The following is a 144179-nucleotide window of genomic DNA, read 5'->3' on the forward strand; positions in this document are numbered from 1 at the left end:
TCCCGGCAGGACCAGCGCTTAAATAAAGCGTGTTTCTTTGCACGGCTGCGGGGTGGGATGGCCCCTGAAGCTCTCCCCAGCGCAGTCCCCTGGCCCCGCAAATGCCCCCGCTTGCAGCTCTCTATGGGGCACTTCTGGAGTAACCTGCGCTGCGTGAATCTCAGCGTAAGGAGCAATCCGTTTTATAGTCATCATCGTCCTGTGAGTCAAAATGTAACTGCACAGAAATGTAAATAATCCCCCATTCGGTGGTTATTCCCATGGAAGGGCAGTGTTTTGTTTTGGGTTCTCCTGCTTCTTTACACGTCATCATCTGGTTATTATTTTATATATACAGTTTACAGCTGCTTTAATGGTTAAAGAAGCTCACCATGCTTCAGAGAGCTGCAGTACATTAAGTGAAAATTCAATGACTCGAAAATTAATAGCCAGTCCTGAGGGTACTGGCAGAAGGTAAAGGCACATATTATCGTATGACCTGAGGTCTTGTTATTGGTGGATTAACACAGCAGGCAGCGTCCTAGCGCGATGGCAGAGGCATGAGCTCAGAAGAGAGAATATGCATTTATTACAGAGTAAGTGCAGAAGCAGGTCCCCTCCTGCAGCTGGTGGCACTGGCTCCAAGGAGCAGGATTGCTGTCCCCCTCAGCAGGAAAATAAGCACAGCCTGTCCCCAAGTCCCTTTTCTCTCTGGGAAGTCCTTTTGCCCTGAAAATAGCTGTGGCCCTTAGGTTTGTTATGGATTGATCTGTCAAATTGACTGCATTTTGCAAAGTATGTAATGAATTCTTCTTATGCCTTTGCATTCTGATGTTTATGGAGCCATTAAAACTCTTTACTGGTCTATAAAATTTTTTCCTGTCACTAAAAGATATTATGTAATTAATGTGACTACGGAGAAAGTTTGACGTAAGAAGTTTAAGGGTACTTACAGGATTACAAGGCATCTTCTTTCTACATGAGCGGTTTTGAGCATCTATTTAAAACCATTTAATTTCACCCCGTGTAGGTCCAGCAGCTTGTTAGCACTGGAAGAGGTGGAGGGTTATGGCTAAAATAACATGTAGCATGAATAGTGAGAAAATAAAATTTTTCATTTCATTTCTGGATTTAGAATGCTAAGGCACTTAAAAATGCCATTAAAATGATTTAAAATAAAATCAGCACCAATGAGATTTCTCAAATGACACAAGACTAAGGATGATATTAGGACAAGCTGGTTTCATATAGTCCCAAATCTGAATTTTCCTTGTACTTTAATGTAAACAATAGAAATCCATCCCAATCAAAACTAGAGAAGAAATTATTCCATTAGAAATTTCCATTAGATGAAAAATACATATAAAAATTTTGAAAAGCAAACAGGAAAGAAAAACAAAAAACCCTTAAGTATCAGAAGAAAACTTGAAGGAAAAGATATATTCTCAGATTGTCTGTATTCCTAAGGAACAAAAAAGAGAAATAGAGGAAAAATGCAAAATGGAAAAGAGGATATTGAAGAAAAGCTGGGGAAATTACCTAGATTAGTGTCAAAAGAAGGAGATGCTGATGCGGGACAATAAACTAAAGGACAGTACCAAGGCCACCTGGTACTGGAGCAGCTGACCTAACAACTGTATTTAAATTCTCGGCTAAAATCATCTTCTCCTGATAAGAGTAGGAGGATGTCTTTAAGAAAAAGCATGAAGGTAAAGGAAGAGGTTAACAGCGGCATTTTAGACCTGCTAGGCATCATTTCAGAAATTGAACAATGTTAAGGACAAGCAAAACTGCAGGATTCAAATCACTATTATTATTAAAGAGGCACAAACCAGAATGGCTTCTGCAGAGCAAAACCACTGTCTCTAACTTCTTCAGTCATATTTAATGAGTCCGTGAATAGAACAGAGCTCCATAATTCACTGTCTTTCAAAACCTTTTTCAATCTATCAGTTATTTGTTAAAGGAGCTGCATAGTTATAGGGTGAGTAGGACAGTAATGCCATCTTTCAGGAACTGCTTGAGACTACTGTCAGAGTGGTTAACTTTCCACATTAAAAAGATAAATCATGACTCCTTATGAATCTGCTCTTGAGAATATGTTCTTTAACTGATACCTCAGTGAAGTAATGGTTTTAAAGACAAGAAATAGAAAAATTTACAGGTGAAGGTTTCAGTTTGGTTAAGTCTATAGAGAAAAAATAGAGAATACTGATTAATTCATCAGAGTATAGAAAATGAGTTATAAAATGGGAAGTGGTGGTATGTTGGCAAACAGAAAAAAAGAAAAATAGTTTAAGGGTGGAATGTGGTAAAGATTTTAAGTAGCTAAATGTAAAATCACATCGCAGCTCTGCTGCTACCTAATAGTGGAAGATCCAGAAAAAGCATTTATATTTAACCGTGAAATTTCTCCAGGACCGTAGAGCAGCACCCATACAAACACCCAGAGAGCACTAGTTTGAGCAGCTCAGCACCTAAATTCTGCCCAAGCTCATCTGAAATCTTCCTCTACCCTCCAGGTTTGAGGAGTGCAAGAGAAGACATAATCAAATGCAATGTAAAAGTCTTCTAAAACACCGCCAGGGTAGATCACTCCTAACTTCTTTAAAGTGTAAGAGTTGTTTCGGATCCCATACAAATGCACCTAACCCTCAGGCACTGTAAAAGGAGCAAAGGCACTTAGAGCAAGCTTGTGATTTCCAGTCTGGAAGCCACCTGTTCAACTTCAAGGTACCTACAATCTGTAAAGCATCTAAAATGTCATGAGAAAGAATTTTCATGCTTAAAGCTGAAGTGCGATAGAAGGGGGAGGAAAAGAAAACAGCCCCAAAACTAGCTAATATCGCTGTGTTTTTCACCTGGAAGCCTTCATGCCTAGTATTGAAAAGCATTTTGATTCCTCAAAATTTAATTGTTCAAGACCACAGAGGAACCTACAAACGCTCATTATGTAATATTCCATAGTTGACATCACACCACCTGCTGTATTTCTCTTGGACATAACTACTTTCCTGACAGGAACATGTGAAACGTGATAGCAAGTTAGTGTGCCTGCATAGCGCTTTGAGTGCATAAAGAGCTTTGAAAATCCAGCCCTAATGGGTTGCCCATCTTCATTCACTGTGCTTGAGGGAAGTTGATGGTCCTCACTCACGTAGTTCTGTAAGGAGCACTTATTCTGCTGAGAGCAAAGTTATCCAGCGTGTTGCAAGGGAAGAGAAAATTGTTATGGTGTTTTGTCCTCCACCAAAAAAAAGCATATAAAATAGCAAGAGCTCAAGTACCGTTGCAGCCGTGTCTTCAAAAGGGTAGATTCAAATTCACATAATACATTTTTGGTGGAGTTATATATGTAGACACTAACTGTGGATGCACAAAGCAATTTCCTGTGTGTGCCTCGCCCCCTAGATTCCTAGAATCATGGAATAGTTTGGGTTGGAAAGGACCTTTAAAGGTCATCTAGTCCAACCCCCCTGCAATGATCAGGGACATCTTCAAAAAGTATGCACGTGTGATTTATGTGCTTGCATTTGAGTAAGCACCGATGTAAGTGCAGAGTCACATCCACAGTATTTTAAAGCTTCAGCCCAAAAGAAAACAGTTCCATTCGTAGGGCAGTTCCAAAAAAGTGGTTTTAAATATGCATAATCATGCTTAATCCCTGCCTGAATATTTATTCTTTAATTAAATTCAGGAAAGGTATCCTAAACAGCACAGTAGCTTACTGCTGCAATAGATGTAAAAAACATCCACGAACAAAGAAAATGAATGCAAACGTTTTGGAAGTGGTCTTTTAAAATGGACCTTTAAATATGAGGATGGTGGATATCCATGGAGGAAGAACAGAAAGGTGCAGAAACCTAACTTCAGCGCAGCTTTCATATTGTGATTAAAACCACAAAATAATTGTGTTCAGTGAAACAGTCAACATCTTAATAGAAAATAAATTATAAAACTCTCACTTCCCATAGCTAAATATCATTTTAATTAAGATTTCATCTCTGATACATTGATTTAACTGCTCACTCACTTATGTTATTCATTAAAATGATTACTAACAGTACAACTTTAGCAGCACTTAAAAATTAAATGAGAGAAGTAATCTCAAGTAGGGAACGATGGATGTAGGAAAGGAAAAGACTGCACCCATCTTTGCATCCAAGGGAAAGCAGAACGGTTAAAGCATATAAGATGATATTTCTTTACATTTGGCATGTTACCCTTCTTCTCCATTTAAGCTATGATGAGATACAAAACAAACTGAATGTAGGCAGATCTATGGTGACTAGGCTGAAGTGCTTAGGTACGGAAAGATAACTTCAAAGCACAGGTATTCCCTCGGTCTGTGACTATTGTTCCTGCCTTTCACTAGACCTCCAAGTATTCTCAACATGAGTCAGAAAACAGCAAGTAAATGCATTTTGTTCCTCCTTGTTTTACAGGGCATACATCCACAATCCCTCCCTCCTCTTCTCCCTAAGAGCACAATTTTATCTTTGCCTCTCCCTCACCTTGCAGACAATTTCCCCAAAAATGAAGGCCAGGACCCTGGATTTCCCAGGAGCCTGGATTTCCCATCTGCCAAGACACATCTTTGAAGACAGCAGACTTTGCTAGGGAACATAGTGACTGATGAGAAGAGGGATACTTGCAAGTGCAAGGTGCATGTATGCTGCAGACAAGGCAAGGAGCCGTAGAGGGGACTGGGGAACCAAGATGCACTCTGGTTCATTTAGGAAGTTAAGTTCAACTTGGACTAATTCAGTGTCATGTGCAGGAGGTGAGCTCTGGTTGAAACTCTTCTCCAGTCTATGCTCTATTTTCCCTGGCATGGAAGAGGCATAGTTCAACCCAGTGAACATCAGCGCTGCAAATGCACATGGAGTACATTATATACATTGGCACTTCAGTCTGAATGAGGAGCGCACTTTCAAAGTGAGCCTCCCAAACATGTCCACCTACTGAGCTTTAGGTGGCATAACAGAGAGGTCCTGGAGTACGTGAAGATGCTTGCAGCATCTTCCTGGAGGTGTTTTCCAGGAGAGCTGGGACTAGATTAGTGCTAGTCTAAAGTAAACCCCCCTCCCCCCCAACACATTTACCGTGGGTGTTGGGTTCTCAACACCAACTGATTCTCTCTGTAAAGACCTGCTTTTATTTCACCACAGTATTTGCCGAGGTAACCAAAGCCACAGTGAATTATTAGAGGACTAGGACCCTGCCATAAATCGTGGCAAATCAGCCTGCCTCCCATAATTTGAAATTATATAGCAAAGAACTCTTTTCTTTTTGCTGATTCCTCTTGTCTCCAGGTAGGATGGAAATTCCCTGCAAATGGTAAGAATAAGAATGGTTTCACAGCTTATAGGATGCTCTCAGGAGACTAATATTTGATTATCTGTCTGGTCTTATTTTGTTAGAGGATAACAGGGTAGCTGTTCTACCTGACTACTGTGAGCACTTACTGTTCCAGCCAGATCAGGAGGACAAAGACATGTGAAAATGAAAAATAATGGGGCAGGCAAAAGTCTGAGCTCTGTACTTTCTTCCAGTTTCAAAAAGATTCCGTTGACACTTGGCTCAGCCTTTGTTGAAAGTTGAAAGTGGCTTTTCAGTATACCCTAGCCTGACCAATCCTCCTTAGAGTATAAGAAGTTTTTTAATCTGCAAAGCACAAGACATAAAAAGGTCTCTTCATAAGACTGGTCTGTCTGATAATTGAAAACATTCTCTCCAGAATGCCAGTTTAAAACTCTTGGTAACAGAATCCCATAGCAAATCTAAATGAAGGGTAATATAATTGCTGTCCAGAACATTAACACACTCTGCAATATATTATGTTACTTGCTGAACTTCTATAATTTTTATTAATTGACCTCTAGACCTCTGAGATGGAACAAAAGCCTGAGATATTTAGAAATTGCTTCTTGGTGTATTAGATTATATTTTGCTGCCTTTTATAGAGGGTATACATTAGTTGCACTAATTTTCCCCTTTTCTTTGCAACTCCATCTTTCTTCTCAAGGTTCTTTTCCCATCTTCCCATTATTGGTCACTATAGGATACTTTAAAAAACAAATGTTTAATTTCCATTTTGAATATATCACAATCATCAGTATCTCCTGTGCTTACTAGGGAGAAAAGCAGACATCTGGCTGAGTTTCAAATTATTTTAATTATTATTGAGTATTCACCACATAATCAAACAGAACTGTCCTACAATATAGCTTGGTGTAAACTCAGCTGTCAGGTCAATAGATTTATTTGCAGTGGCAGGAATAGGTCATAATACATCATGTAAAACCAGCATTGATTCCAAGCTTAATTATTGAGAAAAAGAAAAAAAACCCCAACCTTCCTAAGTAGTGTGTCATGACAGGTCCTCACTAGATTTTGCATAGAAAATGCTGTTAATTACCAGTAATCTTTTGCTGATGATATCAAACATGTCAACATTAAGCAGCATTGAGATAGCATGGAGTTTAAACAATAAATTCATATTCCACTGTGTCAAAATGCAGAATTCTGTTAATATTTTAAAGATATATTTCATGGTGTGTTTTCAAAACTACTTCATTGCATCATCAATATAAAAATGCTTTTAATTTATTTTTTAGCATGTGCCAGAGAAGCGTATTTTTCTCTCTCTTAGACAGTACCAGAAAGTAGAACTAGGAGACCCTTACTCTTAGGTCTTTTGCTCCTAGACACACTCTTGCTTCTGCAGCTGTCTTTAATCACTGGCTTGCATATTCTAGCATCTGCATATGATGAAAATTCATCACTCTAGCATGACAAAAAATTGTTGCTGTGCAGAGATAATTCTAGTGAATGACATAGAAATCAGCTATTTTTAAAAGTAGAAGAATTATCTTATGGTTTATCAAATCATCCTGGTTTCAGCTGGGATAGAGTTAACTGTCTTCTTAGTACCGGGCATAGTGCTGTGTTTTGGATTTAGGGTGAGAATAATTCTGATAACACACCGATGTTTTAATTGTTGCTAAGCAGTGCTTATACTAAGCCAAGCACTTTTCAGCTTCTCATACTGCTCCACCAGCGAGCAGGCTGGAGGCGCACAAGAAGCTGGGAGGGGACACAGCTGGGACAGCTGACCCCAACTGACCCAAGGGATATTCCGTACCACAACACATATGCTATCAGGAAGGTCATTATCAGTTATGATTATCGATACAAATTCACCCGTTTGATTGGACACTAATGGAACAGCTGCTTCACTTTGTATCGTTGATGACTGTTATTCTTGAGTATGATCCTCCCCTGGGGTGATTCAACCATTCTCTTGAAAATACCTCCTAAAACAATTCTACTGACAAGATTGGTGATACTCATATTATCTTCTGCTTCAGCTGTGTTGCAAATTATATTCTGGATGTTAGAGTGTATTATTTCCCTAGTAGCTCTCAAAAGCATTGCATGTTTTTTGTGAAGCTTCACCTCAGTTACCATGCTGTATTAGCCATGTAAAATGGATTCTTTATTTAGTCTGAAAATGTCATTATAGTTTAATCTGATTTAATAAAATAAAATGTAATTTTAAATTAATTTTCTAATCTATTTTGTTTCATAGTTCCTTTGCTTTAAAATATTTCTTCTAAACTATTAATCCTTTTTCACCATTAAATACTCATTAGCTCCTGGCAGAATGTTGTCCACCCAGAGGCTAGCCTTCCTCTGTAGGAAGTATTGCCAAGGCTGCAATATGTTAATAGCTGCCAGTCTCAGTGTGTCACAGGCTTATGGCAGGTGTCAAGTAGAAGCTGCCATTTGTGCAGAATTTGACAGTGTGTACCATAGCTGAGGAATTTCCACCATCCATCTTCCACAGCTCTTTATCATAGCCCCCACTTCCTTCCAGATCAGTGCCAGGACCTGGGTGTCTATTTGCAAGAGAGTTTGCAGCTCCTCCTGGATCACACTGTTTCTGCTAAGAAAAGGTTATTTTAAATCGACCACACCCACACTTCCATTTTTCCGGCTTGTATCTTTGTTACCCCAGAATTTCTTCAAAGTGTCTACTATAATATTAGTGACTTTGTACAATTTCTTAAACTACCTCGTTAAATTTCAGTGGTTGTTGCGCACATTCCACTTAGTCAAAAGTGTAGGGTTTGAGTGGAAACCTTATGGAAAGACAAAAAAAGATAGGTCTAAAGGCAGACACTCTTTTCAGTGTTGTCTTTCTGCAGAGCCTCGTGTTCATTATGAAACTTGCTTGTCTTTGCTCATTCTACAAATTTCTTCCAGTAAATTTTTATGTCATCTTCCTACTTCCAGGTTTTGTCATTTACAGCCTGGATTGTGAGTGTTACCTGGAGTACAGCTGCACTCTCTAGGTGAATCATGGCAAGAATGAGAGACACTGTTTTTAGCCAGTCCCATACTTTGTTGTATCTCCATAGACTGGGTCCGTAACAGAATGAGATCTGCCCCCTGGAAGGTAGAGTGCTGGTGCAGCCCCCCGGGCCACTCTGGGATCCCAGCACAAGCCCTCTTGTGTTGGTATCTTAGTCATAACGACTTGGGCATCAGGCAGTCTATGTCCACACCTGGGCTATCTGCTGCCTGACTTGTGTACCAGAATTGTGGCCAGAATGTAAAATACTGACCAAAGCCAATCATCCTGATCCTATAAACAAGGATCCAAGAGGAAGACCCTTTGAGCTCTCCGGGACCGCAGTGGGCTGTGTGACCCTGTATCTCCCCCAGGGCTGGGGACACCTCTCAGGGTAGATTTCATGAGGACTGAAGGATATTCTGCTGATGATTTTGCGAGCACTCAAAGGGCTGATTTTGCGAGGTTTGCCATCTGTCACTGATGAATGCCAGCACATAAAGGTGCGTAATTTATGAAACTCACGAAAAGGGAAATTTTATTCACAGGTTTACCTTGGGGTGTGGGGGTGCATGTGTGCAATTTGACTATACATATATATAGATTATCCCTATTCACATAAATCGTTGACCAAGTCTGAGACTAAGATCGGACCTAGCTGCACCTAGACTTCTCTCTGAAAGAAGTTTAGAAAGCAAGGGGGTCTGTTCTGGACCTTGTGACTCAACGGGAGGGTCCTCCCTATCCCCTGCATCCACAATCCCTCTGAATCATTCTGACTCAAGTATACTTCAATTTTCCTTTGTGCACTTCTATGTGAGTGATAGAATGAACCTTGACATTCTCGAATCTTTAACTAAGTTGCTATGTTGATTGTAAAAAATTCCATCGAATTGCTGTTTTAAATTGGCTAATGCTGTTAAGAATTGTACAACCTAACACTGTCATCTATCTCAAAAGTATTAATAAAACTTAAATTGCTAATGAAAACTGTGTACCAAATCATATTCCTGACAATTTGGTGTAGTCGGCAGGATACACAAGGTTGTATTTGTGACAATTTGGTGCAGTCGACCATATCCACAAACCTGCATTTGTGACAGGTAGCACCAATGGAAAAGACACATTCATGCAGTCTGTTGGCGTTAAGTCACTGCCACATTGTGCCAAGCAGCAGTCCCTGTGTAAGCCCCAGATAAAGTGAATCATAGCTGCACAAATACCAGGGATTGTGGCAGCCTACTGCAATTGCAAAATGCTTTTGAATAGCAGTGGAGTAGTCCCCTGCCAAATAGGTATCGCAGAACATTTTTGTCATGATGAGTAAACACTAAAAACTGTCTTTAAAAAGTAAAGCCGCTTGCCTTCTTGGGATGATGGAGATTCTTGCTAGCAGCAAGTATTCTTGCTTGTGTGAGTGTCCTAGCCAGTAGCACCCATTTCTTATTTAGACTCAGAGTAAGCTGCCTATCCACAAGCATATATCTTTGAGACTTGTGACACCCTGGTGATCTTTCTTACACACTGCATCTGTTGAGGACAGATGAGTTCATTAATCCTATTCAAGCCCTTGGTGATTATGAATGTATTGAAAATAAATCCATAGACTAAATTGCACCATGGAGTTTGATAATGTAAAGTCGTGGGACATCTTAATAGATGTACCTAATGTAATCTTACCTAATATATGTTGTTATGATTGCTTTTTGTTCTTGTTTAGAGGCATTTCAAGATAGCAGGCGAAGCTTTTAGCCTGTAAGTCCCTGAAATATTATCAAATTTTGTTTGGAGAAGTAGTCTAGGTAAAAAAAAATCACTATGCTGAGACAATCTTACTTCTATGCTGAGACAATCTTACTTCTTTTAGCTATCCATTAAAAAAAAAAAAAGTTTTAAAAAGTCACCTGTATGATCTTTATGGTTTTCTAGTATGTGTTTGGAAAGCAAGGTGATTAAGTCCAAGTTATACCTTATCTTCAGGAAAGCACAACTTGACCTCTTTAATATCGGTGCCTACAAATGTCTCCTGAGAATAGGCAAAATTATGTCACTAGCCAAGTGCTGAGCTAAACTAAACTGATTTACTAGCCTAAATTATTTAAGCTACCACATTTCTTTATTAGCACATCTGCCTTAGGAGTACTGTACTGCAGTGGTCCTGTCCTCTCAGCTGTCAGTATGGCATTATGACTGCAATGCTGTAGTGCTTCTGGGATGAACAGCTCAGAAAAAGGAAACTATTATACAGACAAACACTACTCTCGCATTGTAAATTGTGATCGTGGCTTTTAATAGTAATTTTCCTCCCATATTAATAGAAAAGAATGCTGCTGAACCTCCTGCTATTTTATACCTGCTATTTTATACTGATTAACTCGTTAATCTAGTGGCTTTTTTGTTTACCTTTGTAGAGGTTTTAAGAAAGAAAGAAAAAGCAAGGAACAATGAGTATGCTGCTGTAGACATAGATCCAATGTATTTCGTTTTGGTGCAGACATACAGATCATGGTAGCACCTGAACTGACAGCCCTGTGCGCTCCTGTTTACCTGCAAAATAGGTGCAGCACATGTAATCCTGTTGCACAGTATCTTCCTACCTATGGGATGTGAGAGAGTGACAGCCCAGTTCATTCCTTTGGTCTAGACATTTATGCTGTCTCTGAATATGATAAATATATCAACTAACATTAACTATGAGTCATTCTTCATACTGAAGAACTACCATCTCACACCAGCAGAAATGATGTCTTGTTACTCTTATTCTGCCAGCAACTAAGTAGGTGACCATGGTTAAAAAGCTCCTTGTTGTATAACTACATCAAGCTCTCTGATTTGCAATTCTGCATTGGTCCACCTAATATAAAAATATTTCTCTTTTTTTTTCTCTATTTGTGTCCATGAAAGAAGATATATTTATATTATTATAGCTATTTCAACAGTTAAATGCTTGGGAAGTTGTACTGTTGTGACAGGACAAGGGGTAATGGTTTTAAACTAAAGGAGGGTAGATTTAGATGGGATATAAGGAAAAAAATTTACTATGAGGGTGGTGAAACACTAGAACAGATTGCCCAGAGAGGTAGTAGATGCCCCATCCCTGGAGTCATTAAAGGCTAGGTTGGACGGGGCTCTGAGCAACCTGTTCTAGCTGAAGATGTCCCTGCTCACTGCAGGGGGGTTAGACTAGATGACCTCTAAAGGTCCCTTCCAACCTAATCCATTCTATGATTCTATGATTCTATGAAGTGAGCAACTAAAATGCCAGTTTAGCAAGTGACTAGATAAATGTGACATACAATTGACTTTGATGTTGTTCTGAAGTTCTTAGGTTAAGAGATGTATTTCCCAGGATCCCTATGTAGTCCATGGGGAGGGAGATAATTATCTTTTAGATGATTCAGTTTCTCAGCTGCAGAGAACATACAGTTTAGCTGTGTGACTAGTCCCTCTCTCCCATTCCTTCAGATGTTTTTCACTGTAGATGCAACTGGCAATTACTGTTTCTGACAAATAAGCAGAGTGCATTCAATTCCTGGAAGCTCAATATGACCAGAGTTTCCCTTCTGCCTTATGCCCCACCACAGAGCCTCTTGCACTCTTCCCTCCACAGCGCAGCTATTTGAAGTTTTGAGGTTGTAAAAGCAAAAAAAGAAACCCCATTATTATCAGGGTCTTGCAGATCTAATGCTCCTAATGTTAGCTATGGTAATCATTAAGAATTTTTCATCTAGAGGCAACCAAAAGAAACCCCACACTTTTCTGATTCACTTCTCTGAAAATCTTCTAGTCTAACAACTAACTACCTATCACTTCTCTGAAGGTGGGTAGGCTTTTCCCACTTCCATCATACACATGCCTGTGGCTACTTTTCTTCTTCAGAGCAACACATAAAATCACCCTGCTAGCTACAAGAATAACCTTAGTAACAGACCGCACGGTACCTCTCAATGTTTATCATCATCTTAGACAGATAAATGAAACCTAAATATTAAACTAAGAAGCTTCTACCCTTTTGTGTGACATCCTTAGGTCTATGTGACTGGAAGATGTTTCCAGGCTGTGTCTACAGAAGGCTTTCTGTCTTCATTGTGAAGTGCCTATCTAGTTCTTTGCTTTCACTGGGCTGAATGCTTCTTCACCCATTGCAGGATGCCTTTCCTCTTTCTTGTCAGAAACAAGATCTATGATCTCGTAGATCACAGCCTCTCTGTTTCCTAGAGCAGAGATAGGTATGTATAAGCTAAGTAACACAGATATGTTGCCTTCTGCCATTTCCAGTTTTAGTCCTTCACCCTTGGCTATAGAAGTGTTTATAGCCCTCATCCTGCTAAATAATGGTGACTTTCCAGTACATTCTAACCTTGTTTTAGGTTTCAGATCTTATTCCTGCTTTTGTGTGGAAGTTCATAATATTGCTCTGGTTTGCAGGCGTGGAATCTGATGTTGCATGCAGATTGTCGAATCTTGTCCCCATGTTGCTTAACCACCCAGGATACGAGAAACACATCTGTTGCGATGATTTTTGTCTTTTCTGAGGGAAACAATTGTAAGATAGTGTAGTAGAGCAGCTGAAATAGCTGGAGAAAGCATACAAGTTTGCAAGTACATGATGTCTTAACCAGATCTGAAAAAAATTGTGAAAAATTCCAATAAAAGCAGAGATTAGGCACAGTTGCTTTGGATTTAACATAGTTGTATTCATCAAACAGACAAGTTGAAAGCAAAGAGCACTTAGAACCTGTTCAGCAAAGAACTACAGGGGGTAGGAGACAAGGTAGATAGATTGATTTAATGACCCATTTACAATGTGGCGCTGAATCAGAATTTTAGGTTTAAGTAGCTCTCTGAATTTTTGGTTGCTGGACTTAGAGAATTGATGTTTGGTGCCTGAAGGTCTGAAGAAGGGTTGACTTTTTTGACTAGAATTTTCAAAACACCAGGGGAATGTTCTGCCACCAGGTCTTCAGACACTATTTTTTCCATCAAATGCTGAAAGTTTCAGTATGTTTTAATGCCTTTAAGTCTTTCACTAAATCTTCTTCAACTCCTTGCTGAATTTATTCAAATATTCTTTTCAAAAATCAGCCCAAACTCTTGTCCCCTGAAGAGCTTCCATTAATACAGCTCTTAGGAGTTTGCTTCCAAGTTCTTCTTCTTTGCAACAAGTTTTACTTCTTCCCAGAATTTTTCCTGGTAGCTGGGATGTTTTATTTTTACAGTTCTTTCTCCTAATGGAGCCAGTCCATGGTTTTCGGTAAGGAATTGCAAATCACATTTGGAATATTTAACTGTCAAAATATCTGATCTTGAATGGGAGAGGACTTGGTAATAGGCATATTGGGCTGCCCCTGTTCTGTGTTACCAACCTGCTTAAGGTGGTGTCATTACATGTGCAAAACATAAATGGATTTTAAACAACAGTTAAGTTTGCGACCAGAATTAAGTCATATTTGTAATAACGATGAGCTGGAATCAATGAGTTAGGAATCACATCGCAGTGCTACCTACCAAAAAATTTTGCATACGCAGTGCAGTCAAACAGAATTATTCCACCATTAATCCTATACAGCTTTTGACAATTTACAAAATACACTAAGGATCTGAGTTCAACTGTTCAAATCTGCTCTGAGCTTTAGAAGCCACTAACTCACACTGACGAGTTATAAAGATACATTAGGATGGTCATCAAAAGTAACACACTATAAACTTTTTAAAATAGCTACTCCAATTCTAGTGACTGAAATCCCTCATGTTGTAAAGCAATTTTGATAACAGTGATGCTGCCATAACTATAAGTATTAATAACAAGTAGTTACCAAAACATATCCATATACAAATAGATGTGCCTGAGGAGCATTCTTTTTGTGGAGTGAACTCTTGAATAACTCTTGAACAAGGATGTATGCTTGACTAGGTTGTGCTAATATAACATTAATTGCATTATTGGGAAAGAACATCCAAAGCTTTTGAAGAAAAAACAGGGTAGTACTGGATTTAGGGATAGCAAGGACAGCAAAAGACGAGTATCCAAAAGATGAAAAACACAGTATATATTCTAAAACCCAATGATAACAAGGAATTTGCCAACCATTGAAGAAAGAGCAAATACGTTTGTCAGTAAGCATATAAAATAATCCGAAGTGAAACCAGAAATAAGGAGGAAGAAGTCCATGTTCCTGCCAGTCAAGTACCTGAGACGCTGGATCCTCAGTATAACTCTGCTCCTTTATTATATTCTTCTTAAGGAACAGTAACATCATCAATCTACTGATCCAGAACAAAAAGGTGAGCATAAAAGAGGCAAGGAAAGATACTAGGCAGTCTGTGTTCAACAGTTGTATTATAAATGGAAATAGCTGTGACTAGATAAATTTGACTGTATGTGTTAGTGTCATTGGATCTAGATTAGTAATAAGTCTTTTATTAGATTTCTAATACTTTAATTGGACTAACAATGAATTATTCACTTTGGATAATAGGTGTTTCTTTAGCCCACATACACGGCACAGAGCATTTGGTCTGGTACCCCACCCTAAGGTATGTTTGTAATTTGGATGCATTTCTCCTTAAAGATATGTAGCATGTTTCAGGCATCTTTTATTCTTTTGCTTCTTAACACATACAACCAATGTAACTGTAGACAGATTAATAGGATAGCTTTTCTTCTAGTCAAGTGCTGTGCATGTATGAGGGTCTATTGAGTAGGTGTGTTTCATCACTTTTTATGCCATGACAATCAAAATGTGAGTAGTGGCAATTTGGTGAAAAGACTGTCTTGGCTTAATCCTAGCCCCTGATGCTCTGGAAACAAGCAGGGATAGCAAGAGCTAAAACCAGAAGCCTTCACAGCATTAGGTAGCTGCAGTCACTGAGCAGTGCTTCCTAAATCACACAAATAAGGAGCCCCATGTCACACATGAACAAGTTAACTGTGCCCTCAGTTCATCCATACAGACACCATTTGACCTCCTGGCCATTTCTGAAACACCTACATGCTCTTGTTGCTGCAATTGCAGATGGCCAGGTAATCCCATCTTGATGCAGGCTGCTGGAGGGTTTGCTTGTCTAAGTCTTGTCCAGACACCGTTCCTCCTCTGAAGCGCCCACAGAGCACTTGAGGAGGTCGGACTCCTCCCTTTGTACAGAAAGCACTACTTCCTCCTGAGTGCAGAAGCCTTCTATCTAAAATTATAACATTTCTGAGACTTAAGTGAGAAAATCACACAAAGAATTTCCTTATATCTTTGATATTTATTTGGTGATAATTATAGTTTCTCACTGGTAGAGGCAGTTTGGGGAAAACAAATGTTTATAAAATAGTGGTAAATGCTTACGAAATGAGCTCTGGAATCCTTGATAAAAACCACAGCCAGTCAGACCAAAATACAGTTACTGAAGAACAACAAATCACTTTGTATACCACAGCACAGTCTTTATAATATATTTTTTAAAATAGCAGCCCCCTAAATACCTAAACACCCCAAAAGTCCTTTCCAGGGAACTGGTGTCTTTTTACCTCCCTGATATGTCTGATTCCTTCAGTTCACAGTAGTTCTTAAATAATCCATTGTCTTTACATAAGTCAATAATCTTTAAGGATAATATCTACAGGAAATTTCCCTTTAAGGGAGTAATACGGTAGCTTGTGATTAAATATAGCAAATTATTAATGTGTTTGCTTGTTCCTTTCCCTTTTCTGAATTGCCTAATCATAATTTTTCCCCCCCTGTATCTACTTTGTAGGCATTCTTTCCACTTCAGAATAGCTGTGTTAGTCATAAAGCATAAAAGAGCTATAAAAGCTGACTTTAAGTGGTGTCCTAAAGTCCCTTAGAGACCATCCAGCATTCAGCAGATTAAAGTAGTAGTTCTTCAAGACTGAAATGATATCTAAGCATGGAAACTCATTTTAGGAAAAAATAAAAAAAACCACTTTTGGATACTATAGTAGACAAGTTTTTAAAAATACAACTCTTACAGAGCACAGTCACTACCTGGGTATTAATATATGTCTCAAGTAATTTTTCATGCACTCTACACGGAAGTGCCTGGGATAAGAAAAAGCTGCTTGTGCTCCCTCATCATTTACACTACACAGCGTTGAACTTGGCTACTGCTTAGTCATCTCCCAGCTGTACCTGTTACTGTGTAAAGGCTGCTCTAATGGAAAATAAACCATTCCCACTTAAAATTCATTGCAAAGTTACCAGCTGAACTTTAAACTCAGCGTCTTGAAAATGCTGTGGCGACTGGGTATTGCGTAGTGGCTCTAACATCCTGACAAAACTCTGTATGTTCACAGACAATGAGTAATAGATGTTCTTATGCCAATAAACATGAAATGCTCGTGCCAATGAAAACACAGTTAAAATGCAAGCAAGTTGTGTAGCTAAATTTACTAGTAACAGAACTCAGAAATGACATTTTGTAACGCGTTACCCCAACAGCCATTTTTTCCGGGGCTGACGTGCAAGGGGCAGGGTGCTGCCGGTGGGCAGACTCCCAGGAGCTTTATAGTGTCAGAGGGAAGAGTCTCATGGATTAGCAAAAGCATCATAAACCTCAGAATCAAACTTAAGAAGAGATACCTGAAAGAACAAGGTTTTGAAGATAACCTTTTCTGTTATTATTTCTAGAGAAGGAAATGACGGAGCCGTTTCCCTCTTCCTGCCCAGGCAAAAAAAGAAAGTACAGGTGGGTGCTTTGTGTATGCAAAGTAGGTGAGAAGAATTATTGTGAATTATTGTGAGGCAAGTTAAAGGACAAGCAAAAATAAAATTATTTTTCATGCAATTCAGACTAACTGAATTGGGAGTGGAAATGTTGAAGGAAAGGGAACTGTAAAAGTCTGAGCTGTATTTTATCAAAAGCTACAGTGTGATCTGCTTTAAGAGAATTCCCTGGAGATCAGTCCGAGGCATTCAAATGCAAGAATTAATATACTCTTTCACTCTACATTTCAGAAATAATTTGAGACACCAGGCAAGTTGAGGGAGGTAGAAAATACTTTAAATAAACTGAAGTTAAATATCCTTTGTCAGAACATTGTGGGTTTTATGAGCCAAGAAGCTCCTTTAGGGCTATTTAATACTTGTTACAATTTCTAATTGTCTCCCACATTATTTCAATACTTAAGCAATCACAGTTGCTTCTAAATGGAAAAAATATAGCAAGGTATTTTGCCAGAATACATCAGGCAAAATGATTGCTAACATCTGATACACGTAGAGGGAATTTTATTCTCAAAGGCACTTCTAAGGCACCTACTATCTTGCTATCAGAACAAATGTACTCAATCATTTTTATTATAGAGTACTAGCATGGGATTTGCTGGGAATTAATAAGGGTTTGAATCATCTCTAGGCCCTTTCTGGGCAAATCTTGTAGAAAAAAACACCTAATGATATGGATCCTCTAATTGGCTTAAATGCATGTTCTCTTTTATGTCTTGGTAAGTTCTCCCACTCTCTCCAGGAAACTGTCTGCAATTCTCCACCACAGACTTTTGGAATAACTTTCATTACTGCTGTTTCATCTTATTCAAGCCTCCTCTTCTGATCTTAAAGGGTGGGACACACTAACCTGCACCCTGTCTTGCACAGTTTGAGGTCAGTTTGCAAAGGAGAAAAAGGGGACAGCAAACAGCCTGCTCAGGCATAGCAGAAGCAGTGGCGGTCCCCCGCCTGACCTTACTGCCCTGCAGGAGCAGGGGCCTCACCGCACATCTTGCACCCACCTGCAGCTCCAAAAGCCCCTGCTTTATCCCCTCCCTGAACCAGCAGCTGAGCCAGCACAGGGCAACCAGGCAGAATTTCTCAGATGAATCAGAAAAAGCTAAAGAAAGGATTATGGCTTTACATACATTATAAATGCTTATGCCTTCATACCTGCAAACTAACTGCAAAGGATGTGATGTACTTGAGGTGTGCATGCAGAAGTTTATGAAAATAGTGTTCCTTCCTCAGAGTTCTGTGCCTCAGAAGTAAGAGGTACATTGAATCTAATCTTGCTTGTGTTTGGGGGGAGATATGGGACTTGGAAATGCTCTTGTAAGCTCTCACACTTTTATAGAAAGAAATATGATGTTAAGCATTGAAGCCAAGGAAAAATTCATTTCACTAAGCTAAGAAGGAATTCACTAGAATGAAACATGTTAGGAAAGCAACCAAAACCCAAACAAAAAAAAAAAAACCCCAAACAAACAGAATTGTAAAAAATCACCTTTGGAAAAGCTTGAAGCTGTAAAAGATTGGAAAAGATCAGGAAAAGGCTGGTGCTAAGGAAGAATTCTTTTCACTAATCTAAGGAAAAATTCACTAGGATTAAATGTGCTAGGAAAAAAACAAATCCAAACAAAAAGCCATTAACCAAACCATGGAATTTAAACAAACTGATTTTTGGAAAAAGCTATTCCCCCTCAATTGCTCAGCAAGTTTTCTTTGAGAAAGTGCAAGTTCAATAGTTTTCTATTTGTCTGCCTTTCTGCTATGAAAAAAAGAGCACGAAACTGAAATTTTTCTTTTGATAAAAACCTCCTTGCCTTCTACCTGCATTACAAAGGGCTGAAACACAATAACAACTGCCTTTATCCTGCACAAGTCACCTTGAGAGGTACAATCTAACCCTGAATTTATTTATGGTGACTATCAAGTATGACTATGAAAGGGATATATAGTACTGAAGAATGAATATGAAATACATTTTAGTTGAAGTGGTACATTTTTACATAACCTCCCCTTTGTTATATAGCCTCTTGTAACCTGATAGAAGGCTGCAAGAACAGAAAGGGAGGCACTTTAAGTAAAGGAAGGTTTTCTAAAAGTCAACTGCAACAGGAGTTCACTGTTAAGTATAAAGTCCAATTCTGTACAGCCGTCTCTTCCAAAATCTCAGTGGCATGGCTTCTGAACAAAAAGCACATCTAAGTGTTAATCTTTTGGGGAAAAAGAAGGTATACAAGAAGAAACAGCAACCCACAAAAACTGTTTTTGCATGAATTCCAAAGAATCTGCATATCTCTTTCCTCCTGCATGCCTGTATCTGAGAGAAACATGCCCAGGTGAGAGTTAAACCTTTGTACTGTCATCTGCCTGGGGGAAGAAATTAAATCAAGGGTCCATTTATTCAGGCATTTCAACAGGATGTGAGTTGCCATAGAAGTTAGCAACACATTTTCCTAAACATTTAAATACTTATTTTAAATTATTCACAAGTAATACAGGTACTGGTATTCATATTCTGCTGCATTGGGTGTGCGGTAACTTTGAGTTCCTCCCTAATTATCTAACTAATGACAATTCCCTAGACTGAGTTTCTGATTCACAATGAGGGAAATATACCATGAAATGAAAATAAAACTCTCATCCCACATTAAATTTACTGAAATTCAGGTGCCTGTGAAATATTTTTATGCTTTAAAGAGTATTACACGGTTGCATGAGCAGGGAGCATGGAAAAGTTATACAGGTTTTTTTTTTTAGTTTTTCTAAACATCAATGATGATTACTTTCAAAATAATCCTTAAAGCATCAGTGATCTCTCTCATAGAACACTTTTCTGACTTATTTTGGTTATAGGTCCTTCCTATGAATGAGAAACTTTGCTTTCCTGCTTGTGTGTACAATGTGGTTTGTGCAATCTCCATTTTAACCCTAATTTAACACTTTACTGAAATGGGCCTATTTCTGGCTTGGCAAGAAAAATGTCTCTTGTGCCTTTTAATGAAATACTTTTTGAAACAAATGTATCAATAAATCATGTCCCTTTATGTAGTCAGATTTTCTGAAGTGCAAAAGAAAAACAATTCTTTAAAGATAGGTCGTGCTGGGAGGCAGTCCGGATTAGAAATAAGAACATTTTCTAAGATTTTATCTTTCAAATCCATTCCAAATATTTAAACATACAAATAATATACCAAATTTCTAAGCAATTTCTTTGTAACTTACAAGCCTAGAAGAGCTTATCTGCTAAACATTACATTATCCTGTGGACAAATATGTCAGAGGAGAGAACAATCTATACCCAGGTAAATCCTGATGTGTGAAGAGCATGCATTAGATGGATCTCTAGAACCTCATATGATGTATCATGTGGAATATAAATGAATGTACAATAATACATAGGGTTATAAAAATACTTAAATAAAATGAGGTTCGGGCTGGGGCAGGGGGTAAAGGGAGGGGAGGTCTGTTATGAGGTTCCTGTGGTTGAGGCTTACAACAGCGGCTTTTCAGGCTGCAGAGCTTGGAGGAAGGCCAAGCAGGAATTGCTATGACCTATTTTGTGCTTTTTGGGGGGCTGTACTTTATTTTGGGGGGGTTAGCATGAAATAGTGTGAGTCATGTTCTGAAGTATTCTTCTTGGATGATTATTCCCCCCCTTCCAATTATTTCCCAATTAAAGTAATTATTTTCTTAGCCACTTTGCATATTTTCCTTTTCTTTGATTCCCCATGGTACTGTACCATACAACAGATGTTATTTCCATAGATTTTTGCTCTTTCATTTAAATTATTTTCCTTTCTTTTTGTCGGAATTCACAGACATATTATTTGAGCTGGATGCTAAACAGACATCCAGGTTATTTTACAGCCTCAACATTGCATTATATTTTAAAGCTTTTATCCAAAATGGCAAAATATGAAGAATAATGGTCCCTGAAGGCTAGATAATGCCTTCAAGCTTAACTGTTAGTGTCATTCCTGGATTAGGTAGATTGAAGATGATTCTCAGTACAATTCCTATGAAAAAAGTCATTGTCTTTCCTGCGACAAGACCATGTTATGGACCACTGCAATGGGAGGACATATCAAAGGTCCCACCCTGTCTGCATGCCATCCTGCTTCCTTTGGGACTACAATTAAGCTTACAAATGAGCAGGTCAGATAGTAGAGAGACAACCATGGACCTTCCCTTCCTGCACCATGAGAGGGTGATTGGCGCTTGTCTTCCTCAGTCAGTTTTCAGTGGCTCACTTACTACATACCAAACCAAATAAACTGTCACAGATCACCAGGACCTCACAAGATGTAGGTCAGAGAGCCGTTAAGCTTTGGTGTCCTACTGTGGTCCTGCAAGGTGACTGTTGTTGTTGAAGGGAACTGGAGAACCTGGAGGTGAAAAGCAAAATCACATAGACCAGACATGACCTTGCAGCCCATGTAGGCAGGAAGGTGCTTTGTGAGGAGCTCCATTAATTTAAATGGGATTACTTGAGGAAAGTAACCACCATATGAGCAAGTGAGCAAGTCAGACCTGAAATGAGCACCAAAGGGTTTTGCCTCAACAGAACCCTGTTCTGCATTTTGGTCACTACGAGTGACCCACACCAGCCTTCTTCAGCTGCGACCTAGGAGGGCTTGCTCTGTAATTCAAGCAGAAGTCTGAGCTGGTAAAACACAAGATAAAGAACTGGTACTTAATAATGTTTTATTTGATCTTTTCCTTAAATGAAATTTAACATGTAGGCAATTACATATGAGAACATCACACAGATCATGAAGTGCTCACCAGGTAAAAACTGCTTATTTGTCTGTGCTTCCTTGGTTGTTTGCAGTATAATGATGTCCTTAATTCCAAAATCAAATGTTATGGTTTTCGTCAAGGTATACATATGAGGCAGACTTTATCATCTGAATGGCAATTTCTTCTAATACAGGTATGTAATTCTGATATGCAGTGACCCATTACCCCACTGAAGAAATCTTTAGGTGGACTAAGCCTTCTGTTTCAGATTTTATATGTGGTTTACATTTTAGAAATTGTAATCAATAAGTGAACTTGCAAATTAAGCCATTAATCAAATGTGAATAATATGTTTCATATATTAATTAGAGATTAAAAACTCATAAGATTCCTTCACCAAAATCAAAATAAATTCTGATGAAGGAGGCTTATAAATGTTCTGAACAGCAATATTCAATCTGTGATTGCAGCGCATACCACAATGAAAAAATATAAATTAATTGTTACTGGACAATGTAATTGGCTGGAAGGATATAATAGTCAATTGGTGCTTGAGCAGGTGTAAGGGATTCAGGTATAATCACTACCATGAGAAATCAAATGCCAACATCCATAAAAAAATTAATGTCAGAAGTAATACTCATACAGGGAAAGGGAATAGTTTATCCATATTTATAAAACAAAAGCCAGTTAATAAAACCAGGTAGAAACTCTGAACAGAAAAGATCATGATCTCCAATGGGAGTTAGTGGGGGGAGTAATAGCTGAGACCTACTTCTTGTCATAACCCAAATACACTGCTCAAATTAAGAAAATATTGTTCATAGCAAATTCTTATTTACTTGTGATTATTCCTTTAGCATTAATGATCACTATTTCAACAGTGACATTATTAAAACAATACAGATACATGCATCATACTTACTGGCTTTGAAGGTTAATGTGTTGCCATTACTATAACTTCACAACAAAGCAACTATACTTCAGGCGTAAATACTTAGGTTTTAGCAATAAATGTAATGTGTGAGTAGTGAGAAAGGCAATAATTTCAAGTAGTTCATTATGACATTTTGATAAGCTCAGAATAAATGGAAATAATCTGATTTTCATTAATGCTCTACAAGAGTGAATGGACAATTTAGAAATTTTCATTGTGAAAATGGAGAATGAATAGCAGGCGAAATATTGATTCAGTTGCAGGATCTTAACATAGAAGGATTAATTCATGAAACTGTAGACTAATAAACATATGATATAAAAGTGTAATAAGAGGTCTAGTCATGCAGTAAAGAAGAAACTGCTGACAAATTGAAACATGTGCAAAGCCTTCTCACACACTGGCTTTTCTGTGGTGAATAAAAGAATTCTCCCTACCACCACCAAAATAAGGTGTAGCTGCAATTCAAATGTATGTCCCACCAAGGGAAATGGTCCTTATTAGAGGGCAAGTGTTTGTATTGTTAGTAAGATCTATAGCTTTCTAATAACTTTTGTAGGTACTTATAAGTTCTTTCTTGGCTTACAACCTGCAATACTTAGTTTTGTTTAATTCATAATCACAGAATCACAGAATGGTAGGGGTTGGAAGGGACCTCTGGAGATCACCTTGTCCAGCCCCCCTGCTTGAGCAGGAACAAATGAAGCAGGGTGCACAGGAACGCATCCAGGTGGGTTTTGAATGTCTCCAAAGAAGGAGACTCCACACCCTCCCTGGGCAGCCTGTGCCACTGCTCTGGCACCCTCACAGGAAAGAAGCTTTTTCTCATATTGAGGTGGAACTTCTTGTGTTCCAACTTGTGCCCATTGCCCCTTGGCCTGTCGTTGGGCACCACTGAAAAGAGTCTGGCCCCATCCTCTTGACACCCACCCTTCAGATATTTTTAAGTATTGATGAGATCCCACCTCAATCTTCTCTTCTCCAGGCTGAACAAACCCAGGTGTCTCAGCCTTTCCTCATAAGGGAGATGCTCCAGTCCCCTGATCGTCTTGGTAGCTCTCTGCCGGACTTGCTCGAGCTGTTCCCTGTCCTTCTTGAACTGGGGACCCCAAAACTGAACACAGCACTCCAAATGTGTCCTCACTAGGGCAGAGTAGAGGGCGAGGATCACCTCCCTCGACCTGCTGGCCACACTCCTTTTAATGCAGCCCAGGACACTGTTGGCCTTCTTGGCCACAAGGGCACATCGCTGGCTCAGGGTCAGCTTGTTGTCCACCAGCACTCCCAGGTCCTTCTCAATAGAGCTGCCTTCCAGTGGGTCAACCCCCACCTGCACTGGTGCATGGGGTTGTTCCTCCCCAGGTGCAGGACCTTGCACTTGCTCTTGTTGAATTTCATCTAGTTCCCCTTGGCCCAGCTCTCCAGCCTGTCCAGGTCTCGCTGGGTGGCAGCACAGCCTTCTGGTGTGTCAGCCACTCCTCCCAGCTTGGTATCATCAGGAAACTTGCTGAGGTTACACTCTGTCCCTTCATCCAGGTCATTGATGAATATGTTGAACAGGACTGGACCCAGCACAGACCCCTGGGGAACACCACTAGTGACAGGCCTCCAAACAGACTCTGCCCTGTTGATCATGACCCTCTGAGCTCTGCTGTTCAGCCAGTTCTCTGTCCACCTCACTGTCCACTCATCCAACCCTCACTTCTTTAGCTTGTCCATGATGATGTTATGGGAGACAGATAATAGTGTAGCACTGCATAAATCTGTTTGCTCTTCTTTTATGATTTTCTCTTTCCCATTTCCAAAGCACTATAAGACAGTTAAAAATATGTAATTGTAGCCTGGCAGAGGAAACAAACCTATTTCTTGCTCAAATTACTTAAACTATCTTCACTGAAGTACCAATTAAATTATTAACCGACTGGTCCACCACACACTAAAATGACACTTCTCAGAAGTGATCTATTGAGTCAGATTGTCTGTAGATTCAGGGAGTGCTGTAACTTTTGATGTTGAGTGTACAACTCAGAGGCTTTCTTTGCAACTGCAGGGAACAGAAGCTCTTGTTCTAAGGAAAAATGAGACATCAGCATACAAGGTAAGAAACAGGGCAAGACAGGTGGGTTGCCTACTGTCTTGACTGTTGTGGGAATTCAAGACATCCAGCTGATTTTTCCAAAATTCCCTTAATGTAGGAAAAAAATATCTGCTGAATTAGCAAAAATCCTATCACACCTACAGGAACATTCTACTGCATGTAGCTAATGCTGGAGAAGATGCAGTCCTTAATGCCGCACTTTGATGTGTAATGTCACCCACACAAATTGTGTGAACCTGGAGACCAGCAGATCTGTTAGCATTAAGTGAGATTATTCCTCTCTCTAGCAGGATATGGGCCATGGAGTATAGACAGCCAACTCTGCTTTTCTGGCTGGCTAACCAAGCAGGTTATGGGAGCATGCCACTGAATATAAAAAGAGAAATCAGTTGATAAAGAAGCTTCTAATAGCAAGGGTGCCTCCTATGAAAAATATCATACAAGTTTGACATTTACCAAAAGGCTAAATTACAAGCAAAAGTATATGCTGGTACCAAGGTCAGGGACAAACCCTGGAGCCAAAAGGATCTTCACAACTTGTAAGAATCAAGCCAGGATTTCACCCAAGGATTCAAACCACAACGGAGCAAGAAAGGTGAAAGATGTGGGTTCATAGCTATTCTAAGCACTTCCCTCACCTCTGGATGCTCATTCCCATTCCTTCCTTTTGGCTAACACTTGCTTTCTCTTTAAGCTCAACTGGTTGAATTATGGAGCTAATCTGTCTGGCCAAAAATAAATAAGTAAAGAAAATCAGCATTTAACATCAATATCAGCAGTAGCGTTTCAACATTTTATACTGCTATATCTATCCAGATTAGGAAACATCCTCACTGATGCAACAGTTTGGTTCAAGAGGCGTTAGCTGTTCTGCTCTAGGTGTTTTAAAATGTGATCCAAGAAACAGTTTTTAGTCATTCACAAATTACAACACAAATATAATTGCCATAAAGCCGTGGCTTATGCCCATAGCTTATGCAGAACATCTTTCTAATAATGCATGGTTCATTAATATCAGGTATAACTCATATCCCCTGTTCAGCGTGCATCAGGTTTTTTGTTGGAATACATTTTACCATGATATTATACTCATGACTTGCATAAAAGCACAAACTTGCATAACAAAATCCAGGCTGTATCGTATTTATAAAGTATGACTGTTGCTTCTAGTGAAATGCACATGGATCTACACTGAATTACAGCTGTAGCAGAGAATATTAAATTCTGTTTTCTGAACCAATTGACATTGCATATGCTTCATTTGCAGTGTGATGTGTGATCAGAAAGCAAGTAATAACCAAAGGCTATTGAAGGCTAGCAATTTGGTCAGATTTGGCAAAACACCAAGGTGTGTGTATTAATTCAAGATGTGCTGAGTCCTTTGTCTTTGGTCACACTCAATGCTTCCCTCATATCACGCTTTTCATTTTCTAAAGGAGAAAGCAAATCACTGGCTGGACTATAATGATCTGTGTTTGTTCCATACAGAAATGGACTATTTTCCTTCTGTTGGCTACAACCGTTTCTTTCAGTGTTTTAGAATTTGAAGACTGAAATATATGCATGCACACTTTCATTTATATATACCCACAGAGCCTTCCTGCCTTCTGATTAGCTAGATCACTTGGAGGGAAACAGAAAGCAAGATCAGTCACATACTGCCTCTGACTCCGTTGTAGGGCTGGGTATATCTTTGGGAGTTCGGTACATTAAAAGTTCTCAATGTACCTATAGACTCCTTTCTAAAAAGGTAGGCGTTCATTTAGTTTTGTAACAGATTTATATACAAGTTAATCTATTTCTAAAGTTAAAGGGCTATCACAGTGACTTCTAACTTATTCACACTTTCTTTATATAGCCTGTGTTGGTAGTGGCATCTGAAGAAAACCTGGCTGCTATTCATACAGATGAAAGTGAAGAGCAGAAGAGCACATTAATTTGCAGCCATGTGTTACAGGGAATGCCATTGTTGGTATCAGGTTGCCCCACAGTTCACCCCAACAAAGAGTCTTTGCTAGAGCTGCATAATCCAAGAGGGCAAAATGATCTCCACCGACCACAAGCAGAGGTCTTCAGAGCTGGAAATGGCCCATCTTAGGGACCTGTACAATTTGGATTAAACACAGAACTTGGAGTTGATAAATTCCAAGGCAGAAAGCCAAGAACACATTCACAGAAGGGGAAATAAGATTTAAACTAGAGCTTGTTTAATTTTGTACTATGAGTGACAGTGATCTGCTTGGATCCTTAGAAAGAAATTTAATACCAGCAAGTTCATTCTTCCTTCCAACACCAGCTTTGTCAGTTTTTGCACAGAGTCACAGGGTCACTGAGGTTAGCAGGAACCTCTCGAGATCATCTAGTCTAAAATCCCTACTCCAAGCAGGTCACCTGCAGCAGGTTCCTCAGGATCATGTCCAGACAGCTTTTGAATATCTCCAACGATGAAGACTCCACAGCATCTCTGGGCAACCTGTCCAGTGTTCAGTCACCCTCACAGCAAGGCAGGGTTTTTGTGTGTTTAAATGGAATATTCTGTATATCAATTTGTGCCCTTTGCCTCTTGTCCTTTCAGTAAGTATCACTGAGAAAAGTCTCATGTGGTTTTCTTTACTCCCCTAGATATTGAAGTATGTGGATTAGTTGCCCCTGAGCTTTCTCTTTTTTGCAGACTGAACAGTCCTACCTCTCTCAGCCTTTCCTCATATTTCAAAATGTCCAGGCCCTTAGTCATCTTTGTGGCACTTCACAGGACTTGCCCTAGTATGTTCATGTCTCTCTTGTACCCAGCACTGGACACAGTACTCCAGACATGGTCTCACCAAAGCAGAGTAGCAGCTTGACCTGCTGGCAATGCTTTTCCTATTGCAATCCAGGCAGCAATTGGATGCCTTTGCCACAAGAGCACATTGCTGGTTCGTTTTCTTGTCTACCAGGATGCCAGGGTACTTCTGTGCAGAGCTGCTTTCCAGCCTGTACTGGTACATGGACTTATTCTTCCTATGATAGAGGATTTTGCATTTCCCTTTGTTGAATCTCATGAGGTTCTTCTCTACGCATTTCTCCAACCTGTCGAGATTCTTTTGAATGGCAACACAGTTCTGTTGTATATCAGCCACTCCTCCCCATTTTATATTGTCTGTGAACTTGCTGAGGGTGCACTCCGTCACATCACCCAGGTCATTATCCAAGATTTTAAATAGTATTGGCCCCAGTATCAACCCGTGGGTAAATAAACTAATGATTGGCTTCCAGGTGAACTTTGAGCTACAGATCACAATCTCCTGAGCCTGGCAGTACAGCCACTTTCCAGCCTACCTCACCTCTACTTCATCAGTTTGTCTAGTAGACTGAAGTCTGATAAACAATATCCAATGCTCTCCCCTTGTTCACAAAACTAGTCATCTGATAATACAAGAGTATCAGGTTGGTCAGGCATGATTTCCCCTTCATAAATCAATGCTCACCACTCCCAATCACCATCTTGTCCTTAGGATGTTTGAAAATGTTTTCCAGGATTATTTGCTCCATTACCTTCCCAAGAATCAAGGTAAAGATGACTGGCTGGTAGTTCACCAGACCCTCCTTCTTGCCCTTTTTAAAGGTAGGAGTAATATACGCTTTCTTCCAGTCCTCAGGAACTACTTCAAATCACTGTGATTTTTTCCAAAGGTAATTGAGAGTTGTCTCACAGTGACACCAGGCAGCTCCCTCAGCACTTCTGGGTGCACCTCATCAGAATCCATGGACTTGGGTATGTCCTGTTTATTTAAATGTTCCCTATCCTGATCTTCTTCCATCAAGGCTAAGTCTTCCTTGCTCAACTTTCCCACTGGACTTGGAAGCCTGGGATTCCTGAAGGTAGGTAGGTCTTACCAACAAAGACCAAGGCAAAGAAGGCATTGAGTTCCTCAGCCTTTTCCAAGTCACCAGGGTCCCAGCCCCATTAAACAGTGGACCCATGTTTTCCCTAGTTTTCCCTTTGCTGCTGAGATACCTATAGAAGTCCTTCATTTTGCCTTTCATGTCCGTCATTATATTTGGCTCCAGGTGGACTTTTGTTTTCTCATGACTGGGTCTGCGTACTCAGAGAGTGTCTCTATATTCCTTCCAGGTCGCCTGGCCCTGCTTCCTTCTTATAGTTGAGTTTAGCCTAGACCAACTTGTTCATCCATGCAGGCCTCCTGCTGCCTTGGCTTGATTTAGGTGAGTGGACAGTGAGGTGGATAGAGAACTGGCTGAACAACAGAGCTCAGAGGGTCATGCACCAGTACAGGTGGGGGGCTGATGTACTGGAAGGCAGCTTTGTGGAGAAGGACCTGGGAGTGCTGGTGGACAACAAGCTGACCCTGAGCCAGCAATGTGCCCTTATGGCCAAGAAGGCCAACGGTGTCCTGGGCTGCATTAAAAAGAGTGTGGCCAGCAGGTCGAGGGAGGTTATCCTCCCCCTCTACTCTGCCCTAGTGAGCCCACATTTGGAGTGCTGTGTTCAGTTTTGGGGTCCCCAGTTCAAGAAGGACAGGGAACAGCTTGAGCATATCCCACAGAAGCATGGGGCTGAGTACGGAGTTAGCACTGTGTGAAGATCAGAGTCAGAGGAAGTCTGGTCTCTTGAAGTACAGGGCTGAAATCCTGCTTCTTGAATTGTTTCCCCCCTCAGGATCCTGCACACCACCATCTCATGGTCAATGCACCCAAGGCTTGCACATTCCCAACCAGTCCATCCTTGTTTGTAAGTGTAAGCTACAGTGTACAGCAGTGTATCTCCCCTCATTGGCTCTTCCATTACCTGGGCTAGGAAGTTGTTGTCAATGAACTTCAGAAGCCTCCTGTACTGCTTTGGATGTCGTCTCTTTACACTGTCTCTTAGTGTGAGGTGTGAAGGTAGCCTCACCTTTGGTAAATGGCAGGGTGACCAGATGGATCTACTCTTTCTCAGTACCATCTGGACAATGGCTCATTACTGGACGCTTGTTCTAGTGTATTAATGCTGTCAGACTTATTTTTTTAAAAATAGAGACATTGACCACCATGCACAGCCCACACTAAAAGCAGTTGAACTCCACCTATAATGCAGCGTGAGGCATGGTTTGACTCCCATCACTGTTGTTTCTGCAAAAACTAACCTGTTTGGTGTTCGGTGGCTTTGATAGAAAGGAAGAACAGAAAGGAATTTCAAAGGAAAATGTGTTCCATCAGAAAGGTTTAATAGCAATATGCCAAGCTACAGCTTAGGGGAATTTTCATTGCCAGTTCTGACTATCTCAAAATTTTAAAAATTGACTTGGGCGTGAGGGGGGTGGAAGAGGAGGGGGGAGGAGGAGTGCAGCAGTTAAATAAGTTGCTCTGCACAAAACAATAATCTTCATAAAACTCCGTCACATTCTTTGCTCTTGCCACTCATGTCCAGTATTAGCAAAAAATGATGCCAGTCTTTGGAAAGTGGAAGAGACATTAAGTTCCTTCCTCTTTAATAATTTATACCAGGGTCTCAAAAGATCTGCAAAGAAACTGAAAGCAGAGTTGCTTTTCAAGATTTAAAATGTTATGAATATTAATCTTTCACTTTTACTGTGGCTTCCATCCACCACAAATGCAAAGGACAACTGTTCAAAATGTTTGATGTAGTCAATGCTGGTTCTAGTTAAATGCTTTTCTTCTCCCACATGATCTATCAGCTCTGTAAATATTAGTCAGGCCCTCTATTTACTTCATACCTCTACCTAAAGCATATTGTTGAAGAGAAATCCTCATTCATTACAATCTGATTTTTGGATTAAAAGTTTCCTGAAAAAATATACTATGTTATAGACCATTTTCTACATTGCTGGTAATCGCCCAGCATTCCATAAGGGCATAAAAATACTCTTTGATACTGATGAAATATTCAGAAAAAAATATTCTGACTAAAGCATAACACTTCCCAATGGAACAATAGCTATCTTCAGACAATTGCTAGTAAGAAAGCACTACAAGCATATTTTGCCCTCCTAGCATATTTTGTCTGCATACATTTTTGCATCCATGAAAAAGGAAACATAGAGAGAGACAAGCAGAATAGACTGCTTCTTCACCAATAACTTCATCCTTATTTTTATCCTGGCATTAGGATATTGCCTTGCTTTATATTACAACATTCCCTCTGAAGGGGAAGAAATGAAAAGGAAGTAAAATTCATCCAGTGGCTCCAGGAGGTGTTATTTACAGTGTCCTAATAAATCGGTAAATCTCTTAAGAAGCAAACACCCGGAATAGGTACATAAGAAAAGTACTGGGTCATATAACTGAGATTGGGTCCTATCGGTACACGCTCAAAAGCTACTCATTTACAGCTCTAGAGAAAAGCAGGGAGCAATGCCCAAATAACCCAAGTACATACCTATCGGTGCGTTTGAACAACCATGTCCAGCCTCTTGCCGGCGTCATCCCAGTGTGAATCCCATGTTTCATGGATTGGCCAAACTCTCACACCACTTCAAGGGAGGGCTGGTTTTTATGGACCAGTGGCAAAGAAATGGCAAATTACGAAGTGGCAATAAGAATCAGGCTTACACATTACCCAATATATTGCTCAATATGCAGTGTGTGTGCTGTTCGTAGGCTTTTCCTTGGGAACAGTGTTGGTGACAGTGTTGTAGTAGGACTGGAGTTCACTGAGAGTGTTGTACTTCAATATAAGTCTCTAACACAATAAAACAGGCTCTCTGGGACTTCAGGATGAAGACTAGATTAATTGTGTAAGGTGTGCTATCAAAAAAATACAAAAAACCATGACAGTTTTGAACTATCACAAAGCAATCCAGAAAAAAGCTACTCCGTTAACAGAAAGGCAACTCCCTCGCCCAGCCTGCGCCAATCTGCAGATGAAGTGTATATCCCAATGATCCCAATGCAGGACACAGTTAGGGACATGATGTAAATAGTAATTTGACCTGAAGAACGTAAGTCAACTTTCTCTGACCTTTTTTTTACTCCTCACATTTTGATTTTCCCTTCAAATCCAGGAGACAGCAACAACAGTTAGAAGGAGGCTCTATTCTCTGACAAATATTCCAACATCAAGTAATATATTTGTTGGTATTTGCTGGTACCTTTAACACTTACAAATCAGAGTTTACAAGCTTGAAATCCAAGATGAATCATCTAAAGTAATTTGAACTACAGCAACACAGTATCTTGAACTCTGCGAAGTATGCCACAGAGCTCATAAAGAGGCCCCAGCCAAGAACCACAATGAGCAATAGGTTTTAAGGATTTGTTTCTAAATGGAAGGCTGTGGCTGTGCATACACAGGGCACCTAACTGGTGTAGCAGTTGCCAGAATACAAAGCACATGCAGGAGCTGTGGTACGTCACCTTGGGACTACAACTGCAATTACCCAGCCCTGCATTTACAGGTTAGGGAGGGTTTTCCTCACCTGATATAATATGTAGTTTGTACCACCTCAGTAACTGAAAATTTACTGTGGGAAACCAAGTGCAAAATCACCCATATATATATGTGATAACAATATTCTTCTACTGCATCTTGTTAATTGACAGATGTCATCGTACACATGCAAAGGATATTGCCCTGATTCACAGAGGCAGGTAGAGTTTGTTATCCACCAGCCCAAATATCTCTTTTGGGGTACAAGTAAGTAAGATCTAAGCAGTCATCTTCCAAGGAAAACCTTGGGAAAGCCAGCCTTGTGGTGAAGCCTGAGCCCATGTTAGCTTTTTCAACATAAACTAGCAATAAAGCCAAACCACTTACGGCTATAGCTTGGACTATACACATTGGGACACTCGTCTCAGAAGTCCAAAGAAATAGAGCAAGTAGCAATAGGTACAATTTGCAACATGAGAAGTTACAATCAAATACAAAGAAATGTTTCTATGCCATGAGTGTGGTGACAGAGAAACAGGGACCCAGGGAGGCTGTGCGATCTCCATCCTTGGAGATGCTCAGTACTTGACTGGACAAGGCCTCACACAACTTCATGTAATGTACACTGAGCAGGGGATTTGACAGGATGACCTCCAGAGATCCTTACCAATGTAATTTATTACAACTCTACTATTTTTATCTATCTGCAACATAGGTTGCTCACACACTGTCCTGGCATCCCCAGGTATTCCAGGAGAGCATTACATAGCCCCAGCCCAGATACAAGGAGCCCCAGATCCCTTCCAATAAGCAAAATTACTTCCATCTTCCATGAAGAACATTTATGTGTTTGTCATGAGAAGCTGCAGCTATACAGGAAAATAAAGGGCCATCCCTGAAGTATTTATAGCCTTTCCACCAAAAGACTTGGAACTCAGAACACTTATTTTAAAATAAACAAAAAACCAAAAACAAACCCACACCCTACTAACAGTATATATATTTGGGGTTGTTTCCAAGTAAGCTTTGTTACCCAGTATACTCCCATTGATGAACCAAGCTGTCTAGTAGGAGGCTTCTTACGTTCCACATCAACTCGTGGTTACCTATACCCTGCAGCAATATGTTTTATAACCTTCTGAAAACATGAAACATTGCCATGCGTAATAAAAAACGTGAGGACATTCTCATTGTATAAATAGAAAACCCTATTAAACTCTCACCAAGCTAAGGAATATTTTCTTTCCAATATACTGTTTGTTTCCTTTGGGAAATTCTATCCTTAATAAAAAAAGCACCTTCACAGAGGCGGTAATGGGTTACTTAAAAACAAGCGAACAAAAACAAACAAACAAAGCCTCACACACAAATCCTGAGAGAAAAGCTATGAGGGGAATTAAACATTTGTGCTGTCAAAGCATTAAAAACAAAAATACAAAATGTGCTATATTTAAATTAACTTTAATAAGAAGTACAAAAAGATAATGTTAAGCAATATTTTGCATGTGGTTAATAAATATTCTTCAACAGCAAGCAGTGACACATTCAAACATAAATCCAGTTATTTCTTTTACATTTTAGAAAAGTAACAACTTTTTCCAGTTAAAACAAGGTCACAAATTACAGAATATTATCATCCTCTTTAATTATTTGTAACTATGAAACCTACTAAATAAGTGAACTGTCACCCAGAAGATTTTATATGATGTCGATGTTCAAGGTTAAGTATACTTACATTTATCATGCAGTTTCTTACTGTGCATATTTGATTGGTGTTTAATTTTCTTTAAAATTATTGGTTCCCTTCTTCCTGTTTCCTTATTTCTTGTTAATATACTGGAAGCGTCTATTTTCAAACTCTTACACATTTTCACGCCTAAGTGACTCACTAAAGTAGATTTGTCATATAACGCATAAATGCTCTCTGACTCCAGCTCAGCCGAGAAATTGGTAACAATGTCTGAATCAGACTCCATGTTATTTTTACTATTTTTTTAAAATCAAGTATAACAAGATTTAGTGTAATCACCTCCATTAAAGTGCCTTCAAATGTTTCCTAATAAAGTGACTATATGGAGGGCAGAGGGTGAAGGGGTGCTGTTTAGGAACTGATTTTTTAACAGTTTATAGATACGGTGCATATTGTACATATGTATTCTAATAGATGTAAAGTACTACATTGCATTCCGTGCTAATGCTAAGCTACAGTAGCCTATAAACTGATAAAGTCAGCCAAAATGAACATCTAATAAAGAATATCAAAAGCAGTTGATCAAAGCAATATCTTGTTCCATTCTCTATTTCCATCCATCCTCAACAGCATAGATAGATGGATGAAGTACTGGAAAACAAATGTAACACGTCAACCTGTTGAAGCTCACCTCTTCGAATATCAGACAAATGAAAGCACTCAGTGCAATCATTAAAAATGTTGAATGCATAAAGACACGCTCCAGGCCACCTGACTGAGTGAGGTATTCACAACATTATGTAAGGAATTAAAATTTGAAACCAAAATATAACTTTTAAATCATCCAACAATAAAAATATATTCATATATATTTATGTAGACACCAACACTAGAGGAAGAGTATACAACATCTTGCATATTTTAAAACATCCTCCAAATTCCTTTTTGGGAGTGTTATCACTTACTCCTAACTCATAGCACTTTCACAACATTCTTAAAAGGCATTAATATATAGCAGGAATGAAACAGACATCAAGTCCTGTATTTCAGTATGGTTGACTCCTCTTTAAGGGCTTATTTTCATGGGTTAAAGAACTAAGCACCTCCACCCATAGGAGAGCCCAAGTGTGCACTGAGGTGTACTCCCCTTCTGTAAAAAAATCCTTACTGACTTCAGTGATGCAGACAAATATCCTGAGGACGTTAATCAGTTTTATTTTAAATTCAGTGCAAGTTTTGCCCTGATCTCAGTCAGAGATGTCAAGCCCTCAAAGTTTAGCCTCTTCCAGTAAGATGTAATCACAGACTCCGAATTATGAGCTCAAGGATTCACCTGGAGAGATCTGAATCTAGAAAATTAAATGGTTTGAAGTAGAGGTAAACAAACTTTTTATGTGATTAACATCTGTCATTCATGGAAACAAACTTTTAAGCCTTTAGCTTCTACTACTAAAGGTCTAAAGCGATGAAGTCCCTCACCAATTCTCAGGTGGCTGGAATTAACAATTAGATTCAGAATAGAATTAAAATCCTGGTTGTTAGGGAGTTTGGGTTATCTACAGAAATGAGGTGGAGGTCTCCTTGACTAAAAAAACAAAATCAAGAGATGGTAATATTAAAGGGGTATAACTTAAAGTTATATTGCAAACTGACAGCATTCTAGCAGAAGGTACACTGTTGCTGGAAAGAGGTGGAAGGAATCCTAAAACTCTGCTTTCTGAAGAACCACTCCCTTTACTGGAGGCTGAAGTGTGAGCTGACTTTCACATAAATTCACTTAATTACTGTAATGATTCAAAGTCTTTAAGACAAAAACTTTATATGACATCAAATTATACCACACAGAGATTCTATTTAGATGTGTTCAGACATTTGTACATTTGTCATGCTCTGTGTTCTTTAAATGAAGCTACTTAACTTTCTGGGCTCATTTTAAAATGTTTTCTTCCTCTGCTTTAAAACCCATTGCATTGCAGTCTAAATTTTAGCATTATGTGTCTACACATAATCGGGCATAGACTGATGATAGCTTCATATCCATACTGAAATCATCTTTCATGCAAATTTTTAGGAATGGAGATGTTCAGGAGCGTAGCCTTGACCTATTTTGTGAAAGGCCAAGGCAAAAATTTGTGCACCACTAAGCTTTCAGAATAGCAATGAGAGGGATGGAGGATGGATGCTGACTATTTGTGCTTAAGTGAAAGTCACACCTCCTAAGAAAAAAAACAACCTTAGAATTAACAAAGTTCTAATTTTCCTGAAGCTTCTTTTACCCCTCTGCCCTAGATGCCCCATACAGCAGGAAGCACAGAACATTGCATGGTTTTCACAAAGCAGTAGGCAGAAGCCTCTCCGTTTCAAAGGCACAACTAATGTCCCTCAAGTTCAGCAGAATTATACAAGTATTTCAATTTCATATGCTCTGAAATTTACTCTCCCACAACTCACATTTGGTAATGAAACCTCAGAACTTAGGCTGAAACAAAAATACACATTACCTCCCTCAACGGCTTCTTCCTCAGTCATCTCACAATCCACCGACAGAGTAACAGACCCATTTGCTGCTTTTCTTTCCCCCTTTCCTCACCCATACATCCCTACCTCCTCCCAGTGCTTCTGCTTGCTTTCATGCAGACAGTTTATGGTCACCCCACATCTGAAAAGTCTCACCCCCCCATGTATTATCTGTAATCACCGGGAAGGGATGGTGATTCATTAAGGCTCCTGTCTGGTGTCTAGTGAAGCTCTTTCATGCTCTCTCCTGTGACTGTAGAGGCAGACTAGCGCCTTAGTTTAGCATAATGTTCAGTGGTATGAGTAGTGTCCCAAGCTAAAGATCATATCTCAGAACATCAACCGTAGTATTTGTTTCTAAAGATGCTCAACAATGCAGCAGTTACAAGTTGAATTAACCCAGATATGGAAGGTGAAGGTAATTTAATTGGCTACAATGTACTTGAGAAGTTTGGAAGCCACTCTTTTAAAAGCAATCCGTTAAGAAGTCTCCAGCAGACAATTCTGGCTGATAAACCCTGCTGATCTCTATATTCTTCATGCTGATTTATAAATTACTGTTAAATTACTGACCACATGCATCCAGAAGTGTGTGCCCCAGTACTACACAGGAAACCTATTTCGTAAACAATGGTTCATAATTATCCAAGTTTACCACAGTGTTATATCATTGTATTTATTGTATTCATTGTTTAAGCCAAATAAAACATCACACCCTGACCCAAGAAGAAAGGAAAAAATAAATTAGATTAGCATGTCAACCAAAAATTTCACTGGTAGATTCCACGTGCAAGTCTTTGACTTGTGTTTGTTCACTCATGCTCTCTCTCCCCACTTTAAGACCAGCAAGTTTTACTCAAAATAAATGAAACTTCTAGGTGTTTGGCACATAAATTTATGAGACCAGCTTTAAAATCCCAGATACAGATTCTATGCTGCTAAATGGAAAGAAAACCTAAGTCTTGTATTCCGGTGTTCCTTGCACAATGCTCACGTTCACTTAAATCTTTACATTCAAATTCACTTATCTAGTTGTTAGTCTTACAAATTTGCAACTTACGTGCAGGCAGTTTACTCACTATAAATGTTTCAGCAGAGAAACAATAAAGCAGACTCCTTCCTCCCACAGAAAGAGTTTGCTGTAACACAGACCAACTGAACTAAATGTAAAAGTGAAACTTCTCTGGGGTGTACGCACTCAAAAGCCTTGCTGACGCCCACAGTATTCCTGATTTCCTGATTGACAAAAGCTGAATTTGCCAGATTCATTCTGGTAAAATGTCACATGGCAGACATTCATTTGCCAGGAACCAGCTGAAAGCTGGATGCCAAAATAATCCACTGCATGTGGATATTTAAAATGTATTATTTTTCACGGAGTGAATTTATAGAGTATGCCTATTTTTCTATATTAGCATGTTATAAATGTATCTTTAGCATGTGATAAACTCCTGTTTTTTTGTCTGACTAAGCGTAACACAAGTGTAGAGAAAATGGTCAGTGAATGAAAAAATAATTGTACCCAATATAAGCAGTAGCAGCAGAGCTGACTAACACGAGACAGCATCAGGCTTCATGTGCAAACTGAAGACACCCTTTTTGTGTGCAGCTCTGAATTACACACATGTTATCTTCCAGAGAAGAAGTCTTGTTGGAGAAGACTCGTACTGTTAAAAACCTTTGAGGGGTCCCATTCTTGGGTAAGGATGCAAAAATCCTTCCTTATCAGTTAATCCAACATGCCTTTGAGCACACGCATGTTTGTAGTGGGGAGGGGTCTGACTACACAGTGTCATGCATGAAGCAATACCCAACATTGTTTAAACATTGTGAAGGGTCTGGAGTACCTGGGATATGGCCAAGGGTGAAGCACAAACCTCTGTTTCTCATAGCCCAGTCCAGTGAGGTTCGGAGAGTCCCTAGGTCTTGCTGATACGAACAGAAGGTAAGAACTCCCACTAGGTCACAGGAAGGAGACCTCCACTACAGAAAACATAATCAAGCTGCTCAAGTTCAAGAGCAGTTTAGCATGGGCCTCTATTAAACTATACAGTCAGAGCCCTTTGCCAAAAACAGAGTTAAAAGTGAAGGGATTTTTCTACAGTTCTAATATTTACAATTATTTGTACATATGCACATATTTATATATTTATTCATACCTGGACAATGTGACGTTAAAGGGATAATTTATAATTTACAAATGAAACATTTTAAAAATGTATAATTATACCATGAAAAAACCTTTTTGTTATTGCTTGCCTTCCAGCCTTATGCTCATAATCACACTATTGCACACATCTCCATGTTACATGGAAGATCTATAATTTATATATAAATATATATGAAAAATAAGGATATTTTTATTTTAATGTTCTAAGTAAAGTGCTCATTTTTTAACTACTGTTGATGAGAAAGGTTTAATCTGACGGCTTAATTAGAGGGACTTCAAGGGATACACACCTTGTCCATGCTTCTCCCTTTCATTTATAACTTACGAAACATCTTTATTTTACTGATGTCAACTCTGTCTTAACTATTAATTCTATTCATAATATGCATTTGTGACCTTGGCATCTATACTGTCACATAAAGTACAAAACAGAATCACATTAAAAGCAAAGAAAAAGCAAGAAAATAAAACAGCAAATGAAAGCAGTGTTTCTCTTTGTTGTTTTTAGCACATTTCCATGTCTTAAGATACTCTTTTATTTGATTTTAGAAATATTTGTACAACTTTGTTAAACTCTGAACATATCTATTTTATGCACTATACTCAAGTACTGTACAAAACTGCAATAAATGACACTATACGACTACATATGTCTCTACTCGAAGACATCATCATAAAGGTGTATCTTTTTTTAAAGGTCAACTAATAACTGCTAATGTATGTGTGAATCAAAATATTTTTGACTGGCCAAGTATACTAAAATCTAAATACAGTACACAATTATTACTTATGTCATGATTTACCAGGCCTTTAGGGGCATAAAGAATCTTTGCAAAGGCTCAGATGAAAAACAGTTTTCCTGATCAGTATTAAATGTTCATATAAAATTGCAAATGGCAGCTCCAATTTAGTTATATTTGTGTATATGAAATACAGTTGATACCTACTGATGATGCATGACCTTTTATTAAAAAAATAACATTCAAATCTTAGCAAAACCATTTCTAGTATACAAAGTTGTTGTAAAGTTATGTCAGCGAAATGTAAACTTGCAATTTACAAAAGCAGCAGTAATTTTTATTATATGGACAATTTCCTGAACTTAAATGGTTCTTGTTTCCCTTGAAAACCATGCTTTCTGGGACAAATACAGGTAAATATTTTAATGGCAGGTTTTAGGAAAACATTAAGAAAGGAAAAAGAGTGTATTACATTACTGATATACTTAACCCTGAAAAATTTCTGAGTGCTTTCATGAATCTAATCTAATAATCCAATTAAGACCAAAATAAAAAAGCAAAAAAATCCAGAGAATCTGGCTTAGCAACATCAAATAAATAAAACAGTGAAAAGAATTTCACTTCAGTAGTTCACTAGTGGAAGTTGGTTGATACTGGAAATTTGATTAACACTTGCTTTTCTCTGAAATCAATTAAAAGAGTTTATTAACAACTTCAAACAGGACAGAAGTAAGAAACTCAGGGGTTTTGCCATATAGTAGTCTTTACTACCTCTTCAGCCTACCTAGTATCCAGAATGTGAACAGTAGAACTGTACGACCTCCATACTCTGTTATGTACATGGGTACTGTATTTTATGAAACAATTACACCTTTTTAAAAAAATCACTTTTTTAAATGACAGTTTCTTTCATTAAAGTAGAATTAGTTACTTTATAGAAAAATATTTTAACTTTAAATTAAAAAAATACTGTTCCTAAATAATTATGTAGGATCATATCTTTATTTTATTGTATGGAGAGAATATAATTCTGTATATTTGAATCCTAGTTTAACAGAACTCCCCTGGGTATAACTTTTAAAGAGCTGGCTATGTTTGCCATGGGTGCTATCTGTTTACAGACCCATGAATTAACACTGTGTCCCTCCTTTGGAGATACACAGATAAGACATCTATATACACTCTGTACATAATGGTTCACAGATTAGCAGTTATTAGTCGTACTGTACATAGCGAACAACCTATCTGATTAGAATGATGCTTTAAGTCCTCAGTGCAATTCAGCTTTTAGGTTGATGGCGCAAAGCCAAGTAAGACAGGCTCCCTGTTTAAATATGTAGCCCAATACACTAAATTAAAAGTACCAAATAAGACGGGAAACACTATTCTAGACATTCTGTCAATCTTGCTAACACTGTTGAATGTCTTCTTTGCTTCCTGTGGCTTCGCTTCTGGTTTTGCCTTGTTGGGTTCTGCAGTTGTAGCGCTCTTGGAGATGGTTGGTAGCACTGAGTCCTTGGTAATATTTGGAGCATAGTTGGCAACAGCCACTGCATAGGCATTGTTTTTCTTAATGACAGATGCTTTTTCTTTTTTCTATTGGAAGACAGCATGAAGTTAAATATTTAATGTGTATTTTCCAGAATAGACTTAACAAAACATAATTTCAAATGTAAAAGAAACAAACAAGTATGTGTGAGTATGTTAAAATAAATACCAGGAATACATACTGATAAACTCAAATATCACAGAATCACAGGTTGGACACTTCTAGTCTATCCGAAAAGAAGGTACAGGTAACATAAGAATGCTCTAAAAACATGGACTCTCGCACCATCAAATGCCCTACTGAAGTTATACGAGGAAGGGTCTGTTACTGCAATTGTAAGGATAACTGGAAAAGATTTGGTCTTTAGCTGCTTTGTATCTGGCTCTTTACTAGTTGTCTGTTAAGACAACTAGGAGTGAATGGGTGGACTGGGAAAAAAGATAACCCGGCATTGTAATAAAATGAAAATCAGGTCATCTTTCGCACATAAATCTAGCATCACTATTATTTGAACATCTCATAACATACCACCGATAAATAAAGGAATTTCAGAAATGGTCTACATTTTTAAGAGATTCTGGAGAAATGTTTATTGTTTTGTTTACATATACATACACACAGAAGTCAGAAAGAGATGGCAATTAAGAGAAAGAAGGATTCCAGCCTGGTAGTTGCAGAAGTAAGCTGAGAACTAGCCCAAGGATTATTTCTGTTTTTCAGAAATTATTGCTTAAAGAATGCATAACAGTGATGAAAGTGGGAATTAGAACCTAAAAGAAATAGCAGAAGATAAGAAAAGTGGTATGGAATGACAAGAATTTAATGAAGTTCAGCAAAGGGAAATTCAAATCCTGCACCTGGGTAGGAATAACCCCATGCACCAGTACAGGTTGGGGCTAATGGGCTGGAAAGCAGCTTTGCAGAAAAAGCCCAGGGGATCCTGGTGCCCCAAGCTCAACACAAGCCAGCAATGTGCCCTCACAGCAACAAAGGCCAACAGCCTCCCGGTCTGCATGACAAAGAGCACGGCCAGCAGGCAGACAGAGAGGTGATCGTTCCCTTCGATTCAGCCCTAGCGAGACACATCCAGTTCTGGGCTCCCCAGTTCAAGAGAGACATGGATATAATAGAGCAAGCCCAGCAAAGGACCACCAAGATTATTTAAGGCCTGAAGCACCTGAGATATGAAAGGCTGAGAGAACTGGGGCTGTTAAGCCTGGAGAATAGAAGGCTCGGGAGGAAGTCTTATCAATGTACATAAATATCTGGTGGGAGACAGTAAAGACAACCAGACCAGACTCCTCTCAGTGATATCCAATGGAAAAACAAGAGGCAATGGGCACAAATTGAAATACAGAATATTCCACTTAAACATACAAAAAAACCTGTTCTACTGTGAGCGTGACTGAGCACTGCAACAGGTTGTCCAGAGTGGTTGTGGAGTCTCTGTCCTCGGAGATATTAAAAAACCGTCTGGACGTGACCCTGAGCAACCATCCCCAGCTGACGCTGCTTGGAGCAGGGGAGTTAAATTTGATCTAATGGAAGTGGCACAAGTGAGGGAATTCTGACATTTCTCATACAGGTGCATTCCAAGTTTTTGCTTCCACTGGGAGGCATCTATGCAATTTCCAATTCTGGTTTTAAATTAGGACCAATTTGATATTTACCATGGCCATCTACACATCTTGGTAAGATTTTCATGGTTAGATGTTGTGCCCCAAATACTTTGTCTCAGGAGATGGTGTCACATAAAAAGAAAAACTGGAATCAGGTAGGAATCAGCATTGTTCCTTATCGACTGGAGTGTGAAAAAGGGCTGATCAAATATGTAGCTTGTCCCTGCACCTTCTTTCCTATGAGACAAAGTCCACGTTGGCAGCACTTAGATGGGAATTTCCATATAATGTGAACGCAGATGACTGTCACTGAGGAAATGTATTTCTCATTATTTGGAGAAGAGTAAGCCTGGCTTTAGGTGCACAGACGCACTCAGCAAAAATAAGAGCAAATTACGAAATCAAATAATGAAAGGAACACTTTAATTGATCTATAATTCTTTCCTTTCAGACACACTTAGTGTGTTTTAAAAGGTATCCATAATACCATTAATGAGACCTGCAGCATAAAGATGAATGATATTTTTGTGTGAGAAACAACGAATATGTTAGAAGTTTAGCTTTTTCTTAAGTCAGTTTGAATTAAATAGAGGACTGGACATGTGAATGGTATATAAACCTTAAAATGGAATAGCTAATTTTGTCATTCCTAGGGAAGGAATACTACCCAGCTGTTAAATAGCTGCCACTCCTAAGATCATGAGACAACACGGTTATATTAATTTAAAAGAACAGCCAAAGGATGATCAGAGAGTTTATAAGTGCTCCCTCCATTATTACAATGCCAGGGCAACATGCCAGTCTGAAAAGCTTCACTCATGACATGTTGATAAACTTGTAGTAATTCGGTATCCACTTCTAGCATGAGGGAACAGATCCTGAAGCTATGGATAGTTCATGCCCTTCCAGAAGCCACAGGGAATTATAAACAATGTATTCAATTCCTCTAATTCTCCTTTACCATTAACTGACCTTTTGCTTCTTTATGCATTGTGCTTTATGCAATCAAAGTGCTGAGAAACCATCAGTTAATTGAACTTTGCTTCATGTCTACTATTATCATCTAGGAAGTAAATAATATTCTATCCTATTTTAAGGAGAACCACAGAAATCAGAGTATTATTTGTCAGGAGAAATCTTTTTCCATTGACAGAATCAGCGACTTGGGTAAGACAAAATCCTATAATATACTAAGTCAAAACAACAAGTCAGCTTTAACATTTATCCTGTGTTATTATAATTATAAACTGCAAAGCTTGACACAAATTTAGGCGTAGCACCAGTTCATTCTGTTCACAAAATAAATTCTATCAGGTTAAAATTTCTTCATGCTACCACACCTACACTACTCTCAGTAGCAGAAAACTAAGGCTTCACTGTGTTTCTGTGCTCTCAGAGCATCAGTACATCATAGGTGAAGAAGTACTCAGAATTTCGTGCAACTGCTATTTAAATTAGTTTAAAAATTAATGTCTATGTATCATTAGGGGTAAGTTCCAGAATACTGAAAATGTTCAAAACTTCTAGATTTTGTTATTAATATTTTTTACATATACGGGCATTCAGTGTTTTTCTGATCCTTAGTTACCAGGAAAATTAATATACACATATCTTTCTGAAATATTTTTCTTATTTCCAACTCAATTGGATTAAATAATAAAAAAGCGATCAACCAATAAAATCTGGATTAAATTTTCTGAGTAACTAGTTAAACAGTTGTATCTGAGGGTCAAGAAACAAATCAGACAGTTCCCAATGTTAAAAAAAAAATGTGCTTGATAATTAAATCTGCATTATTGAGACCAAGCAAAATTAGCTACATCAGGGCATATATATTTTTGTTCAGGACAAAAATACATCTACATTCTTTTGATTTAAAGCATCACCTTTTTATATATATAGCCAATTATATCAAAACAATCTATTACAGCTGTTTTAGTGGAATTGACTGGAAATAGCGTTATTTCCTTAGGACTTACCTTATCATTCACCACACTTTTTCCATCCCAGGCCCATCCTCGTTTTGTGAAATAATTTACAGTTGCAAATTCAATTAATGCAGAGAATACAAATGCGTAACAAACAGCAATAAACCAATCCATAGCTGTTGCATATGCTACTTTGGGGAGTGAATTTCGAGCACTGATGCTCAGTGTTGTCATTGTCAACACAGTTGTTACTCCTGCAAGGGGACAAAACAACAGAACATCAACAATTTTACTTGGATTTTGAATGTTAACAAAAACACAAACCAAAAATTATTATGGTGTGTTTGTGGCACACTATGGAAAATTTGCTTATTTCATTGTCTATAAACTTCCCTTTTTTTATTCAGCTGAAGATTTTACTTACAGGAGATAGATAATTTTGGGGTTTTGGTGGGTTTTTTAGCTATCAGGACTGGTGAGGGACAAAATTAAGTACTCCTTAATGGAATCATAATATTTTGCAGCATTAGAGTAATAATGATTAATAAGTTAATGTTGGTTGGCTTCACTGCAGTGGCTGCATATCTGGCACCGATCTTTATTGACAGTACCACACTGACCTTTGTTATTAGAAATAATGATTTTTTTTTCCAATAACTGTCTCACTAACCATCTAGTGACACAGTTGAACACAAACAGGTTAAGTTTTCATTCAGGTAACATGGATTTTGTCTAGAACAGCATATTGACTTGGAATGCCAGATTATTATAACTGTGTATTATGTGGCAGAAAACAAGACTTGATGATCCAGGAAGATTCTTCTTTCACTGTGGCAGTTGTTAAAAGCACTTTACAGTACTCTGTGCATAATGAAGACCCAGTAGGAAGCTAGGAATTATACTCCAAAAAAATCAGAAAAAAGATACATGGCAGGAAAGGAAGAGAAGAACATTTTTCTGAATCAGTTTTAGCAAGCAGAAACCTACAGCCGCAAACACAACCTCTATTCCTTCAGTAAATCAGTTCTCCCACCTCAGGCTGAATCACACTTAGACAAACTAAACTATACCCTTTGTGTCACACCATTAAATACGTCTCCAGAGTGAAAAGCAACACAAAGTGATATACTTAGCACAGATCTGCAAACCTATACCCCATTATGACAGGCAAAGACGATCCATGGCAGAAGTATTAGTAACAGCACATCACAGCTTCAACAACTACACACTCATAAAATTATTGTAAGAGGATTCCCAAGAGAAAGTAGTCATTCTCCCTAAGGCAGGTCCTCCACTGTCAGCAATCTGCCACCTGGGTTCTGCAGGATCGACCTAGCTCAAATTTTCCATCTGCTACAGGAGAAGCATTTTCAACCACCGTGTGAGAGGGAAGAAAGGCAGCATTTATATACCTACTCAGACACCTTTAGGCTTTGCAATTTCCATCCCTCCTGTAAAGAATCTCCCTCTCTGAAGGTGCTAAGTGGACTCAGCCTCAGCACTCCTCTCCCTTGCTATGCTTCCAAAGGTCTGTGCAGCAGGGAAAACAAGGCACAGAAACATCCTGCTGAGTCACACACTATGCAGACACCTTAGCAAACATAATTCTCTAATTGCTGTTTTTTAGCCTCCATAAATTAAAGAAGTGGATTTGGTCTGGAATTAGCTGTGACACTGTTGGGATCTACTAGTGTATACGATGAAAAAGAAGCAGCTATCATACTACATTGTGTGAAAATGTGTAGACAATATATTTTGTTAAGAACATATTCTCTCCTAACACCCATACAACATATGGCTTAATTATTTTCAGCACCTCAGGGAAAAGGCCGTCTATCTTACATTTAAAGTTATCATATGCAAATTTTAACACCAGTCCTGAGCCACAGATAAATCATTTTAATTATACAGAAGTATCAGTAAAGTGATTGTTTCTCAGATAAGGTGACCTTATCCACATGTAAATATATACAGTTGCTAAGGTACTGTTCTGTTCAAGTCCTACCTTTTAGAATAAACTAATCCTCTGGAAGCCCCATTGGCTTCTTCAGAAATCTAATTTAAGATTAACTGCTGACCTTTTCTAGTCTCAATTAAAACGCCATGAATTTACATCTTGTATCTTGCTACGAGTTGACAATTTCTCTAAAAAGTTCACCAAGCCACACCACTTTGTGACCCAAATGCTAATCAAAGAGCACATTGTCAGACAATTGCCAATGCACTTTCATTTATTCCTTCACTCTATAAATTCAGTGATGTTCAAGCTACTATAGTCATTTAACCTGAATTGAGTGGGAAAAAATTGGACAGAAAAATTTATTTTTTTTTTTTAATTTGCGATAGCTGTCAGTTTAGGAGCCTCTAATATTTTTATACTTGCTATTCTTCTTCAGTCAAAAGACAGATGATTTTGCACGTTATAGTTAATTTGAAAAATCAGTATTGTCAAGTCTTCTTTATGAAAAAGAACTGAATGGAAATAACCTGCCTCCCTGTTGCTGCTAAACCTGGGAGGACTGAAAAATTATTAAAGTGGAGGAATATGGTCAACTTGTAAAACAAAACACAATTTCTCAAAGATTTAAGCTAAAACCCCATAAAACCCATACACTGACCAGATCAAAAACATTCCTCATTATCTAATCTATAACACTAGTGAACTAAAACTGGTATTAGAAACAGTGAGTAGATTGTTGCCCTACAACGAGGTAGACAAAACATAGAGGAAAACAACCCTCTCCCCTAAATCATATACTACTCTGAACAGCGTAATTAATTTAACAGGCTATGTAAAGACTGCATAATATCTCAGTATGATGTAGAAGGACCACAGTTTATATACTGGTCAAGATCTCCTATAGCCAAGCACCCAGCAGATGTGACACTGAATGAGTACCAGAGGGACATGGACAGGTATCACCTTGTGAGAGACCATGAGCAGTCATCAGTTTGTCTTTAAAAAGGATCCAGAAAATAAACTGCTGACATTTCTTTTCTCTGAAGAGGACCAAGTATTTTATACTTGACAGTAAATATGCCCCAACATCATTACAACTTTTGTTCTCAGCAGTGCATGCCTATAAAAGCTAAATATCTTCTATCACTACAGGTTTATCCATTCAGGCCAAGACTGGAGCTATTTGATTGCCTGGGATTTCTTTTTATGGTGCTGCTTTTGAAATGGTATCTGCCCACTGGAGAGAGGATATCTATCTCCAGGGCTGTAAATTCAACACTTTTCATTGGCACTAAACTTATATATGAGGAAAATAACAGCTCTGTCATATTTTGGATTCCAGGACAGATGGATACTATCCAAGATGTGCTTAAAGTTAGACAGCCACCTTTGGGCAAACAATTTCTATCACTCGACGGTATTGGGCACTGCCACGCAAGAGCAGAAGAGGTAAACTGAAAAACTAGAAATGCCTAACTAAAAACATATGGTGGAAACTGGAGGAGCTAGCACATAAATATTAAAGTTAAAATCTGTCATGATGACTAGTTTATGCCCGCATTTGTGTGCAAAAGTCAGGCTACTCCTTGACAGGGACAAGTTCTTTTGGACACTTAATTTCACCTCTTGTCTATCAACTGATTTTTCTAATTTGAACAGGTTTTAATCAACTAAATCATGTTCTAGCCTTCTCATGTCAGAATGTGGACATCTCCTTTGAAAATGCAAGTAAAAGGCCTAAATAATGAGTTACCAAAGGACATTTCTGTAATAAAAGAGGTACTTCAGCTTTGCAAATAATTCGTACAAAATGCTTAAAAGGTGTTCTATTTCTTACAATGTCATGCTACTCCTCTCAGAATTTTATTTTTTCATCACAGCACTTTGGAAAGACCCACATAGCATTTAAAGAACATATTGCAAAAGGATTGATAATTTACTTTTATTTTTTAATTAGGAATTGGATTCCATTGCTCTTGTATTTCACTCTCTCTTTCTTAACAGTAATCGCAAATGTTGTTAGGTAATTAGACTACTCAACCTGGTCCAAAACCTGAATAGATTTATAAACACAAATAACATAGCAGAAAGAACAGAGTGTTGTCCCTTTTACAGAGATAAAGATTGCTACTTCATTTTATCACTCCAAGAGTAAATGGTTGGAGGTCTAAACAAAAGTTTAAAAAATTCTGGAGATAGTGAAATTTTAAAGTATTATACCATAACATTTGGCTACACACCATACTGTTTCTCTCTTACTTATGAAATGTATATGTATTACTTAACAATACCATAAGGAAGGAGTGTACATTGATTCTGCTTAGACACCAGGAAGTAAGTCTGAACCATTGAGAGAAAGATTTTAGAAAATAGCTCAAGTGTTCTGTCTACCCTTTTCACTAAAAGAACAACACAAAAAGCCAGAACCCTTTTTAAATGGCATGGTACGCCAAGGATCATAACATAATCTATTTCCAGAAAAGTTGCATTCGGTCAGCTGGTCAAGCTACATATACATATTGTGAAGTCGGTGCTCATGTTGCTTCACTGTACCAACACTGAGCAATGGAACAGAGCTCCCCATCAATCAACAGCTAAGCTAATGCCCAAAGCTGAAGGGCAAGTGCTATTTACCCCAGCTCCAGTAAAAGTCGCATGTCTTTATGCCACTGTTGGCCCATGAGCTGGTGGTTTGGCACACCACTGAGCTGAGAAGCCATATTAGTTCTTTTGCAGCCAGATCAGTCTCTAAGGACTACAGTTGTCCAGGTATGCTTTCCCACCGCCTACCACTAGAGTGTTATGTCTACAAGTAGCAGAAATTCCCAGTTAAGAAGTTATAAATTGAAAGTTCTGAGTGGTGGGACGTCTCTAAAGGCACAAAAGATAATCTGCGGCATGTGAAAGGAGAAGTAAATAGAGCCAGTTGAGATTTTTTTTTTAACAAAATGGGCAAAGGTACTTTGTAGATACAGAATTGTTCAAAAGGAAGGGTCTACATTATTCAATTCCCATGTAAATATAACCAGAGGACAAATCTGAACTTCTCTTAGGTTCCCCCTTCTGTAAGGAAAGACTTAAAAAGTCTATTTCAGGTCTAAATGGCTTTTTGCTTCAAAGGGTACATGAATTAATATAGGTTCAGAAAAGATAAACCAAGAACAAACAAAACACATGGATAGGAATGCAGCATAAGAATAAAATTATTAGAGAGACCAGAGTCCTGACAAAAGAGCATAACTATGTGAATTTAAAATTCTGCATCTTGGACAATGTATTAAAAAATAATACGACTATTAATTTTTGTTCTTGCCTGCTTTGGGTATCAAAGACTATATATCTAACTACATTCATTTTAACATTCTCATTGCTACACTGTGTGAGTTAAAACACATAGATAAGTGTATCACTAAGAAAACTAATTTCTGATTTTTCTGTCACCTGCATCTAATGCTGCTACTCAAATACGTGATGTTTCTAAATGCTATGACCCATTAAAAATGAAGCTAGAATTCAATAAGCTGCACAAGATTAGTTTTGCTAATATTGTTGACACTAAATGCGTAACAATAAACACATTACTAAATGAAACAGATTGTAATCTTGCACTAAATGAAGGCATTATGAACCAGGCTTATTCCCTTTCGTTAAAAATGCAATCAAATGCTTTTCAAATTTATTTGCAAGAGAAAACACATTCAAGACTTATTTAATTAATGATGATAAAATTTTCCTCTTCCAATAATTTAAAGCAAAGTTGAAACAATATAACATTAGGCTATAATTCATTTGGGATAGCTTAGGTCAACAATGTTAAATAGATGCCATAAAGGAAAGGGATTAAAGAGCTCAACTATAAAGGAAGCCTTATTATACCAAGTCCTTAATGTTAACCTAGAAGTTGAAACTGCATTGTGAGAGAATAGATACAGGAAAGAACAGTAACTTTCAAACATGAAGTAGTAAGTGCGAAGTACTGCTTTGAATAACTGGGAGTTATGTTTCTTTGAAAGGAACAGTATTCCAGTAGTTCGTCCTTTCTAGGATTTGGTAGCTCTCAAGAAGGTACTTGAAATAAATTTCTCATTGATTCTGAAAAACACTTTATCAAAACTAATACTTTCTACTTAATAATTTTAATATTGATACATTTATTATACCATGCAAAGCTGGGTATCTAGCAAGTGACTACTCCATATAAAAACTGAAAATTAAGTATGATCAATAAAAATGTAAAGGAAAATCTCCTGCAATTTGTATATTCCCTGCCGGAAGTAGCTAGGCTTCATGTGTCACTGGGTGGAGTCTACCTGAAAGTACCACCCAAATGAGACCTTGGGTGTACCTGCCCAGCTCTAACTGTCAAGATTAATTCAGTATGAGCAGAAAACAGCAAGAAGCTGAACTTTATTAAGAACCTGTGGCTAACTTCACATTTTTGTAACACATTTAGGCAGAGGGTATCAGAAATCCCAGTGACAACTGCTGCCAGGAGGTATAAAGACTGGGAGATTCACGTGGGGCTACGCGATTAGAGAGACTATCGGCAGCTTATGCTGACAATCTCATCTAGAGTGTAAAAGAATGTTAAGAAATAGCTCCTCAAGCTACAGCCAACCTAATGCAGAAGGCTAAGCCTGAGACACAAAGGCTGCATGCAGGGGCTAGGCTGCTCCATCAGACAGAGCCTGGACATGTCTTGTTCCTCTGGGTTCAGGGTGCCACTCTAAGCTGGCCTGGAGGGAACAGGGCCCTGACTGGTGCGTGAGATGCATGTCTGTGGGGTAGAAATAAAATACTAGCATAGAAATTGCTATCTCCTCGATATACCCATTGTGCTTAGTAAACAGATTTTAGATTTTGTCACTGGATGGTGTGGTTCTGTTCTTGCAGCCATCCTACCCAGTTCCCTCAAGGCATTTTGAAACAGGACACTGTTCATTATCCATATTATGCTAAACCCTCAGGAGAATAAAGCAGCAGGTTGCCATGCAGATATTACTTATTAAAAAAAAAACAAACAAACATAAATGAAACAAAACATAAATCAGAACAAGAAAGAGGTATGCAGGAAAGGACAACATTCCAGGAAAATTATCCTCGTGCCTGGTTACTGATGTAGTGCCTTGTTACCAATGACACAGTAACAGAAAGTGCATTTTAGGAAGAAAGGGTGTGAGACTTTTTTTTAGATAAACCAGTTACACTGTCCTAAATATATAAGAGGGGGTACAGAAAAGGGCAAAGACAGAGATATAGAAAGAGTTGACAGTGTATTTGCAAGGCTGGAAAACAGGAATGTGCATTTTGATAAGCAGGAATTAACAAATTCACAGAAGATTTTGAAGAAAGAACAAAAAAAATCTGCCTGATAACTGCCTGGGAAAACATGGTAGATTTCAGGTCCCACTAAAACCACTGACCCTTTTCATCTGATTTCAGTAAGGCTCATATTCAAACCTGCAATCTTTATGATGCTTTGTGTGGCATTTTTTCTACCAGGAGAGACAGTAAGTGCTTTGCTGTGCATCATACTTAATATGCATTTGAGTTTGGCCTATTTTTCTGAAGAGTGCATGGTGTTTACTGATGACTAATCATACAATTTTATGCAGCATTTCTGATGGCTGATTCCACACAGACAGTGCTTTCTTTTTGTTGTGCTAGTCTCTATTTCTTTAAAAGCAAACAAATTAAAAGAACTTTAAGTTATGCAAATAAGAAAGACATTTGTTACTTTGCCTTAATAAGAGAGCAAAACCTTATTGTAAGAGAAACACCATTATTTTGCACTGCTGAAGCTGTTCGCTGCCTAATAGTACACTCCAATTTGAATTAGTGAGAAAGTTTTGCCCAGGCCCCTAGAATAGGGTTTCTTTTAAAGAACTGCTGCTTGCAAAGTTTCACACATTCAAATAATTCAACAAACTCAAATTTAATTTGCTTGATTTACAAATATATTTAGAAATGTGCTTATCTACCAAGTACCAATATATTTGGATAATATTAAGGTAGGTAAGACATTTCAGAAAATAATCTAAATTTACTTTTTAAATAGAAACAATATAAACTTTTTCCATTCTGTGAAAACTTTTTCCTTTTAAAAGAGTCAAGGATATATGGACAGTTCTCCTGAACGTGCTAATTTCCAAAAACTTTGGGATTCTCAGGATATCTGTAACCTGCAGTTGAAAGCTGTTTGGACTAGAAATAGTATCACATTCTACAAACATACGAACTTGCATGAAAAAGGCCTTTACCAAGCAGACTTCAGAAATTCTTCCTAACAGCTTCAGCTGTTGCAAACAAAGCTAATGCTATACAACATACTCACCAAAGACTGTCCTGGCAGGCACAGATTCTCTGTTCAGCCAGAATGACACTTGAGAGAGAATGACAGTCATGATACAGGGAAGGTAAGTCTGGATGACAAAATAACCAATTTTTCTCTTCAAATGAAAATGAGCCGTCATTACTGTGTATTCACCTGGGTGCCACAAACAAACAAAATACAATGAAACAAAAGGTTATCATCTTAAGAAAGTCCACTTCTTTGATAAAAGAAAGTTTGGTACATTTATGTGAACCAAATGTGCTACGGTTAAATTGCACAGAATGTATTTTGTTGTAGAAAGCATCCTACAGAAGGTAAGAAAGTTTTTGAGTATAATTACATCTTATTCCCACTGAGCTCCAGGAAAGACCAGTATTCAGGAACTTAGAGGAACTCTTGTATGGCCTAACAAGAACTTCAGTCCTGCAGGCTTCTGCACATAAGCCACTCTGTGCCGTCACACAAAGGCACCCTGAGAATTTAATCTACAGTCAGAAGGCAATCATGGGGGTCCATCACAGCCTGGCACACGTAGGAACACAGCCTAGAGTCTGGCAGAAGAACCCAACGTTTAGTGCCAAAACACATGATGGAAGAAAAAATGGCTGAAACCTGCATGCTTCACCATTTAGGAGACAAAAACTGTCATTTATCATATGAAATTAAACAATTACCCCAGTCTTGCGTTACAAACTTTAGGATTCAAGACTGAGCTCCAGAAAGCATTAAAATACAGTCACTGGGGACCAGTTCACCTCTGCTATCACCAGTTACTTATTAACTTGAAAGAGCCAGTAGAGTGCTGCTATGTGTTACTTGCACCATGTATTAATAGACTATGCCTAATATCCCACATTTTGCAACAGGTTTTTTCAGCAGCCTTCTAACACCACCAGCACTGCTATGTTCTTCACAGCAGAGTCAGCTCCTTTTTCTTTAAAATATCTTTTACTAACCTGTACTTGATTTAACTGTCTCTTTTCCAATTGTTTGGCCTAAAAGATCATACTGATTCAGTCTTGAGCCATCTGGTGCCACCTGCACTGAATCTGAAGCATTGTAAGTCCAAATGTATGTCACTTCTGAAGTTGTGTATGCATCTGTGGGAAATAAGATAAAATATTTTGTCAGCAATTTAAATTAAACATCTGCCATCAAAACTCACAGAATTAGAAGAGCTACTTATTTTTCAAAAAAACACCCCACCCCAAAAACAAAGTCATATGGTAAAAAATAGGTTTGGCCATTTAAAATAGCTTTACTATAGGGTAAATGCCTATTGCAGCATTGGAACAGGGCATTCATTTGTGATCTTATTAACCACAATTTATTGCTATTAAATTACAAACAACATCACTTCTACCCTGTTAAAAAACTTGTCAGAGATTAGATATTAAATATATCCTAAACCTCATGGTAAACCAGAATAAAAGAACAACAATTTGGAAAATTCAGGACACGCATTTTTGAAAATTCATTCTTAAATTGCTCTGATTTTATTGTCCCCACTCTCCACTTCGGGAGTGCATCACAAGCATTTCATTATTAGCTGAAATTCATACCCAAATATGGGAAGCCAGGTTCAGTGACAATGCCCTTAACAAACCTGTAGTAGCTCTGTGCCTTGCCCTGCCTACCCTCTTAAATTTTACTCCTGGGCATTTTTTGTGGGATGCACTGACATTAAGCAGGCTGCGTTCTCAGCGCATTCATGATTGAACATACATTTAGCCTAGGGTCTGTCAAAATAAACTAGACTGAAAGCAAATCAACACTGCATTTTAAATAGCATTAATGCCTCTCCAGTAAGTAAGAAACAAACAAACAAAAAAAAATTGAGTGTATGTCCTGCAAGTTTTTCCAGGCTAATACTCTACCAACAAATGGAGTATGAAAGGAAAGGGGTAAGCCACTGATGGAGGAAATTGTGTGTTCATTTTGACTGATTGTGACGAGTACGTTTTAAGTCTTACACTATAACCATAGTGAAATGAAAAATAAAAGCAACATTTCTGTTGGGCTGCAAACTTTTTCACTCGAGAAATCTTTGGAGGCCCAGAAAGAAGCTTCTTCATGCAACTCTAAAAAGGTCTAGCATGTGGGCAGCACGTAGAGATTTTTGATACTTCCCTTCCATCTTTCCAGCTTTCCATAAGAAGACCTCTGCTTTAATGAAAACCAGCAGTATTGCCAACTGCTGATTTGTCCCCATCCTTGCCACTGTTGGCTCAACTTTTTGATAAGGATGAAGAGAGGCAATCTATTAAGCTACAGATTCTTCAATGCATTGTTTGGCTTTTCTCGTATATATAGAAAAAGACCCTGAGACATTAATACAGGCCAATGATCCTCATAGTAATGTAAGATCAGCAGCATATGAAGTGCTGTGACAAATATATACCACTGGCAGACTTGCCTCAGCTCAACCAAAATCCTCAGGGTTCCTGATTATTTTAATCACTATTCATCATTCAAATTCTATCCCGGAAAATAAGCTGAAAAATGCACCATAATCTAGAAATAAATTCTAGGTAAAGAAATAAAATGAGTGTGAAGCCATTCAAAACAAACAGAAATAAGAGTTCCCTGGATGTGCCAACAGGCTGGAGTACAGGTGACTACAGGGGAAATGAAAGACAGCTTTTCTAAAATCATATTTTCTAAACGCACATTGAATTCTCCTGTTTACTAGAAAACCAGAAACCATGGACAGAGAACAAAGAAATTAAACAAAAGACCCCAACCAAACAATCAAGAGGAAAAAAGAAAAAATAAGAAACGGTTTACACAAAGTCTAATATACTTAGTCAGAAGGGTTTCCAATTTAGGAATGCAAATGAAGTCATACTATAAAGTAGCCTCTTGGCCTGGCCTGAGTATCGGTTTCATTATTACAGGGCTTTTTAAGATTTTTTGAGGCTACATATGAGTCTTTTTTCCTCCCACACCTTACAAATCAAGCATACCTTGCTGCACACGTATATGTAAATATTATTAGTCAGTAGCCGATTTTGGCTAACACCTCTGGTGTTAGTTAGTTAAGCTGTATTATGTATTACAAATGTAATATTTGGGGGGCAAAAAAGGCTCTATGATACAAATATGATTAATTCTAATGAGCTTTTATCTCCATAGCTAAGATTTCCCTGTAGTGTGGAAACATCATCAGAAACACAGGCTTGGTTTAATTTACTCCAAACTCCAAGGAAAAGGGGTATGTCAGGGTTATGGAGAGTGTTCACAGTGCTATGACAATGTTCATCTGATTAATGATGTCCTTAGTGGCAGCATATCACCTGTTTTGTGACTTGTGGTGGCTGCAATTAGTGTAAAACTAGCCAGAATTTAAAGGTATTAACCAGTTTCTTAAAGAAAAAATCCCCTTTCCTGGGTCTCACAGAGCTCATAGGCTGCAGGATAATAAAACCTTCTAGTGTACAAAATGCAGGAAATGTATATAATGTGATCCTAATTCGGAAAGAAGAATAAGAAAGGCTGTAATATAGGTAAATGAAGTTATGCTGCTGTTAATACTAGTGAGATCAACGTCCACCTGTCTATAACATGCAGATACACCAATGAGTAAAATTTTTTATCACAAGAAGCCATTTGTTGTTGCCTCCATTGACTATGAATGTAAAAACAAGTATCACTAACAATAAAGAGAAAATAAATGTTTCAATAAATGAAAACAAACATTCTTTGAAGTTTTTAATCTAATCTTCATTAATACTACACAGGCTGCGTGCACCCAGGTCTGCATTCATTGGTACAGTTTGCACGCTGGAGTAAAAGTAGATGAGAGCAGTGCTGAATTAGGTGCATAGTGTTTATTGTTAACCAGAGTCAAGAAAGCTTTAAAATACATTAGAGGACACAACACTGAATAGAGAAATGAGATTTCAGTGTGTCAGGTTACAAATATTTTTAAAAGTACCATCTTGTGTTTTAAACCTCTGATGTAACAACTTACTGAAACAAAGTGATGCAGAGCAATGTTAGATATTCACTAATCAAAGGCTAGACTTCTCATTATATACTTACAGCTGCCAAATTTCAGCGGGCATGAGTGAGCATCCATAGGGAAGTCCTCCAAGTGCATTGGACATTCAGCTTGGACTGTAAGCCTAAAAGGCAAAAGACCGCTGTGCATTTAAGTCAGTTAGCAGGACAAGAAAATCAGTTCCACAGAAATGAACAGAGTTCATGCTGATTTAGGAGATGAAACTGAAATGTTATATTAAACTAATTAAAATTTAAATCAGCTCTTGCTTCTTTCCTTTTATGTGTTCCTTTGGAAGGCACTGACTTATCACATCAAAAACCTGAAAGAGCTGACCTCGAAACTATGAGGAAAGGCCATTTAAATGAAAATATAAATTATGTAACTGCAGGTTGTTAAGAACAGTCATTTTCTTCTCATAATATTCTGAGGTACATGTGTGATTATACAGCTCTCAAAGACTCATTACAAAAGCACATAAAATACAGTTAATTTGCCAAAGGACTGTGTTTTCTGAATTTTCTTATTTTACAGTTTTAATGGACGATGTAGAAAAATCCCATTTGTGTTCTTTCAGAAGACTGCCGCCACTTATTCTCCATGTTACTTGTGATTATTATTTTTATTTATGTATAAGCATGACAGTATTTTAACAATACATTTACTTTTACTGTTTTTGTGGAAAAAAAAAAGCCAGCTATCCCAGTATCAAAGATGGGGATTAATACAATACAAAATAATTTAAACCAGTTTGAAGAAAATTTTAGACAGACTTTTCTTTCCCATTATTTTTAACTTAAAAAAAAAATAAATCTGTTTCTCCTTCCTATCCAGTAAGTCACCTCGGGGTAGAGATTTTTTTCTGGATGTCTTCGCTCCTCTTCATTGAGCCTAAAAACATCAGCTACCTCCTCCTGTACTCCCAGTGGGTCGTAGTCATTGTATTCCCCACTATGTTCTCCCCCCCCCCGCCAAAAAAAAATATTCCATATTTCTATTCCCCCACTCCTGAGGGAAGTTTTTCTGAGGTCAAGGGGCAGATAGAGAGAAAAATCAGCAAAAGCTGACAGCAAAGGAAAGAACTGCGTGAGCCTCTTATATAAATCACACTATCATTTAAAATAGACACAGATAAAAATGGTTGTTTAAAATCTAGACAATGAAAAGTTTACACATTAACCTCATACCCTCAGAAGCAACATACTTACAAGTCATGCAAATGCTCTAGTTAATTCTATCTGACATGGCCCATCTTATGTTTTTAAGAAAAAATTCTTCAGAATGGTTTCAAATAGTATTTCTTATTATTTATAGCACATGATTATAACACCTTCTGGAGGGAGCCAATTCCAGTCAGTTTATACAGATACAAGCTTAAATATTGATTTGAGCCTAAGCAAAAATATTATTTTCTAAGCAAATTTAATACATTTACCAGCTAAATGTTTATCTTAGCTGCTAATCATCCACAGGATGGAAAAATTAAAAATCTAAGCAAAATATTGTAATTAGATATAAAGAAACCGTTATTATAGAATAAGACATATTTTCCCTGTAGTTCTTGCCGGAAAGAATTTGAGGCCTTATTAACCCTTTCTTCTTCCTCTTATTTTTTTATTGCTGCTGATCTTAATAATAAATTTGCTTAAGGGCTCACACGATCAGTAGAACAGGTGCAGTAACAGGCAAAAGTCATATACTATTTTAATCGTTCTAAGATGGAGCAGGTAAACACTGAGTATTCTTAATAATTCTTACACAGTGATTACCATCTGAAGATCTTAAAGCGCTTTATGCAGGTGGTCAGTGTCTTTTAATACATTACAGAGGTATGAAAACTGAGGAATATGTAGGAAAACTGATCTAACTCATAATCAGCCAACAGACTTGTAACAGAGCTGGAAACAAAACATATGTTTTCCTAGCTTTCTTTCTGCTGGGACAGAATAAAACAAAGGATAGTCCTCCTGGAACCTTATCTGGAAAAGTCACATTGAGAAATAGCTTGAGTAGAGAACAGATGACAAGACTTACCTCATGGTGTATAAGAGAGTCCCATCATCTTGGATTCGTAGAAGCTTGTTTGGCATTGTCATGTTATGAGCCACTGACTTCTTCCCATTGTGAAAAAATGTATCTGGGGTCCAGATTTTGCTGGCCATTAAGTTGTTCAATCGAAGAATGTTCATTGGGCCCTTAAACTTTAATCTCTCATCCTTCCACCTCTGACGGAAGAAAACATCTATTGTGTATTCCTGCAATGGAATAAAGATACACTTTTTGTGACACAATGAAACATTAATCTGCTTTTTGAGGGCCAAACTAGGAAAGCTCTGGTTGTAAAAATTCCCTCGGTAAAATTGTCAAGGGAGAACAATCATTGCACAGAATTGTAAAATACTGATAATAATAAACAGGAAATCAATTTATTAAGAGTATGACATTCTCCTTCATGATTGCTACCTGTTGTTTGTTATCAAACCCTTCCTATATTTAGATTTCTGTACCTGATACACATAGTATGCGTTGCAAGGATAATTTCAATAAACACAGCTATTTTACATTAAGAAGTAAGAAAAAAATACATAGAGGATATTCAATACTTCCTCCAGCAGAGGCACCTGAAGGAGAGTAACCTGGTATTTCGGGAGCACAGAGAATGGCTGGGACTGGAAGGAAGGAAACAAGGCTACCCAGGAAGGGTACAGTATATCAAGGCAGACTGATATAAGGCAGATCCTTCCAAAGGGGAAAGTGAGGCTCTGTAGTGGCATGGATTTTATTAACAAAAGTACATAGGTAGGGAACAATAGCTGATGATTAACAGGTGACAGACCCTGTCTGCTGAACTTTAGTCCGATACCTAATCTTGGGAAGGAAGTACAGTCTGGAGAAAAAGACGCAAGTGAAAACACCGATGGCCTAGACCAGATGCCTGTGTCACCCAGTGCTGGGTATCCCATCTGCCGGGTTTTGTTGCTGTTCTAAACAAACAAACAAAGAAGATACTGATTAAACATTCATAATGTAAATTCATCACTAACTTCAAATTGGATCTGTAAATAGATTTAGTGGTTTGCTGCTGTCAGTGCAGCATATAAATTGGAAATGGAAGAGCTTAAAAACTTTGTTGGAAGCAAATTGTATTCTGTGTATTGGCAAATGCTACCTTGGTGCAATTTCAGTTTTGTTGAACAGGTGCGAAATGGACCCATGATTTCAAAATATTATTATGTTACAACAGTCTGTACTATTGCAATTGCTCTGCAAATGCTATAGTTAACGTAAACCAATTTCGAGTAAATTATCTTTGATGGACAAGTCCTGATAAAATTCAACTAATATAAAATATTCAAATGATTTCAATATGAAAGTGATTTCAAGGAACTTATCAGCCCCCATCACTTTCTGCTGGCTCCCTTGTGTGTGGATTAACAAGGCTTAAGTTTTTTCTCAGTCAGTCATACAGTGGTAAAAAAGGAGTGCTGAGTAGACAGCAAGAAGCGACATCCCTTTCCAGCTCCTTTGGTCTGTGAGCCAAGGAGCTGTGAGGACCTTTTCCAAGTCAGGGCCAAAGGCTAAGATGATCATGTGGAATAAAGGAAAGAGAATTCTGTTACCGGAAGGAGTATGGCAGGGGCAGGAGAGAAAGCAGTTGTCATTAGGAACTGTGAAAGGTGCCTGGGGAGGTCTTTTTGGAACGATGTAACAAGGTATTTATAAACTAACCTGACAAAAACCACAAGTGCAGTTTTTAGCATTATCAGGAGGTCTTACATTACTACAATACAATTTTGTCATTTTTCTAATTAAAATCATAGTTATTCAAACAAATATTAAATAAAACTAACACTACAGTACACTGAAAATTAATTTGCTTGGGTTTCTTTAATGCCAGCTGCTGTTATCTCTAATAATATTTTAGTAAAAATATATGTGAAATAAATAATTATGCACTCTAAAATATGTATTTCTTTGACATTATACTTGACCTTTTACTGTCTCTCACACTGCCAGAGACATGGCCTCATGACAAGTAATTTGCCCATTTCTCTATGATAGATCACACTCAATTGTCCTGTCTTATTTGCTGATTTATATGCTGTTTTATTTGCTAAATATTGTGTGACTTAAAATCCCATTTACAAATTCCAAGTTATCTGTCCACTCAGTTGTTGACCAGAAGAAGTCACAAAACACATAAACTCATGGAGGATCAGCAGCAGCAGGAATATTGTGATAGAAGCAGGGGGAATATATAAAATCTAGCTAGAAATACCAGGTAGTTCAAGGAAAACAATTGCCCTAAAAGCCTCCTTGTGGTTTCTGTCTGAGGGGCTTTGCTAATAAATCATTGCTATGTATGATAAGATTGATGTTTGAGGTATAAAGAAGTGGAAAGAAGAGCCTGAGGGAGTAAGACTTTGAAATCCCACTAAAATTCAACGGGAGTGGTAAGTCCTACAGGTTCCTTTGACAAATATCCCTCCACATAAATGATTAGAATATAAATCTTAAGTTTTTGTAATGTTTCCATCAATAAAGAATTGCAAAGGTCCTGCTTCTTCACTGTCTTCCAACATATATAAAAAGAATTACAAGAGATATAAAATAGAAGAAAAAGCAGACATGAAATGCCACTAAATCAAAACAACAACATTTCAAAAATCCACATCTGATGCATGGCAACTGCTTAGGAAGCAAAATAAGCAGGAGGGAATCTGAGCTGCAGCCTTGAAAGATCCCACTGATAAATCTCTGACTGATCCACAGGTAATTCTAACCTCTCCCTCTAATCCATGCTGGAAATCTTTATTCGTAGAACATCCCATTTAGAAGATGGAAACATGGAACAAACCAAGGTTTGGTGTGAATGATCATGAACACCTCCTTCCATTTACCACAATAGCAATAAAATCTCACATAGTTCTTAAATAACTTATCTTTCTATAGACCTCAGTGAATTTTTTAAAAGAAGTATTGGGATCTCAATTTTGTATGAAGGGAAACCAAGGCACAGAGATTAAATTAACTTGTCCAAGCATATTTACAGAGTGATCATGAAAAGCAAAATACAACCCATGCCTTTTGCATCTGAGTACTATATCCACTGATCCCATGTTCCCTCCTGAGCCAAATTTATTCTACTTATGATCATGAATATCCCTATGATGATTACCATACAAAACAAATGAAAAAACAGGAAACTATTAAAGTATGTTGAATATATTTAATGTGATAAAAAGGCAGCATTTATCAAAGATGCTACATAAAGATTTTGTAAGTATTTCCTATTCTATGTAAGTACCACTTTGGTAAATGCTGTTTACTTTCCAAGCAGGACTAACATTCTGTTAGAAATGCAAATCTGGGATCTAGAAAAAAAGATTCAAATTAATACCTGATACTTATTTCATACAATCTGCAGGTATTCTCCTATATGAAAAAAAGCTGTGCTGTCTCTGGACATTACCAAACCACTCTCCAGTATATAGTGCAGAATCTCCACAAAATCACAAGAGCGTACTTCTGGGACTATGAAGGACTCCTGTGATCATTTCTAGACAAGCAAATGCTTCCTACTGATTTGTCTATGAAATGGTGCTTTCACAGCTGGACCCTAACATTGTACAATTAAACATAATCTTTCAAATACGTATTATACCAGCTTACATTAAATTTTAGGTACAGATGATGAGATTCTATAGCGTTAAGAAGCACTTGAGCCTCTGCCAGTTCAATGGTCAGAAAAATAAAATGGTGAAGGAATTTCATTCTTTTAATATGAAGTTATGTATAACGGAATGCACAGTAAAAAAAAGACATTAGTATTTCTGGGAGAAGCTTTAACTGACCTGAGTATAAGCAATCCCTCCTCCCTACATGACAGTCGTCTTTTTTGCTAATACCAGATTTGTATGGGGAAAGTTCAAACAACACAAAAATGTACTCTCATCCTCTCAGCTAATGGTTGGCAGATTTTGGCAGTCTTTGCATCTGGAGTAAAGATGGAAGTGTTCCAAACATCTCAAAAATTGTGAGTGTCCATTAGCAAGCAGTATTGTTGTGGAGCAGACTGAACATTTTATTAATCACCCTCTGGAACACAGCATTTTGTTTAGTGAATAGTTCAGGCCAGAGTTGCTCCTTCCCTGCTTGTAAAAATTTTTCTCAGTCAGTTCTCTAAAGAAAGTTTAGCTTTTTCTTGACCACTGTTAAAGCCGTTAACTGACACACATATATAACTATGAAAGCAAATTTTAAATATTCTAAAATATAAACTTTAAAAAGGCAAACATAAAAAAAAATAAAAATAAGGAAAGGGAAAATGGCACACAAATCTTTTTATTGATTCCTTACAGACAGTCAGAAATACTGTGGTTGATAGATTGACAAGATAAACACATAAGATTCATGGACCTAAATCTCACCTAGCTAATATAGTGACTTCATATTGGTATTTCTTTTTACATTAGTATAATTTCTTAATTTTAGTTCTTAAAAAGCACGTTCTTTGTGTCATATCTACCTCAAGGCAATGTGTAATTTTTCTTTCAGTTTAGCTTAAAAACATTAACAATATTAGTATGCAACTAGTACTGTTGAATACTAACATGGCTAGTATGCAACTAAGTATCAAAACCACTTCCAAGAAAACCAAGAAAGAGTTTTAGACGTCAGACTCAAAAAAATGCAGTTACTCAAAGCAAAGTAATCTGCCCAGTATATGCATTCTTGCTATAATCTGATATTTGTGGGATTGAAGAGTGCAAGTTTGTAATGGAACTTCCGCAAATTAATTTACCAAACTTCCTCACTAAGCATTTGAGTGAATGCTGAAATGAGCTTTACAGTGGGAGGATTGGATCAGTAGTTCATTGTCTTGGTCATTTCATTCTCTGTGGGATAGACTTAGGCACGGTGCAAATGGCATACACCAGGGCTAACACACTATAACAGTCTGCAAAACCTCAAAGTTCAGTACACCGTTCTATGGCTTGGCTTTACCTAGGCCTGTCTACCAGGCTGGACAACCAATGTTTCAGCCATCTCCATCTCACTTTCTACTTACCTCTTCTCCAAAAAAAAACCCCAAACAACTGTATAACAATATCAGGACTGAAAGAGTTCAGGATGCAATTCTCCTCTCCCCAAAACCCCTCAATCACAAACACTGACTACTCAGGCTCTGTAAAAGTACTTCACTAGCTGTGTATCCAACATCAAATCTCACTGCAGAGATGTATAAACTGAGTCCACTTGTCCTTTTCCAAAACACCTTCTGATGTATACAAAACACAGAACACAGAAGGAAATAGCAGACAGCCAGAAATTCCTTTCAGGTCTTTGGGAGGTGCAGATCTCATACACTGGTGAACAGAATGCTTGAAAATATTCTGAATAAACTCTCTTATGAAGGAGGGTTGTGGTTTGAAACCGCACTGTTGGTTATTTTTTATCAAAACCCTTAACAATCCTGTTAAAAACTTAAGCACTAACCCATCGCTTCATTTCAAAGGAACATATATTCATTTTTAAATACAGAAGTAATGTCTACCAGATATATATGACCTTTAATACTATAAAGAATATGTGGTATATTTCTAGGGAACTGTAGCATGATTTTCCTCTATTTGAAGAACCCATTTCAAGCCTTTTATTTCTGCTTCATCTGCCAACTTCAGTCATTTTTGTCTAAGCATTTAATCTAAACATGAAGTATTTGAAAAAAAATTTGGAAAAAATGTGTTTAACCAGTTTGAATGATAGTGTCTAGGGAAGACACTGTCTTCCTATTCATATCCATTTATGAAAAGGACCTTCTCTGAATTATTTTCTCTCTCTTTCTTTCCATAGACCTGATGTAGAATGAGCTCTGAGTCTAAAATAAGCACTGAGGAGGGATAAAAGAGAAATGTGAAAGATACGAATAAGGGATTACTTAGAAAAGAGACTAAAGGATATTATTCACACTGCTGTCACTGAAAATACAAACACTTCTCATTACCCTTTTTTATTCAGTCATGGAGAAAGAGCAACCCTGAAACACAATGGATGCCTGATGCCAGGGACAGGAATCCAGGCAAGAGGAACACTGAGAGCTAATGTCAGGGAAAGGCTTGGACACAGCCTCTGACAAATCAATCTCCAATATTGATCCACTTGGCAGGATGCTGCACAGGGGAACAAGCCTTCCCAACAGAATAAAAGGACAGGAATTCTGCAAGAAATCATGTGAGATAGCCTCCTTAAAATTTCAGCCTACGGATGTACCTTGCAAAGGCAATGGCCTGAGCCTATAATAAAAGGGAATAGAGCAACCAATTTATTGACTTTTCAGAAACATATCAATGATAAAGAGACAACCTAGATGCTCCCCAACACCCAAGAAAGCAAAGTGTATTTATCATTTCCGTTTGCCTTTTACTCTTTAGTCTTCTGATACTGAGTTAAAATAAAAGCTCCAGTAAAATAATTGCAGTGCTTTTTTTTATTCTTTGTGAAAAAAATCATCTTGGTGCATTCCCTTATTCTGTCCTGACTTACATATCATACAACCCCTGCAAAGCTTGTCTCCAGTTAAGGAACCATAGCTAATAATTAGTCTTTCAAACATTTAAAAAGTAAGTTTCATAGAAAAAAGCAAAATCTGGAAAAAAAAAATGGAATGAGGAAATACAAAAATTGGACAAAAAAAAGAAAAAATGCAGTTCCCAGTTCAGCCATTCTCTCTAAAGAACCATCCTCAGTTGTAGTAAGAGATGCTCTAACAATCCTTTCAGTCATTTCTGGATTTGACCTTCAGCCTTCATTAAAAATTTCTGTTCTGGCTATTTTTGAAAAATCAGAAACACTTCTTGAATGTTTAATTGAAAACTGACACGATGGAAGTGTGCGTATTGATGAACTAGCTGGGTATGACCATCTCTACAGAGAAATGTTCATGTTTTTTGACTCTAGTGTGAAAAAATAGAGCTTTATCATCAAGAAACTAGGAAAAAGTGCTGTGTACCAATAAATATGGAAAAACAAAAATCTAACCACAGTAAACAAAACTCCCCAAAGACAATGAAAAGCTAAGGTTGAAAGATGAAACACAGAACTTCCAGAAAGTTTGTTGGTTTTAATATTAAAGCAAAACGGATTCAGGTCCCACCATCTTTTAACTGTGTGTTGTAGGAAAGCACGAAAGACTGTTCCCAGTGACAATTAGAAATACTGCTCTGAGGCAAAATTTGCCAAAATACTGGCAAAGCTTTCTTCACAGCAGACCTCATATAAAGGCTCTCAGTGCCTATATGCTCTTACATACAATAACTATTGCTTGAGGAGTAAATACGTTTCTCTTTTTTTTTTTTTCTTTTCTACCAAAGACATCAGCACTTATGGCAATCTGGGAAATTTTAGAAGCCAAAGTGTCAGAAGAGCCTGGAAAGAAAGTAAGTCTGAGAAAGCTGTAAAAGTACCTTGCCTGCAGTGCTAAAATCAGAGTTAGCAGCATATATATTTAAAAAGATACATCAATCTACCAGACTTCAAATAATTAATTTTGAAAAAACAGATAATCAGTTTTAATGTTTAAATTAAATTATTTCCATTTTGTTATCCTACAAATCGTAATTCAACCAAAATTATCTTTCACCTCAGAATTTTCAAATATTAAATATTTTAATCAAATTACAAATGTTTTAATTAGCCTCTTTAATCATAATTTAGCCTTGTAACTCTTTAGAAAATTCACATATGCTTTGTTTTTCAATTGTTCTGTTCAATTTTTGGTTTCTTTGTTTTTCTAAACAATGCAGCTTTTCTTCTCTCAGGCTAATGTCAAAATAAATTTGTATCACCGATCTGGTTGGAAGCCTGTAAGGCATAGTACTGAACTTAAATATTTCAGAGAAATAACAGCTTAAAAAGACAGAACAGTGAAAGTAAAATCTGTTCAGTCCCATGTTTTGGATTGCCTTCTTTGGTTCTCATTAGTTTGCAAAATGAAGTTGAAAATTCCTGTTGCATATCGGCATTTCCTTCGACATTAAATACTGTGGTTGACATACAGTAGCATTTTTATGACACAGCTTATGTAGATACACCAATATTTTAGTCACAACAGTTCATGTGAAGCACAGTTTGCAAGAATTCTCGCCAAGAGTCAACAGATTTTGTAGCTAACACTTTTGGGCAGAACAGAGAGTAGCATCTTTTTAACTTAGACAAAATGTTAATCCACAACAAGGATCAAAAGTTTTTGACTCTTTACACACTTGGAGAAAAATCTCAGCCTCAGCTTTTACCTCCTAAATTTATCAATGACAACTTCAGCTAGCCTAAAATCAGTCAAAGATCAAATTCCCCTGGACTTAATTATGTTTTGGCAAAATTGTGACACTGGAAAAATACAGGAAATATGAATAAAAACCTACATTCTAGCAATCATACTGTCACAGATTGCACACAATACTATATTATCATTAATGGGAACTCCTATACTTCGGAAAACAGAAACCTCACAAATTGCTATCAATTCCACAACAACGAAGGTTAGAACGACATTTCGTCAACTTTGTTAATCAACACCGTGTCCTTAGCTCTGATCCACCCATCATCTTCAGTGTGCCACCTCCCTCTCCCATACTATAAACACATATTAATCATCTCCCATGGCAGCGAGTCCCCTTTCCATTTTCAACAGGCTTTTCTGCTAAACACTGTTATTCTTCACAAGATGCTAATCAAGGGGAAAAAACCCAAACTGGCAAACAGATAACGCAAAAAGGTGCAGTCATATATCTGCTGACTTTTGGTGCTATGAAAAATCCCAGGGGAAGGAATCCTGCTGGCAGCAATGACTATGAGAGTTTTGGCAATAGCAGTGTCCAGCCTAAAAACCTGATGTGACTGAGGGGCCTCACCACTCACATTGTGAAAGCAGAGGACGTCAGGGGCTGGGACCCAACCTTCCTGAAAAGATCTGAGATTCAGTTTGGGATTGACTGGAGTTTTAGGAGGATATGGGCAAGTGTCAAACTTATTCTTCCAATGAAGTCTTTTAAGGAGGAAGCTTATAAAATGAGAATTTTCCAGAGCTTCCAACATTTACAGAAAAAAATATCAGTAAACCCTCTGTATAGTAGTTTACATTATCAATTCAGTAATGCAATACCTAAATGAAAGAGTAGTCATGGTAAAAACTCTAATGTCACCTTCATGTTCAACGGACTATGTGATACTTCAGAAGCTATTATTTCAAAACTCACATGTTGAAATTTTCTAATTGACTGCTCATACATTTCAAAATTATTTTATAATTACCAACTGAACAAGCTAAATTAACCCTGAAACTTGAAGTAGTAAGTATGAAACTGCTCTTACTTACCCATCTACTTATCTGCAGATAGACCTACCCATTACAGTAACAGCTGCTGTTCTGATTGGATTAACGCCTCTGCACAGAGCTGCAGCATCGAATGACCTGACTCCTTACTGTGCCGTCATATCTCACTGTACAAATGGACACCCAGAGTTCACCACACATTTACACACTGATGTCAAAAGAGTTTCCTGAAGCAGATAGGGATTAGATTCAAGAAGCTTTTCATTAAATTTGCATTTAAGTACAGATGACTTGCACAGCCTTGATAAGTCTCCTTGTGCCTCAGTACCACATCTTTAAAATTGGGTTAATATCATCTGCCCATTTCACAGGAATACTGTAAATGCAAACACTGTGAAGTCATGAGATACTAGACTAACAAGGTCAAGATGTTCATATTACCTTTGCGTATAGCTGTGGATACTTGTTCTTTATAATTAGTAATAAAATATGAATCATTTCAGAAACTTAACATCATTAGGAAAAACACCTCAAGAAAATCAGTAACATTTACAGTGACAAATAGGAAATAAATGTCTAGTTTTCCTCTGAAATTACTTTTCCTGTGAAGCCTCAGTAATGTATTAATCACGAATGAAACAAAGCTTGAAAACTGAAACTATCACAAAAAACAAACCCCCCCAAAACAGTATATATTCTCCAAAGCTACGACTACCTATTAGTCAGTGAGAAAATAACTTTTAAAATGTACACCATACCATGAAGTATTTAGTTTTGTTGCAGCCTAGCTTGTAACATCAAGATGTTTCCTGTTTTGTATGATGCATAACCTGAAACTTCTCAGAGAAAAAGTTAGTATTGCCTGTTTTTAAAAATAGTCAATTTTTAACACCTGTAGATATACATAGGTAACATTTTATATGTCTCATATATAATCATGAATGTTCAAAACACTTCAAAAATAATTTCATGCAGGAAATAATTTCTAGCAGGAATGGCAAGGGCATCTAAAGTAACTTTCAGATTGTTTTTCCCTTCTTTCCTTTTAAAGATGTTATATCCATGAAGATCTTTCTCCCCAGTGTCATACATTCTGCCTAATCTATGCATGATCTGTAATAGGCCTACAAAGGAGCCCTTGCCTCAGTCTTTTCCATTGCTGTTTTCATGAAAAACTGCAATCTAGAGCAATATTCTGACAGTTTCTTTCTTTTTAATGTCACTGACTTCCTTTAAATGGTTACCAAATAGTGCAAATTATGAAGGACAGATCTGTAGAAAAACGCATCAGCGCTGATGGCCCAACTTCCAAGCTACTGGGATTTGGCACTTCCTGACTTCAATGACAGTATTCCCAATTTGCCCACGATAAGTAGAAGCACAATACATGTTTAAAGGAAATTAATAGTATATATCTTACATCATTTACCATATATGCAAAAGATTCAGAAACTCACCATATCAGTATCTGAAACAGGTCCAAAACTGGTCACGTAGATGTTAGTGAAGACTTCGGTAATACTATCTGATATAAAAAGAAAAAACAAACAAACATTTTAAATTTATAGTACTTCTTTCTGTCCTTATTTACTTCTCCTAACCAGCGTCCTGTTGTAGAAACTGGGGGTCTCTACCCCACTTAACGCAGGTTATCAGATGAGAGTTTGTCCCACTGAGTAGTTTGTTTCAGTTAAAGGACTATACAACCATCAGCAACTACCCACGTGTTTTTCATTTCTCCAATAGCAAAAATAACCACACTGTCTTGGACTTAACATGGTAGTACAGTTCTAAACATAAAATGCCTTTGTTGCAGAGGTGTTATCTCTGTTGTTGCAGATCATTCCTATTAAAGCCTTTCTAGTTCAAGGCTGTTTTCTTCACCCTGAACAACTTTTTCAAAGCCAAAGGCAAGAAAAAGCTTACAAAGCAATTATTGACTACACCAAATGTAACACTCAACAGCATTCTACTTTTTAATTGGGTATGTTTTTAAGTGGCACATATTTTAATATAATAGTTCCTTCCCTTGATACACAATGCTCCTGATACATAGTTGTGGCACTGTAAATACTATAAGAAAATGTTCTTCTTAATCATTGTAGTCAGACAGCCATGAAATCAGAATATTAAATATTGTTCTGCAGGGAAAAATAATAGCTGAGTTTTCTATCTATAGTTTTCAATTAGCCTCAAAATGGAACAATATTCACTAAGAGGGATAGTACACACTTGGAGGAAATTTCTTACAGCAGTTGCCAACTACTGTCTGCATTCAAGGCAGTCAACACAAGGAACTCTCTGCCTTAAAGCCAGTTGCTGGCCGGAAAAGAAAAATTTTAATACAGCTAGCTGTAATTTGGCCCACCCCAGAATTTCCCATTCCTAAAAATAATACAGCTGCCTGCTACATGAGTGATCCTGCTGTTATATTATGATTTCCATATTTAATCACCATTTAATATGGATTGTCAATTGTTTCTGTATTCCTAAAAGCTACCTTTTGACAAATATGTGGCATAGGCAGTTTTTACTTTTAATTGCAAGGTCAACAGTATAATCACTGCCCTCTATTGGGAGAAATGAACAGTGCTCACCCATGACTGCAGGTACCATACCAGCCATCAGGCAAAGACAAGACTCTTCTGTGAGCGGCTGCATAGGCAGCAGTGTATTTTCAAAGGGGTGTAGCTGCACCCAAAGCAGATATGTGGTGATACAGTACTTCCAGAAAACTTCTGGAGCACGGGGGAGGCACATTTCTGCACTCTCATCTTTAAGGAAACTTGAATTTCCTTTTCCAGCTGAATACTAGACATGTGCTTATTAGAATACAGAACTTTGTAAAGCCTTTCCTACCCAAAGGAATTTTCTTTCCAGGATCGTCTCTGCTTTTTAAGCAAATAAATAAAGGCTGACTCTTATTATGATTCACTCTGAAAGCTCAAAAGCACACTTCCTCTGCACGTCCTGAGAGATGTCTATCTGCGTGACAGAGACTTCTCTAATCCCATATGCAGCATCCGTACACAAGCTGAGTTGATTTCTACTCCAAACTTCTTACAAACTGATTTTAAGTCAGTGGACAACAAGAGGTGATGAGTCTGCACTGTTCTTAGCATTCAACAAGGATAAAGTATGGGTCTGGCTGAAATATCGTACAGAAACCACAGGTACAGTTCAGAAGACTAGTGACTGCATGTTGCCTGTGGGAGACCTTCCAGAAAAAAAGGTTATACTCTCCAAATGGTTATCTGGCACAGACTGAGACAAAACAGAAAAGAGACAAGAGAACCACCCTTCAGGGGGTAAAATAGTGCTGCAGGGACTAAGTGAAATTTGGCCTGTATTGTGAAATTTGGCCTGTACTATAATGACAACACAAAGTCTTAATTACAATTCTATTAAAAACACTAATGTTATAAAAATATGACTGACAATCAGGTATCCCAACAGCAGAAAACCAAGGCTACTATCAATTATACTGGTATAACCTGAAGGAACACAATTACAGGCAACAAAGGCATTTGGCAAATCTTAACCTGCACACACATCCCCTGCCAAATGGTTGGAAGCATGGTCCTCCTGTAACCTCACCCTATTGCTACCAGTCATTTGCATCCGATATATTACCTGACAGATGGGAATGACTTAACAATTCGCGTATAGTAAACTACAGGACATGGAATCTTCAGGCTTGCCTGCATATTAATTTAAAAAAAGTCCCATATTCTATCATATTATTTCTATATACTTCTGGATCCATCCTCCTATCAGACATGAACAGAGAAGACAGAGCTGAGAACAAACAAATTGACCACAACATGTCATAGAATGCTATTACAACAGTCTGTAGATTCCCCTTGTTGATGTGCATTACTCACTTCAAAACATTTCAGATCCTGGGAGTGAAGGATCAAAACTCGGGGAGTGGATGGGGAATGGATGGGAGGAAGAAGAGACTTACTATCCACCGATCCTCAGCTGCAAGAGCTTCATTTCAGGTTGTCATCATTAAGGTAAGCACTTCAATGTATGTAAAAAGTCCTGGGGCAAATTCATCCCTGATAGCCTCAGGAATGGGAATGGATGCAACTTAATTGTGCAACTTTATTTCTTTTTTGGCAAAACTGCCTTAAACCGGCATAGCTCCAGGCAACGGTGCTCTCCCCCGAAGTGAGGGTTCATCCTGATGGCAGGCAGTCCACCAGGCTCTTCCTTGGGTGAGAGCTGCGCCACGGCAGACAGTGAAGGGAGTAGCTAGAATGTCTTGAAACACGGTATGAAAGGGGCAAGGGAAGCTGAAAAGTTACAGATGAGAAGGCTGAGGGAAAAGGAAGGATAAGAAAACAGAACAAAGGAAGACAGGAAAAAAAGAAAGAGGAAAGCACATAAAAGAGGAACTGGCAGATTTTTATTTCTGCCTCCTATTGTCTCTCAAAATTCTGCGTATTTTATAAGTTTCTGTTCATACCCTGCATACAAGGAAGCTGGTCCTTAAAGACAAAAGAAGCTGAAACGTAATGTCTTGAATTATTCCTGTTACCATCTGTTAGCAGCCTGAGCCTTGTGTCTGCTAATGTTACAATACAGATTCCTCTGAATTACAAATTTGAACACAGGGTTTCAGAATCAGTGTCTATGAAAAGAAAAAAATGAATCCTCATTTTTTACAGTAAATATTGTAGTTATTGCTTTGAAAAAATACATGTTCATCAAATAAAGTCTGTCTTAAAACATACCACTTTGCCCTGCTAGTAACTTACTGAAAACAGTCCAGAGGCACAAACAACAGTTTCAGACAGACTCTCTAACCAGAATTCATCCAGCAGGCACCTCAGTTACAGGCTTTTTATAACTCACGTTCTGTCAACAACAGCACAAGTCATGACACTTAGCCCACTGGAGATTTAAACAGTTCTGGATCATCAGTGCTTGTGGAAAAGCCAAAAGAATGTACTCAGCTAAAAAATGTTCAATGCAACATGTGTTCGTGTACAAATCTAGAGTGTCAAAAGAAAAAATTAAGGACAAGTTTTTTCTGCTAGAATTATAAAATCTTTTTCTTCAATTGATATGTAAACACATAACTAAAAGCCCTGATTTTCAAAAGTGCTTAAATCAATGGAGACCTAGCGCTTTTGAAAAAGTGTCTAGTTTTTAAAGAACCCTCTGTTGGAAGAAGGGGTGGCTGACTCATTTATACTTGTGAACTCTTAAGTTATTCTGAATCACTGCCTTTGAAAGTTATACAAAGAAACAGGAACAGGAAAGAGTAAGGATATAGTTTCTATTTCTGATGCTTCTTTTAGGAGAAAAAAATTTTGGGCAAAGAATATGACATGTAGATGCCATCATCACATGAAGTGCTCTGAAATTCAGCAAATGCTATTATAACATTGTTTCTAACTTGCCTTGGTCATAAATGTTAATAGAGAAGCCTTATCTGACTTAGCTTAGCAGATGGAAGCCAAAGGAAAACTGGTAACAAAAAGAGTCAAGAAAGTTAAGAATAAAGACAGGAAGGAAAACACATCCTATGGAAGCAGTAAAAGCAACAACTATTACGATCATATTTCAAATGGTTCTCAAGCACTGATTTCTTCTGATTCCCTTTCCTTACTTGAACTGTCATGATATCAATACTACAAAAATAGAAAAAGTAAGAAAAAGCAATAAATACACCAAACTGCAGAAGTTTTACAGAGCCTTATCTATCCTTAGCTGGAAGGTTTTCTGTGTGCTTTAACTACATTTAGGATTTTACAAACATTAACTATAATAACTTCTCTCTGGAGAGAATAATTTTATTATTTTCTTTTTTCTGTACTTGGGAAGATGAGGCAGAAGGATTAAATGAAGCGTACGTACAGGTGTTTACAAATCTGGCTTCAGCTGTCCAACAGTAAGTATCCACACTGGAAAATGTCAGCATCATTGAATCATCAAAAATTAGAAAAGGAGTTCAGAGCTTAGTTAGAGTTGGTACCAGCGCCTTTGTCCATTCCCTTATGCCAGCTCTCCTGCTGCTGGGATACCGTTTCTGATGGTCTGAAGTCCTGCTGACTTGTTCCCCAGTAGAAGAGCTGGCTCAGCTGAAGTAGGCTGCTTGGCAGAAAATTTGCAGTGGCTGAAGTCTAAATCAATCACAGGTTGAGTAATGGAGATGGTCAGAAAAGTCAGATGAAAAGGTTCCTCATCAGCATTTACCAGTTTGTCAAAATTGGAAATTTTCAGAGGCAATTCAATTTTGAATGAGTTCCTTTGGACTGCTGCCTGCCAGGCAGTTTTCAAAACTTCTCTGCTTTCTTTCAAATGCCCCTTCTCAGCTGCCTGCATCTCTGAAGGGGTACATGGGGTTCCAGCGTCTGTGACGTGGGGTAGCTAGACATGCAGGGTTGGGCACACCTGAGAGCTCTCCCTTTCCCGGAGAATTCTGAGGCAGAATTATCTTTCTTGAAATAAATTTTACTAATATTTCTCAAACTTGAGAAGGATCTGTGTTTTGCTTATTCCTTCTCTCCTCTCACCAAAATAATCTACAATCCTTTCTTTCAGGGAATAGGGACAAAACATGCATGGCTCGTTCTAGGTATGTTTGAAAGAAGAGAAGAAAGGATCATTGCGAAGTCTTCAGAGTGATCCATCAGCAAGGTTCCAGGTGTTAATCTGCATGAAGCTGGCTATATTATCCATCAATGTGTCAAGGCTATCTTCACAAGAAAATACACTAGTACATTGGGTTGGACTTTTTTTTTTTAATTATTTGAATTTTCACTCAAGAATATTGTAAATCCAGGGTTTGGGCAGCTAAAATAAAAGCCAGTCTGTTTGAGGTAATCCAAAACCAAAGCACTCTTGGTGGGACAGAGCTTTTAAAATATACATACACAGTTCTAATGCATAGGCTGAAATAATTTCTTACAAACATTATTCTAAATGTAGAGTAAATAGTTCCCGGGAGAACATTGCAAGGCTGTAAGTGAAGGGCAGCCACAGCATGCAAAAAAATGTGAAAATAAAATACTCCTCTTTAATTATGTCAACAAAAAATATAAAAAGAGGTCAAGTTGTAGTGCTGTGGGATCCTTAACTGAGGATTTCTGAGTTTTTGTGGAAATGCTGTCAAAAACTTGATGTTACTTTAATTATTTTGCTATAAAAATTATTTAAGTGGAATTGACATTGTTCTGACATTGTAATATGGTCTCCAAGGGCATGCTTGGCAATGTTGCCCAAAGGCTTTGAAATTGTCATTCACAATACAAGTCAGGGATTGCACAGGTGAAACAGCCAGGGTCTTAATCCATCAAACACTGTTCCCACTCAACATGCTGCCCTTATCTGACAAGCTCCTTAGCGTGTCTGTTGACAGCTCAAGACACACTCTGGCTGGCAGTGAATGGGGGTCAGAAGAGGTCATGCAACCTGGAGCCACAAGAGCCTCAAAATCCATAGGAATGAAGATATTTCAAAATACTGTACTACCAGTTCTTCTTTATATTTGGTTTTGGTGCTTTATGTGACAATTTTGTCTATCTAGCTACTCATCATCTTCACTCATTACCCACTGTTAAATTACAACAGTTTCAAAACCACATGTGCCTACATAAATACACTTCCAATTTGTAAAGTGAAGCCAACTGTGAGAAGAAACAAATTCACTCCTCTCCTTGTCATCAGTGCTTCACTTCCAATAGCCTCACTCTATCCTCGATCTATCAGCAAGACAATTTCTAAACATGAGCAATAAATAAACTTCTCTTTCAAATCTCCATCTTTAATGAAGCATATGTAGAGTAAGCTTACCGGTAAGATCTAGTAATACCTGTAACTGTTACTGTCAACAGTTGCTCTCCTGATTCACTTTGGTGTAAATGAGACATGAATCGGGTGTGTACTTGATTTCTCATGATGTTGACTGAAACAAGAATATATTCTGGAGAAAATATTCTGGGGAAAGATACAGGAACTGAAAGCCAGTAGGCTAACAGACCCCAACTGATTTCCCTCTAAAGAGCTTGTATCTATTAAGACATTATATCATATACTAAATAGACTATCAGAGACCCTCCAAAGGCATACACAGAACTCACAAAGTTGGGCAACCCTGAAAAGCAATACCGTACTCTTGAAATAAATAGCATTATGTCATTTAGACTAACTGAATACCTGGTCCTGTGTGTAAGCCCATTCTTGAACTGGATTTTTTTATTTTGGAAAAGTAGTATTTATTATTCTGAAATGGAATATAGCTGGTCTGAAATAGCAGGAAAATATGAACTTGAGGGAGAATTTACTGTAATACAAAACTTCAGTTAAAAGTAGGTGTACCTTTAGAGATGAGTGAGACTTATTGACCATTAAAAAAACCACACATTAACCTGGAAAAAAATGTTTAGCTTAACTGTCAACATCCTTTTCCTCTGTAGCAAAAAATATGACTTGGGAAAACATTTTCAGATATGATTTTAGCCAAGCTAATGTCTTTTTTAGGTGTAGGTTACCCACAAAATGTGCACAGAATGAAATGTAGGTATATCCGCAACTCAAATAGTGTGATATATCTCTGCATTTGGGTAATTACTCAGATTTGTCCTGTATGTAAAAGAGATTCGTGCAAATTGTAAGAGCACTGTTTCCAGCTAGCAAACAGAAAATTTAAAAGTGAGTTATTACATATACTATTATATTATTATTCAGTGATACATTTACATGTTACTAAGATAATTTGGGGTTTAATTCTCACTCAAAAAGAAGAAGAGAGTGCAGATCACATACACAAACATTACCTTTATGTAGGGGAATAGACAGGGATCGGCGACCGGAAGATTACGGGATGTGACGGAAAGATAGACTCCTCCCCATAGGAGTGGCAGGAACAGGAACCGCAAGAGCTATATAAGCGTGTGACGCAGCTAAATAAACGGGCATTTTGTATCCATCATATTGGTGTCTGTGCATCACTGTCCCCAGGGTGGGTAGAGCCCTGTGTCCCGGAGGTATGCGGCCCAAGATAAGTTCTCCCGTAGAAGCATGCAGCTACACCTTTACTACTTTTTCTTTGCTCTCTCTCTACCAAGAGACCTTTAATTTGCAAACCTGGTTACTTCAGGTAACAAAATTAAACACATTTCCAAAGGATCCTATGAATGAAGAGCCTTGGACACAGTGACATTTGAGGTGCAGTTTTAACCTTAATGTAGGCTTCCTCTACTAGTTTGAGAAAGTCACTCAAGGGTAGGGCTAAAGATTGTTTTTGGTGCCCAATTATCTCTTTAAGTATATTGGACGAGCTCCACAAAGTGATTTAAGCTCCAAGTTTCCACTTAAATCAATAAAAGTTAATCTGAATGTCTCTGTGGTCCAGATCATAATGACTAAATTTTGCACTTATATTTGTCTGAATCCCCTTTAGTCCCAAATTCCTGTCTAACATTGTCAGTACCTAAAATTCCCTGGCTGCTTATATTTCTACCTTAAGGCAAAAATATCCTGACGCTGCCAAGCAGCTTAAAGAACTGGCTCTCAACCAAGTCCCAACGAGTTCTTCAAACTATAAATAATTACAAATTTACTGGGCCAGAAAGACTTTGAGAGAGAAAGCAAGAAAACAAGCAAGAGTGATTCCACAGCCTAGCAGTACTCATGGGATGTAGCAGACATAAGTTGAAGTCTCTGCTCAATATCTAATTATTTATACAAAGTAGAACAATTCCTTCCAAAGACTGAGGAAGCATTTTAGAAAATTCACCTTTGTGGTCAAGGCAGACCCTGAAACACAGTAACATAAGTTCATGTCTCTGCTTTAAATCCAAGCATGCACTTGACAAGAGGTGCTCTCTCTCTCACACAAGTTTCCATGTGGGGCTGTCAGCTACTCTCATGGCTCTTTCCAGGAAAGAAGGAATGGCAGGAGCTCTAGAGGGGGCACACCACTGTGAACAGATGAAGTGGAGACTGGTAATGTTTTCCCACCCACTTGGATGTTTCACCTGTGTTGGTAAGAAAAGGCTTAAGCTGCATGCCTCTCTTCATCATCTTGTAATTAGTTAGCTTGACAGAACCCACTCAGTTTTTTGACTTTATCAACTGCTTTTGCAGACAGTTAAAGCTATGCCCACACCATTTCTGAGGTGTGCCAACATGCCTAGCTTTCCCTGTGTTCCCCAAAGGAGACCTTGCTGTTTGAAGCAATGAATTCCACTATACATGGGGTCCAGGAGATGTAGGCACTGCTAAACCAAAGCCCTCAGTCTGTATGGGGCTGGCTGGCCAAAGACTGTGAATGGCTCCACAGTCCAGCAGTACAAAACACAGGTCTCAGTCCATGTTGTGACACATACATGGATATTTTATATGAAGTAAAACATCTCCAGAACTATCAAAAGCCCTGTGTCTAGTTAACAGAGATGGGAAGTGGGAGGCATGGATACAGAACCTTTTTCCAAATCAGGTAGAGAATAAATAAGATGTTTAAGCTAGAATGTGCTTCACCCCTGATGAGAAGGCTACTGTACAAACTGGTGCAGCCCATATCACATCAGGCCAACCAACCAACCAGTGTTTAGCTTGAATTCTGCCAGTACTTAAACGTGAAAGAGAGTCCGAAGCAAGCCAGAAGTGCACAACTTAATTGGTTCTTTGCACGGGGAAAAGAAGAAATGTAGATACTCTTGGTCATTACTGTTGGACTTCATAGACTTTTGGCACCTTGAGCAACATTTTGACAATCTCAGAGGTATCAACTGCCAAGTGATTTAAGACAGCAACTAAAGATCTAGACATCTTCTCGATTTTTTTCCTGCCTTTTAAACAAAGTATTCCTCCGATTTACAGGTTCATTGTAAAGACATTAATACAACATGGACGCTTGAGACAACCAAGTAATTATAAATAGTAGTCTTGCTATGGTACAATTAACAAAGGGATAAACAAAGTGTTGAAAATAGGAACAAGGAGGAGTGAATGAAGTAATTGGGAAGGGCAATCTAAACACATAGGTAATATGAAATCTGTTCCCATAAGGCCAGACTACCATGAAATCCACCAAATCTCTTCATTCCCTTTTCATTACATTCTCACACACCAAGAAGAAAGGGAAAATAATTTAAAAAACATTCAGGACTAAAATAAACAACAAATGTGAGTCATTTTTAGTTAAAGTTGCACAAAATGTTCAACAGAAACATGAAAGTGAAAACATAGTTGAGTTTGGCTGGAAGAAATGTGATCTTACTGAGATGGGTTACTTAAAAGGTTGAAGTAAAATGAACTTAGCTAACACACAACACATTTGGCAGCAAACCAAAACTACATGGCATTCAAATGAAAACTAAAACATCAGCACTAAACCTTATCCCTTTAGACACTACAGACTCCATCAAGATGCAAAGTATATAATTACCAGGCTGAGTAACAAATGCAACTACTGCATTGTTTAGATCAACTGGATGAGCATGACGAAGCTAAAATGAACCAGACTCCCCCAACACTGTCTAAAGAATGAGGCAGAGGAAGACAAAGAGAACAAGACCACTCAAACAAGTCTGGAAATGGAAGGGAGCAGACTTTGATAAAGCAGAGCAGTAATTATTTGGACCAACCTGAATCGGTGTCATCACACAAGTAGGGATGGCAAAGTTATTATTCCCATGCAACCGTATTTCCATCTACTCTGCTTAGAGGCTTGTGCTATTAGAAAGGAAACCATAACATGCAGGTAAGGCAGAACAATTCCCAAAATTATTTCAGATTTTAGAAACTTATATTCAGAAGTCTTTCTCCCTCTTTTTTTTTTTTTTTTAATTATTTTTATGACCTCCGTACTTAGAGTCATGGAACACCCTATCAAATTCTGCTGCATTACCCTTCTAGGCTAATTTCAGGTTTAATCTCTGTGCTTTATTCCAAGTCACAGCATTTTATAAATCATCCCATTTGATACACTTACTCTGCCAGACCCTCCTGTACTCCAAAACACATCTCCCCATAACAGCAGGATCATTTAAAAAAAGCAGCAGTTTCAAGTTTCTCTTTACAGTCATGAAGTGGCTGAGTCTGGGCTTCTTAAGATATGCCCTTATTGCACAGTGTTTCCTGACTCACTTGATTTTAGTTGCTACCTTATTTGCTTGTTCACCTCCTCTTACACAGGCCCAGGTGCTTTTCTAACCAAGATCACTCAGCCTAGATTTTCTCCAGGTTACGTTTTAGGAGCCACTTTGGCTTAAGTTGGTAGCATGTTAACTTGCCATTCAAAGTACAGGTTATGAAAGGCAGCTCTCCTTCAGTACTTCCCACATTCCAAACATTAAAAAAACCCCAAATTCTCATAATTCTCTGAAAGAACATCAGAGGTCGAAGTCATTCTGCATCAAGGACGTGTGAAATGGCTGCAGAACTCACACTGGAGTGACCAAGGGACTGTGATAATGCAAAAGTAACACATACAGTATCTCACCCTTTGGCCACACCCTACTTTTTCTAAGCTAAAACAGACACTGTCACAGTGCTCATTACCCTTGTTAATTATTTAATGAAGATTTGGGTAGCATGCCAGAGCCCACTGAAGACAGTGAAAAAGCCTTCCCCTGGTGATGGCCAACTTCAGAGGAAGCCTTAGGAGAATGCCTGTCTCTGTGGTCAGCCATGCCAAGAAGCAGGTTGGCACCCTGGAGCTGAGAGGAACCAGGATGAAGCTCTGGGAAGAACAGTCTTGCTTTTATTGTGGCACTCATTGTCACCAGAGTTCGCATCTTCCCAAGGCTCGCTGCTAACACAGCAAAGTATGAAATTCACATGTTCCAAAGTCCCAAAGGCTGATGGAGCTCCTCTAGAGATCAACCGACTTAAGTATTGAAAATGATGATCCTTTCAGACAGATCAATTTTACTGTCTGTGTATAGTGCCTGGTTACTGTAGCCCTGGATTGTAGAGACATTAAAAATTGAGCTTTGTTTATTTTTTCTCTTTTGCTAGCCTTGTACTTTGCATTCAGGCATGACAAGAATCAATGGTAGTAAAAGGTAGTGCCTTTATTTAATACAGCTGTGTATTAGTGGGCACTCTTAATGCATTTTTTGCAGCAGAAGCCTAGAATATATTTTTAATAGGTAATGCTGTACAGAATGCTGTAATAGCATTTCATAAGAATGTGACATACTGTCAAAAAAACTAAACAGCATTCTAATCCTTCTATCAACAAGCCAGCAGTTCCTATTTTAAGCCAGGTGAAATAACTATGAAGTATAGGAAATTAATGTTTATCCAGACTACTCTAATATTCCCAAAAAAGCTAGCATGGACTTACTAAAATCAGTTGGAGGTTGTGTGTATGTTAACACCCTAAATACCCAGGGTCCATAAGAATAGGTAGGCACACCTTTTCTTTACACTTCCCTGATCCCCATGGTTCCTGAAATGCAGGGGAAGGAGGAATCGAAGTATGGGTTTTGAGACACAGCACAAAACAGTCTGGCTACCAAGCTGCCTTTTTTTTTTTCTTAACATTTTTTGTGTGTGTTTGGCAGGACAACTCGTGGAATGGTCATGGATATAAGCTTCTTGCTAAACAGGAGTCCTGACAAAAAAGTTAGTGGCTTGACCCAACAGAAGATCACATTAATACTTAAACCAAACAATTACCCCTACAAATGAGTATAAAATAATAACATGGACAACAATGGGACAATCTTTTTTTAAATCCCATTTTAACATGTTACAGAGTTGTCAGTCTTCTGTTATCTAGTTAATAACAACAAAAAAAAAAGGTCTTAAATTAAGGCCGTGTTAATGTGCCTACAAGAACTGTGCTGTAGCACTCTAAAGTCCCACGGCTGACTCACTTGAATGTCTCCAAGGTAATTTACAGATAGCAGTGTTTCCCAGAATCTCCTCCAAAACATATCCCCAGGATACTCCCAGAGCTTGGATTAAGCAGCCTCAAATTTGTCTTTTAAGGTTGCTTGTTGACAAGAGAATTCCCCTCTGACTGTCCTTGGGACTTTCAGAACCCATCAGGCTTCTATATGTGGAAAGGCTATATATTTGGGACAAGAATCTGCCTTTAAAATTAAATTAACAGTGTTTTTTTTACAGGCAGAAAATACAAGTGTTTTTTTTCTTTGAAACAATGCCTAATACAAGTCTAATTAGAATCCAGTTTCTTAAAGTGAATATCCTTCTAAGCAGATACTATGGCTTTGTAAAAATGCAGACAGCATCTACTACAGATTATTATCATTTTAAAACAATTGGTTATTTTAAAAATTGCATATTGTGCGGTAGCAAACAAGAGTATATGTTCAGGTTTTTTTATGGTCAACTAAAGACAAAATGCCTGGTAAAAAAATAAGGAAATCTCAGACAGATTTTAGCACCCAGCAGATGGAAAGGGATTATTAAGGATGTGACCATTCCCTTATCTCAAACAACAGGCATTTATATTTCTCCTTTCTCATCTGCATTTACTTATTTATTTTTCCAGGAGGAAATATCTCCCCTTTTGTTTAGAAACTGCATAAGGCAACGCAGTACCAAGCTCACATTTAAAGATCCAGGAGAAAGAAGTTCACTGTTTGGTAAAATTAACACTATTGACACTGATAAGGACAGTCTGTGAAATGCCAAGGCCTGCCCTCAGGATGGCAGAGGGGTTTTTTCAACACAGTACCGAATCTAAGGCTCGAACTTCTGTTTCTCCTCATTTATATACTCCACTACACTATACACTACAACCGCTCCTCAGCCTCTTCTCATCCAGAGGGAATTCATTCCTCATTCAGTGAGCCTATAAATTGTGAAAAATATAAATTACTTCGAATAATGAGAATAAAAAGGCAGCTACAGGAGCCTTTAGACTGTCAGTCAGAAGGAAATATCAAGAACATTAGGCTGGTGTATTCAGGGCAGGAATTGTCCCTTCAACCCACCTCTAAATTCTTAAAGATAAATACAGACTCTCCTTCGCCCTCCATTCCCTTTCTACTCTCTGGTGATGTGCTGAAAGGCTCATACACTTAAGGGAATGGAAAAGGATGTCCCTAATAACTCCCAGCTCCTGACAGAAGTGGTCTGAAGAACCTACTGTCTTAGGACAACTGAGAATGAACACAAGAAAGAAAACGCAAGGAATTTGTTGGAACACAAGTACCTCTCTTGGATGAGAGAAATGGCACCAAGCAACGGAGACCAACAAAGAGAAGAACTCCTAACGAAAGGGCAATCTTTCTGTCAGAAGATATATTACTTTACTGACATTCAGGTATTTAAGGGATCAAGAGGATGCAATTTTTAAAATTAAATCAGAAGAAGGTGTTAAAGGCAGATAGGTAACTCCAGAAAACTACAGTCCCATGAACGATCACAAATTCAAGGAGTCTAGAAACACTTCAAGAAAAAAAATAGCAGCTTCAAAAACCAGCTTATTTAGAAGTCATCTTTCCAGGTGGAATATATCTTCTGTACAAACCTCTCCATTCCGGTCAAATCTGTGTCAGAAGTTATGTGATCTGTAAAACAGAGCACCGTTCTGTGGCTTGGGGACATGGATCTGTTCCATTACCAATGGTGGATCATACCTCCCAGTTTCTTCACCCTCATGTACCTTTTGTATTTACTCAGATATAAAAGTCGCACCTTTTGCAAAGTAGTCAGAGTTCTCTGATATACCTGCAGTGTCACTGCTGTGAGAAAAGCCACCACATACATATAACGGACATGTAGGCTTTACAGCGTACATCAGTTTTTCACTGATTCTTATTGAACTACATGTGTCAGAACACAGTGCAGGCCAATGGTCCATGGCACCAAATCTGTATTGCAATCAACTCTGTTAGTCATAACACTACAAGATTACAAGATACTTAATTTACAGTTTGTAAAAAACACAGATTAAGCAGACAGAACATGGGGCAGCCATGTTTTTCCCAAACAAACTGCACAATAGGATGCATCATCTCTACTGGTTCAACCAAAAAAAAAAAAAGCATGTGCAGGACTAAATATGTATGTATGGACATAAAAAAATAAATGTAATTTGGTCAGATGCAACTAAATCCAATCTCTGACTACAGCTACACAACTTTACTAAAATGTTTCATGTCCTCTGACGTGCACAATAATCCCAGGTAAGAGGGAAATTGATTTACACTGCTTTCACAGAGTTAACTGCTCTAATTATTAAATAGCCCTCAACATATGGCAAGAAATTATGGAACGTAAATCAGAGCCATGTGCTACAAAGTAATCACACAAATGGTTCCCAAATAGCAACACCACTTCCAGAAGGTTAGCAGAATCATACCTTCCTGATGTACAGACAATTTCAGAAAACTAGTGCTGACATAATCTGCATTATAAAGCAAACTATTATTAGGATGACAGTGGTAAACAAAACTCCCTTTAGCTTGTGATTAATTTAATTTGAGCATTAATCTGAAAAAACAGACATAAAAATGTGTTTAAAGATTAATCTTGGCATACTAAAGTGCTTTGATTCTTATCATTAAAATTTATTAGACTTTTGGCGGCGTTAATTCAAAATCTGCTGATGTTTTAATTTAGCAGGCTGGTGAATTGTACAGCAACACAAAACGTTATCTGATATATTGTCTATAGCTACTTTTTGAGACAGATGACTCATTGTTGAAAAACATTAATGTCAGAAATTTAAATACATGCATATACCATAATGATAAAACTGTTTACGTTATTCTACTTTCAAGTTTCCAAAGGGTATTTGAAAAAACTATCATTCAGCTGTCTTAATGTGGCAGATGTTTAGAACTGGCCAATGTTTAGTATCACCATTTTATCTCCCTCCTTCACTTTCTTCTCTTTTGCCCTGCTCTCCTGCCCTTTCCCCTGTTCCTTGCTTATAGTGTGTTTTCACCTTGGCTTGAATTACCCTACTGCTACGTTGCTGAAAAACAGTATTATGTCCTACTTATCTTTTTCTTGGAGTCTTTAGAAGCTACTGTTAGATACTGATAGGAGCCACTACTAATACCAACAATTAATACAAACCAAATACTGTAAAAAACAAAGCAGATGCAGAGGCAATTACAATGTCCTTCTGCATGATCCTTGTTGATGAAACACCTTTCTCCCTACACACTACTAATTCTAAAAATTGGATGCAGTAGATTGTGCATTGAAAAGGTTATTGTTAAAAATGGTCAAGAAATGGTGGCACTCCAAGAAAAGAGAAGCAGGAATATGTAGTCAGGAATATTACCAGAAGCAACAGGTCTATCTCAGACCACTCAACACCACCAAGAAAATTGTACTGGCACAAAAAGAAGGCTATACAATATGCGGGCAGAGAAGAATCTTTGTTTTCTACCGACCCAGGAGTCTGCCTTCGCATCATTTCAACCTCCCCAATCCATTTTCCTTAGATATGAAATCTTTCAGGCAGCTGGATGTAAGCGAGTGTACCTGGGAGGAGGGTAAGGCAAGTCTGGGTTTCATATCACCAAAAACAGCAAAAAAAGCAAAATTACACAGCTGCATCTACATGGCATGTCTGGGCTGGACTTGGCAACAGCTGTATTTAGATGGAGTGAAATAAATTAATGGAATTTTGGTCAAAGAATAGAGCTGGGCATTTTCTAGAAGAATGTATGAAAGGGAAAAGGCAACTATGAAACCAGAAGGAAAAAAGAAGATCTGTGTCAGGACACTTCAGAAGGGCAGGGTTTAGAGGTTCCTGGGTGCTTCCTGAGGAGGTGTTGAGCTCTAGGATATGCAGTGTTCTACAGCTTTTCAGTTCCCTGTACACTGCCCATCTAATCATGACAAAGTAAACTGATTCAATGAAATACAATGTCTCTCCTTTAAAATACTGCCTTTTCCCGTATTTAACCCTTTTCAAGGCTCCAGGTTATGACGATCGTGGGAAAAAAGTGGCTAGACTCACTTTTAGTCTATTAGTCAAGTCTCAGCTTCTGCTGAATGTTAGAAAATCCAAGGCAAAGAACACAGAAAAGGATATGTCCATTTTCCCAGACCTCTCCCGTCTACCCCAAATCTTCTATTCATCTCAGTGGATTGTTTATTAATAATAAGATCAAGAGTTGTACAACACTGTGCATTCTACCATCCATAGGCAGTCTAAACCTTTGATCTACAAAGGTATTTTTATTCAGCTATATCTTTCAGAACTGACACTCTAAATTTAATTATTTCAGTTTCCAGTTAAGAAAACTTCAGCCATTATTTCAATGTCTTGCTGGTTGTAAGTCACAGAATCTTAGAATAATTCCATTTAAAAAGCACTTTTGGAAGATCCAAAGCAGAACGAACTCTGAAGACAGATCAGGTTGTCCAAATTCTGTCAAATTTTGAGTGTCTCCACAAAGATGGAGACTTCACCACGTCTCTGAGCAACCATTACCACTGCAACTCTGTTGAAAATCACCATCATTGGCCTAATAGTTATGAGCTTGCCAAGTAAAGATAAGGAGGGGGAAAAAAAGTAGTATTTCTTCATTTTTTAAATAATTTAAAATTATGTCTCACAAATAAAGATAGTATTCTTACATCACCTTCACCACAATCAGTCCTTGAATGGAGTAGAAGCCTGTTGTGCTGTGCAGAATATAAATACACAGTAAGAGGTGTGTCTCATGGCAGTTTTCATTTATGGGGTGCTAAAATAAAAGAAATATACTTAAATATATATTTGCTGTTAGATGCCAGAAGAACTAAGGTTAAAAAAACACAACCTTACCTACACAAAGAGGCTGAAGGAGTTCTGCATGTCCATTTAATCCCAAGTTTTTAGCTTCCATTGAAAATAAATTGTCAAAACTTGCCAAAAAATTGTCTTGAAAAAAAGTTATGCATGTCTATTTGCTTAAATATTGGTCACTGTCACATGAGCAGAAATCAACATCACTAAAACAATGATGCCTACTCATATCACAGTATGATGTAACTATCATTTTTCCTTAAATCAAACATACTCCTGAGGTCCATTTTTCCAGCTCTGTGAAGGGCAGTGTCTTCCAAATATTGTCTGTGTCCTATATATCTAAAACCAAAAATTCAGAGTGTCAATGCTTTTATTCACTGCTGGTTTAATAGTTCTTCACCAAAACTGTCTTAATACCTTTAGGTGATTATGCAATTGAATAAGAGCTCTCTATAGCTTCCTTCTTACATTCTTTACTTAGCACTCTTTTTTTGGTATACCTTATTAAAGAAAATATTTGAAACATAACTTTCTGTGTGTCTGCTATACAAAGAATATATGAAACTGAGTACTCCATGGCTACATCATAGCAGTAAGCATTAAAGGATTTCCCTGATACTGTTTATAGGTACGTCTTTTAGTGTAACCCAGAATACTATTAATTTTGTATTACAAAATGTGTCCTTGTTGCTACAGAATGACTAACCTTTTTTCATTGTAAGCAACAGAGCCCTTGATGTCTACATTTTAAATTCTCCTTTTCCTTTGTTAAAATCCACTACTAAAAATCCATGAAATCCATTAAAATCCCCCAAAGATATCCTGCATGAATTTCTAATGCACTTAAATATTTCTGAAAACATTTCAGAGTTAGATTATTTAAATAATAATTATATTTCCAATTCAGGTGGCATTACACAAATCATATCATTTCATATGGGTAATAAAAATTTTGGAACTGTAACACTGAGATCCTTTGGTACTTGGCTATTAAAAGTAGTCAGCCTGAGTGAGAAGCAGCTCTATATTTCGGATAGCAAACTCCTTGCAAGATTTATGTAACATGATAAGAGGCCTTAGTGGGAAGCAGTCAACAGTATAATACCTTGGATATCAGCAAGGCCACTGCTTTTCAGCCAGTTCCTAAATAACCCAGAAAAAATGTATTGCTGAAAAAAGGCGATGTTTGTCTTAGCCCATCAAATCTGGCTGAAAAATTAAACCACCCCGTCAGTCTGATTTACAATGATCTCCAATGAGCTCCACAGAAATCTGCAGTATCTGCCTTCATGTCTTCCTTGTAGCTGAGATAAAAGTAAGCAAAGTCTTAATTCAGCCTTGGTGTCATCAGCAGTATTTCTAGCATTAGAAGCAAATGCTGATGTTTTGCCAGAAAAATAAAAAAAAATGAATATACATGTTCAGTGAACTGGGAGATCCTCTCAGATGAGCTCCTTTATAGGCATATAAATTTTACTGTAAAGTACCTAGATTTTTGTTAACTGTTCTGAAGCACAGCGTCTTCCCACTTTGCACAGTGCAACACTTGCCCCGATTGCAATACTCTGCACAGTTGTAACATTAACAGTGTGTTGGTTTATCCACACACTTTGAATAAACAAATAAATAAATAAATAAGCTTTGTTTAGCTCCTCAGCCGCTATCCTACATCATTTTTGCTGGTTTGTTCTTCAATATCATAACAGTTTCTGAGGGTTTTTTATCCTTCTACTTTGCTAACGATTCATTCTCTAGAATGCTTATAGCTACTGAGTTAGTTCTGTTCTTGGATTTTAGCACCATCTGCATGCCCTGGATAACTAGTTAAACGAGATTTTCATATCCTCCTCTCTATTGCTTTTCCATTTTTTACAAGGAATGCTTTTTGCCAATAAAAATTAATCTGAGTTTCTCACTGACTCCTCGGGAAGCACTATTATGGCCAGATTCCATGTGACCCTTCCAGGTATGCCCAAGAAAGAGCATAGAGTAGCTTATGCCTTTGTATCCTGGCATAACTACATTGATAGTGGGCTTTCAGAAAATGCAAGTGATGCTCTGAATTGCTCTGCAGCAGCACTGGCATTTCCAAAAGATGAAACTGGAGCAAATAAGGACTAAGGACACAACCAGAAGTGAGATGGGGAACTCTACTTTTTCCTTTAAAATCAGTAGTGAATGCTTTCCTGTAGTGTTCTGCAGCAAAAATAGTTGAAGGATCTTCTTTTAGGATACTCTGAATGTGCATTAAGCATGATGAGGCAGACAAACACTGCTAAATTTTGAATGCCCAGCCAGAGGACTGCTACAGCTACAAACTCTTCTAAAGCTGATTAAAAATTCTGAATCACAGAGCTATATAAATATACTGCCCTAAGTGTAACATATTCCAGATTATCACCATATGAGCATGGCTTTGTTTCCTGGCAACTGAAGACATGAAACTATTTGATAAACACACACACACGTACATATACATATATACATATACATATATACATATATATCTCTCCTGATCTGGGAGGGACGAAAGAGAGTTTTCTGTGAAAAAATGTTTTTTCCCTTTCAGCTCATATTGGTGAGCACATCATACAAGTTTTAATCACAGAGTCTGATACTCTGTGCTACTACACCAGTTCTATGCAACGATACATCCAGTGCTGCAAAGATGAATGATCATACCCCACAAGTGCTCGCTGCTCACCATCTCTCTTATAGCAATAATCAGCAATAATCCTCAGTTCTCTTCGGTCTTCCTGCTCAATTTATTTACAAAATGTTGTGACAAAAAAATGGTTTTGGTACATCTACAAATGAAACACAATGGAGATTCTTGTTTACAGCAATCAGAACATCTGAAAGTCTTGCAGCAGAGATGGATCCTTCAAAATGGAACCACAGTGGCATTTAGTTTTCACCTACCTACTGTCTGATCTTCCTCAGTTTTTTTAATAACCAACATTCACCTCTCGCTTTACAATGAGAACGCCACTTCTGAAGCTGGTGAGACTGACTACAATTTGTGAAAAGATCCTCAAACTGTATAAATTTGCATAGCTCTTTTTGATGTCAATATGGCAGTTGAAAATCTGGTCTTCAGGCTATGAAGTCCAGTCCTCTGTCCTTCCAACTTCCCTTTGCAGTTTTATTTAAGATTTAAAAGTTATATTTTCTAAGTCTTGTGTTCAATTATATAAGTTCAATTTTATAAATTTTGGGAAGTAGAAATGACAGAAGTTCTATAGCTGCTGGAAATCACGAACTTCCAACGTGAGAAAGCAAAGCAGGCTGAGTAACTTATGGAGATGGTACAACTACTGCAGTATCCAACATGATATCAAAATCCCAGCACCATCTCCATTCCTCCTCCCTTCCATTCTCTTTTTCATTTTTAAAAGAAGCTACCATTTTAAAAATAGATTTTTGCTGATACACCTAATACACAAGAACATCAACATATTACAAGAGGGGATTGCCTTAATCTATGTCCCTTTTTTCTTTAATTACGTCTGTCGATGGGGCAGAGGAAGGCAGACAGAGCAGACATAATTCAATCACTTCTAGATTTGAATGCAGCTGTGTCTCAGCTTCAACACTCTGATGTATCATTATTCGAAGATCTAAATTCTCTTTTGGTCCCTTGCTTAGTTTTAGTGTCCATTTTTTTGTGGATTTCTTCTTCTATATGCTCATCATATATAAATCAAAGGATTTATGGAAAAGTGCTACCCTAAGTGTCTTGCAAACATTACAGCAAATAAACAGAATACCTTCGTGATTCTGAAGAAAATCCAAAAAAATCAAACTTTTTATCACTTGTCATTTGCATGGCTGTATTTCATACGAATTAGTGCTAATGACAGGGAATTTTTTTGAAACCAAACTTGTCATTTAATTTGATGTCTAAACAGAAATAGCATGGAATGTCTGGGTAAAATAGTTCATGTCAGAACTGAAAGTGCAGTCAAGAGTGTTCCGGCTGCAATCTTGTGCTTAGCATAAAATGAGTTCAGAGAAAAAATTATCTCCCCTTGAATACCCTCATGCCTACCCATATCAACACAGCAGGTCAGGGTATTATCTAAGTCATGAGATGTCTCTGGCTTCAGGGGACAGTGCAGTGTCTTCTTTTCCCTGCCCACACCCATTTTACAGGCTATTTCATCACTATAGTGTTCATACACTCACTATTCAAGGATCCCAGCTGCTAGGGCAGCCAACAGCCAACAGCCAAAACCTCTTATTACGACAGAGCTGCATCACCAGTAAAACTTAAAGCTGCCTTAACAGCCTATAGAAAATAGTACTCAGTTCTGAAGTGTATTGATGTATCAGTAAAGCATCAGGTCACATACTGTAAGGACTCACACCAAGTCTCCCAGTAAAATTAATTATAAATCTATCCCTAAATTCAAGAATGAATTCCCAAACAGGCAATTACTTAGCTGAATTTATATACAGTCTTTGAAGGAGCCTGTATGTTTCCATTTTGTTGGTCAATAACTAGCTAAAATGCCAGTGTTAAGCTGATGTTTTCCATTATTAAAAACATTTTTGCGACTAATAATCTTCACAATGAGCTGAATTTTTGCGGTAAGACATCTCTGAAAATGTCTTTCACAACAGGTGAAGGCGGGCTGGTGAACAACTCTAGCTTTCAGAAGACTTTAAAAGAATCCATCTCAGACCCTGGACTATTTCTGTTGTAGCACGTGTTCGGCCAGATTGTGATCTCAGTCATAGTAGTATAGCAGGATAACGCAAGCTGCTATGCAAAAGTAAATGCTCTACTGGTTTCAATTGAATTATTTCAGATTCATATAAATGTAAGTGGAACAGAACTGAGACTAAGTATATTAAATTAATGACACGTGGCATGGTCAAAATGCAGTAATCTACGCAAAAACACTTTTAGAAACTATCAGGACTCACTAGGCACACAGTGTTTGAAAAAAAGATGAATGATTTCCATTTTTATTTTCAGAATACAGGTTAATAGAGAAAAAGGAATAAAGTGCTACAAAATCCCTGAAATATGAAACTCCATAATTACTACGCATTATGTACAAAAGCATTGTTCGGTATATTTCCTATCATGGCTTATCACAACTGTCTTTTACAAGCACTCGTTTAAACTACAGGAATCTGTCCATCCACAAGAAAAGTATTCTTGCAGATTAAGATTAATGTATCATGAATCATCATGGTTTAATATGCATGACACAGTTTCATTTCACACATGTTCTGCATGGTTTGATTGCCATGTATGCCAATATCAAACAGATGTTAATTCTTTAATTTTTATGCTCCCAAAGTATATTTTAATTACCTAGGAGGCTTGACAAAGAAAAAGAGGGAGGTATTTTGAAGCAGATTTAACAGAAAGTCTAAAATAAAAATCCATTAGAAAAATAATATTTAAAATTCATGTTTTCAACAATATTAATTTTTAAATTAAAAAGAATACATGATTATGTATAGGAACTGCAGACTGCTCTCATTAAATGACACATTCCTTTTTGTAAACAAGAAAAGAATTTTCCATTATTTTTCTAAGAAAAATACGATTTTAAAACCCCTGCCAATTAAACACGAGCTTTGCAATATGAAATCTTCCTGCAAGTCACCTGCAAGGCACTGTGTGTCTATACTATGCCTACATTCTTAAATCTGAGTATTTTGCAAAGAAATCAAATCTCCATGTAAAACATCACTATATACATTCTCACATCAACAGTGCTGTATGTCTCATTTTATGGTTCACCTAAACTAAAAAGTCCTTAAATATAAAATATTTCACAAGTCTCCCCTGTACAGAGGACAGAAATGGAAATGAAAAGATATCCTAAGTTAAGGTTAATGTATAATGAGAAAGCTGTTTCCAGCCAGCGCCAGCTCCCACTTTATGCTGTGTCATATGCAAGCCAGGATTCTCCAGGACCAGAACAGCAGCAGAGCCACAGGTCAGGATGGAAGAGTGTTGGCTAAAAACTGAGAGCTTTAATTCCTAGTTTGATCAAATGGAGTTGTTAGAGTAATTTCCATGGAAGTTAGAGCAGGTCTCTAGCTTTGGGCCTGATCTGACTAAAATCAACAGGAACAAGAATGGCTCCCAGGGATTTGGCACTAGAATTAGTTTTGCCAAGCTGAAACAGTCTCCAGGTTGAAAATTACAATTACCAAACCTGTTATGAAGAAGAATAATAATACTAACAGTGTTATGTCCAATACATAAATATTTGTTAGATAGTATAAATAGCAGATGAACAATAAGATTAGACAAAATATTATCAAAAACAAGATATTCTGCCCCTCCCCGTACCACAGAGATCTTTTTGCACTGTAACACTTCCCACACCAAGCGAATTATTTTAATTTCTTGCTTATATACTTACATGAGCTGGCATACAGCTTTAAAATGAAAATGTGGACTGACATTTGGAAAAATAACTGACAGTCATGGCACAAGAGTGCAGTGTCCTCCAATATTCGCTTTTTTCTTTTTTTCTTTTTTTTAAATGCCCAAATACAGACAAGGTACCCAGAAACAAAATGCTAATTACTAATGAAACCCTAATTCCAAGGAAATTAAAAATGCAACATTGCCATTGAATTTACTGGGACAAGGAATGAATCTAAACCATGGATTTTACACACACCACACAAAACACTTGTGCAGATTTCTGAAAACATACACTCATCGCATTGCAGGGAATCAAGCCTGCATTCCTTGCTCGACTAAAATTCCCCAACTGGAATAACAGCTTTAGATGTTATTTTTGTTCTCATTCTGTTTTACTATGTTAAATCACCAGATTTCTTTTTCTTTTTACTTAAGATAAATGTGTGAAAGTGCCTCCTTTCCATTCATAGATGTTATCTTCCTCAAACTTCAAATGATTCAGCTGGGTGAATATAGAGTTATAAATAATTTATCAAGATACATACCAGTTGTTAGGAAAAAGAAAAACCCTGAAGGAAGAATATCACTGCATAAAATCTGAACATTAAAACTGATTTTTTAAAATCAATCTTTAATTGTTTTTATTACCTCCTAATCCAGGTCTGAGACGATTATCATAACCATCCAGAAGTCTGTCTAGAATTCTTGTAAAGATGGTGATGTTATTCTTAGCTTCGTCTTCCAGGGAGTCAGCCAGCACTGATCTAAATGGACATTTTACATTTTAGAAAGTGCTAGATATGTTTTAATGTACACTCAACATGCAGTTTTTGCAGGCTGGCCTTGAATATTTAACTTGCTGCCCTCTAACAGGAAGGGTGTAGTTGGGAGTATATGAATACACAATTTATATAGAACGTGTTCAGAAACATAACAGTCAATAGTATACTATTTAAAATTTCTAGGAAGTCATTTTCCAGTAGCCTCTACCTCTAGTCCACATTGCATCACCGTGAGTGCTACTTGAGTGAGTGCTCCACTAATGCATTTGGCTATGCAGGTGCAAAAGCCTAAAAGAGCTTCCCAGGCCTCAGGCATGTCACTCCCGGACTGATAACCTGGGTTCCCACACACAAAATTGCCTCTTTCCAGCTCTATCCTATCTGTCCTCATCTAAGTACACTCTATCTCTGGATAAATCCTGTGGATATGCTTCCACCCAATGGTCATGTAACGTACATGACCAGAAGAACTAACATGAGGGAAAACTCCAGCGATCATGCTCAGGGAGTCCTCTGATGTCAGTATTTGGTGGGTGGGAACAACCATGCTGACTAGCAAGATGCAGGATAGCTGTGGATAGCCTTCATGTTTCTAAAATGATGTTTTGTTATAAAAAGCACTATTTCACGTTCCACTAGGCACAGGCGAACCTTATAAAAGTTGGATAGGAAAAAATCATAAATGAAGTGTCAAGAAGAATCTATAGATGGTCGATTGTTTCAAACTTCCCTGATAAAGAAAGAGATGTTACAGTCTTTATGGGTCATATCTCTGTGGAAAACACCAGGGGCTGGAACATGAACCTGCTGCCCAGCCAGCTGTGGTGCTGACAGCCCTCCCGGACCTCGACACCCAGACCAAAGGGTTTGTGTACTTGGGTCACGCTCCCATGCAGAAAGCCTTACACATGCAAATGTTACTGTGCCAACAATTTTAAGCACCATGCATGTGAAATGCATGAGCTCATCAGTCTACCTACTTAATACCAGCATATTAGTATCAAGGAAGTAAAGCATTGCAAGCTACACACCTTATCATTTATACCTTTTTCACCCATCTAAATTTTTAACCCGGTATGTTTGAGCATTTATCATCTCTAAATGAACTGTGCAAGGCATTCTGAATGCCACAAAAATAAGCGTGTTCTCTTCCTCCTTCAAACCAAAAGTAGGTTTGGGTGACATTTTCTCTAAAGCAAGCTATAAAATGATTAAAGACAGGGCCTTATGTTGGTCCCCAATTCAACAGCATGGAGGAAGTATTTAAATGTAAATCATTGCAGTCTGCTTTCTATCACATACACCATAGACCCAACCTAAATTGGGTAACTTATAAAGAACATACCAAAATATCATGTGTGATTTTACTGATGTGCGTTTTTTCTTAATCTTAATGACCGGATGGCTCATTTTTTATGTTAAAAATGTATTTCTGTATTCTAAGTCTCTGCTATTTTTTAAGCTTCGAGACAGAACAGTTTTTTGAACTCAAGATACCACTATAAATTAGATCATACAATTATATCAAATTAAGGTCATATCCTGCAAACTTTACTCAGGCATAAACTCCGTAATTATGCATGTAGTCTCTCTGACGTCAGTGAGATTACTCACTCGAGTAGGGTTTGCAGGATCTGGCCCACTGTGACTCAACTAATACTGCACCATAGTTAGGCATGAAGTGAAATAAGAAACATAGTTTCAGGAAATATTTTGTTAACTGGGAAATAGACAAAAATAAACGCAGACTTTTTAAATCACAGGAAACTTGCATTGTTTGGCTTACGACCCTCACCACATTAAGACAAGACCTACTGCAGTCAGAACCAGAGCAAGTAAACTGAAGTTACAAACTACAATTAACTGCATGTTTAGGGACTGTGGGCAACGCAAAACTATTACATGATTAAAATTACTTCCTCTTATGTTATCACTTTGGAAATGGAGAACTTTAAACAACATAAGAAAAGTTGATTAATAAATGAGGCTATTGTTTTATTATATGTGATTGTGAAGTTGTATGCTATCTCCACCTAGAGGTTTAAAGCTTAAGTATCATTTTGAATTCTGTTATGTTGACCAAAAAAAAACCCAAAAGAGGTATGCCCATGTTAAAAAATATGTGAGCATTATTTTAGAGACCGTGATTTGCTATTTGACTTCATGATAATCTATTTCTCCATCTTAACTGCTCTGTATGGTTCGGTACAGTAACCATCACAGTGGTACAGTAACTCCAATAAATCTTTAAGACATTTAAAGGATTTTTTTTTTAATGGTGCAATAAAGCATCAATTCACAAACTGTTTAAGGACAAGAGATTAGGCTTATCTGGTCCCTAGACTACCTTCTACTGCGTTTGCTGTGGAAACTATGTAATACTGCATTCAAACAGCTAAGATTATTTTTTTTTTATTACATTACTACATACTACACTTTGAAAACCTCTCACGCAAGCTTACCCTTAGCAGATCATAACATACATGTCTGTGCTGAACAAGAAAATTAAACATCATCCTCTCACCTTGTTGGTAGCCACACCAATAAAACGAGAAGAACCAACTGCATCTCGGAGAGTGCCAGCTTCCTCTTCATCGCTGCTCCTTGCAAAACCTAACCGTGCAAGAAAAACACAAACCCACTCTCAGCTACAGTCAGTCTCCGCCAAGCAGTGCTTTCAACTTAACCCGAGGAAAAAAAATATGTCACTTCAGTGGAGAAAGGAAACCACCGGATTTCTGCAGCACTTTTCACTACTAGCAACTTATTGTATCTCCATCTTTCTCAACGATCCTGCTCTGTGCGAAGAGGCAACGTATGATCAAAAGTGGCATGTGAGCAGACGCATCAGATGCTTTCCTTTTCCGTAAGCTGAAAGCCCCAAGACGAAAAGGAACAAAAAAATAAAAGCCGTACGTATAAAAAGATCGGGGTTTAACCATTCCTCGCCTCACTACGGCACACCGCAGCCGGGGGGGGCGGGCGGCGGGGAGCGGCGGGGGGGGGAGTCATGCCATTCGCAGGGGCTCGGTGCGGGGACCGCGGGCGAGCCGCCCCCAGCCGCCGCCGAGCGCCCAGCACGTTTGACAGCCGCCGCCGCCGCCGCCGCCGCGCGGGGCGGGGGGCGGGGGGGCAGCCCCCCGCAGGGCGACAAGTTGCGGACCGCGGCAGAGCCCTGCCCCGGGCCGGCGCTGCCCGCGGCCGTGGGGGGACGCGCCGCGGCCGCCAGGGGCCACGCCGCCGGCCGGCGCTCGCTTGCGGGGCGGCGGGCGGGGACCCCCGGGGACCCTACCTGGGAGCAGCGGGCGGCCGGGGCGGGGGGCGGGGGGGGGGGGGGTGTGTGGGGTGGGGGAGGGGAAGGGCGGGCGCCGGCGGCCAGCGGGGCAGGAGGCGGCGGCGGCGGCGGCGGGGAGCGCGGCCGGGACGGAGCGGCTGCCGAGCGGCGGGCGGGCGCGCGCGCGTGCCTGGGCGCGCGGGGGCCGGCGGGCAGCGCGGGCGCGTGCCGGTGCGCGGAGGCGGGCGGGGTGCGGCGGGCAGCGCGAGCGCGGGGCTGCCCCGCCGGGCCAGGCGCGGAGGGGGGTGGGGGGCCCGTCTGTCACGGCGGGGGGGTCTCTCCCCCACCCCCGGTGTGACCCCCGCCCCGGGGCGGCGCGGGGAAGATGCAAGTCACCCCGGCGCAACGGCGGCTCCCGCCGGCGGGGCTCCCGGGCCTTACAGCCTGCGCGGGGCGGGCGGGCGGCCGGGCGCGGCAACTTGGCCGGTGCGCGGGCGGTACGCCGGGGGGAAAAGCAGTCCCAGAGCGATACACCGCGTTTTCCGCGGCCCTTCCCGACCTTTTAATCACCTCTCGTTAAGTACGTGTTTGATAGGGCATGACCCAAACAGCCACCCTGCGCCCTTTTCGGTTTGCTGGGGGAATAATCGCCAGCACCCGCGTCCCACCCTCGCTCTGAGGCTGTCTCATTAATATTCCTTTCCCCACTTGCCCATTGGCACAGTCTAATTGAAATGCAGAGAGAAGAAAAGTCTGGCATTTAAAGTGAGCTCGGGATGCAGGCAGCCAAGAAACCAAACCTTCCGGTTTTTGCTCGGATTGCGTTACTTTCTGTTGCATTGTCTTCTCAAGCACGTTGCCCTCCTTTCTTATGCCCAGTCCTTCCTTGGTAGTAACTGGACCGCTGCTAGGATTCATTCCCATCGATTTTAGGTTTTCCAGCACAAGTAGATCAGGACAGGCTTGACAATTAAGGGTTTATATTTAGTGTACCCTCATTTTGCATTGTTACCTCGGAAATAATTAAATAACACCAGCCGTAACACTGCAGCTTTTTTTTTTTTTTTCCTTAACGAATCTCCATCCAACTCCCTTCCTTTCAATCCGTTAATTGCAGAAAACACAGGTCTCAGTTATCCTCTTAACATCACTGGCCTACCTGCTTATTGCTTTTTGCATGAAGTTGTTTTGTTGAAGTTTGCTTCTGAATCATACTGGTTCCAAAATGAACATGTGAAGTTGCGCGCACAGACATGGCGGGGAGGGGCGGGGAAATATTCAGTTAACTAAAGAGTTAACTACGAAAATTGGAGGATTCTTTTACCTACTTTCTGCTGTTTTTCCTTTGTCAGGCTGCTCCCTAAGTGTTGCTGCTTGCAACTGGAGGTCCCCTTGTTTTCCTTCTCCTCTAGTGGCTTAAGGCCTCCACAGCAGAGCATGAGAGACAAAAGGATGCAAAGTGCTTGGGCTGTCAAGACAATCTGTTACTTCCAACTTTGAGATATTTCATAACTTGCAGTAAGACTGGGAAGAAAGAGGGAACAAGCTGGATTTCTTTGTTTTTAAATAACATTTAAATGCCATTTTACAGAATGACAGCCCAAACTGTCGGAAATTATACAGATAAGAACTCAAGTGCAAAAACTGAAACACGAAGAACGCTCATTCAGCAGCCGTCTGCCCCTGCCTAAGGTACAAGGCCCTCATCTTTCCCTGTCCAGATGTGAAATGGGCTCTGCTCACAATTCTTCTTTGTCTGATCAGTCAAGCGTCTATGGTCAGTCTAAAGTCTTCTTTGGATTGGCCTGTAAGTCCCCAAGTACTAGGAATTAATAACTCATACTAAAGGCAGGATCAACCTTCACAGTAAAGAAAACTAGTTTTATCTACTCGTCCTAAGAAAAGGCAACTTCACAGATATCAATATGCAGGAAAAAATAATTAAAAGTGAAGAGCCTTCGTGATTTATTCTTATGTGAAATTCATTACATAATAGAAGCAGAATAATTTTTTTTCCACAGGTACTCGCAGCATTCCTTCCCAAAAAAACACTTCAAGTAACCATAATGCCTAAACTAGAATCTAATCTTTGTATGCAAGTTGCATCAAAACATAGAAAAACACATTTGTTAAGGAAAGCAGTCACAGTGGCTCCTTGTTGCTGTGATAGCATATTGTCATTCTTCAAAAGCCACATGGGGTAGGTACGTATTTATAATGAGCTTGTGCTCAAAGCCTTTCCCCAGAAAAATGTGCTGAGTTTTAGGCTCTAATCACAATTATTAGCTGTGATGTTCTCTGAGCTTTACCATAGCTTCATGCATTGAAGTCACACTTCAGATAAACTACATACCTTAAAAGTATCAGAAACTTGAAAATACCTCCTCATTCCCATTCTCAGACAAGTCGGACAGCCTGATGGGGCATCCCAAGGGAAGCTGGGTACGGGGGCGTATTACTGAGGCAGGGTGTGAGAGATCAGAGGCAACATAATTACTACCAGAGAGAACCTGTTCTGTGATAGTCCCACACCCTTATAACCAACGCTGCTGATGAACTGGAAGGCACTTGAGGAGGCAAGTGTGGTATAGCTGGGGTTTGATTGTTTTGTTGTGCTACGTGCATGCATGGCTCACAAGCGCTAAGTGTGTTAGCTCTTGTTGGTTAGAAACAGCACACTTGAGCCCCCTCAGCTGCACACTCAATAGGGAACTCTCTCTTCCCTTCTGCGTTATTATTTGCAGAGTGTTTCTGAATGCTGTCATTCATTATTGAATTTCAGCTAGCTCTGAGTCACGTGCAGCATCCAACATATCACCTGGGTTTGTGAGACTCCTGAGTCCTGATGCAAGTGCCCGAGGAGGTGGGTAGTCATGCCATTGGTTTGAATGGGTCAAACGTAAGGCAAGCAGCAGCGGACAATGCAACACATGCACTGGCTGGGACAGGGAAGCTCAGATAAACAGAACTGGCTCATAGCTCTTGGTTTGAGTGAGAGGAATGGGGAGATCTTTTTTATAAAGAACTATAGTTCTCTTCAGCTGCAAATTCCTGTTTTCATATCTATGGGGAGCTCACATATCGCAGCAGGCTAAAAGTAAGTTTACAGCAAAACAAGACCTTTGCTCTGTGTAGACAAGGCAGGATGCAGGAAATGCAAATATAAGTTAAATAATTCCATAAATGTCTTTACAACTTGTGTTACTTGTACAAATACAGTCTATTTTATCTTTCAGCTGTTCATTCAAGTATTGCTTGGACTCTGAAGCTGTTTTTCATGTAAAGCAACACAGATTTGTGGTGCTTCATGTTCCAGGTCTCCAGCTTGGGGCAAGTAGAGTTTGTTTATTAGAGGGATAGAAATATTCAGCATTTCTAAAAATCAACATGACAACATGGAACCACTTTGAGGTTCATTTTGTTTGAATATATTTTGAAGTTCACAGACAAATGCTCTTCTATTGCTACAATGAGAGTGATTTTCAGAGGAAATTTTACAGACATAGGGGCCAGTTATGATCAGCCTTTTTCCCAGGAATACAAAAAAAGGAGAGACGCTAGACTTCTGCCACCTTGTGTTGCCCGCAAAATTGCCATGTGGTGACTTTGCAGTCTGGAAATACCAGGAATCATTCGTCAATGGAGTCTGCAAAGGCCTCATTTCCCCTCTTCACTAGCTAATATTGACCATCCTGAATGATGTTCAGTACACACAGATTTATCAGTGACCAATGGACTTGCCTAAGCCTCAAGGCCCCAGACGACTTCTGAGAGGATGTGCTCCTGCGTGTCTTTTTCCACCACCATAATGCAGTCTGTAGGCAGATGATACAGCTGAGCAGTGATATTTGTATGTCTAAAATATTTAATTCATTAGCTAAATTCTGCTTTTGGAGAGTCAGTAGCATAAAAGAGTAATAACAAGTGGAAAGTTAAATGGAAGATAGCACGACAGACAAAGGGGTTACTGGGGGATGAATTTTCTAGACAAACTGGTTTAAAAGGCACTGTCTTTTGTGAACAAGCACAAGTCACTCTGGAACAAAAAGCACAATACAGACCTTCAGATTGCCTGAAAACTGCTGGAATTGGCAGTTTTGGCAGTGACAGGTTTTAAGCAGAAAAAATCACAGGCTTTTTTTTTTTTTTAATTATTATTCCTACTAAGAGGGCATTGAAATTTTGAACTTGAAAAGAAAAAGGATGCTTTTCTGAAGTCCTGGTAAAAAAATTCAGCCCTTGCCCTAATTTCAGTGCTGCTTAAAAGAATGGCCAGAATTCATTTAGCAGTCTGTCCAATAACTGCTCCAAGTCAGGAAAGCTTTTGCTGTTGATCCAAGATTACCTTATCTTGGGTGGCAAAAAATCTGCATTTTAAAAATGATTCTGCCTCCTGGGACTTCAAAGAGTTTCCTCCTGTCTGTGACTAATGTTAGCTAAAACACACGCAAAGGTGTTCTTCTATCACTAACAACAAATAATCCAAAGACAGTTCTAACAAGAAATGTCTTGCCTAGATTCAACAAGAACAACAAAAAAATCACATTGCTCCCTACAGAGTCGACACAAATGTAGCTTCTTTGTCGATGGAGACTAGGTAGTAAGATTTAGGAGGAAGAGGGTTGTGCTATGTCCCATGTTTGTTAGAAAAAAACATAAACCACATAATTGCTTATGGATGTAGCCATAGCCTGTGACAGTTTGCTCACATTTGCAAAAACACTGGGCTATCTATAAACATATCTGGGTTAAGTAATTGCCATTATAGTATTTTTATACATTTAAAAGAAGAATTTAGCTTTTCTGCACACTGCAGATGACACATAATGCAGGATGACAATTAAATCATAGTAAAGCTGTTTGCATAAACAAACTTCTAGATTTCAGTACCTGCTCCATGTATTGCAGTTTCCTAAATTGCCCCTTGCTGCGCCAACAGATGGAGAGATCAGGAAGCTCCCTAGCTGGGCAGGTGAGAACCACCCCAGCTCCCAAGGAGCTGGTTAGATGGATTCTCAGCCAGCCCTGCTGGAGGAGGCTGAAGTAACCAAGGATGCACAAATCCAGAATGCTCCTAGCACACACCTGGCAGTATGAATCCTTCCCCCACTCTTCCATGCATCACCGCAAGACATCTTTATGTGACTGAAGGTTCTCCATTTCATCTTTACATGCAGGTGCCAGGCACAGCCCAGGGCCCAAGAAAAAGCGTCAGACTTCAGCAGCTGTCAGTCCAGCCACATTCCATTGCTTTGAGGATGCCCTAGGCTAAAATAAATAAATAACCAGATAAAGGGAGGACAGTTGGTGTAAACAGGCATGTTTTGCTTTCCTCTCCTTTCAAGCAATGAATCACCAGTGAAATAAAGGTGACTCACTAAGTGAATCCAAAGCATGCTTTCTCTTTCACATGCGAGTCTGCAGTAGCCCTCCATGCTGTAAAGGCGGAGAAAACTAGGCTGCATTTTAATATTCATTTCCACAACACTGAGTCAAAACTGCCTGTAAGTGCAAAGGGATTTTTAAGGAAAAACAGAGCTGTCCTCATATCTCACTAACATAGTGAGAATATATAAATAGTTCACATGGCAGATAGTTTGTGTCAACACAGTATTGTACTTGCGAGCATCTGGGTAGCAACTGCTTGACACGAGAGAGGAACTGAGCGGCTGCTAGCGAAATATTATGCTGCTGTCTACAAAGTAAGAGCTGTGTTTCCCAAAAGCTCTGGACAGTGCTATACAAATCTGCCACACAAAAAGGGGTGCCCAGAGCAAGAGGTTATTAAACACCACCAAGATAATTTGAGAGAGTGAACTTGTTATGTCCTTTCTAATTGATTCTGCGGTACCTGGCTTTGTGCTCTGAGCTCCTGCTAATGGTCCCTGCTGTCTAAGAACCAGGACAGGTCCTCACCTCAGACTGGCCAGTCCCTGGCATGGGTGGACAAAGTTGCATGCCACATTTTGGGAACATGGCAACAGGCTCTCCCCTCTTCCCTGGTGGCGCTCCATGCAGTTTTCTTACTGCATCATCTGGCATCAGAGGCCTGATCTCTTGCATTGCAAGTCCCCTTTTCTTGCTGCAAAGCCCTGAGAGATGCTGTGGGGCACAGTGAAGGCTCCAGCAGCTCCTTCCCCCCTTCCTGGGGAATGCAGTACTGCATCTCATGAAGGAAGCTTTTAGCTAACCCCAAATTGCCGCTGTATCAAAAAGCAGGCATGAGCATGGCCAGAAGTCACAAACATACCCATTAGCCAGAGCAAGATCCTTCCCAGTGCTAGCTCTCCCTAAAAGCCTGAACCTGTTCTCACAAACACCAGAGGCAGAGGGGCGGTGATCTGGGATGCAAGAGACTGGAGAGACACAGAAAAAAAGTCTTTTTTAATCTAATTTGTCAAGTGACATAACTCTAGCTTCCAACTCCATACTTTTCACAGAATTCCCGCTCGCTCATTTGCTTCCCATTTATTACAGGCAATGGTTTAACAGGAACCCTATGTCATCATATCCTTGACTATTTCTGGGGTTTTTGAATTATGTATTTGCCCAGCAGGATTACTTCCACAGAGAAGTGTATATGGCTGTTACAATTCCCAAACACAGTTCCTCTTCAAGGAAAAAAATTGTAGCTGAATGGAGTGTTATTTAATTTTTGAAATTTTAAAGGACTAGCAGGGATCTCTGTTTGCATAAGGACCTTTCTATTGCTCTGAGCCTGAAGACTGCATTATAATAAGTATTCAACTAAGAGATCAGTCTGCCAAAAAACATGAACAGCCTACATGCAAAAAACTGAAGAAAATATGCAAAGTAGTCTCTGCACTGTTTATACAACTCTGTTAGAGATGTACCTGCAGCCCAATTTGGCACACTTGTAGCTTTCACATATTTTCACTGGAGTAGTTTGGATTGCAGAGAACAGCTTGTTTCCCTGGTTTTGTGTCACTTAATCCAGGCCCTCATGAGCACGTTCAGGAAATGTGGGATATTAAATGCATTTTTTCTGCACAGCAGCAAGTCTGTCTTTAATTCAGGTATAAACACAGTGTTTCCACAAATTCATTCTTATGCTGTACAAAAAAAAAAACCACACCAAAACAAACAAAACAAACCCCCAACACTCAAGTAGATTGAGCTATCCAAACAGACCATAAAAAATGTTTTCTTTAAATATGTCTCTCTTACCCAACTGTCTTCCTTCTTTAGGGTGATTTTCTTCTCAGCTTCCTGCATTTTCTACCAGCCTGTTCCATCTTAAGAAAGGAATCACAGGCTTCAAGTTGCTCCTCTGTTACATCAAGAATATTTTGGAAAAATGAATATTGCAAAGTTAAATGTTATTCAACACTTTTAATTTCATTTTGTGCACGTTATTTTAAATGGAAAATGAGTCTTTGATGTTCCATCACTTAAAAGAAACTGAAAAAATATTCTTGCAATGAAGAATTTTGTACTTCACTAATACACCAACAGTGCTGAAAACATATGTCTCAACATGCATGAACAGTACTTGTAAGGCCGTGTAACTCTCCTCAAATGACACAATATGCTTTTATTTGGCTGAATATGAAAGAGTAAATGTAAGGTGATCCTGGATACTATTCCCACACATTCTTTAAATAATCTCTGCTTGCTAGCAATTTTCATGGTTTTATATGTTTTGTACTTCAACTCTCTCATAAATGCCCAATGTCTCTTTTTAAAATATTAATCACATGCATCCAGTTGCACATTGTTAACTACATGTCCTCAAATTCTTATGTATCACTGCATTCCAGTCATCCGGCAAACCCAGCTGTGGTGTGAAAATCCCAGTCACATGGAAATCAATGCTCTTGACTTCTACAGGGCCCATAATTCTTTCCAAGAATCTTATCACCTCAGAGGCTGATTTGAAGGTGAGTGCTTCGGCTATCTTTCACAGAAGCGTGGCAGGGACTATCACATTATTCCAAATACCCATGCCATATTTGAATAAAGTTATGCTTGAGTGAGAGCATCCCTGTACTGCAGTTATTTGGGAGATACAGAGAAATGTGAGGAAGTTTTAAAGTAGCTCAGATTCTGTTAACAGTGTAGAATTTAGCAGTATGTGTTACAAAAGTTGCTCAATAAAATTGGCACTTTTGAGATGGCAGGGTGAATGTGAACACATGATGGGAGGCATCTTCAGCTTGCCATGGTTTTAAGTGCTATTAATTCAGGTTTGTCTGCAGATTATACTAGCTGTATCAAGATGAGTCCTCCTAAAAACTTTATGATGCTCATACAGTTTTTATGAAACGTACTGTGAATCCAAAGTTTGGCCTACGCTCCACAATCTCTCTCCTATACCTGTTATCTGATGGACTGTGTAGAGGAAAATTACTACACTATCAATTTAAAAAAATGGGATTTTCTACATCTATTGGTTTTGGAATAATCCTGAAGTATTATAAGATCATGGAAGGACTATTAGCATAATATATTTATACAAGGACAATGTATATTTAATCAGTATTTAATGGTGATGTAATAATAGGTTTCCCCATAGAGAATGACAATATGATTTTCAACTTCCTGAATTAATAATCTTGCAGAATACTGAAGACCATTATTTCACTTCACTCACATGCAGAAAGAAGAAATCTTTTTCTGTGCAAGTAAGGAAACCTCTAAAACAAATCAAAGATGTGGGCAGACAGTACAGAGAACTAATTAACTCAAGGCAAGTAACCCAGGAAAATGAATGTTGAATTGGAGGTAGTTCAAAGACTTCAAGGGTAACAGTTTAAAATGCAGCATTTATGGCCTTGAGTAGTTAAGACCTTGTGAATGACTATATTCTTTTCAGAAGGCATGAAACATCAAAGGCAAGAGGAACAGGAATAAATCTGTGTGTGCAAAGTGATAGGAAAGAGAAAGAAAGAGCTCTTGTATTTGTAGAAGGGCAAGATTCCTTAAGCTCCTCAAAGTCTACTCAGGAAACAGCGACCACTAGTACTGCACTATGAATAGGGCCATGGATGCAGTAAGATTGTCAAAGGAACATGTGCAGGGGCCCAGGCATGCCGAGTTCCCCTTAGGTGGTGTGCCCGATGGCTGCTCCACTGTGGCTGGGTCTTCAGTGTACACCATGTCCCATGTCTGTAGTAGCTCCTTTTATAGTGTTGCTGCATTAGGTGTTCATTAATCAGAGAAGAAAGATGGTTCTGAATCACTGAAGTAAAGTGGCACCTTAAAGTGAATGTGAGCCTAGGACACAGCAGGAAGTTTCTTGCAGGAGAAATAAAGCTTTAGTACGTCTGTATAATATGCTTGGGTGACTGCTGGGAATAATAAGAATCAGTTTTTAAACTGGTGTTTGGGAAGGAGGAATTAAAACTTGGAACATGTGTCCAAAAGGGCCATTGAAACGGTGGGGCTACTTGCATTGCAGAAGAAAGTAGAGACTTGTCTTGTTGTGCCTACTATAATGACAGCTGAAGAAAGAGGGGCAAAGAGAGAAATGAAGCTGTGTTAAAGTGTCTCAAAAGGCCAATATGGAAAATATATATTGCCACTGAAGGACAAAAGGAGTGGGTAGCCACAGATCCTGAGTAGATGTAGCCAAGAAATTAGAGGGTTTGTAGCAAAGAGGAACAGCTGCAAGAGGAGGCTGTGAGAGGGACAAACACAACAGTTGGTACGCAGAAGGGAATGAAGCAGCAGTTTGAACAGAGATCTCCCTTTCCTGGGTGTTTGCTATTTTAGGACATGTTTCTCATTCTTCATTTAAACTTTGAAAGTATTGACTGGAAATCCCTCTTTCATCATCTCCAACAATATCGTCTACTGAAAGAGAGCATTGACTGGGAAAGCTTTAGGCAGCAACAGAATAAAGTGCTTTCCCTCTATACATCTTGCATGTTTCAGCACTATTGCTTAGTGGTAAAAGAAAAATAAATGCTAATTAATGATAGCTATTAGATTATAATAAACACAGAACAAAACTGAGGAGCACATTTTATCACAAGATACAGACACTTTTGATGAATGTCAGTCTGCCAACACTGATAATTTCTATTGCACAAGTATTTAAATACCACCTCTGCACCTCTGTCCAGTTCTCGGACAGAACTGTCTTTGCAGACAATTGTAATTTCGTAGAACAAATAATGTGTATTGATACCATCTCATACATACACGTGAAACCTGCCCTTTTCCAAGCAACTTCACTTTGCCAGCTGGTTATGGTTAAGGAAAAGATATAATATTAACATATGTTGGGTAAGCATTTTTATTATGCTAAAAGTTTACCATATCTATTCTAGAGCCTGTAAATGTAGAGTGATTTTTTTTTTAAGATTTGTTAGCTGGTGAAGACAAGCTCTACCTTCTTCCAGAAGACACAGGGAACAAAGTACAGCACATTCCCTTGTTTAATAAGCTTAGGATTTTCCCCTTAATGCTGAATATGGATTTATCACAGTTGTATGTTTTCTAAAAGTATACATTCTGAATGCCTCAGAAGGGTAAAATAAGTACTTACATAAATCAGAAGTAAGTGGGGTTTCTCAAGTTTCATAAAAATGTATGCATGCGTGAAGATCAAGTATGGAGATTTTTATGGAAGTGCCAAAGTATTTTTAAAACAATATTTTTAATAATATAGCATCTAACTATAATTTTACTGTATAGTAAGAATTACTGGTCCTACAACATCACTGTAATTTATTTTAAATGCTACTCCCTCAAATTTATTCTTTTTCCATCAATGAGACATGATTTATATATATATTTATATATATACACACTCTACAAAACTGTGATTGATTAGGCCTGATTTTGATTAAGCAGATATGCATTGTTCATCTCCATCCCAAAAGGGGTCAAGAAAGTGAAAAATTAATGAAAAAGGTTAGCAAAGTCATTTAAGAATTAATGTGATTAAAATCCATACCATTCTTACTGTACCCAGATCTTTCAAGAGCAAATGGCAAATATATTCCAGCCACTGGCAAGCAAAGAATAGATAATAAATCTCAGAGAAATTAGAAAGGTTAATGGAAGACCATAATAAGGAAAGAAAATTATCTCACAAATTCAATTAGGAACTTTGATATCTAAGGCTAAAAGTAGAAACCGGAGATTCGGAGATACCTGGACATACAACTGTATGTCATTGAAAGAAGAAAATGTAGAACACAAATGCTTTTTAGCTGAAATCAGTTTTACAGAGGTGGAAGAGGGACAGAATTAATTACTCCATTGTAAAAGCTTCTTTACTAGATGGGCTGGGTACTGTTGCTTTGCTATATTAAAGCTGGATTTAACATTTACAGATTTCCTACAATGCGACCATCTGACAAAGCCATTCTCAATAGTCAGGAATCCCCCTTCTCTTCCTTTCTTACAAGGGGATGTATTCCTCAGTATTAAATTTAGAGCCTTGCTTTTAACCTTGATTAGTTAAAATAAGATAAATAGGTAAGACAAAATACAGAGAAAAAAACATTTTGCAATGGCTTTGGCTGTTATTTATATCTGGTACAGTTAACAGCGCAGCTTGCAACCACTACCAACTCACTTCCAGTTCCCTATCCCGAATTATGTACCAGAAATACAGAAAAGTTTGTGCAAAATCTTATTCACTGATTTTCTAAAACACAATACCCTTATTTTAAAGCAGAAAATGCAGTGATAAATGTAGTAGGGTGTTCCTAAAGCTTGGGTTTATAATATATGCCTTTCTGCAGCAAAAAGCAATTAAGTATCAGGATAAAATAAAGGAATAATCTCATGGAGCTCAAGAAATAGTTGTTCACACAGTCGGCCAGGAGAGGGACTGCTGAAGGCTGAGTCATGCTCTGGCCAGCAGAAGCTGCTTTGGTTATGCAGAAAAGGCACCTCCAGGGCAGTGCTGCTGCCAGTTAGAGTTTTGCTTTTGATATCAAACCACACCATGAAAGCTGTCCGCCTGGAGATTCAGTTAGGTGCCCAAGCATTCAAAAAATGCACACACATCTCAAAATACTGCATTTTCCCCTAGTGGATGAAAGGATTTATTTAGTTTTAAAATGACAAAGGCAATTCTCCAAGGCTTAAATTAATTAATTATACATCAATTGCAATACAATTAAATCTCGGCAGTATTCAGGTTGTTTTTAGGTAGGCTGACACCAGTAGTTAGCCAGTGGCCAGCCTTCCTCTCCCTTCCTCTACCTCCCTTACCTGCCAGGCAAGCCTTTGGCCCCCTCTAGACATTCTCTGTTTCATTTAACAAGTGCAGACTGGACCACTATTTCTTCTGATAGCTATGTAAACACAGTGATCATCTTTCTAGCTTGTACACCTTTATGTTTCCAATAAAGGGCCAGGATTTCCAAATAAAGCTTTGAAATACACATTTTTATCATACTTTTTATATAATGACATAATGCAATTTGGTTTTAACCTTTTTCAATTTGCAGACCTCTCAAAACACCCCAGCAGAGATATATAGAGAATTTAAGCCTACTAAAGAAATAACTCTTCATGGTTCCATTTCTCAGACCTTTAGGGGAGGAATCCATAGACTTTACAAATTAAAAACCACCATAGTGGCCAAGCCTTATCTTGATTGCAACCAACAAATAAGTGTGTCCTGCAGCTCTAATGGTAACATTTTATTTTACAGGTCTGCCTGGAGGCAGAAGGATATAACTCCCATTCAAACAACATTAAATTGGTGAGAACTGGTTTACATATATTGAACAGAATTGTGTATTTCATCAGCAGAACTTTGCCAATGGTGATTCATTTTAAAGGGATATACCTCTTAGAAATTCTTCCTTCAGTCAGCTGTTCCTGTCAGGGAAGGGAAAACATATGCACAGATTCAAGAAATCAATTTAACTTGATGTACGTTCTTTAGGGCCAGAGGGGAGCAAACTCCCCCTCTGCATGTGCAGTTGTCAACTCAGATATGGCACCCAGGAGGAAAATGGACCTGTCATGGTTCAGCCTGTCCCTCATTATTCCTGTTGCTGGTGTGTGCACAGTCACCAGGTCCTAGGCACACTGTGCCGAGATAGGCAGTTGAGGCTCTACCCAAACTAGGACTTAAGCAGAATCTAGACCCCATCTTAGATACCTCAATACATAGGGCATGCAGAAAGAGAGCTCAAACAAGGTCCAGAACAGCCACCTGGTAGTTACACACTTACATCTTCTCCCAAGCTGACAACTACTTTAAAAATCAAACTGGGATCTGGTTTTAGAAAATACCAAGGCACTTGGTTCTTACACTCTAGGCAGTCAGTTATCTGCCAAAGACATTCTGACCCACCTCTCCCATGATGGCACCCCGGTCACTGTCCTATTTCTGTGTGACACTAGGGAAACTTGTCTATCACCATACAACAACAGAACAAACCCCATCTCACCTATGGGATCCAATGCTGTTATGTAGAAACAAAAGGAATGACCAAACAGGGATGGAGATCATGAGCGTCGCAATCAAGAAAAGTTGGGAAGTCAGCCTGCAGAAACTTTGTACGACTATTTCCAGAAGCTACGTGTTCTGGAGAAAAAAAAAATAGAGTTTGTATTCTCTGTAATTCTCACCCACACTCATGAAGAAATTGCTTTAAAAAATATGAAAAAAAAAGTTACTGTTTCTTTTTCCCCATATGCTTCAGGATTGTCTAATTTAGATGAAGAGTGGTGGGTGGTTTTTGTGGATATTCAATATTGCTCCAGTTGTATATAAAAGCTCAGCATCTATTCCATTTTTGGCAGAACAGAAAGTGTGTAAGTAGCTAGCAAAGAGAAACATCAAAATCTGTAAATGCTTACTTGAATTTAACCTCCAAGCTTCTGCCTATAAGTGACAGACTCCATTCCCCATTGATGCAAATCCTTTTAGTCAATGCATTGCCTCAAATTAATATACACTGTAAAATAAGGGCATTTGTGTTTGAATTTATTGTGCTGCAGGGAAATACTATTCTCTTCCTATTGCCAAAGGTGTCCAATACCCAAGTCACACACAACATTTTTTGGAGAAAAGTGCAACATGACACAGGAAGGTGCTGCATGAAAATGCAGCTGTGCTATGCAGAGGAGACTGCAAAGTAAGCACTAGTTTTTAAAACTAGTACTTAAAAGAGCAGTTAACCCAACTTCTCATTCCCATGTAGGAGTTTTATAAAAAATAATTTTAGAATATAAAGCAAATGTCTCCACAGCCATTTCAAATGGATTTAATCCCATGTTATTTTAATCCATTAAGATGCTGTGCATATGATTTTATGTAAATTTTTAATATGCCTAATAAGGTTGAACTAGTGTGTTAAATAATCAGTCTTTAAAATAAGTGTGGGAAGAGGCAAATATAGCAATTGCTGTGTTCCTCTTGCTCTGTCTTTATATATATAGTTCTGCTATTAACCTCTAAGTTTTTTGTGGTGCATTTGTGTTATAGAATTTTTAAAGCAGGGAAAAAGAAATAAGAACTTTTTTTTTAATAAGCATTCCAATCAAAATAAAGGCTTAAACAGACAGCTAGAGTTTAAACAACTCGAGCCAGGGACACAAATATATTAGATCTTATTTGAAACCAGATACATTAGTAAATTGTGTTGATTTGGAGCCTTTCTCACTATTTAAAGGTCACTTTACTATTAATTTATTTAAGTAGACTGAAAAGTAATTTAGTAAATTCAGTCATCCCAACAGTAATCTATTCTCTCTTTGATTTCAAGAGAAATGACAGCTATTTCATCTCAGGGGTATCTTTGTCAGTGAATTCTTGTGATACAGACTGCACATTTCATCCCTGGTGTGTAATATTTACTTCCATCCCACAAGCACTGCTGAACAAATAAATCAGTGCTTTTTGTGCAGAGATCACACTAGGTATACAGGTGTTAGAAAACTAAGTTGCATGTAAACCAATTTTAACACTATATTATGTTTGTTATAAAAGCGTAGCCTGGGTTATTTTGCCCACTGTTATTCAAGAGATTTAAAAGAACATTTCCAATAATTTCATTTTAACATTTTTGATTGATACTTCACAATAGCTACAGCTAAGTCAATTAAATATTTGGGTACCAGGATAGGGGAGGAAAGGGAATTCATCTGAAAGAGCAAGAGTTTTTCTTTTTCAACATTATCAGCTGCTCTATGAAATACATCAATAGCTTGCTCACTGTTCTTGTCCTACTCAAAAGTCACTACCTTTTCTGTAAAATATGGTTTTAGTTTCAACACTAGAAAAGAGGTGGGAACATAGGAATGTTGAATTAATAATTCAACATTATCTATCTTTATTTTTTTTTGCCTTGAAACTGCTTTATCTCAGAAAGAAAGAAACTTCCGATAAAACATTTCATTTCAGCTGATCCCAGTGCTTAGAGATCCTATGCTGTAGTTGTTAAAAAAAATCTTAAAAAAAAAAAAAGGCTCTCTAACTGATAACGGTGTTTCTTCAAATATACTTTAGACAGCTCTGACACAGGGAATGCGATGCAGAAGTATAAGTGTATGGCTGAAGTAGTTTCCACCCCTGTATGCTTTGTGAGGATACTCTTAAGGAGAGCAATTCTTTTCTTTTCCTCATACCAGAATATTTATCAGTTTTTTAGAGCTTAAAAAAGAAAATTACTTCAATCCTTTGACATTTTAATTTCAGCTCTTAAAAGAATCCAAAGAGCCACCTAAGATGTTTTCAGCCTGTATCTTTGTTGCACTTAACTGCTGTTAAAGCCTGTACCAGCTGTGACATGCCCTCATTATTTAATGCTCAGCTCTGGTGACCAGTCTGGGCTCCCTCGCACCAGGGATATGTGCTTTGGCATCCTAAAGAAAATGGATAAACAGATGACTTTTAAAGAAATACTGCCCTATCATGTATCTATCAATCAGCTACAATTACTATCCATTCTAAATGAACATCCTTTTAACGGGACAATTAATATAACATTTCTGACCTTTACATTCATCTCAAGTTTCTTGTTCCCCCAGGAATTAGTATGGCTAGTATTTTACTCTTCATGGTGACATGTAGTGGTTGAATATCACTGCACTGTGTACGTCAGGGAGATATTGCTCCCCACAAGTAATGTGTCTATGGTGGCATCAGGAGGGCATAGGAACTTAATTTCCCATATTATCCACTGGAAAGAGCCATTTTGAAATGAACAGATAGAGAGTACATCAGAAAATTGCTGGTCTCCCAAATTCATGCTATTGAAATACCACTTAGGGACTGATTTGTGATAATCTGGTGATTCACTGCGAAGGGCTGAAGGAACAATTTCCCCCCTGTTGACAATGATAAGCAAGAATGAGATTTCTTATTACTGCTGATGCACCTGCTGAAATTACTACTCAAGTACATTCTGCTATTGCTATTTTTCCTTCTGCTGTAATTAAAGTAACATCAGAGGAACACTGCCTTCTGCTATGTCTCAATTAAACCAAAGTCAGCTTCTCCATGCAACCCTATCCAGGAGGTTTACAAAGGGAAAAAGAGACAATATAGTAACGTTAATACTCTTTCAAAGTTTTCAGCACTTTCACTATTTAGTGGTGTCTTTATGTCAGAGAACTGCACTTCCAAAGACTCATGAGGACCCAGCTGTTTTTAGTTTTCCTGGGGTCATGTCCTCATTACTAATCTAACTGCAGTAGGATTGCTGGACCAGCACAGAGGGACCTGGTATGCAGGAGTGCCAGAATGTGACCTGAGGGTTTATTCAGCAATGACTCAGATAAAATTCCCTTTTCTTTCAGAGGGTTATTTGACTGAAGAAAAATAAGCATGGAAACAGACTCCAAGATGTGATCCCAAACTTCAGCCAGATTCACAGACCTAATAGTAAATGTAAGGTGAATGCCAAGATCAGGAGTACTAACTGATTGCTGAGCAACAGCCTCCTCTGCATACATAAACTGGGCTTGTCTTGGCTGTGACTTGGGTCCTCACCCAAGAGTCCAACCTCTTCATGGATAGACAATTGAGACCTTGTGCCTGCAGGGGCAGAACCTACTTCACCATAGTCCTGCACACTGAACTAAGTAGTTGACTCATCAGAAGGAGTAAGAAGAGTGATTATTGCTTAAAAGGGCTGGAATTAAATTACTGCTGTGGGACATGTAGAGCAATTTTTCCTGGAGACTTTTCTCTAAATCACGCAAGCTGTGTCTATATTGCTAAATAAAAGCCAGACAGGCATGTGTCCACATGAACAAGGACACTTTGACATAGCTTTACAAAGTGAGATGGGATGGCCCAAAACAGAGACAGCTAGAAAGCTAGCTGTTAAGTAATGCGGACAGTCAGGAGACAAATATTTGATCTCAGTCTCTGGCCCTCTTTTTTTTAGCAAAATAAAGGCATGATAGGACTGCTCTGGTACACCCACTGTACAGGACCACGGCTAAAGCGACAGTCTTCAAATGCCTGCCTTTCTGCAACAGCACATCCACATCTGCTGTGGAAGGCACAGACTCCCCCTTTTTCCCCAGACTTTTCAAAGATCAGTTAGCTTAGGACATTGATCTAAACTTTCGATCGTACCACTGGGAAATGTGCCAGCCACAGAGGAGAAGAGGAAGAAAACAGAAAAAGGAAATGACAGTGGATGTCAATAAATATAAAGGCAGAGAAGCTATGTCCATCTAATGTCCAATTGTACTGATACAGCTGCTTCCTTAAAGCCTGTTAGTAGTTTTGTATTTATGTATATCATATATGTTTATATGCAATTAAGATGCAGTTGCATACCACAGCTAAGGAAAACTAACCCCTAGATGCAGCCAAGTGCTCCCACCATTTTCCTTATGTTATTTCCTTATCATTCATCTCACTTGCAGTGAACCAGTCCCAAGCACTAAACTAGCACAACTGTACCTTAACTTCTGTTGGCTCAGCTCCCTGAATAAATTCACCATTGAACGGGACCCCATCGTGATAAGCCTGTGCTGGAACCCAAAAAGAAAACTGCTTAACTGGGAGGTAGAAAGAGAAGCAGGACTGGCTTTTTATCAGCTGACAGCTATTTCACAGGCTCAGCTGTACTTCCCAGCCATACTCCCAGAAAAGATTTTTATTCAACAGATTTGTTGGACCTAACGATGTTTGCTGTTATATACATTACGATACAAGCAGGAACAGATACTTCTTTTTTCCTGTAGGGGGGAGTAGTATTAATTCCTTAAGACCTGAAAATACAATTAATAAATAGTCTTATACACACATGGGTCAATTTGAAGCTAGAGCACTTTCTACTTCCCAGGATCTGATGTATATCCAGGCTTACCTTGAATCTCACATCAAAGATCCCAGCATATACCTGCTCCCCCCTTCCAGTAAACGACCCATGAGTATATAAGTAGCAAAACCCCCTGTAGTCTGAAACATTTGCTTATTGTTTTAAAACATTGCTTTCTGGGCACATTGAGAGTAAATCACATCCATGGGCTGAATCTCTCAGAAGGTCACTGCATTATTAATAGCTGTTTCAATTTAGCTAGTTAGAGGAAGAATGCTTTCTAAAGTAAGATTGCATTCCAACTACCTTTCTTGGATTTATGTTATTTTTATCCTTTTGCACTAATTGCTCCCTCTGCATGGTTTGCCACACAGCTATAATACCAACACAAATAGCGGCTAGGCAATGCTAATCCTTGCTGCTGTCATGGTGGAGATTTTATTGTTACCCTTGTTTGGATCTTTCCTTAAAAAGGCTTTTAAGTTCACCTGGAAATTGGGTTATTGCATTTCCCTGGTCATGCCTTCCTATTTCTACCGCCTCCCACCAGAGATGCTGCTGCTTCTAATTTTCCATTGAGTGCTAGCATATATTGCAGGGTATCCTCACCACCAAGATATGAGGCACACTCAGCCATTCTGATCTGAGAAAGCTATAAGCATGAGGGCTGTCCTCTATAACTGTGGGTTTTTAACAATGAAATTTGTTCTGAGGAGGAAATCTGCAAAGTAAAACTAATACCTCAGCACCAAATCCCTTTCAAAAGGCAATGACAATGGCAAGTGAATTTCTCTCTACCGTTCTCTAAAAGCAAGAATAAGTAGAGCATGTCCTTCAGCTGCTTCTCTCTAGATACAATATTTATATTCCTTCTCTATAACTGAACAATATACAGCAACATCTTGCAATAAAGCCCTAATGATACTGTGCTATGTTCACTTAAAAAAACACGAGTTTCGTGTCACCAGAGGATTTATGGTTTCTGCTCTGAGGTTTCTTTTGACTGAATGGCTTCTTCATTAGTCATAGCCTTACTTACATACACAAATAATAAAATGCTTGCGCAAAGGATTTAAGTTAACATTTACAAATATCTTAAGATATGAAGAACAGTAATGATTTTTCACCTTACTATTTTTCCATTATAAAATTGCTGTGGATGTTGATAAGGAGATCAGTGGACATGGGGATTCCAAGAGAGAGTAATAGTAATAAATTCATGGAGACAGAGCAGGAAGATGACATTAGCAGCCATATTTTTTCTAGGAAAAGGGAATCTTGGGGAAAAATAACAATAAAGCAGTTTGTGTGCTCACAATGTATAAGACTTCAGGCCTGAAAATGTTAAGCCTCTGTGTTGAAAAAGAGAGAAAGACAAGGCTTTTAGATGTGCTATGAGGAAAAATAAAAAAAAAAACAAGTATCAAAGGCAGCTTGGACCTTTGGATCCAGCAAGTACTGAGGGTTGTCTTGCATATTTTATGATAAACCTCCCAAGATAAATAACAACACCCCGAAAACCTTTGATGCATTCAGTTTTATTAAATTACAGCAAGTTACTTTCCTATCAATCAATTAAACAGGCAAGACTGAAATTTTATTATATATCCCTGAGTTGGTCTGCCATAAATCAAGCCCACAGTTGAATAAGTGTTTAATTATGTGTTCACAAACTGTTGTGTAAAAAGGAACATACTTACCAAGTCGTATTTTTTACTTTTTATCTGGAGAATTTGTTTCTCATTAACTGATTGCTATCCACAGTGAACTTCCTCTTGAGAGTGGTAAATAAGAGCCTGATATCAAGACAGAATCTCACCTAGGAAGATCCTACATTGCCACTGCCTCACGTATTCCCAGCAGTTTGAGGAAATTACTCCATACCTTGCAGAAACAGGATTGATTCATATTGTGAATGTGTGTATTGCTGGCTGTTTATTCTATATTTAATTTATTGGGCCCAGGGAACTCATTTGTGAATGGAGTCCAAGACTGAGGAAAGCTGTGTATCAAGATACACGGAGCAAATCCATTCTTACACAACAGCTAGGAAAAAACAAAACATGACTAGTAAGGGCTTATTTTATCTATTGCCAGAAGAAAAGCCACAGGATAGAATCCTTTCGGTGTACCCAAGAGCAAAAACGTCCATTATCCAGAAGGGATTGTGTGCCCCAAGCATACCATGGCATTCACTTTTTTAGATTTAGTAAATAGCTGGACCATAGCCTGACCACCCCAGTCCATAGTCTGTCTTTATTATTTATTCAGAAGCATGAGTCACCTGGGGTTTTTTGCTTCCTTTTAGGAATTTTTAGCCTAATGGGCAATCACGTGTAATCTGTCTGCATCTCCATGTTAAAGCCAACAGTTGAGTCTCTGGGCTTCTTAAGACTGTCAGGATGTTAATGGAAGTATCCAAGACTCTAATGCAAGTCATTACTGCCCCAGAGAGAGATGTTCAGAGACTGAGTTAATACGTTGTAAGGACAAAGTTCTTTGGGATGCCAACCCCAATTTCCACAATCATAATTTCTCTCCTACTGATATCTGAAAGAATATACTGTTGAGAGTCGTTACCCCATCTTCTGTATTTGGCCGTTTCAATATATTGTTCTTCTCTTGAGAAGAAGCCAGGAAATCCACATTTCCAGAGTGTCTTAGTGCCTGAAGGGTGACAAATGATCATTGTCATCAGTTAGTGAGCAACTGGGATGAGTAAGTCATAAAGACTGAGAGGAAAAGAAGTTCTAATATAAAAGCTTATAAAACTTGTAAAAAAAAAGAAGAGGGTCCATTATGCAGAATCCAGATAATGTTTCATCTATGACCCCAACTTCGCTGTGGCTTATACATGAAGTACGTTAAAGGGAAAGTCATCACAAGTTTTCTCCTGATCTTAAACTACCTTCTGTTGTAAAAACATACCTTTTCATGGCCAGATAATCACCCCGTTAATAAACCTTTACTCCCTTTCTTCCACCATCCCAGCCTAGACTAGTGATCCTTCCAGAATTCATTTTCTTAGAAATGGCAGGCAGGTCTTGAACAAGTTTGGCTGGTCCCAGATGCCATTAGATGTACAAACAGATCACTCTATTACAGAACCCTTCAAAATCAATTGAATACTCTTTAATAAATTTGCATAAGGGCATTGGCTTAAACTGTAAATGCAAGAATAATGTAGCAATTCTAATTCATGACGCTAAAATCTTTATCCAGCATCTTTCACCTCTGCTAATATATATAAAAATGTTTGGAATCCACAGAGGTTCTTATTGGAAAACCTAATTTAACCAGAGATCTCAGAGTTGCACTAAACCTGTAGCTTAAAATTTTGTTGAAAAACTGTGAATTGTATGTTCTTTTGATTGATCCCAGCCTGCCACAAGAAAATGACATCCACACTCAAACAAGGTGATCTGAGAGCAATAAAATTGCACATATAGGGCAATTTTAAAGCTTTAATGGAAGAATTATAGATGAATTAGAAAGATTAATTTCAGGATCTTGTATGAGTCACTAAGGCTGTGGGTCTGGGAGGAGAATGGTCAGATCAAGGCAAAGCATAAGAATTGCAAAAGGCACAAAGGACACAGCTTTTTCCTTCTTGCACATCTGCAATTAGTCCTTTCCTGGCACAGTCACCTTAGTATATAGTAAATGAGACACCATGCCTATTTTCACCCAGACCATTGCTTGCTGGCCTTGGTAACTTGCTGGCTTCCATCTGCTTTGCATTCTTTACTGCTGGGAGACAGATGATGACTGCCCTTGTTACAATACAGGATAGTCTTGAATGGAAAAAAGAGAGGGAACACAGCGAAAAAAGTGTGTTATGCAGCATGGAGTGCGGGGTACACTGCTGAAAAAATCTGATTATTTTGTGTTAATATTTTGGGTGGGGAGGTTCTGCTCCGCTTTATAATACTGAACCTTGGCCACTGGCTGCATAGTTATGTATCACTGCTTGTCCAGCAAAACATGGGTTGTGATCCCTGGTGTACCAAACACCCATCATTTCAGTTAGTTTCTGGGCAGCTTCTTATGCGCAGCATTTTGTCAGATCTGGCACATGAACAGGTTGATACATGAGTATAGGCTAGTTTAAATTCCTGGCCAAGATTCTTATTTACAGAATCCTAGGATAAGAGTTCCTGTACAAAAAGTCCAAGATTTTAATTTCCCTGGTATATGTGTCCTTGCCAAGGACATATCAGAGGCCAGATAAGAGCATTTAACAATTTATTACAGCTCCAAAGCTTTGAACTAAGATAAATCAAAGGTAGATTTTAAATTTTAAAGTAATAAGTCCTTAATATCACTTTGGTACTTGACAAATGTAATATGTTGTGTTTCTTCAGCAGAGTGGGAGGGGACTCCATATTTTTTTCTGAAATCAAAATGTGTGTTGAATATTCTTTCATATAGAGCAAATGAACTCTTCTTCCCATTTACCATCTCCGTCATTTGTTCTGATTCAGCAAGGTACTAAAATTTAAGCCTACGAATAAGAACATGGAGTCAGTAGAACTGCTTGTGTTCCCCCAGCTAAGGCACATGCTTAGGCATAATGATGAGTTCAGCTTTAATTAGTTTCTAACACTGCTAAGCATTTTTTAAGACAAGGAAGCTATTGAGTGCACTCTGGTTGGGAAGTTTCAAACTCAGCAGGAACCAGAGTTATCTTGGCCTAGCCATGAGTGCCCTAAGTAATTATCCCGTTTCAGGATGACACTTATTTATGTATTTATTTATTTTAAATAGGGAGAGGGACAAGACTTCTAAATTTGGAGTTACCCTGACATAGCAAATGCTAGAAAATAAATTGTTAAGGAAAAGGAAACAAAGAAAATCCGTAAGATAGGAATGCAACTACATCAGCAGAAAGAATGAAGCAACTTCCCTGTTGGTGAAGAATTCATTTAGGTCACCACCTTAGGTCTCTCTACCTATTTGTTCTCGCAGATTAAACTGAACAAGTAGTTTGAATTCTATTTACTTAATGGAGGGAGTCATTACATTTGTTTAGTGGAAAGCTGGTGGAGAGAAGAGGATGAGTTCACCTGCTTCTGTCAACTTTATTAATTATGTTTAGACACCTTTGTAAATACACTAGGGATGCTAATAGGAAATCAGGAAAATGCAGGAAATGGAGGGACTCCAGGACAGACAGCTTCTATGGCTGCCTATGTAAGACTGTGGAGAGAGGAGGCAGCTTCAGTGGATGGAAGGAGCAGATAAGGAATGTAAGTTTTACGAACAGCCTTCTGAGAAATTTTTTAACTGGATGCCAAACTAATTAGAAGTTAATGGAATTGGTTTTAAAAACATACCTGTTTTTGCATGGCAGCTCAAGTCACAGCTTTCTGAAATCTTCAGTGCCATCTCCTCCTTCCTTATTCTTCATGATGCTTCTTGATTCTCTTCTACTTTATTTCTCTGCTACTGGGTTGTGCATTTTTTTACTTCCAATATTCTTAAGTACTTCCCCTAGTAAGGGAAATAAGAGTCAGAAAAACATTGGAGTGAAAAATTCATTGACAAAAAGAAAAACTTAAGTGAATACAGTAATGGAGAAAGACAGTGCTATGTATACTTCAAATACAGAACAAAGCAGCTGGCTGGTAAATTTGCCTTCCCACAGCCAAAGCCATTTAAGCTTGTATTTAAGAAGAGTGGCAAATAGTAAAAATAATTCATAGAAACAGGTGTCACTGGGGCTACTTAAGGAAGAAAAACGAATGTGAATACAAATGTGAATAGAAAGTACTTGAGGGGATATAACATTTAATAATAGATACTTATAGGGAATTTTATGTGTTCCAGGAACTGCACTTACAGCAATTAATTCTTAGGACACCCCAGGGAGACGACTTGGTAAGAAATACTCTCCTGACCAGTTTACAGAAGGGGTTACAAAGTGGAAATAAACTGTCATTGTAATATGCCCAAGACTAAATAGCACTTCGATAGGAATAATAGGGCAAGAACTCCTGAGGTTCTGGATTTCTGTTCTGTGTTCAGATCAACAGAAGTAGCAGAACCAGAGCGACATGGGAGATGAGCATGCACACTTACTTTGTGTGTGTTCTGTTACCTAACAAATTGGATCTCATACGCTGAAGTCCCATGGAAAGATCTCTAAAAAAATACTCGTGTAATCATCAGGCTGGAAATCCATAGTTTTCCTTCATGACTTTCAATGATACAACCAACGGAAATTTAGGTTGATTTCACAAAGTGAAAAAATAAGTAACAATTTCTTTTATTTTCAGAAATGGTAGGAGAGAAGAGCATTTGTTTGCTTATGTTTTGAGGATGAGACAAGAGTTGGCATGAGTTGAAAATGTCTCATATTTTCCCTTGGGCGTTTAAGTATCGGTGGTTCATTTGAGCAACAGAGGATGGAAAACAAAATAGAATGTGAAAAAGGACAAAACAGAATATAATCAGAAAGGAGGGAAAAAGAACTTAGCTTGTAATTGAAAATTCCTGTATCACATCTATTCAAAATACTGTCCTTTTTTTCCCAACAGACTCATATAAGCAAGCGTTCATCTACCTCACCAAGGTTATTGCCTTCACACAATAATTTTATATACTCCCATTTAAAAGCGTTTTATTGGGCATCACAATTATAGACTATTATTTTTATTACTAGCATTGCATAGGAGTAATAGACCAACATGCCATTATAAAGACAAAAACAAAATCATTCCTCCTTCAAACAACTTACGTGTTCTTTTTAATGGGATGTGTAAAATGTTATAATGAGAAACATTCCAAATTGCAGTGATTTTCCTGATTGAATGGTGGCATGTACAGAACCTTCAAAGACAATTTTTTCCTTCTAATTCTTACATCTAAAATAACTAGAATTTTAAAGCAAGCCTAGTGGAGAATTAATATGGACATAGTAATTTTTATTCAGCGACAATTAGCAACATTTTTGTAAATATGAGAGTTCTAGGACAAGTGAAAAGGAAAAATCTGATTGTCATAAGTCTATGGAGTTCAACTTGCATGCTCAGGCTGTTTGCAGTGATGCTTTCACTGTTCCTGCACTGGTGTGGTGGATAGTGTTTTTTTCTTGGGTAATATTCTCTACCAGATATCCTCAGACATTGCTTTTTGTATTCTGCCATTTCAGTAGTCCATTCCTGCAAGAAGGGCAGAACAAAGACCAACCATACTGTGAAGGCAAAAAGCGACTTGTGAAATTCAATCATTAATTGAAACATGGCCACTCACCATGCTTTTCTTGTCTGAAAAAATGGGGGGGAGGGAGGGGAAGGGAAAAAGAAGATTATTATGGTTCCTGTGAAGCTATGGGTTATATCTAATTTGAATCCATTCTGCAGTTTTATGGCTATCAACTCCCCTAGTTTGTGCTTTTGTTATTTTATTCTACAATGCTTTTCACATGGAGAAAACAGTTATAATTTGTCCATACTAACTCACGATTTACAATGCTATGTATTTCAACGACAAGACCTTTCCCAGGCAGACAGAAAGCAGGAGAGAGTAACTCTGGAGAAACAAGACTCTGAATGTCAGATATTTTATTTTTACTATTTTGTCACATATGGTCTCTGAGAAAGAAGCTAATGGTAAGTTGGAAGTCATAAGCCCCCTGTTGTGCATCAGCAATGAATCCTCCTCCTAATCTAGGAAGATAAAGTTCTGTTATAGCCTTAAAATAATTTGCAGAAAGAGTCAAAAGCAAGAAAAACCAGTTAAGGAACACAGTGAAAATATCTGTGTGAGGTTACTTCAATTCTAGTTATTTAGAGGCAGATTTGGAGGTAAGGGGAAAAGAAACCTAAACCCTGGTAGCAAGGGATGAGAAACCATTGTGCTTAATACAACTGTCCGAGTAGCCTCAAAAGGGAGGAAGTAACTTCACAGCCATATTTAAGAAAACCAAGAAGGAAAGAAGACTGAGAGCAAACAGAGAAGCTCACTCCAGGGACACTACAGTGTTAAGAAAGACTGAAATAGGTCTTATAGAGAGAGCTGCTAAAAAAAACCAAAAACCCCAAACAAATAAAAAAACAGTCTTATAGGGAGGAATGGGGTAATCCTCCAGCACCCATCCTAGCTGAGATGCTGAGGCAGTGAAAGAGGGAGCTTTAGCGGAATCCATCTTTAACAAAGGGACAAAGACCTGTAAGAGAGGAAGACCTCAGAGCAAGTGGTACACTCTACAGCTGAGCTAGTTGCTCAGCTGAAAATGCCCAGGGCTCATCTCTGAGAAATTACCCCAGGAGCTTTCTTCCTTATGAAGCAACACGTCAAAATCAAGTAAAGACTGAGGGTAGAAAGCATGGCCAAGAGAAGGATTCCTGCAAGTGGGTATTCCCAGGAACCACTGGGATTTGTGGTTTACAGCAAAAATGTCCTAAAAAAGTGTGCAAGATGTAACGGCTGCCTTTGCTGAACAGAAACTAAGGAAAACTTTAATGCCTCTCTTCCTTTTTCACCCCTTTTTCACCTCGTTTTCCCTTTTTTTTTTTTTTTTTTTGAGAAGTGTTCTTTGGATCCCAGCACTAATTCCTCTTGGAGAAGGGACCAGATTTTGCTGGCAAGTGTCAGAGCTACAACTCTCTTTTTTTTACAAATCTCTTTCCTCCAGACTTCTTGTGCCTCCAAGGCAAATGAAATTCCTAAATAACGTGCCCAGGGCTGGTGTTAGCTGCAGAAATTCTGATCCTCCACTCCTGTAAAGCATGAGTAAAAATAAGCTCAGCAGGAGCAGGCATGGGGGAGGGCTTCTAGTCCTCCTGCATAACATCTAGGCCCAGCACTTCACATTTGCTGCCATTTGTTTCCGCAGCACTTCAGCAACATGTAATTCCTTATCCTGCAGGTGACAGATATCTTTGGTGTTATTGCTGCTCTGTGGGCAATAAACCTCCACTCAAATACAAGCCTGGGTCTGCCATATGACAACTTCTTTACTTATTTGCATCACTGTAAGGCAGCCTGGCAATTATACAGAAAGTATGTTGCCATGGCAACACAGGGAAACTGCAGCATCTAAAAAAAATTAAGACTGCAGAATTACTTAACATTTTATTCCCCAAAGACTTCAGTATTCTGAGTTTAAACTTTGAATGAAAAATCATAACAAACGGTGCCTATTTCATAAATAGTGCTTCCTACGCCTTTTAGATTAATTGCTTCTTTTCATCAAAGCATTTTATATTTTCATTTTTTTAGAATTATTAAGTACAGGGTTTAATGAGTAAAATACTCCTCTATCCCCTGTCCAGAATGTGTTTTTTTTGGCAACAAATACCACTTGATTATTAGTCAAGTCAAACAGCGTAATTATTTCAGCACAGTTAATGCATAACTCCCCTCACACACCTCCCACACAAATGACTGCAGACAGCTCTGACAGCTCCTGCGTCCTGGTAAAGCTCTGGAACAGCACAGAAGAGTAGCTGAGATTTTTCTTTTCATAGGATGGGAAGAGCCAAGCGGTCTGAAGCACGAGAAGGGACACAAAAGGGTGAGAGGGACACAACCATCCAATGTCCAAGTCATGGGCTGGTACCCACTGACTCAAGACAAAAAACACTAGCATAAGTTTTAAGACTCCTTCTGGCTTAGTGGCTAGTGCAAAACTGAGTCTCAGCCATATAAGTACTATAAATAGTGGCAACACAATGAAGTACGTATAAAATATTAAATTCAAATAAATAAAAAAATAAATATCAGTATATCCCAGAGCATTTTCTTTTGTGCTACTGTTTGTAAATTATTTCTTCTCACAAACATGGTCAAAGCATGTAAAGGCAAAACTGTGTAGTGGCCTAAGAATGTTCATTACTTGCCTCTTTAAACAGAAATAATTATAAGCAAATACGAAGCAGTCATAGTTTTCTGACACCTTTCTCAGAAACAGAGGGTAGGCAGAGTTCTCAGTCTGAGGCCTTTTTGATAAAAATGGAACCGTGTGACACAGATACAAAATTTAGAGAAGTCCATTAATGCGTAACTAATGCCCTACACCGAGGTAAATGCTTTGGGTTCAATTTTTTTCTAAATGGTTCAACACTGCTAGCAGGCTACTTTAAAGTCTGATTTTGAAAAACAGCCCATCCACCCATTCATTGACATAGTCAAAATAGAAAAGCACACATTGACTTCGGAAATCAGAGTTTGAAAAACAAAAGTCTTGCTGTTCAGTGTCTCTGATCCACATTCCACACTAATTAACCTATATCTTTCAATTAAAACCAGATCTTGGTTCCTTAACAAGAAGCTTAATTATGTTACCTATATTGCATTTCTGAAATACGTGATAAAGTCCAGTCTCAAATTTAAGTCTTTATTAACACCACTAACCAACATGTTTCACAGAGGGCTGGTTAGGAACAGAAACCCTAAAAATGTTCAAAACATTTACACAAATGAAACATGCAGAAGTTAACCACAGTGGCCTATCCAGAATTATCTGTTGCCTTAGTACAGGCAATAAATATGCAGTAGAAGAATTCAAAATAGCCAAACTGTCTTGAGTAAAATTCTAGAGCTTGAGGCTCTAGAAATAAATTAATAGATCAGAATAGAATGGAAAATAAAGTAATAGAACAGTAAAAACTGAGACATAAAATCAGCAAGGAAATGGCGATTTTTATTCCAAACAATAGTCTCAATGAACAAAACCCAGAATGTCAGGCATAGCAAAAAGCAGAAGCAGCAGGAGGAAGAGAGGTAACAGAAGGAGATACTTGTTGTCAGGGAGTCTACTGACATGTCAACTGAAGCAACAAGCTGAGAGCTGTGAAAAGAAAATGGTAAACACGAAGCAGCAGATCAATCATTAAGAAGCAACAGCCAGCTAATGGGAAAAGACATCCAGCTATCAGGAAGCCAAGTGCCTGGAATAAAACCACCACAAAGGAAAGACGATCACCTGACACCACTGAAAAGGAAACAACAGCCAGTTGCACATACCAACAAAATTTCTAGAATTATTGAGTGGAAAAAAGCAGCTAGAGAGGAAGCCTGAAGGTAAAGCTGCAGGAAGGTCTTGACCACACTGCAGTTATTACTTGAAACTTGTTCAATTTTAACTACAGCCTCATGTCGTTGCAATGCAGCTTTCACAATGAAAAGGACTGATTTCCAGATGCTAAAGAATCTGTGTTCCTGCTGGAGAAAATGAGGTATCATCATAGGAACTGGATTTCTTACCACCTCTGACTAACTTTTTATCCATTTATCCATTTCTGTTTTACAAATGCTTAATTGAGTGGTATTTCTGTTCATAGGGTAGGATTCCTTTCACACCATGGCAGTATTTCCCATCATGCCAAGCCCCAAATACAACTGCATGTCTAACTAAAAAGGAGGAGTAAGGAAGGGTGAGACACAATATCATTGGCATGGGATGTGAGAAGCCAAGTAGGTTTAATTCCCTACCCTGCCACGCACTTCTGGAGTAAACTTCTGTAAGCCACTTCAGACAAGTCTGCACCTTCCAGTAGACCATGGTTTGAAGAGTCTTGGCATGGCTTTCCACTGGCCTCTGCAGGTGACGCGCGAGTTTGCACTGGGATATGTACATGCTCCTGCAGTCACACTGGAAGCCTTCCCGTTGGTGAGATAAAGGTAAAGATCCTCCCTGTCCTATAAAGATGTGATCTGGACAGAGGTACTGATGGCAAAGAGCTAGTGAAATATTAGATCTCTATACCTTCTTTATTCACAGAGAGCAAGCTGTCTCGTTAAAAATCTAGTGGATATAGGCTGAAAGGAATGTACAGCCACCTCTACAGAAAACATATGGCTGAATTCAATCTTGGTGTAAACAAAAATACTCTAAGATCACACCATTTCTTTTCCTCCTTTTTATTTCACACTTTTTCAATAGCTGCAAACTATCATCAAAGCCCATCACAGCCAAAGTAATTTCTGAAGCCAAGCTATGCATTTTTTAACGCCATTTTATCTTTTTCCATATGTCACTCCTTCTATTTCTGTTGCTCCTCTTCACCTGTAAGCCAATTATATAGCTGGTAATTTGCTCTCCAGTAAGGTCTGATTCATCTGTAACCACATAAGGACAAATTCCATGAAGAAATCTTTAAGCAAGATGGTTCAGAGGAGGAAAACTTCACAGTTTCCCCTAAAGATACTTTTCCAAAACGTTCCACTTCTAGGAAAAAAGCTCTCTAAATCCTGTGGAATTAACATAATAAATAATACAATCCCTAGGGCCAAAACTGCTTATAGGAAAGCCTGCTTCTGGATAGGTTTTCTTTCCTGCAATATTCCCCTGTGCACTTTATTCCTTTTTAAAGACACTTTTGAGAGAGTTAAGTTATATTTTACTGTGTCTACAGTAACTACAGAATTATTTCACCCATTTGTCTTTCTACATTGGTGCTCTCATATTGTTTTGCTTGTATACCCAATCTTTTGACTCTAAATTAATGTTTTCGCTACCATTTACTTTGCCTGTTTGAAACACATGGATATGCTTTACCTTTTCCATAAGAAATATGATACTTTAGCTGCTAAAGTATTAGTCTGAAGACAGCTCACTGAACATCTCATACCTTGTTTAAAATATTGTTATTTTTAATACATCTGGTAGTCTTTCACCCCTTCCTTTGGAACAAGCGCTACTACTTTTGTTCAAGTAGATGTGAATTAATTTTTGTCAGCTGATTTCATAGGATGAGATAAAACTCAAATGAAATTCAGAGACGTTCCATCCGCTGCAGCCTGTACAGCCACTGATTTTCTATTGTACTTTCAATATAAAAGAACAACTAGAAACATGCCTGGTAAAAAAAAAAATTATAAGAATCATGATACTTCCTCCTCAAAGTGTTTTTATATGTGTAGAGGGATGCTTTCCCATACTATCCTAGTATGCTTCTAGAAGCAGAAGTGTAAAAGTCCTACGACTACCTTTTCTCCCCCTCTTCCTCTTTACTCCCAGCTCACAAATCAGTACAGCTAGGTGTGTTTTCTCCCATTTTTAACTGGGTTACAGGGGCTGCTACTCCTTCTCCTGGCTGCAGAGCCAATTTCACTCCCTTAGACTGGAATTCCAATGCTACACACAGGCAATGTCTGGTGTGCACAATCCTACAGCATGATGCAAGAGATGCAGGTACTGAGGCAGAGGAAGAGGGACAAATCAAAGTGAGCAGTTCATGCTCAGTCCACATCTTAAGTTGCCCCTGAGGGCTCCTCAAAATTAGCTCGTGATACATGTATTTTGTTAAGCTTTCCCCCAAAACCTGCATGCCATAAATTCTCCAGAGGAGAAACTACCCCAGGCTGTTTCCTCACTTGCTCCCTTGTCCTCTGAAATCATTTCTGTATGACTTTCTTTCCAATTTGTGTGTGCACATATGCCAAATTTTGCAGGGAATTTCAATCTTTGCCATTTTCAGTTCATAATTAATTAACTCCTCCTCTTCATTTATTAATGAACTAATTTCTTGCTAAGGTTAAAGTTACTCAAAAAGGAAAAAGGCAGTACTTTTTCAGTGCATGAAGGTCTCCCACATCAGTAAAGCAGCATGTTTTGGTAGCCTGCTGCCTAGAAAAGTCCACAAACCATAGCAATGAATAACAGAAGCTGCACATTTAAGAAAGTTGGGACCTCACATTTGTTTGGGATTTTGTGTTTGCCTCTTATTTCTAGGCCCTGTAAGTCTGATTAGACTCTTTAGAGGAGGAAAACAAAACCAAAACCCTCAACCATTCCTCTATAATAATCCTCAGATAATATCTTTTTCATAGCTTCTGAAGATGTGCCTCCCACCTTCAAATCTGAGGACAGTATTTATTTTCTGAGGACCAGGAAAGCAATCATATGCATTTGAATACAAAATACCTTTTATCATCATTAGTATCCTGGAATGGGAAGATCAGGATTTCAGGGGTCTAATTCAGGAATGATAAAAGGCAGAGCAGACTGTATGTCCCGGTGCAACATCATCCGTGTTGGAGCAGCACACTTGTGCAGGTTAGGCCCACACTTTACATATCTGAATTCTCCCCTGTGAAGTGTCATCATTACGCTGAGCTACACATCGCTTCCTATGGCCAATATATTGCAAGGTGAGGGGAAACATGGGTAAGTGAAGATAATCTATTCATACTACTTGCAGAGAAGTTATTGAATATTGCATATCACTAGGCACAACTGCTGGATTACAGATGCCTCCTGTTCTCCCTGCCCTCTTCTGTGACTGCATGTTACACGCTGATTTCAGATTACACTCACTTTCCTTTCACTAACATTATGTTCTCATTTCTATGTTCTCTTAGAAAAGAGGTCTTTAGCTCATTCAACTATGTGGCATGCACATTTCTAAAACAAAAAATAAGGTCAACCAAGGTCATAATTACTAATGGAGCCTATTCTAAAATTATGTAGCCCAGATGTTTCTTTTTTTTTTTTTTAATCAAATGTAGGACAAGAGTAAAGAGTACTTGAATTGACACATTAATGTAGGAGGGAGACTATGTGAAGATGGAATCAGTTATAATCAAAGCCTGCTGCATAAGAGCAGACTGCTGCAGCTATGTTCAGAGTGGAGTACTGGTAAGGAAAAAAGTTAATGGGCCCTGAAATTCACATTTATATTAGAATTATATTGATTTGAGGCAATTCATACTTATAATTGTCAACGAGTCTCTATTTGTATCTACCTAGAGCAGGAAATCATTAATTGTGCTAATGTATTTGAAGTAAACTTCATCATTTCATCAGTGTTGAAGTCAAGAAAGGATATAAAAAATTAATTGCTGAGGAATATGAGCCCATTCCTATAGAGAAATCAAGCACATAAAATCACAGTGCTTTGTTTCCCACAACTTTCAGTGATTTTTGAGGAACTGAGACACCAAAACCCAGCATTTTTTATTGGTTTCCGTGCAATTACCACTCTAGACTGCACTTGAATTATCTCACGAGCAGGCTGCCTTCCCACATTTGCTGTCTGTGAAAGAAAAACTATTAAAATTCCCCTTCCTCCTGTTCTTGTTCATGTGATAGTTGCACACAGCCTTCCTTGTAGCCTTCTGTTGAGGTCCCTCAGGTTTTGTGCGGTCATTGCAACTAACTCAGTGCCTCTATTTCACCTTATATTTTAGGATAAGCCAAGAAAAGGGGATGGAAATATCCACTAACTTGAGATTGTGTAGACCTAGCAGCAAAACCAAAAGGAAAAGTTACTACTTACGGCTCTTCCGAGGGCTTCAAAAAGCAGCCAAGAAGGGACAGCCTTTGTGTACCACACATTGCCAGGGTAATGGCAGCATTTTCCTGCCAAGTTACCAGAACAAAGTCCAATTACGTGGTGGTTAAACAAATTTCATTGTTCCTAGATGGAAAGTTTCAAACCCAAACTGAATAGTAGTGACTTATCAGTTCTGATGTAACATCTTTATTTTTCTTCCATATAACAAATAAAGAGATTTAGTAGGGATTGCTGAAAATGTTACTAGTTTATGTGAAAATATGGAGCGTTGGCAGTTGAACAAGTGCAACAAGTCAGCATTTTAAGTCTTCCACATAAAAATCAGTTCATCACTTATAGCTAATTAAGGCATTATAGCTGAAGAAACTATAATTCATATCCCATCCTGTTCTCATGGTAAGGCTTCTATAAACTGGGAATGTATCATCTCTGCTTGAACCACTTCTGGGAGTTAGATGCATGCTGGATAATGAGAATAAAACTTCATGTCGTATTTTGAAAATGGCATTTATGGTCTATTTATGGCTTCACAATTCAAGGTCATTTACAAGGATCATTACCTCCACTTATTCTGCCAATTCCTTCGATAGTTGGACATAGTCAACTAATAAGGTTCCTGAAAGTATTAAAGCATGAGTTTGCTTAGTTTAAAATAGATGCCCATTTAGATACACTGATGAATTTCAAAACAGAAAAATGCATATGTATTTCAGTTGGGCTTCTATTATAAAACTCAAGCGTATATATTTAACAAAGGCTCTTGAGCATTTATTTGTAGAGATATTCTCATTCCTGGCATAATTATTAAGTTCTGTAAGAAAAATGGTTCTTCAAATATTGTCTTTATGCAAAATAAATAGTCCTTATAATTTTAAGCTCAAATACCATTTTAATTTTTTTTGTTGGAAAAAGTATTTTTATGAAATAAAAAACTAGATAAAAGATAACTGGAACCAAGTTATTAAATCCTGCTCATGCAGGAAGATGGGTCTAAATCTCTGACATTTTTCAGCCAGCAATGTGTCAAGCACTTATTTTGCTATAAGCCTTATTTCATCTGAATAGCAGGAAAATTCTTACTGATTTAACTTCATTTCCTTTGTATAGTCATTGTCAAATTTAAAGAATGGATATATTAGGGATCCTCCATCTCTAGGGACAAGTTTTTCCTCTCTTTCCAGCAAGGTGTGCAGAGTTGCACTACAACAACTATTAACCTCTCAGCATCTACAGTAGTGAGACATTTTCCTATTCCTCTACTAATAAAACTAATTCAGGTGTTGAAAACTTTAATTATTACTTCTTAGTACTAATGACTTTTTGTGCAAGTAGAGCTAATAGCACTGAATTATCAGTACAAATATACCCATATAACTCCCAACAGTGAAACTATCTGGCATCAGGTACTGTTCAATGCTGTTCATTTTATTATTTAATCTGCATATGTCTACAAAAAGACTTATTTACCTAAAGATGATCAACAGAAACAAATTATAGACAAGGTTCATTAAATACGTACATCTTTTTTAGTAAGTACTAGCAAGAAAGACATATAAAAGGAAAATATTTGTATTTTAATATAAATACAGGCACTGGCTACACTTTGTTTGCCACCTCTCCTGCAGAGTCAGGCAGAGAGGTGCTGTTCTGTCAATGTCACCCCACCTTCTGATACGTTCACCACATGAGCTTAGCAAACCTCAGTTATGTTTAGGGTGGTTCCTTGCCACACTTGACAAAGGAGCCTCACACCCTAATGAGGCTGATATTTACCCCAGTAATGTTCTCAGAGGACTTCAAAGCATTGAACGCCATCCATTTCAAATGGAAATACTTGGCTTTTTCAGAAATACCTTTAATGTTTATTTGGCTACATTCTTCCCAGGATCCCAGTGCTTGATAAACACTATTGAACATAACGCAGTGCTTTTTAGGGCATGGAGGTATGGACAAATGAACCAAATCTATCAATACCTCACACAGGAGTTCTCTTATTGAAAAACCAGGAAGGGCTTTCTTCTGCTCTAGCCAGAAGACCAGAGTTTTGTTGACTGTTAAAGTTAATTTTTGTAATTACAATAGCTAATAATAAATGACCACTCCATTATTTCTGCACTGCCAGTTAGTAAAACAAGTCTCCTGTGTCTTGCTCATATTTCTCTCTGAGCAGGTTTCAAAAGTGGAATCCAAAGCTACATGGTTGGCAGGCACCCCAATGGGAAGAGGACCATTTCCAAGCCCGCTGTGCTCAGGTGCCGTGGGCAGAAGGATGGGTGCCTGACAGGCTGAGGAAAAGAAGCTTTCGCTGAGTCTCCAGTCTTCAACAGGAGCATGGGATTTTGTGTTACTGGTGAGAAATCAAGCAGCAGGAAGCAAAATGATTAATTGAACAGCTACAATGTATTCCAGCCCTGTAGGAACTCTGTTTTCTCCTTACTTTGAGACTCTTTCCTGACCCACCTGAATCTTCCCTTTCTCCTCTGCTGTCTGGGTCACTGTGCTCTCACTAGGCCTCTCATGGTAAACAGCTGCTCTATTTGTGAAAGATAATTTCATTTTATATTGGTACGGTTAAGAAAGATGATGACCTAGACAGAAGCATTTGCTGGGCGCGGTTATTTGGAGGCCTTTACACCCCAGATTTGTATGCACAGAGTGTTTACCTCTTTCTCAGTCAACCCCAAATCAGAAGAAGGCAAAATACTTCCGGGGGGGGGGGTGGGGTTGGAGGGAAGAAAGAACCTCTATAAATGAACTTTAAGCCAAAGCGCTTTCATGCCCCCGAAGTACAGGCAACAACACTGGCAACTACTGTAACTGGGTCTGCAGTGAGTAGTTCCAGGGATTCAAGCTGATTGACAGCTGTCTCTGGGCTAACCACGACAGAAGCTGAGCCTTTTTTCTTTTTTTTAATACAGCTCAAGTACTCCTACAGAAGCTTAAAAACAAAACACAAACTTTTGCTTTTTCTCTACTTTAAAAATATTTATTTTATTACCTGTATAGAGCTCTCCAGGGCACTTTTCTGCTTTCTAACCAGATTTCAGCAGCATGCCATCCTCAGCATGATGAGGTATATGTCATCCTCCTAACAGACTTCCTTGCATCCTTGCATTTCTATTCCTTTTAGGTCATCTACAGCACAATTTAAAAAAAAAAATCCCAGTATGATATAAGACTGCAAAAATCCAAAAGGACTTTGTTTAGACTCAAGAGCAGTTCCCCAGATCTGAAGGGCGTTTCTGAAGTTACAGTGGGAGCTTCCCTCTGTTCCAAAATCTGGATATATTTTCACACATTCCCTGACTGATTCATGGGATAGTCACTAAGTTGATGGAATAGCCCTGAGGGATTTAAAAAGATTGTACCAATGTAGTTAGCTAAGACACGGGGAACACATTAAAATTGTCAGAACTGTTACATACTTTGGAAAATATAGTTATTTAAGCCTAAGGCGCATTGTATGTTCTATTACAAAGTAGTACATTAAGAAACAGTTGACTTTTTTTCCCCCCCTTTACAATAATCCCTGGGCCAGAAGTCTATTCTCTCCCATCTAATTTGTCCCTACTGTTTCCTCACAAAAACAGTAATCCTTCTCTCAGCAGCCTGTGTTAACCTTAACGCAAAGCATCTCACCAAGAAGCAATGCACTGATGTCTTTTGTAGAATTTGGTACCTGGCATATGCAGTATTCGGGTGTGCTATGGAGAGTGTACACACAAAGCACCTCTAAATGTGCTCATTTCAGTAATGTAAATCAGCAACATTCAGAACAGATTGTTTGAAAGCATTCATCACAGAAAATTTTTGTAGATCTTCCATGAACTCTGGTAGTGTTTTTCTATCACAACAATACAAGTCTCCCTTCTTAAACTTATGGAAACATGTTCTTCATTCTATCACAAAACAGACTAACCTTAAAAGTCAGTATTTTTGCATTATATACTTCACCACGGCTATTCTCCAGCTACATTCATGCTCAAAGTACAGCCAGCTGTGCAATTGCTCTGTCAGCAACCCAGAGTCTTTTAAACCAAACACACTAAAACTGTTTAAAGATGTGTCAAACTATTCAGCAGTGATTAGAATACCGAATGGGAGTGACTGTTTGCTGGTTAATGATGGGCAAGAGATATAATTTCTTACCCATGAAAATAGATTAATTTTTTAGGACTTGCATTGTACTACTGCATCCTAATTTGCAGCACACAGCACTGCATGAAAAAACCCTACTAACTGGGCTGAATTCCATAGGCCTTTGTCAGAGAAAAGCCATCACTCAGTTAAGGAGTGCAGAATTTGGCACACAGACCTTGAGCATTTGCCTCATTTAGAAAGACGTATGGTTTTCTAAAAAAAAAAAGAAAATTTGAAACTAACCAATTTTATTTCATCTTCCCATCTTGTAAACAAGTGGAAGTATGAATGTTTATGTTCCTTCTATAATTCCCACTTTAATGCAGCTGTAAATATTGTGAAGAGACGTATAAAAAGTTTAAGACTTTTTGGACTCCTATTTACCATCTGTCTACAAAAATGCCTTGGGACAATGGATGATAGGGGTTAATTATCCATCGCAAAAAAAACTATATATTTTTTTACTCAGCTTCATGTTCAACTGACTGCAAGCACTCCTGGTGTCAGTATCTGGGAACTGTGAACATGAAGGAGTAAAAGAGACCCCATGAAATCATCTAGACCAACCTACCTCTCAGAGGTCCACAACAGCATAAATATCACTTACCTTCAGCTGGAATGACTCCACAGTCTGTGACTTTTCAGTCTTATGTTATATATAGTGAACACCACTCATTAAAAAAATCTTTTTTTCTGAAAAAAAAAAAAAAATTTTCTTTAGTTCAGTAATCATTAAATTTTGCCTATTAAGCTTACTATTGCAAAGTGGGCCATTGCAGTAAGTAGCCAATATCACTTACTTTTACAACATCAACAGTGCTACTCCATGATTCTTGCCTGTCATTAAGCATAATGTGAGCTCCTCGTTTTGATATCTTTGAAGTTGTTACTATAGCTCTACCTAAGGGACAAATTCCTGCTGTTTGTAGAGACCCACAGAAATTTTTTTCTGGCTTTGCCACAAAATAATGCCAGAAGGACAGGGGTGTCTTCAAGAAGAGTAAAAAACCTTCCCAGAAAAATCTCTGATGAGAAAGGAGATGAGGCAAAAATATCAGACTATGAGTTTAAGCATAGCCTGATTTCCATGTTTGAATAGCCTTTGGATCAAAGCTGATTTGCTGGGTCAAAGCCCATTCAGGACCAGGGAGGTTCTAACTTTTCTTACTTGTCCAACAAGATGAACAAAGCCTGAGTTACCAGGAAAGGGTGAGCCAATTTCCCCATACATTTGTACTGAAGCAAAATGAAGTCCGTGACAAATCACAGCTCCTGCAGGAGCAAGTTTCCTAGTCTGGTGCCATTTATTAAGTCAGACCAATACACAAACCCAGAACTTTATCGTCACGATGGATAGCTTCATCCCTCCAAGCATTTCCAGCCTTTAACTATCAAATCTGATCTGCCCTCCAACAGCCTCTCCGAGCAATGCACAAAGTATTGTGCACAGCAGTCACTTCCAATGAAATTTGTTGCTACCTGGTTTCTGATGATGCATGTGCATTCTTTTATTTCATTCTTAAGTTTTCCAATGAATCTATTAATTCATTTTGTAGGTGATGGCCATAACCAAAATGTTGGATTATACACATGGATGAAGAGACTATGAAAATCCAAAAATTTTGGACAAAGTTCGGAAAAACTGCTATAGCTTTTCCAGGAAAAATTGTGTGCCTTATTCTTTAGCTGTCCTTTGTAGGTCAGTCTCTCCTCCTGGGGAAAGCACCTATTTTCATACAAAAATTCTGTTTGGTCAAAAACCACTTTTGCAGTGAGAGTGCTCAAGTGTAATTTTCCATCAGCCATAATACTAACAAAACAGTTGAGGCTGAAATGTAAAGTCCTGTTAATATGTACGTTTTATAGTTTGTTCTTTTTCATTCTACTCTCTAAACCTCTCTTACGTGAAAGGATGCATCTCAAGGATGTAGCTGATGCAGGGGAGCATAAAATAAAAATCATTTACAGTCAAGGCTGAAACAGTCCTTACCTCATTAAAGATTTGCTATTGCAGCTATTATGGCCTATCAGGGAAGAAAATTTTGCACACTAAATGAGGTACAATACTCCAGCACAAAAATTGGAATTGTTTTCTTGAGTCTTACACCTGCATTTCCCAAGTTTAATCAGACCCTTAATGTTAGTTTAGCATATTTTTCCTCTGGATTCCTTTTTTGGTGCTTAAAAGTAGAGAAGATGAATAAACATTTAGAACAGACATTTTCTGTAAAATTGTCTGCTGCAGAAGAGTACAAAGCAACCTTCTGATGGAGCTCAGTACTGCGAAGCTCCAGTTTTCCCTCAACTTCAGCAGAGTTTCACAGGAGCAACCACTTTGCCAAAAGAGAGGTTTCCTCATAAAGGCGATCACTTTGCAGAATGAGCTCCATTCATCTATGAGCCCCAAAACCAAGTTCATACCACTAACACCATTGTATCAGGACTATAATCATACAGGGTCCTGAATCAAACATTACTAAGACAGTTCTTAAACTATGATACCATGATGGTATACTTCCCATCAACCTCACAGGCAGTAGTATTGGTGTCATAAAAGATGTCTGTATCTAGTAAAAAAAAAAAAAAAAAAAAAAAGAAGAGTTTTTACTATGGAAGCCACTGAAGCACCAAGTATGCTGTATATTTCACAGATAAAAACATTGCTTCTGACAAGTCCTAGCTTCCCTCCTACATTAGGTTTCTTCCAAAATGACTGAAAAATTTGTTTCTGTTCTGGTTAGAGTATACATCTTTACTGAGGGTCTCCAATCCCCTGTGCACCAGCTGTCAACCTGACAGCTCCTGCCACTCATCAAGACACAGCAGAGGGCAGGGCTTGCTGTCACAGCATGTTTTAGACTCTCAGACTCAAATTAGGCAGAACTTTGGCTTTAGTAATTAACTGCCCTTGATCAGTGATCCAGGAATATAAATACATGCATCAGTCAATTAGAGTTTATGTAGTCAAGCATTTACCCTTAGCTGTACCTAAATTAAAATATGTCTGAATCAAGTATGCAAGGTAAAGTCCACAATTGATAGACTTATTTTTATAAAACAATCACACTATCTAAAGATCAGTTGCATAATTTAGTAGGTCAAATACCACCTTCAAGAGAAAAAAATCCATAACCTTAATATACTTCAGTGAACAGTGAAAGTAATGAGAAAGAACAATATTTTGTTATTATGACAAGCCTGTTCTTTGTATGCACCCTTCTTAACTGGAACAATGTCTCAATAAACAGTAACTGATGTGAAGTTGTTCTGGCATAGCTTTCTATCCTGTGTCAAGTGAGACGCATAAATACTCATGGAGTGTTTCTACACATTCTTTAAGCTATAGTAATTTTTACAGAAGTACCTGGAATCATGGCACTCAGTTGTTGTTCATCCGAAGACTCTAATAATAAGACTGTCTAGTTTCTCTTATTTCATACTAGACTTAGGGGGCGGAACCCAAACCCAAACCACCATGATTCATGTTCTCTACTCTTGCACTAGATCACAGTTTTTCCTCTATTTTCTTGTCTCTCAGGCAATAAATATTTCTCAGTGCCTTCCCCCCCACACACTACAGCTAAGTTAAAAACTGAGCCCTTGGGATCAAAGATGCTTCAGTACTGGTTTTTCCACAAAATCTTAAGAAACTAAATGAATTTGTTTCAGGAAGTCACTTGCTTTCTAAGAATATTAACAGAAGTGTTTGAAAGAATGTCTTTGAGCAGCAAATTTTCTTATCAATAACACATTTGGTCTAGTTATCTATGCAGAAATCTCTTGCAATGGCAAGGAGGGTAATAAAAAAGACTGAAATAGAAGCAGAAATCAGCCAACTAATACAAAAGAATGTGACTAAACAAAAGACAGAAAGAAAACGCCAATTTCATACCATGTTCACAGAACTTAAAGAGGAAGCCACTAAATTATCTACATCTAGAGTCTGGCCTTCAGATCACTGTTGATCTACAGCTTACTGAAGAACTAAATGTACAGATTCTTCATTTCTTTATGACTTTCATGGTAGAGTACAAGTAAATCTAAATCACAATGATGCATGTGTGTTCAAAACTTAGGTAACCACTGTCATGGATCATCATAATTTTCTGCAGACACATATATACTGAGCACTTTTACTTGACATATACAGAAATTTTTCACTTCTTTGATGAATAAACAAACAGAATTTTACAGGCAACAAGCAAAAGAGACCAATGTCTAAGGCAAGTAAATAACAAGACATCCAAAAGTCATCTACAGAAGCCCCGCTACCTTCAGATTCAAGACAAAACCCCTGCCAGCCAAACCTAGGGAAGTCAGCGCCCAAGACACTTGTGATGGTTGCTGTGACCCTGAGCATATAAGGACACCAAGCCGAGGATTCTCAGTATTATTCAACAACATTAATACAACCTTCCTAACTCACCCTGTCATCTGACCAAATTTTGAAGATTCAGTTGAATACATAAATAAACAAAACGTGTGAATTCCTCCAGACCCTCCTAGACAATGAGCTGACATCGGAGATTCAACTGAAGCAGGAGATTCAGTTCTACTTACTGTTTTATTACGTAGCTGCAAATGTTTAAAATGTAGTGAGTGCTATACACATTTTACCTGTGGATCCTAAAAAAAAAAAAAAAAAGAGAGAGAAAAATAGAATTCATAAAACCACAGATTTCAAAGTCCAAATAATGCTATAATGATCTAGGCCTGTATGAACAAAATGCTTCTAGGAAATGTTTTGCCTCCTAAAAATGTTTCAGAAAGTGGAGCAGTATTGTACCTCCAGTACTACTCTTGAAACACTGAATTATCCTCATATGAAGAACCTGCCTCTCTGAAACTACAGGTTTCTAACTTCAGCCTATTGCTCCTGGATTTTGATGGAGATGGGAGTGGAGAAGAAGGGAATGCTTTCTGGTTTGGAGGCCCATTCGTGGAGATTGGGATAATGCCCTCAGCAATTGTGTATTTTCCTTTCTTCTTGGTCAGGTCACAGGCTTTATTGAATGTTGGGTTTGGAGGGGTTGTTTGTTTGTTTGGTGGAGGATTTTTTTTTTTTAACATTACCCAGTTGAATTGTTTTAACATCATTATGGGTTTGTGGCCGAAGAAGTGTAGTTTGGAATAAAAAAAAAAGTATACCCTTATTGGGTCCCTTTAAAAGGTTTAAGTATATGCTGTCAAAACCTGTAGATCTGAAAATGCTTCATTTTAGTAGATAATGCCTCACAGCTCCCTTTGCTACAACTGGTAATCTACCTACAATACAATACATAATGGAGCTATCACCCTGCTTCAGAATAGGATTGCCTCTCTGCATTATTATTTATAATTGACGTTTAATAATAGCTACATCTCTGACTGAAGCTCTTTCATTCCTCAGATATATCAGAGAATATTTGCGTGGTTTTTAACGGTTTTAAAGTAACCACTGATATTCGATTATTCCCTTAAACAATCTCATCAGCCATCAATATGATTAACACTTACTATATATTCTATTGCATTTATCATTTACTTTCCATTATTTATGCAATATAAATAACTAGATCTCCTTTAAGTAAAATGGATTCTTACCCAGTGTAACTTCCCATTCTCCAATTCTTTTTAAGAGTTTTGGAGTGTCTCAGGGTGGTGTGTTTCACCACAGCTGTGCTCAAAGCTCTGAACTGTTTCGGACTAGGCTCTGCAAGGAAGCTCCATGGAGTCTCATAACTTGGGTTTTTCCCATTTTTCCCAGAGACAGAGAGGAAAAAAAAATCCCCAAAGCAGTGGTGTCACCTGGCACAAAGCAGGAGTGGCTTCTTCCAGCATCAGGCAGCCAGACACCACTTAGGTGTTTCATTTCACCTCAATACAGATGAGAGGAAGGATCCAACAGCAGAGAGCACAGTACGTGGTTGACCTAAAATTTACCAGCAAAGTACAGTTCCTCTGAGACTGTGCTGTTTTTCTAATCTGTACAACACACATCAAGGCAGTATGACTGTAGGAGATAAAGGAAAGGGTGCATACAGTTAATCCTTACAGTCAGAAAGGATATAAATAACATTTCTCTTAGTTTGCTCTCAGACTTCTGGAGTGCTTAATGGCTCCTGTCTGGCAGACATACTAACTTTGAAATTACTGAGACAGATCTGACATTCATGTATAAAAGGATGATATTCCACCAAGGCAACTCTATCAGCATAAATAGCTGTAACAGAAGCAAAAACCTTCATATTAACTTCAGTAGTGGATTATTTGGCTGTCTAAAATTGTTGTATTCAATCTCTGTATGTCACCTTACTCCTATTTTCTAGGTAAAGCAGCAATGAAGGGAAGCATTACCATGTACAAAAATGTCTCAGTTTAAGGCATGTAAGGAAGTACTTCATCTTGTGGCATAAGTGTGTTGCAAAACCATAGCATGTGAAAGGAAGGCAAGTTGGTTTGCACTGCTGCCCGGCTAAAACCACATCAGGTAACAGTGAGTGCACAGGCCTGGAGCTAGTGGTCATAATTCCCTCAGAGTTCCTGTACATCTGTATCTTCCTAGCATTGTCTTTCCATAACAGGCATTTGTTTTTAAGGGATACTGTAAAGCTATCAGTCTTAACACTAAGCATTGGCATTTGGAGAAGGCAAAAAACATTCAAACTCTAAGCTGAATAGAAAGCAACTTAGAGAACACTTAAAAAAAAAAGGCGGGAAGTTAAAAAGTATTAATTTTGTGAACAAAGAAATCCAGTGGGCAAGTCACACGATTCATAAGTCACATTTAATAGTAGTTCTAAATTATGTCAAAGTGACATAATAATAATTCAGGCAATATTTCAGAGCCTTTACATCAATTTTAAGCTAGTCACAAGCAATGAAACCAGAAACCCAAAAGTATATCCATTTTTATGATAATGAACATTTTACAACCACACACATGAATAGCTTTGCCAGTGCTATGGACTGTGAACAGCTGCTTAATCATCTTAAAATAATTTAAATAGCCTCTCTGAGACATATCACTGTCTTAATCTCGTGCATTTTGATTTGCCGCAAGAGTCACGCACACACACAAAAATACATACAGAGTAGGTAAAAACTGTAAGAAAAAAAAATATCAGAATTTCCTGCTTAAATAAGAGCATTGTGTTTTCCTGAGCTAAATTTTAGCTTCAGTTTGTCATAGGTGACAATATTTTTTGTCTTTCATATTCTCTGTACAGGTGATAAATAGTGATCAGGGAGTCAATAGTAAATACAGAATGCATTATTTTCTGGAAGTATACAATCAACAGACTTCAATATTGACACCAGAAGTTATTTTTTTTCATATAATTTCCATTATTTTGATCCTGATTTTGCCTTTACTTTTTGTTGTGAGAAACCTTCCAGTTAATTTCATGACCATAACTCTTGAAAAGCAGTTGCTCATGTGGTTATATTTTGATTGCTTCCTCAGTGACATAAAATATTTAAACTAATTGAGGAAATCTATATGTAATCTGTTTTCTACTAATGGAAGGAAAAAGAAACCCCCTCTCTTACCTCTGAACACAAGTGTTCTCAACCTAAAGGAATACAAATAATTCTGAAAGGAAATTTTGTAAACTTTGTATTGCTTCACATGCTGTACTTCTTTAAACAAGCTTTTTTTTTAACAAGCATAAGGATGTACACAAAGTGGTGCCATGAATCATACCATGTATGGAACATTTGGTAGGAATTCCATTATAACCATTTTAGAAATGGTTATAAATCTAAAAGCTATTTGGTCAAAACACAAACAATGCAACCAGACTGTCTTCTCACAATACAGGACACGTCACTCTTGTTTCAACTGAAATAGAAAAGTTTCTGTTGCTGAAACATCAAATGATCTCATTTATTTTACAGGTTTACTTGGAGATACCTTGACTCTAAAAAGTAAGCCTTCATATATATGCATGAAACCTTGGCTACATATATGGTAAAATGTTGTATGTACTAGTGCAATAAGTCGTAACTTATTGACAGGTTGTCCTTAATTGTAGTTAAAGACTGCTTAAGAATCATCTACGTTTTTAAAAATAGACAGCCTGACAAATAAATAATTTTTTAAAAATAAAACAGAAGTAAAGCTGGAACTTTGTTACAGTGCATGAAAGTATGGCTCTGTAAAGGAGTGAGAAATTCATGCTTGAGAAATCTTTTTGAAAGTACATGTAATTGAGAAAGATAAAGAATAAAAAAAAAAGGTTGAATAACAAAAATGGAATATTTCTGGTTAAATGCAAGAGTATATCTTAAATTGAATATTTTTCCTCTCATTTTGTGCAAAGTTCTGTTCCAAGCAAAACTGAATTATATTTGCCTGACCATGCTGCGGCCACTGCAGAGAGGAAAACAAAGAAGCCTCTTAACCCTGATAAATAGATAAAATAAATCCCTAAGAAAAAGACGCTGTAAGAATTGAGTTAACATTCAAAAGATGTTCCAAGAGCTTTCCTACTCCAGAGGTGAAAGCAATTACACCTTCACTGCATTAGCAGCACTGAATATGCATTTTTATGACCTGTCCTCTACTCTCTGCATTGACTTCAGATAAAATTCACAAGGCACAAAGTTGTTCTCATCTTGAATAGTCTGTTACACAACACTGATCACTCTCTTCATATCTCATGGATTTATGGAAGATTAAATTGGTGTGTATGTGTGAGCTACTTAGAAACTGTGATGATAAATGAGGATCAAATGAAAAACACGAACACACACAGTGTCAAATAGTACTCCTCTGATCTAAAACCCCTCCTGTTAGTTTATAGGTAAAATTTCTAGTACTATCATTCTCAGAGATTCCAGTGTTGTGAATTTATGATGCTTATACAGTCAGGCAATATAGTACCTGGTCTAAAAAGTTTTAAATGAAGAAGACTGAAAGCCATCAGAAGTTTCTGCAGATCCACAAAGAACACATAGCAGTAGAGCAATACTACCTTGCTTTTTGATCTTGTGTGCTGAAAAAGAAAGATTTTGTTTTCTAGCACTAATATCTTGAAACAGCAAGTATCTAATTAAGATTTGTTTAACATTTAGGCCTGACATTAAAATGCTAACTGATAGATGTTAATAGTGTAAAAAAAGAAAAAAAAAAGAAAAAAAAAAAGAAAAAAAAAAGAAAAAAGCCAAACCAAACAAACACAAAACGCACACACAAACTACTTAAAAGTGTCCAAAATCCACTAGAGACCTTTCAGAGAAGAGGAACTTACTCCACTCTGATAAGCTGTTGCAATGGATAGTCACTTTTTAATAAGAATCTTCACTTATTTCAAGTTTGAATATTTCTTCTTTCACAAGTCAAATACTGAACATCTCTTATCAAAGTTTGTTCTCACTG

At 38.3% G+C, this 144179-nt stretch overlaps 1 protein-coding gene across 1 annotated transcript; it reads right to left on the bottom strand.

The window, feature by feature from the left end:
• Nucleotides 1-34182: 34182 nt before the first annotated feature.
• Nucleotides 34183-97249, bottom strand: GABRA2 (gamma-aminobutyric acid type A receptor subunit alpha2). Its single transcript, XM_064449372.1, has 10 exons — nucleotides 97228-97249; nucleotides 96460-96548; nucleotides 93802-93917; nucleotides 69508-69575; nucleotides 58750-58970; nucleotides 56757-56839; nucleotides 53669-53812; nucleotides 52713-52865; nucleotides 44470-44672; nucleotides 34183-40918 (listed from the first exon to the last, which is right to left on the bottom strand). The coding sequence occupies exons 2-10, from the start codon at nucleotides 96528-96530 to the stop codon at nucleotides 40610-40612; spliced, it is 1368 nt and encodes a 455-aa protein (XP_064305442.1). The 5' UTR covers nucleotides 96531-96548; nucleotides 97228-97249; the 3' UTR covers nucleotides 34183-40609.
• Between the last annotated feature and the right edge of the window lie 46930 nt (nucleotides 97250-144179).

Source organism: Phalacrocorax carbo, chromosome 4 (genome assembly GCF_963921805.1).
Source record: "Phalacrocorax carbo chromosome 4, bPhaCar2.1, whole genome shotgun sequence".
Classification (NCBI taxonomy): domain Eukaryota; kingdom Metazoa; phylum Chordata; class Aves; order Suliformes; family Phalacrocoracidae; genus Phalacrocorax; species Phalacrocorax carbo.

What these genes read in the sequence shown, in the direction of transcription:
- GABRA2 (XM_064449372.1), bottom strand. Translation starts at nt 96,530, where the DNA reads ATGAAGAGGAAGCTGGCACTCTCCGAGATGCAGTTGGTTCTTCTCGTT. An exon ending in ACTCTCTTATACACCATGAG is followed by an intron (nt 56,840 to 58,749) that starts GTAAGTCTTGTC and finishes TTTGCCTTTTAG; the next exon opens with GCTTACAGTCCAAGCTGAAT. An exon ending in GCCTGCCAGGACAGTCTTTG is followed by an intron (nt 44,673 to 52,712) that starts GTGAGTATGTTG and finishes GTCCCCTTGCAG; the next exon opens with GAGTAACAACTGTGTTGACA.